Here is a 139,419-nt window from a genome sequence, read left to right as displayed (position 1 = left end):
AGCGCTTGATGAGCCCATCCGTCTGCAGGTGAAAGACGTAGGTCCGGATCTGCTTGATCTGCAAGAGAGCTCAGTACCTTGGTCTGTCAGGATCTTGTTCGGGATGCCCATAGGGGAATGGCCTTGAGATACCGGGTGGCATAATCTACTATCACCAGGATGTACCGGTGTCCTCGTGCTGTTTTTACCAGGGGTCCCACTATGTCCATGGCGATACGTTCAAAGGGCACCCCGATGATCGGTAGGGGGACCAATGGGTTTCAGAAGTGGGCTTTCGGGGCAGTGAGTTGACACTCAGGGCAGCTGCGACAATAGTCTTCCACGGCCCTCCTCATCCCGGGCCAGTGGAACCAGGCAGTGATCCGTTGCCGGGTCTTCAACATTCCCAGGTGCGCCCCAACAGGTGAGTGAGGGCCAGCTGATGAACGCAACCCACGTACTATGGGGGCAGCAACAACACCTCTCAAAGTTCCCCCTGTTGGCGCGACACCTGATACAAAAGGTTATTCTTGATTTGGAAATGGGGGTATCGCCAGTCACTCACCCCCGGAAGTAGCTGTCCATCCACCGCTATCACTTGGGCTGCGGCAGCTTTCAAGTTTTCTGGGACATCCCCGCTCTCTTCTTCGGGCTGGCTCGTATCTTTTCCCTCAACTCGTGGCCCCATAGGGCCGTGAACAGCGGACAATCCCATCCCACTAGGAGAGGTACCAGAAATTCTGGTACTGCACCCACCATCATCTGGCAGCTCCCTTTTGGGGTCACGTGGTTGTTCCATACGGTTGGATACCGCTTTGTGTCACCGTGAACACAGGAAATGGACATCTCCCTACCCCGTTCGGTCTCCTGTTTCAGCAGGCTCGTGGTTACGAGCGTACCATACTTCCGGAGTCTAATAGCACTTCTGTGTCGTGTCCGTCAACCTTCACCGGGACCATGGGTGCAGTTGATTCAAGGTGCGTCCAATAGGAGGTGACAGTTTATGGCATGACCCACACTCAAAACATCTCCTTTGGTCTCCATCTACCTGGGGTCGTTGGTGGCGGGTTGGCACTACCCCAGTCGTCTCTCCACAGTTTTGCGGTCCTTTGGCCCTGCCGACTGTCAGTTCGGGGGATACAGCGGTGGGGCTGTCCTTCCGTCCACTCGAACGGGTCGCAGACTCGTCCCGGCTCCCACTCAGCAGGGCCTGAGTGTTCTGATACGTCTCCACTGCTTCCAGGAGGCCCTCCAAGGTCTGGGGCGCACATAGACACGCTGCCCTCTACATGTCGTGGGGTAGCGCCCGTAAGGAGCAATCAAGGACCATTTTGTCAAGGATGGAGATGGTGGATACGTCGGTTAGGAGCCATGCCCTGGTGACGCGCAGTAGGTCGCTCATCTGGGCTTGCGGGAATGCGTCATGTACGAACCTCCAGTTGTGGAACCATTGAGCCCGATGGGCCGCCAGACTGTACCCATATCGGCTGAGTATCTCCCATTTGAGTCCGTCATAGTTAGCTGCCTGTTCTTCGTTCAGGTCTCAATATGCCTTTTGGGCATTCCCAGAGAGGAATGGGGCCAACAGACTAGCCCACTTCAGCCTTGGCCATCCTTCCCATAGCACTGTCTGTTCAAACGTACAGAGGTATGTTTTGATGTCATCATCTTCCGTTAGCTTGATTAAAAACGGGTTGGGATGTGATTCAGGAGACGCTCCTCCTTGCAGCTTTCTGATTTCCTCAACGAGGCGGACGTTTTGTAGTCGCTGTTCCTCCAGCATTCGTTTCTGAACTGCCTGTTGTGTTTGTTGGGCCCGGATCCACCACTTGTGGCAGACCAGGGGGTTTGGTCAAGACGTTTACACAGATCAGACACGGACAGAGTATGATTAACTCAGTTTCAAGGGTGTTTATGTAAACAATAAATTAAAAAGAAAAGGATAGGTCTCTCCCATGAGACCCTCTCCGGGATACCGTCTTCTGGGCTCCGGGTCTTGCTGTATCCTGTCGGGCACAAAAACTGACCTCCTCATACCTCAGCAACCATCCCCAACTATATGGGAGTCCTTTCTTCCCCTTGCTCTTTTCTGTGTGCTGCCCTTCTGGCAGCTTTATGGGCCTTGCACAGCTGGTGAGCAATCAGCCCTTGATTACTCACCAGGTCCCAATCAGCCCCAATTAGTCCTGGCCGGGGAGCCTGTCAATACCTGGCACGTCCAGCAATGGAGCCATCGCCTCGGGATGTATACTCCGTCTGTCACCAGGCCTCGACGAGTCTCCCCCTGGTGGCTGACCTGCTATACGCCACAATATATACTGAAAAAAAATATGCAACATGCAACAATTTCTAAGATTTGATTGAGTTACAGTTCATATATGGAAATCAGTCAATTGAATACATTCATTAGGCTCTAATCTATGGATTTCACATGACTGGGAATACAGATATGCGTCTGTTGGTCAGATACCTTTAAAAAAAAGTAGGGGCATGGATCAGAAAACCAGTCAGTATCTGGTGTGACTTCCATTTGCCTCATGCAGGGTGACATCTCCTTCGCATAGAGTGGATCATGCTGTTGGCTGTGGCCTGTGGAATGTTGTCGCACTCCTCTTCAATAGCTGTGCGAAGTTGCTGGATATTGCCAGGAACTGGAACAAACTTTCATACACGTCGATCCAGAGCATCCCAAACATGCTCAATGGGTGACATGTCTGAGTAAGCAGGCTATACTCACCAGGAATTGTGTACAGATCCTTGTGACATGGGGCTGTGCATTATTATGCTGAAACATGAGGTGATGGTGGTGGATGAATGGAACAAAAATGGGCCTCAGGATCTCTGTGCATTCAAATTTCCGTCAATAAAATGCAGTTGTGTTTGTTGTCCATAGCTTATGCCTGCCCATACCATAGCCCCACTGTCCCCATGGGGCACTCTGTTCACAGCATTGACATCAGAAAACCGTTCACCCACACAACACCATACACGTGGTTTGCGGTTGTGAGGCCCATTGGACGTGCATTACATTTTCTGGCAACAGCTCTGGTGGACATTCCCACAGTCAGCATGCCAATTGCACACTCCCTCAACTTGAGACATCTGTGGCATTGTGTTGTGTGACAAAACTGCACATTTTAGAGTGGCCTTTTATTGTCCCCAGCACAAGGAGCACCTGTGTAAAGATCATCCTGTTTAACCAGCTTCTTGATATACCACACCCATCAGGTGGGTGGATTATTTTGGCAAAGGAGAAATGCTCAGTAATAGGGATGTAATCAAATTTGTGCACACCATTTGAGAGAAATAAAGCTTTTCGTGCGTATGGAAAATTTCTGGGATCTTTTGGGATCTTTTGGTCCTTCTGTAGCTCAGTTGGTAGAGCATGGCGCTTGTAACGCCAGGGTAGTGGGTTCGATTCCCGGGACCACCCATACGTAGAATGTATGCACACATGACTGTAAGTCGCTTTGGATAAAAGCGTCTGCTAAATGGCATATATTTTATTTCAGTTCATACAACATGGGACCAACACTTTACAACACTTTACATGTTACATTTTTGTTCAGTGTAAATCAGAATTAAACAGCACTTGGACGGATCCTATAGCCTCTTAGACTCAACACTAAAAACAGAGATCACCTAAAAATAAATATTACATATTGTTCAATCATTCGTGCGGAGAAAATCACCAGGAATGGAAGGCTTTCCCATAGAATTCTGTTCAACATTTTGGGACAAAGTAGCAACCCTATTTACACAAATAACAACACACATGTCACTCAATTCAGTACTTCCTAATTCCATGTATCAAACTGTTATTTCAGTTATAAAACCAGGAAAATGTGGAGAGTCCCCTACTGATTATAGACCCATAAGTTTGATGAAATGTGACAATAAAATAATAACAAAGCTTATATGCAATAGAATGGCTAAAGTCTTACCAGACTTGATACATATAAAAAAAGGGTTTAGTAAAAATGGACAAACAAATACAAGAACATGTTTCAGTTTAATACAATATAGATATAGATTTATCAATAATGGCTGTTGATGCCGAAAAGGCTTTCAAACATCTCGAAAGGCCTTTTCTGTTCAAAACATTGGAAGATGTTAAACTTTCCAGCTGAAATAATAAATGTAATAAAACTATTATAATATAAATGTCCTAAAGCAAAAATAATACATGAACTAATGAAAATGCTTTAGAAAGGGGCACAAGACAGGGATCCCCCCTCTCCCCCCTAATGTTTGCACTGGCAATTGCACCACCTGTAGAAAGAATTAGAAACATAACAGGTATTGGAAAACATAAACTAAACTAAACTTAGAAACTAAACTTATCACCTGATATACCTGACCAATATCGGAAACTCAATGCCTCCTTTGCTAAAAACATTTTCAAAATACTTTAACATCCCAGGATATAACATTAAAGTGGATGCTTAATAAGTGACAACAAACAACTAATTATATTGTCACGTCCTGACCTTAGTTATCTTTGTGTTCTTTATTATTTTGGTTAGGTCAGGGTGAGACTAGGGTGGGTATGTTAGTTTTAGATTGTCTAGGGTTTTTTGTATATCTAGGGGTTTTGTAAGTCTAGGTATTTGTATGTCTATGGTAGCCTGAATTGGTCCCCAATCAGAGGCAGCTGTTTATCATTGTCTCTGATTGGGGAGCATATTTAGGTAGCCATTTTGACTAGGGTATTTGTGGGTTCTATTCTATGTTTAGTTGCCTGTCTGCACTAGCAATATTAGCGTCATGGGTCGTTTTTGTTGTTTTGATAGCTGTTCAGTGTTCTTTCTTTAATTATAGAAGAATGTACGCTTACACCGCTGCGCCTTGGTCTCATCCATACAATGACCGTGACATATATAGAGAGAACTTTATTCCATTACGTAACAATTTGAAAGCAGTTCTTTAAATGGAAAAATCGTCCCATACAATTTACAGGTAGAATAAACCTCTTCAGAATGGTATGGCTCCCAAAGTTTTTGTATTTATTTTTGCTAAAACCAATTACCCCACTAAAGATATTCTTTGAAAAAGTATACTTGGCTTTCCAAGGCTTTTACCAAGGCTTTCAGTGACTTAATCCACTACAGAGGAACAATGGGTACATATTGAAGATGCCCATGCTTATCCCCAGAATCTTTTTACATGTCTATTTTCAAAGGATAAAGCTAAGAACATTAACATCTTCATAGTTTAGAACAAAATAATATGGAAGAAAATGAAACATATTCTACAAGAACCAATATCAATCCCTAAAAAAAGAACCCTATAGAAAAATCCTTGGATAGATTTTCAGAATTCACCAATACATTGGTCCACATGGAAAACTAAAAGCATAGAATCCGTAAATGACTTGGTAACAGGGGATACATTTATTTCCATTAAAAAAAAAAGCAATTTTAGACTGACCAATGTAGATATATTCCAAAACTTATAATCTTAAAACTTACATATCATGAAATGTATATTTGAAATATTTTGGACATCAGAGTAACTTTGAGGGAATCTTATTTCAATACCTTGCAGAGAGCATATCCATCTGATAATCTATTAGAACAAAATCTAAACGATTGGAACCAAGACTGAAAAATAACTGATGTTGACACAAGATGGGGGAATGTTGGAGCAGAACTAATAAAATAAAAGTTAACGAAAATGTACGCTTTATCCAGTATAAACTAATGTATAGAATTTATTATACAAAAGACAAAATTCTGAAATTCTACAGCACAATGGCAGAGTCATGTCTTAAGTGTAAAACTAACAATGACTCAGTAATCCATGTTTCTAGGAATGCTATGAAGTACAAATTGGGTTTAATTATTTATTTACTAAATACCTAACTAATCACACAGAATCACACATACACATAATTAAATCATAACTTGATTACGAATTGCCGTCATAAAGGAAAACGCCCCTGGTGGAACAGATATGACAGCTTGTTACACAAAGGAAAAGGGGCTGGGTTGAGTGAAAGAGCGGGAGACTGGAACAAAGGCGAAGCTGTGCTATCGTAAATACAGTATCTTGTGCATTCTAAATTACCGCCCATTTGGAAAAGGAAAATGCAATAAATATTTACTCTGAGCGGCACTTCAGTAGGTTGGTGGTAGATGGAAGGCCATGTTGCCCAACCGTGTCCTTTGAAGAATGTCTCTGCTGGTAAATTGTATACGTTGTAGTAATGTCGTTGTAGTAACGTCGTTGGTAGACGGGATACTCCGTCTGTTCCTAAATAACCTGCTGTTGCTAACTCAACGGCTAGGAGGTATCACTTCTGTAGTGAAGAAGAGTTCAAAGTTCATATCATTCGCAACCAAAGCTCACGCTGATGTTGGCTTCGTTCTGTAGTTATTATCTGAACCATTCTGACATCGGACCTTATGAACACCCAAATCTCACATTTTAGAAGCTAAAATCACATTTCATCCCATCATGAATAATTTCATATTTCATATATATATAATTTCATATTCATAACATTTAAATTGAACAACAATTCCATGTGAATCCGATAACTCTGATGTGTAGACTTTCCGCTGTAGAGTTTATGTCATCTTATCATTGATGAGAATGTCTCAGATGACAACTGAACTGACATCATATTCATTAAGTACCACCTCGTATGTTCAATTGGTCGGATTACCAGAATATAGTTAATTTCCCCCCACTTTCTGATGTTCCCAGAATCTCTATATTAACCAAAGGGGTTTGCAAATGTAACATCAGTAGAATAGAGAGAGGAAAAAGGGGGGGAAGAGGTATTTATGACTGTCATAAACCTACCCCCAGGCCAACGTCATGACACCAGTCTTTCCTGGTTGAGGGTTGACAAGAGATTAACTGCTTCTTTTCAAGTTACAGTGCCTTCAGAAAGTATTAACGGCCTTGACTTCTTCCTCATTTTGTCGTGTTACAGCCTGCATTTAAATTGGATTCAATTGAGATTTGTTGTCACTGGCCTACTGTCACGAATCCCTCCGAAGATGGTGCCTCTTCCTGTTCGGGCGGCGCTTGGAGCTCATCGTCGCCGGGCCTACTAGCTGCCACCGATCCCCTTTTCTGTTTCATTTAGTGTTGTCTGATTAGTTGCACCTGTTTCTTGTTTGGGTTTTTGGTTTTGGGCTATTTAAACCCGGTAGGCCCGCCGGCTTTTGTACAGGCTTGTTTTTTCTGTATTTGGTGTGTGCATATTTTGTGGATTAAATAAATATATATCCACTTATCAAACTGCCCTGCTCTCTGCGCCTGACTCATCCACCCACTACTTCTAGAAGTCCTGACACCTACACACAATATCCCATAATGTAAAGTGGAATTGTGTTTTTCTAAATTTTGTCAAGTTAATAATAATGAAAAGCTGAAATGTCTTGAGTCAATAAGTATTTCAACCCCTTTGTTATTGCAGGCCTAAATATGTTCAGGAGTAAAAATGTGCTTCACAAGTCACATGATAAATTGTATGGACTTGAAGTGTTCAACATGATTTTTGAGTACCTTTATATATTTCTGTATTTAATTTAAAATACATTTGCTAACATTTCTAAAAACATGTTTTCACTTCATCATTATGGGGTATTGTGTGTTGATGGGTGAGAAGAAACATTTATTTAATCCATTTTCAATTCAGGCTGTAACACAACAAAATGGAATAAATCAAGGGGTATCAGTACTTTCTGAATGCCCTGTATTATGAGAAATATTACTGTGTGGTGGAAAAACCAATCTCGATATACAAAAGCTTTATTTGAACATGCGTGGGAAAATCTATTAAATTCGCTATTTGTTCTCACAGACAGACATCTTATACAGAGCGAGGATGGTGGGATGTTTCACATAGCCTTCAAATGAGTCCGGTACTTCTGCTTATCACCACAGATAGTAGAGAAAGAGAAATACAAATCATATCAAGGACACGTCCACTCTCCCACACATCACGGGATAACTGTAACCATGAAACAGTTATAAAACAGACTACAAAAACTTAAAGGGCAACTTGAAACCGTGTGATTTAGCAATATTACAGAAACTAACAGGAACAGGTTGGCCTGCACCTTCTTCAGGCCATATAATATAACAAAATACATTTTTTTCCACAACTGTGATGAAAATTCCAGATTGTCTTCATAATCAAATAACATGTAGCTCAGACACCCATACGTACCCCACAAGACATGCCACCAAGGGTCTCTCCACAGTCCAAAACTAATTCACTGCAATGATGGGGATCCGAATAAACCAATAAGCACCATAAAAGGGGCCATTGATTACAATGTACACAGTTTATTAGGTACACTATCCTGTTCACGAAAATGGTTCGCTCCTACAGACAGGGAGTCAGGTGGCCGTGGCTTACTTTACAAAGCAGGCAGATGGGCATAGAGGCATTCAGCTACTGTTCAATTAAACATTAGAATGGGCAAAACGAGTGACCTAAGAGACTTTGAGTATGGTATGATCGTAGATATTAGGCGCACTGGTTCCAGTATCTCAGAAACTGCCAGCCTCCTGAGCTTTTCACGCACAACACTGTCTAGGGCAGCGGTCACCCACCTCACAATCAACTGGTCGATCACCAAGGCATTCCTAGTTGATCACCAAACATTTATGTTAAAAAAACAACGATAAAGCTTTGCTTTCCTATTTTTTTAAATTAATTTTGCACTGTTTGCAGTAGGTGCAATTCAGCAGCCCTAGTGCCGAAGGCAAAGTGTTCCCATTTTGAACCATTTCATGTGTCTGAAGATAGAACTCCGCCCACCCGGCATGATCAGAGAGCAAATCAAGTGCACCTATAGGCCTACAACTGAGTATAGCAAAGTGTCCTAATAAGCTTGCGTTATTATTAGCGACTTGTGTACTTTATAATATCGAGGAATATTTAACTTTCTCTGGTCATAGAGCCACAACATGAATTGGTGCATAAGGCAGAAATAATGCAGTGTGATTTAAGTTTCACCTTCAGCTGGAAGACTGTCTGGACATTATTGTCAGTGGAGGGAGGTAGAGAGGAGGGACAGTAAGTCGGGTGAGAGACAGCGTGAGAGACAGCTGCGGGAAGTAGGGGTGCTTCTATTTATATGTTTTCACAAAAGTAGTGCATTAGTAGTAGTCATTAATAAGTGCATCAATATGGATTACAGTCAACATCTGCACTGAGCACATGCTCAATGTACACTCACTCGATGGACTCTAATCACTCACTCACACATACTACACTGACACTCAAACACACACACAAAACACATACACTCATGTATATTGATGCCACACACACACATTCACATTCCTTCACATACGCTGCTGCTACTCTCTGTTTATTATCTATGCATAGTAACTTTAACCCTACCTACATGTACATATGACCTAAATTACCTCGACTAACCCGTACCCCTGCACATTGTAACCCTCATTTATAGCCTCATTATTTCAATTTTATCGTGTTACTATTTTTCCTTTCGTTTATTTTACTCATTTTCCTATTTACTTTTTTGAAACTCTGCATTGTTGGTAAAGGGCTTGTAAGTAAGCATTTCGCGGTAAGGTCTACCTACATCTGTTGTATTCAGCGCATTTGACAAAAACATTTGATTTGACACCTTGAATCCATGCCCACAAAGAATGCCGGATGTTCTGAAGGCAAAGGGGGGTCCGAACCGGTACTAGATGGATGTACCTAATAAACTGTCCACTGAGTGTAATATCTTTTGAATGAGATGTCGACTTTGCAATGGTTTGAAATGTGGGCTTTTATTTTGAAGGTTTTAATTATTACTATACGAAAGTGATGTTATTATTTGTGCTCCTAATAGTTGGTGAGCGCGAATGATTTATGTATAATTGGTGTGCACCCAAACAGTCCAACATGGCGTCATTGTCTCCACCTCTCTGCCTTTGCCGGGGGATCCTGAGGGGGATACCAGCGATTAAAGGACCGGAATACAAACATTCTTTGGCATACAATTATGTTTTAGATCAATTCCGTAAAAAACAGGTAAGTCATGTTGATGAGTAAATGAGGTTATTAACTAGCTACAACTTTAATGAAACCACGACATCTATCCACCATGGTAACGTAAGCTAATGTAGCTAACTTAGCGAGATTGCCGTGGTTAAAAATGTGTTAACGACTCCAGCCACTACTTAGCCATCCTGCAACGGGTTATCCTCAAGAATAGGCCGCATTGATTTTTTTTCTCACTCGATCTGTCCAACATATCACCTTATTGCCTCTAAAATGTAAATAAAACACTATAAAGAGTTTATATAATGTGTCATTACATACCTATTTGAAGGTTTGTGTCGAATTTGAATCGGGTTTTTAGGGCGGTGCTAAAGTGATCTTAGAAGTGAAAAGCTGCTTTGAGAATGATGATTGCATGCAATGATGACGCAAAAAATGACTCGGTATCCCCCCTTCCCCCTGTCACTGTCAATTTCTTGTTTCTAAAGGATGAGAGAAGTGCTACACCTGGTGGAGAGAGATTGTAAGATAGAAATGGTTGCTTTATGCGTGCTGTACGTTACGACATGACACGTCAAGATGTAACGGAGGGTCCGTTCTTTTTCAACTTTTCTCCAATACTATAGAGCTATTACCATGTCAATCAACGCTTGAATAGAAACCTAGTTCACACCCCCGATTCTGAAGTCAACACAGTCGCTACAGTCCAATTTGTTTTCTTTGTAGCCTCGTTTGAATGTTGCGGTTGCGCACATTTGTACGGAATGGGGTGAGTTTACGTTAGCTGGCTAGCTATTTATTTTCATGAACTGAAGTTCAATTTCAATAGTTGAACAACAAGTGGCAACCTAGCTAATACTTACTCACAAGGATTCCTAAATACTTTTTAAGAATAATGAAAATGACTGCAGTTTCTACTGGTCATTGTTTTCAGGCTGGTTGTATTGGTGCTAGCTAGGTACCAAGCTAAAGCTAGCATTTTTAGCTAATATCATCTGATTCCGATATGTTCACTGATATATGCATCCCTAATTGAATATCTGTTTGACAGGCATTGACATATTGTGAGTGTCAATGAATACGGTCTGATGATGCTGGATTCTTTTTTGCGAATGTGGGCCTGGTAAAAAAAAGATTGATATAGCTCTATCAATCTAATCATAGCATTCCTTTCTTCTTGGCAAATGTGTTAATAATCATTCAAAGTCATAAACTTAACAAATGTAGGCTTCATTCAAACATTGGCCAAGAATACTTGACTAAATTGTAGGCCATAGCCCAACAATGAGATGGGGACACGGCTATATATTCACCCAGACCCCACCGACTACATCCTCTTTAGTTAATAGATGTGATGTAGTATGCAACGTAATAAAGTTAGCCATTCCCCCCCCCAATTGTATTTTTCTCATGCTTTGTGAACGGGTCCTTTTCCAACAATCCAGAGAGAAAGTGAAATAGTGACAGGGGGAATAGATACACAGTGAATAACAAATACAAAATAACATGGCTATATACAGGGAGTAGTACCAGTGTGCAGGAGTAAGAGGTCATTGAGGTAGCTGTACATATAGGTAGGGGTAAAGTGACTAATAGACAGTAGCATCAGCAATGTGGTGAGTATGAAAGTCAGTGTGTGTGTTGGGATGTCAGTGTTACTGTGTTGGTAGAGTCCCGTGTGTGCATAGTCAGTGCAAGTGGGTTGGTGCAAAAAAGGGTCAATGCAGGTAGCCATTTGATTAGTTATTTAGCAGTCTTATGGCTTGGCGGTAGAAGCTGTTCAGGATCCTGTTGATTCTAGACTCTGTTATCATATAGTTGTATGTTTTGAATACTTCAAAAATATACAGTGTTCAACAACATCTGCTCCCCGGGCGTCAATGACATCGATTAAGGAAGCCTCCTGCACCCCTCTGATTCAGGGGTTGGGTTAAATGCGGGAGACACATTTCGGTTGAATGCGTTCAGTTGTGCAACTGACTAGGTATCCCCTTTCCTTTAGAAAATCAAATCAAATCAAATCAAATGTTATTTGTCACATACACATGGTTAGCAGATGTTAATGCGAGTGTAGCGAAATGCTTGTGCTTCTAGTTCTGACAATGCAGTAATAACCAACAAGTAATCTAGCTAACAATTCCAAAACTACTACCTTATAGACAGACACAAGTGTAAGGGGATAAAGAATATGTACATAAAGATATATGAATGAGTGATGGTACAGAGCAGCATAGGCAAGATACAGTAGATGGTATTGAGTGCAGTATATAGATATGAGATGAGTATGTAAACAAGTGGCATAGTTAAAGTGGCTAGTGATACATGTATTACATAAGGATGCAGTAGATGATATAGAGTACAGTATATACGTATACATATGAGATGAATAATGTAGGGAACATTATATTAGGTAGCATTGTTTAAAGTGGCTAGTGATATATTTGACATCATTTCCCATCAATTCCCATTATTAAAGTGGCTGGAGTTGAGTCACTCAATGTTAGTGGTGGCTGTTTAACAGTCTGATGGCCTTGAGATAGAAGCTGTTTTTCAGTCTCTCGGTCCTAGCTTTGATGCACCTGTACTGACCTCGCCTTCTGGATGATAGCGGGGTGAACAGGCAGTGGCTCAGGTGGTTGCTGTCCTTGATGATCTTTATGGCCTTCCTGTGACATCGGGTGGTGTAGGTGTCCTGGAGGGCAGGTAGTTTGCCCCCGGTGATGCGTTGTGCAGACCTCACTACCCTCTGGAGAGCCTTACGGTTGTGGGCGGAGCAGTTGCCATACCAGGCGGTGATACAGCCCGACAGGATGCTCTCGATTGTGCATCTGTAGAAGTTTGTGAGTGCTTTTGGTGATAAGCCGAATTCTTCAGCCTCCTGAGGTTGAAGAGGCGCTGCTGCGCCTTCTTCACGATGCTGTCTGTGTGGGTGGACCAATTCAGTTTGTCTGTGATGTGTACGCCGAGGAACTTAAAACTTACTACCCTCTCCACTACTGTTTCATCGATGTGGATAGGGGGGTGTTCCCTCTGCTGTTTCCTGAAGTCCACAATCATCTCCTTAGTTTTGTTGACGTTGAGTGTGAGGTTATTTTCCTGACACCACACTCCGAGGGCCCTCACCTGCTCCCTGTAGGCCGTCTCGTCGTTGTTGGTAATCAAGCCTACCACTGTTGTGTCGTCCGCAAACTTGATGATTGAGTTGGAAGCGTGCATGGCCACGCAGTCGTGGGTGAACAGGGAGTACAGGAGAGGGCTCAGAACGCACCCTTGTGGGGCCCCAGTGTTGAGGATCAGCGGGGTGGAGATGTTGTTGCCTACACTCACCACCTGGGGGGCGGCCCGTCAGGAAGTCCAGTACCCAGTTGCACAGGGCGGGGTCGAGACCCAGAGCTTGGAGGGCACTATGGTGTTAAATGCCGAGCTGTAGTCGATGAACAGCATTCTCACATAAGTCTACACCTTTAACTTTTTTCACATTTTACTACCTTAAAATTCAAACCTAAAAGAGATTAAATTATTTTTTCTACTGATCTAACAACCTACTCCTCATTTTCAAAGTGAAAGAATGTTAGTACATTTTTCTAATCAAAATAAGTTGGACAAGTCTCTAACTGTTAGAAATATTATGAATAAATGAATAAACAATATCCTCATTTTAAATAGAACTGTAACTAAGTAAACTTATACTCTGTTTTATTATATCTGATTAACAATATGAGTTCATAAGAAGGGATTGTGTGACACAGACAAGGAGTAATTAAAGTTAATGAACACCATTCCAACCTGGAAGAAAGAAATGGGTTGTGGATTAAGTAAACAGATAAGGTAGTTAACCTATGGTTGAACCTACGAAACTTAGCTCTGGGGTGTTTTAGATAAGACAGTGAGTGCATTCCTAGGTTTTCTGTTAATTAGAACTGTCAGCTAAGTGGTGATTGATAACGTTGAGGGGTCAAAGATTAATTCAGTTATGTTGTGTGACCTGTGAGTGTGTTAGTGAGTTAGAATGAACTTTTAACCTCACTTGATTCTAGGTCGGGAGGAGGGGATTCATTCTAGAAGCAATGAAATGATGTCATGTTATTGTATATAAACTGTTGCTCATGGTAACGTGGCAGCGCATTCCGAGAATAAATTCTGTTACCTATTATTGAAAAGACTGGTCTCCGTCTATTTTATGCATACAAGAATCTTACAAATTCTCATAAAATAGATCAAGGGAATTCAATTAATGAATACATATTGGTATAATTAAATTACAGTAACACTAATTCCCTGAGTTAATCATTGGTGGAATCACCTTGGGCATCAGTGAATCATTTGGAATAAGATTCTACCAACTTTTCCCAACTCTTCGGGTTATATACTCAGTTGCTAGTTTTATTAGGTACACCACCCCGTTCACAAAAATGGTTAGCTCCTAGAGACACGTGGCCATGGGTTGCTATATAAAGCAGGCAGATGGGCATTGAGGCATTCAGTTTAATGTTTGCTTGAATGTTAGAATGGGCAAAACAAGTGACTTAAGCGACTTTGAGCATGGTATAATCGTCGGTACCAGGCGCACCGGTTCCAGTATCTTAGAAACGACCGGCCTCCTGGGCTTTTCACGCATGACCTGCTAGATGGCCGAATGGTAAGGAACATCAGATTTGCCACCAATGCTCCTTTTATATGACACATCACTGCACTTTATACTCCTCTGTAAACTGGTCATATCTGTATACCCGTCGCAAGACCCACTGGTTGATGCTTATTTATAAAACCCTCTTAGGCCTCACTCCCCTATATCTGATATATCTACTGCAGCCCTCATTCTCCACATACAACACCCATTCTGCCAGTCACATTCTGTTAAAGTCCCCAAAGCATATACATCCCTGGGTCGCTCCTCTTTTCAGTTCGCTGCAGCTAGTGACTGGAACGAGCTGCAACAAACACTCAAACTGGACAGTTTTATCTCAATCTCGTCATTCAAAGACCCAATCATGGACACTCTTACTGACAGTTGTGGCTGCTGTTTATGATATATTGTTGTCTCTACCATCTTGACCTTTGTGCTGTTGCCCAATAATGTTTGTACCATGTTTTTGTGCTGCTACCATGTGTTGTTACCATGTTGTTTTTGTGTTGCTACCATGCTGTGTTGTCATGTTTTGCTGTTAAGTTGTTGTCTTAGGTCTCTATGTAGTGTTGTCTCTCTTGTTGTGATGTGTGTTTTGTCCTATATTTATAGTGTATTTATTTTTTAAACCCCAGGCCCCCGTCCCACAGGAGGCTTTTTGCCTTTTGGTAGGCTGTCGTTGTAAATAAAAATGTGTTCTTAACTGACTTGTCTAGCTAAATAAAATAAATAAATTAACAGTGTCTAGGGTTTACCGAGAATGGAGCAACAAACAAAAAACATCCAGTCAGCGGCAGTCCTGTGGGCGAAAAATAGCGTGTTGAAGGCGAATGGAAAGAATTGTACAAGCTAACATGCAGGCCACAAACAGGGAAATAACGGCGCAGTACAACAGTGGTGTGCAGAACAGCATTTAGGAACGCACAACAGATCTACACAACTTACTCTTCATTTTCACGGATGGGCTATTGCAGCAGACGAGCACACTGGGTTCCACTCTATCGGCTTAAAACAAGAAGAAGCGGCTCTAGTGGGCACGGAATCACCAACACTGGACAACTTGAGGAGTGGTTTAAAAATTGCCTGGTCCGACTAATCCCGGCGCTGTTGCATCATGCTGATGGCAGTCAGGATTTGGCAAAAGCATCATGAGGCCATGGGCCCCATCCTGCCTGGTGTCAATGGTATAGTCTGGTGTCGGTGGTGTAATGGTGTGGGGAATGTTTTCCTGGCACACATTAGGTCCCTTGATACCAATTGAGCAACATTTGAATGCCATAGCATATCTGAACATTGTTGCTGACCAGGTGCATCCCTTCATGGCTACAGGGGGATCTGACCCAGTACTAGATGTACCTAATAAACTGACCACTGAGTGTATATTCATTTGTTTTGGTCAAAATTACTCAAGCTCATTAAATTTGTTTGGGAATCATTGATGGACTGCAATATTCAAACCTTGTCTCTGTTTTTCAAGCAGTTTTAAGACCACTCAGGAACACTCCAAGTCTTGGAAAGACATTCTGGTGTGTCTTCCACATTAGAATTTGTTTAAAACTCCTATCCCAAGGTTAGGTTTTCAGAAGACAAACCTTTCCTCGAACTTTTTACCTGAGCTGTGCTCCTTTAAAAATATTTATTTTGATCCTAACAAACTCTCTAGTCCCTGCCGATGACAAGCATACCCATAACATGATGCTGTCACCACTAATACTTGAAAATAGAGAGAGTTTCACTCGTGGCGTTTTTAATTTAGACCCCCAAAAATAATTTGCCATGTTGTCTTGCAGTATTACTTAACAGCCTTGTTGCAAACAGAATGGGTGATTAGGAGTTTTTTCCCCCCACTTCTTTTCACTTTGTCATACAGGGCAGTAATATGAAGTGAAGGGACTGGGAAGTTTGTTAAGATCAAAATAAATATGAAAGGAGCACAGCCCAGGTAAAGCTACAGAAAAACCCACCTCTGTCTTCTGAAAACCTAACCCTGGGATAGGGTTTTATTTTTCAGTGGGACAAATATTTTAATGCAAAAGACACACCAGAATGGCTTTCAAAAGTTGTTGATTGTTCCTGAATGGTCCAGTCAGTTTATTTTTCTATTTAAAAAAAAAATGTTTAAAGCCGATATTAAATATTGCTGTCCAATGATTTACAACCAAATGTACTGAGCTTGAGAAATGTTGATTTTTAAAAACAATGGATATACAGTATTTTGCCTTAACCTCAAGGATCCGCCCCTTTTTTCTCTCTCCAAATGTAGCCTAAAATTACATACCCAAATCTAACTGCCTGTATCTCAGCCCCTGAAGCAAGGATATGCATATTCTTGGTACCATTTTTAAAGAAAACACTTTGATGTTTGTGGAAATGTCGGAGAATATAACACCAATAGATCTGGTAGAAGATAATACAAAGAAAAAAACAACTGTTCTTTTTTTTTTTTTTTTTTTTTTGTACTATTTTTGAAATGCAAGAGAAAGGACATAATGTACTATTCCAGCCCAGGGGCAATTTCGATTGTTGCCACTAGATGGCAGAGTATGTGCAAAGTTTAGACTGAGCCAATGAACCATTGCATTTCTGTTCAATTTTTTTTATCCTCAAACAATAGCATGATATTATTTCACTGTAATAGCTACTGTAAAGTGGACAGTGCAGTTAGATTAACAAGACTTTAAGCTCTCTGCCAATATCAGATATGTCTATGTTCTGGGAAATGTTCTTGTTACTTACAACCTCATGCTAATCGCATTAGCCTACGTTAGCTCAACTGTCCCATGGAAGGGACACCGATCATTAATTAAGAGCTGTGCAAAGTTGGTAGAATCATAATGAAGTTATTCACAGCTGTAATGGTTGCCAAAGATGCTTCCACCAAGTATTAACTGGGGTTTGAAGACACACAATCAAGACATCTTGTATTTGTTTATTAATTTGGAAAATGTTCTATAGCTTTCTTTCACTTTAAAATTGTGCAGTACTGTAGGTTGTGTAGCTCTGCAATCCCTTTTTTTAGATTTGATTTGAAGGCAGCTAAATGTGAAGACAAGTGGGTGTTTACTTTCACTAGGCACTTTATATTTCTTTAGTAAATGTATCATATCTATTTGCAAGTGTAATTGCGGCATAAATTCACCTTCAAGATGGCAATTTTAGTCCTCTATGTTAGTGTCATTGTTATGCATGCTTTATACAGGCTTTTTATCTTAATTCTGCCCACTTTTTTTTAGATCACTGGGGAGAGATATTGTCTTGCTCAGGAGGAGGCCCTCTATGCTTCGCACAGCTACATTACATTTACATTTAAGTCATTTAGCAGACGCTCTTATCCAGAACGACTTACAAATTGGTGCATTCACCTTATGACATCCAGTGGAACAGCCACTTTACAATAGTGCATCTAAATCTTTTAAGGGGGGTTAGAAGGATTACTTTATCCTATCCTAGGTATTCCTTAAAGAGGTGGGGTTTCAGGTGTCTCCGGAAGGTGGTGATTGACTCCGCTGTCCTGGCGTCGTGAGGGAGTTTGTTCCACCATTGGGGGGCCAGAGCAGCGAACAGTTTTGACTGGGCTGAGCGGGAACTGTACTTCCTCAGTGGTAGGGAGGCGAGCAGGCCAGAGGTGGATGAACGCAGCTACCTCTGTCTGCTCATCTCCACACGGCAACACATGGCTCTCTACGACATCGACCATGGGAAAGGGCAGCATGACACAGAGGAGATGGCAGGAATTGTGGGACTCAGGCTGCCCACCCAGCCTGGGGGGAAGGGCTGGGAGAAGTGAAGGAAGGGAGAAGACTCTCATACCGCACCAGAGGGTTGTAAAATTATCACGCTGGACCTAATGCTATTTTGCTCTTTTATAAAACAGAGGAAGAGATGAAGGCTGCTATGAACAAGGACTATGATTTGTTATTATACAAGGGAGGATCAAAGCTATTAGAAATATGAGATTCCCAGCTCTCCCTACCACTCCTCACTTTGTGTCGGTCTTGAGACAATGGCTGTAATTAAAATATTTGTAAATAATGGGACAACTTTTGCCAATTAAAGTATGAATCACTTTTATCAGGTCACCATGACATCTCACTTTTCTTGCAATCCATATGCTGCTAGTGGCTGCTAATAATCTACTAATAAAACAACCAATTCAATCTAACATACATAACATAAAATGAAGTAATATCCCTTTTGATCTCAATTCAGTAAGGTTTACTTGGAGCAATGTATGATGTTCAGGTAAAGCATTCATACTCGGCAGATAAAACTGATGTGAAGTAATTCAGTCATATTTATATTTTAAAGGATATCAGGCAATTAAAATTCCTGGTTAATTAAAAGATGAAGCATTACAAAGAGGGTATGTTATGTCAGATGGATGTGAACTCATTGGGTGACCTTTGATCTTTTAAATGTATTGTTCTTCACTACCTTTTGGCCAGTGGTTTAAACATTTACATTTACATTTACATTTAAGTCATTTAGCAGACGCTCTTATCCAGAGCGACTTACAAATTGGTGCATACACCTTATGACAACCAGTGGAACAGCCACTTGCATCTAAATCTTGTTGGGGGGTGAGAAGGATTACTTACCCTTACTTACCCTATCCTAGGTATTCCTTGAAGAGGTGGGGTTTCAGGTGTCTCCGGAAGGTGGTGATTGACTCCGCTGTCCTGGCGTCGTGAGGGAGTTTGTTCCACCATTGGGGGCCAGAGCAGCGAACAGTTTTGACTGGGCTGAGCGGGAACTGTACTTCCTCAGTGGTAGGGAGGCGAGCAGGCCAGAGGTGGATGAACGCAGTGCCCTTGTTTGGGTGTAGGGCCTGATCAGAGCCTGGAGGTACTGAGGTGCCGTTCCCCTCACAGCTCCGTGGCGAGCACCATGGTCTTGTAGCGGATGCGAGCTTCAACTGGAAGCCAGTGGAGAGAGCGGAGGAGCGGGGTGACGTGAGAGAACTTGGGAAGGTTGAACACCAGACGGGCTGCGGCGTTCTGGATGAGTTGTAGGGGTTTAATGGCACAGGCAGGGAGCCCAGCCAACAGCGAGTTGCAGTAATCAAGACGGGAGATGACAAGTGCCTGGATTAGGACCTGCGCCGCTTCCTGTGTGAGGCAGGGTCGTACTCTGCGGATGTTGTAGAGCATGAACCTACAGGAACGGGACACCGCCTTGATGTTAGTTGAGAACGTCAGGGTGTTGTCCAGGATCACGCCAAGGTTCTTAGCGCTCTGGGAGGAGGACACAATGGAGTTGTCAACCGTGATGGCGAGATCATGGAACGGGCAGTCCTTCCCGGGAGGAAGAGGAGCTCCGTCTTGCTGAGGTTCAGCTTGAGGTGGTGATCCGTCATCCACACTGATATGTCTGCCAGACATGCAGAGATGCGATTCGCCACCTGGTCATCAGAAGGGGGAAAGGAGAAGATTAATTGTGTGTCGTCTGCATAGCAATGATAGGAGAGACCATGTGAGGTTATGACAGAGCCAAGTGACTTGGTGTATAGCGAGAATAAGAGAGGGCCTAGAACAGAGCCCTGGGGGACACCAGTGGTGAGAGCGCGTGGTGAAGACAGTGTGAAGACCAGCCAACAGTGAAATAAAGGAAAGGTCTTAGATAATGCTAGGGCATGCAACATGCATAAGAGAAGTATAACAATATGTTTTATTTGGTCTCTTATGTAGGCGTTTATAAGAAGATTATTACCAGCATAATGGAAAACAGCAGGAGTTGTATTGCTTTGTACTTGCATATTAATGTACTTCATTATTGTGTCTATGGCAACTGGCATTTCTACCAACTCCTCCACTACATTTTTCTCTGCAGTCTTTTGCCAGATTTGTTTCATTTGTTTATACGAGTAACATGTATTACCTTCTGGGAATTATTATACATTTTTTTCGTTCTTTGTCCTTATTTTCATCCTGGATTATAGTTCAAAAATAAAGCCTCGTCATTAACTGTGCCCCTATTGGACTATTCATTCTCTTCTATTCATCCCACTTTCTTAGTTAAATCTGTGAAGCTGTGTAACACTCCCCATTCCATTTGTTATACGGTGACTACCATTGTCTTCTGTGTGGGTTTAAATAGATTGACCCTAGAGCTACGCAGAACGCTGTGACACATAGGGACATGAAATATGCTTGCACATGCGCGGCAGCACCCACCGTTCACACGCATGCAGTGGAAATGTAATCCATAGTGGCACACCAACAGCGTCAAATTATAGTGTTATAAAGTCTCCAAATAACACGTGTCTCTACACCCCACTCCTCTATGCATCCCAAGACATTGAATTACTTTGACACACAGCTGGAGAGAGAGCAGTGACACGCTTGTGCAACATTGTGTTATGTGTATGTTTTGAAGTGGTATGTGAAAGCGATTGAAATGTTATCATTATCATTATAATCAGGATTCTGTATTACTGCATATAGTAGGCTACACCGCTGCTACATACACATAACACAATGTTGCATTAAGTATTAAGTATTCAGTGTATGTTTAATGCCAGTATAACCTTACGCAGTGGAGATCTAAATACAAATTAAATAAACTACATCATGTTACCGCCTGCAATAATGTGCATGATAATCGATGGGAATAATTATTACGTCAATTAAAAGTAGGCTAGCTATTAAGTGGAAATTGTGAAAAACCAAGCGTGGAGGCGGGGAAGGGAGGGCGGAGACAGTTGTTTATATTCGTGTGGCTCAGTGGCTGTAAGTTAACTCTTCTAGTGAGCTAGAAGCAAGATTCACTATTTCAACCTAGTTGTACTACTAGGTAACAACATCAGATAAACACGTGAATATATATGTTCTGATTTGATTTGTCCAATAAGGTCCGAGGATCAAGAAAAGGAGTGTACAAGTGAATCTCCTTATGTGATTTTAAAAGGAGGACAAAAATAAGAAGGTAGGCTAAATTATGAAATAAGAACAAGTTATTTCAAAGGAAGCAAAAGCTACAATAACACAGGCGATAACATAGCATAAAGGGACAACGCGTGCAGCAGAGTGGTGACCTGGCCAGAGCGCGATGTTTGGAATGATAAAGAATACAATTTTCGGGAACACCGAAGAAACGGACTACAAATTGCTCAGCAGCGAGACCAAGGTAGGACACACCTTGCCCTGTCAGTTTCAACTTGAGTGTGTGTGTCTGTCAGTCAAGCATTGCATTGGATCACTTGATCGCGCGCGCCACTGTACACCTCCGTCTTGTTTGGTGCATAAAACAACTGGTCACTACAGACAGATCTCTTCAGTATCTCACAAATATTGTTTTATTTTAAGACATTCTTAATTTGTTACTCACTTTGGTTTTCGTGAAACTAGCCTATTGGCCCCAGTCTACCATGATGTCAAGAAAAGTATATTTTGATTATCAGTAGGCTTATGTGTTATGCATTTTAAGGATTCTGTAATGCCAATCCCTTTAAAGTGTTTGACCTTTTGAAACCAACCATTGTTAATTACACCTTACCTCCTGGCACCTGTGAGCTCGCAGTAGAAGGTGTGTGTTCCCTATGACCTCAGTAGTGGCACCACTGTGTGTACTGCTACACTGACCATACCTCCTTAAGAGTTTGACATAATATAAGAATTTGTTATTAACTGACTTGCCTAGTTAAATAAAGGTTCAATAAAAATAAATAATACTGAGGTCATTAAAAGCAAGGTTGTGTTCTCTGAGAGAGACTGACAGATAATTTGAGGTTGGTTGGGAAAGGGTTTGGTGAAACTAGTCATGTGTGAGCTTCCATATGATTTACTTTTGCACCCTGACAGAGTTCTTCATTAAATACTACGTACATTTGAGACGAGACAAAGCCAGACAGATGGAGGCAAAGACGACTGCTAGATCAATTGACAGAGAGCGTGGAATCAAGTGACACTGACAAACACATCTACAGACATTGGCCTGGCAAAGAGACTGATCATGAATCTGGAACTACTTCAATCTATAACATGCAACCAGACGACCAAAAAGGCTGTAAGAGGAATAGGAAAAAGAGAGTCTTTGTATCAATAGGCACGAGTGGCCATTAAATAGGCACGAGTGGCCATTAAATAGGCACGAGTGGCCATTAAATAGGCAATAGACAGGCTGTTTGCAGTTTTGAAATCAGTCAGTGCTAAATCTGTGAACTTCACTAGAGCCTAAATGATCACACTGAAATCTCACACGAACACACGATCAGAGGAATTTGAGTCTGACATCATACACTCTTAATTAAAACTGACATTGAATGCAGATGAACTGTCTGCACATGCTCAGACACACACACACAGCTTGGTGGGTCCTGTCATATTTCAGGGCTTACAAATGGAAGGAAATGGCTTTAAAGTTAGAATCCTTAGTAGTTACATTAATTTTTGGACTTATCAATTCATGTAATGTACCCATTGATTCTTGAAGAATGTAACATAAATGCCTCATGAGCTTAGTTCAACTGTCGCACCCCATCACCCCAATGTTTGTAAACAACATAAATGTAAACAAACACTGTATAGCCTCAAAACATGGTAAAACTATAATTGTGTCATCATGGATGGTCAGTCCTTGCGTCCTTTCTCTGTCATTGAATTTGAGAGTGGTTTCTCCCTTTTTACTAAAAAGGTGCTATTCTTTTTATTTTCATGTTTTTTTCTTCACGGAATTGATATTATGCAATGTTTTAATTTCTCTGAAATGATCTTACTTGGCACCATGCATTGTTTAGTAATGACAAGACATTTGATTAGATGGACGAGTTGACAGCACAATATGCTGATTATATAATGACAGCACATTGTCTATTTCTTGATACACAAGACAGGCTCATACTCCAAGCCAACTGAATGGTTATAGAGGCCATAGTTGTCATGTAAGGCTGAAATGTCAACTTCTCTGTGTGAGAGGTTTACAAACGTCCCATGACATTGTGTGGTGACATTCAAACCAATTAAAACCATTTGTTTAAAAGTTAGAAAAAGAAAGAGAGCAGGTTGAATATGAAATGAATTGCTAATATTAGCACATCCACAATAATTATGGCCCATGTATACCCAGCTGAGAGACAGAGTAATTATATATGAAGGCTGCAGGATTCCAGCTAAGCACACACACTAATTGCACCTTTAGACTGAACTCAGGAACAAAGTGTTCAATTATTGCTGTTGGAACATGTCACCTACATGTATTGTTAATGTTGGTCACAGTGACATATACCACCCATACGTAGAATGTATGCACACATGACTGTAAGTCGCTTTGGATAAAAGCGTCTGCTAAATGGCATATATTATTATTATTATTATTATTACCATGGGCTCCAAAGTATTGGGACAGTGAATTTTGTTGTTATTTTGGCTCTGTACTCCAGCACTTTTGGATACTTTTATTGTAAATAAGAATAGAATGTTTCTAAACACTTCTACATTTTCTCGCTCATCATTATTCACATTTCATTCAGGAGTATCTGTAATCATGGTAGCATCCACATAATAAAAACACAATGTAACCTGTATTTTACCTAGGATAGTCCGTTAAGAACAAATTCTTATTTACAATGACGGCCTACATCGGCCAAACCCTAACCTGGACGACACTGGGCCAATTGTGCACCGCCATATAGGACTCCCAATCACGGCCAGTTGTGATACAGCCTGGAATCAAACCAGGGTCTGTAGTGACGCTTCTAGCACTGAGATGCAGTGTCTTAGACAGCTGCGCCACTCAGGAGCCCAAATTAATTAATGTAGAAACATATTCTATCCTTGTTTACAATAAAAGTGCCTACAAAATGACACAATACTGTACATTATTTACCATTAATTTCTATTGGGCACAAAATAATCTAAAACACAACCAAAACAAACAGCAAATGCATCCAACACATTTTTGTAGTCATTGCATGCTATGAATATGGTACTTAACTTTTGAATACTTTAATACACATATAAGTGAATTTGTCCCAATTATTTTGGTCCCCTAATATAGGGGGACTATGTACAAAAAGTGCTGTATCTAAATGGTTCACCCAACATGAATGAAAATACCCTCAAATGGACAATCTGCACTTCAACCTCATAGTCAGTGTATCATTTCAAATCCAAAGTTCTGGAGTACAGAGCCAAAATAACCAAAATTGTGGAATAACACAATGGGAATGGGCCAGTTGACACCAGTGACACATCATAGCATAATTGCAGTGAAGTAAGAAAACGTGTTAAAGATATGGCATTACTGTCACCCCATCCATCTACTGTAGTTATTTCCTATGAGCTTACATTTACATTTATTCCACAGTCTCAAGGATGGGTTGCAGCCACAACGCCTTCATTAATATGAACACCAAACACCAGTCAGAAGCACTATGAACGAGTTCTTGATATCCCAATTAGACCAGCTGGAGTCAATTATTAGTGTCTAGAGAATTCTGCTAAGTTAAACCTTTTAGCTATTCAGCAACACAGTTCAATCCCTGTATCAATAAATACAATTAATCCCATATCAATATGGTTGCTAGGGCCAAGACGTAACGTTCCTGTTATTTAATGGTTGATATTTCTCAGCATAAGCCTTCCTCTTAGGACAAGAACATCATAACATGTATAAGAACAGGCTGCAAGTCAGTGAGTGTGTGTACACACCGCATTAACCCCACTGTGCCATGTGTGTGTGCGCGCGCAGCGCCTATGGTTTGGTCTTATGTAAGAACAGGCATCTCTGTCCCATTATTCTCTTTAGGCTTCATTAAACACTGCGGGACCCTGAGAGCAGAGCAGGAAAGAGCTGGAATCAAATCAACGTAATATTTTTTATTTAGATCCTTTTCTGGGGGCATTTGGCTGTCCTCTGTTCGTTTCCACTCCAAGTGTTTCAACGGCATCAGTGAACACAGATTCTGCCCATTGCATATCGCCAATCACAGCACCCCCAGCCCCACCCCCCTCTAACCCCCAAGTAGTGTGTGGCTTCCTTCCCTCTGAACAGTTTGTCAACATGTGTGTCATTGGTGAATCACGTTTGGCCTCCCGCTCTCTTTCCCAGGAGGGGGTCAGCTATGAGGTGCGGCGGTACGATGGTGCAAAGTATGCCTCAGTGAGCTCAGAGGGGCGGACCTTTGACCAGGTGACGGGGGAGCTAGTGAGGAAGCTGCTCGTGTACATTGGGGGAAGCAACGACCAAGGTGAGACAATCAGAGAGCAGGGCCTGTCCTGTCAGTCAATGGACTTCATATGTGGACACATCTTTAATGAGCCCTAAGCTCAGAAAGATCTAGGGCCTCAACTCAATCCATATTGCTGATGTTCAGGCCTATAGCGCGATTGAAATTTGAAGGACATTTCCTGATTGAGCCGACATATGCAGCGCTTACCATGAATGCGGAAACATTGCCTTTAAATTTCGGAACTGACCACTGTAGCGCAGGTCTTAAGCACTACGGATTTAATTGAGCCACCGATGTAATGTGCATATCTGAAAGTATTGCATTGATGTAAGCGAGTAATATGGTGAAAACTCTTTCTATTCTACCAGAGGGTTTGATAGTGTTATTACCATGTTACTGGCACCTATTCAGTACTTTCAGATCTTCAAGGGTGACTGAAGAAGTGTCTACTCTGTTTGATGCCAGAGGTCAGTTTGAAACTGGGCATAAGAGGATGCAATGAACTCGATGCACACATAAGACTGTTGCAATAAGTAGTTTCCTATCCCCTCTATCTGTCCTCTGTATCTTTGTTTTCCAAGGGGAGGCAATGGGGACGACAGCACCGGTTATCATCACAGTATATCCCAGGGACGACGGTGTGATGTCACGCCGTTTGGTGGTTAGCCTCAGGATTCCTACCAACTACCAAGTCAGTCCCCCTGTGCCCATCGACAGTGCCATCAGAATCGAGGATCGACCCGGCATGACTGTCTACTCACTGTGGGTGTCTCCATGCAGTCTTCACCTCACTTTGTTCTTTAATTCTTTACGACACAGAATGTATTTAATAATCATAAATGATTTGATCACATATCCTCTTTCTCTCTCCTTTCCTATCCACCTACCCTTTCTTTTCACAGGCAGTTTGGAGGCTTCGCAGGGGAGACTGAGTACCGAGCAGAGGCCTCTCGCCTAACCAAAACTCTTGGTGAGACTGCCCCATTTCAACGGAAACAGTACTTCTGCTGCACCTACGACCCGCCAATGAAACCCTACGGCCGACGCAACGAGGTGTGGTTCCTACAGGAGGAGCCATAAGGGAAGCATTAAGACCGACTCTTAATAATAAACTATAGTCACTTCCTCTCCTTCATCTTCACTGATCACTCCACATCTTGATCTTCATCTCCAAAAAATAGGATATGTGAAAATAATATGACAACAACAGGGGATTTGTTTTCAGATCAGTGCAAATGAAGGAGAGGTGATGCAAAGAAGTGTATTAGACTATTGAAAGGTCATAAAGGGGAGGGATGGGCAGCGGGCTACATAGTTACTGGTCCAAAGTAGTGCAATAGTACGGTACCATTATCAGTAACTGGATATTAAGTGGCCTGGGGTAGGAGCCACTAACCACAATGTACCGCTGTGTGTTATAGGTGGTACATCATTAAGTTCTTATTTTGTACACCCAGGGTTTGACACTCCCCTTAAATCATGCTTCATAGTGCTGGGAAGAAAAGCACATTAAATCACTGTACACATCACTATTCAGCAGTCTAATTATATTATGCTTCACTACACACACCATAAAAACAAAATGACAGTTAAGTATTCAATAAGTAATTAAATTAAGTTTTAAAAAGCACAATTCCTTTTCCCAAGGGAGGGAATTGGAAATAAACTAGGAATTGAGCCATAGAGTAGTGATAGTCAAATGTTTTCCTTAGTATGAATTAGTTGGTGGGGAGGGAATGAAGGAGAAATATATTAGTCATTCCTTAAGTGTTATCATTTGAGATGTCTAATCCTTCTGTGATGATGACATGAAAACTTTAAGACAGCAGTTGTGTGTAATGAATGTTTTGGCGTGCTTGTATTTGGAGTCTTTGAATTGTAATGTTATTATGATTCTTGAAACTGTATTTTGAAATACCTCTGTATGGTGTGTGATTTTCTGTGAAAATATGGAGTGACGATATCATCAGGATTTGATAGCGTTTCATATCATATTTATTCAAGATATTACTAATACGATTTTTTTGTGCAAAACTGATGTTTTCTTTTTTAGTTCTATACAAAATAATGCTTAAAGTACTGGTACACCACTGTTTTGGATAGGTTTTACATAAACATTTATTTATTATTAGATTTTGAATCAATATGAAGAACTCAAAAGAAGGATTTAGGGTTTACAAACAAGATATTTCAGACATTTGATAAATTTAAGCAGATACTTAAAACCAACCAAACCTATAACCTAAAACTAGTACAAAATGTCCTCACTATGCACTAAAATAGCAATTATATGGTCTGTTAGTCACTACAACCCAGTTTAAACAGGAATAAATTAGTGGTTTTCACAGGTTAATTCATCACAACTGCAAGAAAGCACTGTGTAGCGGACTAGCGGCTAAATAAATACATGGCCTAGTAACCCCACACTTGTGTAATTGCACAGAGTAGGGTTTTGGTTTCAGCCGGGCTTTGCATTCATTGATATAATATATAAAGGGTTCGACTAGGGCATGGGTTATTCATGTGACCAGTTATCATCTCTAGGCTCAAGTTATTTGTGAGATCTAGGAATATTGCACATTACCAATAATCTAACATACGTAGCGGTACATGTCAGTACACCATCCAATTGCCATATTCAAACAACATGCACTTCCTTCAATAAAAAGCCAGAAATAATCTAGAAAGGTATGGTGTGCAATGAGAGCACTGGGAACTTCAGCTTTCATTCAAGGCTCTCTGGAACAAACTTAAACCACGCACCAACACAATGGAAACACTTACTGTGAACGTGAATGTAAAAATACTTTACAATACTAGTAGGAATAGAAATTGTCGTTTTGTTAATAAGCATCATTTTAATCGAAAATTGTTATAAAATGTATTTTGTTAATAAACCTCTGGATTTAAAAAATGCTGTAAATATTTAATGCCTATACATTCCCCATATTGCCCATCACATGTTCCTCAACAGGGCAGTTAGAAACCCTTCCCTAAGTACAGGACACTTCCACATTCTAACAGACTGAGGGAGAGAGAGACCACCATGATAACTGAAAAGATTGAATACTTATCCGTTACGTGAATAACCATTTACTTGGCAATTGACAAAATAAACTGAGTGGGAGGGGGTGAAATAAAGCTTTACTCGTGATTAAAAGGAAACATTCATCATTTGAAAATGTCCCAACATTGTTGTGCCTCAAAATTACTTGTGTAAATTGCCAGAAAATAATCTTGCCTTTTTGTCAATGTTGTACTTTATACTTTCCTTTCCAGTCTAATAATTATCATCCGATTAATAATTTGCTGTTGCATTTATTAGGGGATGATGGTTATTGAGCTTTAGTTGTTCTTCTTCTCTGGATAGCCTGGGTAAGGAGCAGGAGGGGCAGAAGGTGCATAGGGAGGAGGCTGTTCCTATGTTGGAATAAACAGGGATAGAATATCTTAAAAACTCTGAACTAAAAATATAAACAGCATAAAGTGTATGCACTGAATGTACATGGAGAGAATAACAGGTCCCTTACCATGGGCATGTAGACATTGTGGGGGTTGTTGGGGTTGAAATAGGCGCTGCCTGCTGCCTCTGCTGCCTTGGCATTACCTGAGGATCAGGGAGAGACAGAGAAATGAGGGGAGGATAATGCACATGTATAGTAACTGATACAGAAGCACATGCTACTACAACTGTAGAGTAGGAGAGACAATGGAGCACACTTAGCACAGTATATTGCAGCAGGATACTCGTGACAAGACATCTTCCGGACTGAATGATGCACACTTCCAACTCTATTTCAATTCTCCAAAACCCACAAATAAACACACAACTGATATGTAAATTAGGCGTACTGAGTTCAGGCCAACTGGGTTGTTTTATGGGGTAAGGGAGACTAGGGGCGAGAGGTATTTTGTTTGTTTCTCCTATTTAATATGATGTGTACCGGTTACGACATCAGCACTCCTTTCTTAGTGCCATGCGTCATGTGCTTCATATTGAGGCAGACTGATGGCATCAGACAGATGCAGCGATCCAGACATACAGAGAGAGACAGGGAGACAAACCTGCAGGGAGAGCAGCCCAGTTTTGAGGGGGCCCAGGATAGGGGGGAGGTGGGGCCATGTAGGCAGGGGCAGATGGGTACATTCCTGCAACACAAGAGAGAATAAACAAAATACTCATAACAGCCTTGGGGACACATCTTTACTTGAAGTAGTTATAAATATTGATACCAATCAATAAAATTCATACACTCATAACAATGGAGGCATTATCCAAAATATTTCCATATTTAAGTGCTAGGCAATCTCTAATGTAAACTTCAATCTGCTAGCATCATAGCATTTGATTCTCAATTATTATGACCCAAACCTGCATAACATACAAACAGTTTTATAGCAATGATAAAGTTCTTTAATAACCAACCTGCGGCTGCCATAGGGTAGGGATAGCCCATGTTGCCTGGGGGAGGCTGGTAGAAACCATTCTGCTGGGGTGGGGATTCATACGGGTAGTTCTGAGGAACAGCTGGTGGGCCGTAGCCATTCATCACTCCAGGAGAGGGATAGCCAAAGGAGGCACCTCCATTTTGAGCAGGAGGGGCACGAGATGCTAAAACAAAGTTGAGGGTTAATCTTAAAATACAGACTGGACTAAAAGAGTAACATGTAAAACAAATATGTAGCCTAACAAATATAACAAACTTTGACTGCATTACCAGGAAATTCTTTAGTGATGTACATGTTAAATGAATTATTTAAATTGTACAATATAAACTGAATAAAGCAGATACTGTATGTTGAATGACAAATAGGCTCTTTACTGACAAACATGGCAGTCATGAAATTACTTACCATTTGTTGCCAGTTTGAAGAGGTGCTGACCTAACTCGATGGCTCCCCCACTGGAAAAAGACATCTTGAAGCTAGCCTGGCCTTCCCAGCCTCCTGAAACCAAAGAAAGTAGAGTCAAAACATTGATGAGCACTGTGTACTTGTCTTTGCATTAAATTACACGTCTGATATTGAATTATAATCAGTGCTTTGGAGGAGATGTCACACTTCAATTTCTACTGCTGCTGCTAAAAACTACTACTGCTGCTAAAAACTTTGACACATAGACATTGTAAGTAAAACGAGATTGTGGTTTACAGACTGATGTCAGCCTCGGAAAATATCTGGCCTTGGCAAATCACACTTGCGTCATTGATTCACTTCTACATGTATTCCTAGGACACATCAGGCCATACCTGGGACTGGAGGCCATAAACACTTTGCATGCTCTACAGTTATTTCCTCATGATGGTATTGAATGCTACAGGAGGACAACAAACTGCTGCCTACCCCCAGCTTCAGCAGACACTGTGCCCCTGATGTAATTGGCGGCGAAGACTGGCTGCTCAATGCTGCAGCCCTTCATCAGGTAGTATGGGAACATCACAGACCCCAGGCAGTCCTTGGCATTACTGGACACAAACACCAACTGAAACGAGGACAAACAGAGCAATGGTAGTCTTCTAGTTTGTGATACGGCAGACAGGATGGCGTGAGTGGTGAAACAGAAGAGTCGTATGTCTTTGTGAGTTTTTATTTGTAGTTAATTTTTTACCCCCTTTTCTCAATATCCAATTGGTAGTCAAAGTCTTGTCCCATCGCTGCAACTACCCTACGGACTCAGGAGAGGCGAAGGTCGAGAGCCATGCGTCCTCTGAAACACGACGCTGCCAAGCCACTGCTTCTTGACACACTGCTCACTTAACCCGGAAGCCAGCCTAACCAATGTGTCGGAGGAAACAACATCCAGCTGGCGACCGGAGTCAGCTTGCAGACGCCCAGCCCACCACAAGGAGTCACTAGAGCGCAATGGGACAAGGACATTCCGGCCAGCCAAACCCTCCCCTAACCCATATGACGCTAGGCCAATTGTGCGCTGCCTCATGGGTCTCCGGGTCGTAGCCAGCTGCGACACAGCCTGGGATTGAACCCGGGTCTGTAGAGATGCCTCTAGCACTGCGATGCAGTGCCGTAGACCGCACCACTCGGGAAGCCCCCTTTTTTACTTTTGATGTTGAGTCTTTCCCCAAAAAAGTGATGTTAGGATACATAAGTTAGCCCGTAAAAACTTTTGTGCCAAATACATTACATTGTTACAGGTGTCAAGCTTATGGGCAGCAGTGTATAGGAGGGAGGTTCCTAGGTGTGAGAAGTGTGCAGAAGGGCACGAGACAAAGGAATGTGTAGCATTGGTGAAAGTAGTGGTATGTGTTAATTGTAGGGGTGCCCATGAGGCTGGAGATCAGAAATGTCCCGTAGAGGCAGGTTGAGGTTTCCAGGGTTAGAGTAGTGCAGAAGTTGTCATATGCTGAGGCACTGAAGAAAGTAGAGGAAGACGGATCAAGGGGGAGGGATCCTGAGAGGAGTGGCTTGAGTAGTAGAACTGTACCAGTACAGAGGGATATGTTTCAGTAAGATTGGATTTTTAGCATTTATAGCAATGGTTATCAACTGTACTGCAGGGATGGAACGTAAGTCATAGAAAATCGAGGTTGTGGTGGCAGCTGCAGAGATGGTTTTTAGTGAGTGCAGGGTTAGATGGTAAGGTATTTGTAGATTATTATTATTTTTTGTATAAGGGAGTTATACTCCAGTCTAGTAGGTGATGGCAATGCAACATTTATTGGATGCCAAACGCTATTAAACCTCATAGAAGAAAAATGATTATCTTCCAACAGGCACACAGGACCAGCATGGTCAGATAATAAACATACCCTGTATGGAGTGAGGTAAACAGTCCCTTTCTTGGTCCCCCTCAGCAGGTCTGTCTTGCTGGTGACATCACTGAAGGACAGCTCCACATTCTTGCATTCCCTCAACACACTAGTGGAGCATACATGTTCAGTTTAGGCATGTGTAGTGAATTTACTGATCAATAGGTATGGTATGTATGACAGGTCCTCCATAGGACAAATACTGTCGTAGAATCCTAGCAGAACCGAGTGTCAATGGACATAGTGGGATTCTGTAAGGTCTACATCATTTAACATAGGCCTACTATTGGCATTTCACATACTGGTTGGTTGGTTAAATCTGACACTTCCAGAATGTGCCAAATCTAACTATTATGAAAAGTTCTTTATTAGTATATTTCCTAAGTTCCTGTTACTTAATCAACTTCCTAAAACTCTGTCACAACGTTTACTTTAGACTCAGGTTGTAGTTGGGGCGGGCGGGCTCACTCTCTGTTGACATTGCTGTGTCTACCTCCCTGGAAAACAAACGTATTTAGCTAGCTTACTCTTACACCTAGTTTGACTAAAGTAAGAAAATGTATCTAGCTAACGTTAGCTTTAATACGTTTCAAATGCGTAATGATGACTGACTGACCTAGTACTTAGGTAGCTTTTCCTGCCAGCAAGGCCAACAACGACGTTGCTGACTGGTAGCTAGCTAAAATTATTAAACTAGCTAACGACGTTATCACTACAAAATAGGGCTTGCTGAATAATTTTTAAAAAGCAACCCAAGTAGCTAACTGACATTGGCTAGATTTAATTAACACTAAGTACGGAAGCTATCTTGCTAGCTAGCTAGCTAACATTACCATAACAGCTAACGTTAACTTGCGAGTTAGCTAACTAAGCTACCTTTAGAAAGTGAGCTTCGTGGCGATTAATGATTCACTAACCTCTCGCCGTTGTTTATCAAAACTCCTCCGTTTTGAGAATGATTTCGATTTAAAGCCATGTTCAGATAGTCTAATGTACTCTTCGTCAGGTACAGCTACACACTGGAAATGAGAGGAATGCCCCAAAAACCTCAAAGTGTACGTCACAGGATCAGCTGTTTCATGTGCTGTGACTGCAATGTTCTGTTTGCCAACATTGTTTCCCATATTGTCAACAAGCCTTTGAATTGAGATTGTCATATAAATCTAGTGTGTTGAGGTTAGGTGGGATATTTGAGATTGGTTTGGATGAAATAATACAGCATTGTGGTTGTGAAGAGAGCTGAGCAAGCCTAAGGAGAGTAAATGCTTTTCATATATGATTGATTATTGTTTAAACATCATCCATTATGTCATGTTTTTATAGAATGTGCTTCGAATTTGCCTCAGTCGTAGTCCAATACTACAACATCTAAAGGGTGGCTATATATTCCAAATTGGATTATATAATTCTGCTTGTACAACCAACACATGTAATTGAAAAGTTAGTAGGCCAATTGTGTAATCAGTTTATGGCTCATGAGTCATGACTTATGTATGGTCCAAAAAAAGGATGGAATACAGGAAAAAAAACGAAATGTGAATATATTTTCTCATCACTTAGTTTAACTATGTGTATATCATGTCCATCCCACTTTTAACTGACATGAGGCCTGTCTTGTCTCAGTGGGACAACTTTTAATTTAGCTGCAATTATGTAGATCACATGAATTTACAAGTAATCTTGCTCTATGATCTTCCTCAAATTGCTACATGCAAAAAGTAGACTTCCAAATGTTGTCCTATATAGCTATTTTCATCCTGTTCTGTGTCTGCATTACATGGGGGACAATACCATGCGTGGCCACAGTGACAGTAGGCCTACTGAACACAGTGTTTACAGCATAAAGATACAACGTTCTATTTCATTTTGTGGCTTCCAATATGTAGCAAAAAGATGGGCCTGGCTATGTAATAGGATAAGATAGTTCTTTATTAATCCCCAAAAGGGCACATTTGATTGAACCAGCCAATACATAACACCACCAATAAATACACAATAAAACAACAAAGGACACACTGACATTAAAAGCAGCACATCATCAATGAATATAAGTGCTCATGTTAAAAAGCCTCATAACATAGATTGGGTGGGTACAAGCAATCGGTACAAGCATTTCCATTGGGACTGAGAAATGAGCATGGTGACTGTGAGAGAAGAGAAGGGGATTGAGGTTGTTATGTAATAATTGCATTTACTGACCCTGAGGTGAAAATGAATTGCGTAATATTGTATGCACAGTGCAAATGTGCCATACACTACCTTCACTTTACTTTGATCTTTTAATCAAGGGTGATATGTCCTCATTTTCCTTTGGACTCAACATAGAATTAGAATGAAAGTCCACAATATAGCCAAACTTTTCCCACAGTAGGCTATTAAAGAAAACAAATGGGTAAAAGTTGGAAGGATCCCTTAATAATACATCAAATGTATTCATAAAATAAAATGTTATCATTCATTCAGTCACGGATGTATCACATACAGCAGGCCAACATACAGTCAGACTGTGATAATTGACTTAATCACCGGTCGGCTAACAAAGCCTGACGCAATGTCCTGCCTCATCACTCTAATTACTGGTCTTACAAGACACGTTTCTTCACTACACAAATACCGCGCAAAATATTACCTTTGTCACAATTAAACACAGCATAACCTGTAGCCTAACGATGCTACTTATGATTTGTGTAATATTTACATTCTTTTCGCCATATTACCGATGCCTTTCAACTCTCGTGCAGCAGAAAACCGCTCAAACTAGAGCACAAGATGCCCTGCCTCGAGTTACCTGCACCGTCCGACGAATACGCGCAGTTTTCGGTCAAGCGGTTCTTCACAACTTGCGTGTGAAAGGTAAATCGCCATTATATTTTAGCCCTCTATATCTGCAGATTTGTTTGTTTAATTAGAATTTATGGTATGCTGGTTGATCTCATTTTCCCCAGACAGGTCTGGAGTCAGTGTGCCTGTGCCAAAAGCCAAAGAACATTGTGGCGTGAGAAGGGGAGAGAAGAATGGTACTCTTTCTTTCCAGAGTCGATATGACAGTTGCTATACACAGGTTGAGGTATGGTCATGTATTTTTGATGTTCATTGCATTGAGAGGTCTTGTGTGTAAACCTGATTGCCATATCAAACCACTTTGTTTTATATTTAGGGTGACACAGTGGTTGTATCTTTGAGAGTCCAGCTGGATGCAGGGGATCAATGGTACAGGGTCAATATTAGCTGCCCCCTACTCAAGAAGATGGCCCAGAAACCCATCATCGGTCGCACCTGTGAGTTCATATAATTTCATAGGGGGTGAATTTTAGATGATTTATCCCACATAGTGATTACAGTACCATTTAGTACCACCTCTCTAAAAGTAATTCTTCCAATTTACTTTCCTTCAGCACGATCAGGAAAATGCAGCATCCATAGAGCTTTGCGTGTGGACTGTGGGCCCCAGGATGTCTCCAATGATGGCTGTCTCAAACTGGGATGCTGCTATGATGATCATGACTCAACTTGCTATTACAGAATGAACAGTAATGGAATTAGCTTTGTGTGTATTTTGTACAATGGAGAACATGCTTTTGAAAGAGAGTATCAGCAGAGGGATAGTGACTGTCTTGGTGAGATTGGCGCATAGTGATTTCAGAGATTAAATATCAAGAATAACTCCTTATTTCTGTCTCCTCTTGCTCTCAGCCTGTTCTCTGGATGGCCATTTTGTGTTTTCTGTGAAGGCGAAAGACGCTGACCCCCCACTCAACCCCAACAACCTTGCCGTCAAGGGTCAGCCACAGTGCTCTCCTGTAGCTACCTCTGCAGATACAGCTGTCTTTAAAATCGGGGTGAGGGAGTGTGGCACAAAGATGATGGTGAGTCAGTAGGTCTAGTTTGCCTTCTGCCCTATTCTACAGTAGTATATTGCTGTCCTGAATACCTCTGGTAGTAGTATAATGCTGATTTTTTTTCTTCTTGTAATGTTGAATACTCTTAGGTATGCAAAAATACCTCTTTCCCCCTCTTATATTTACAGGTGAATGGGGATGTTGTAAGCTATGAGGTAGAGGTTGAGGAACTGCATCCAAAGATTACAGGCAAACATTCTCCCTTCAGGTAGCTGCTTATTTCTCTTCCTGCCTGTGGACAGTGCACTACAATTTGGACTACTTTACCATATCATGGTGTTAGCCAGAACCTAATTGCTTGAAACTACTATGGAGTAAATGTTTTGAATGAGACTTGGTTTGTAGTCTGCAGGTCCAGTGTCAATATGAGGGGTCAGCTCTCCTCCACACTGATCTGTGGTCCTTAAACCCAACTAACCCTCCACCTGTGACTGCACTGGGGACTGTCCGAGTGCAGATGAGAATAGCCACAGGTACTGTAGTAAAACAATATGGTTTCCACAGACCAAGCAAGGGATGCCATATCCAATCACTGCAAGTATATGGCATCAAGAGTTGTCACTTCAACACACTGTTATACTGGTAGACCTCCATCATCCTGGCCCTTTTCTTTTTTCCAGATGAGTCCTTTACCTCTTTCCTCCCTGAGGACCAGCTGCCCCTGACCCTCTATCTGCGTAAGCCTGTGTATGTGGAGGTGTCAATCACTCCACCCTCCCCTGACCCCAGTCTCTCCCTGCGTGTGCGTGACTGCTTTGCCTACCCTGCCTCCAGACACTCCGTATGGACACTACTCTATGATGGGTGAGAGGGAGGGAGACAAAAGTTTTCCTATACTGGCTCAAGATTAATCACAGTGAATATGAAGACTGTCAATATTGGTTTAGTAGTCTCACCCCCTTCCCTCTTCCTGTGACAGCTGTCCTAACCCTCTGGACAGCATGAGGAGTTCCGTCCCAGTGGACAGTCGGGGGAAGACAACTTCTCACTCCCAGGTCAGGAGGTTTGATGTCAAGACATTTTCCTTCTTTGACCCTGAGACGGGCAATCCCAGTGTGGAGGAGGTAAGGTCTATCCTAGTTATCTGAACATTTTTCTAATATATACTGAACAAAAATATAAACACAACATGTAAAGTGTTGGTCCCATGTTTCATGAGCTGAAATAAAAGATCCCAGAACTCTTCCATATACACAAAAAGCATATTTCTCAATGTTGTGCATACATTTGTTTACATTTACATTTACATTTAAGTCATTTAGCAGACGCTCTTATCCAGAGCGACTTACAAATTGAACATCCCGTTAGTGAGCATTTCTCCTTTGCCAAGATAATCCAAAGGTGTGGCATATCAAGAAACTGATTAAACAGCATGATCATTACACAGGTGCACCTTGTTCTGGGGACAACAAAAGGCCACTTTAAAATGTACAGTTTTGTGTCACGTCACAGATGTCTCCGGTTTTGAGAGAGCGTGCAATTGTTATTCTGACTGCAGGAAGGTCCACCAAAGTTGTTGCCAGAATTTAAATTTCTCCACCATAAGCCGCCGCCTCCATTGTTTTAGAGAATTTGACAGTATGTCCAACCGCAGACCACGTGTAACTACGCCAGCCCAGGACCTCCACATCCGGCTTCTTCACCTGCGAGATTGTCTGAGACCAACCACCTGGACAGCTGATGAAATTGAGGATTTCTGTCTGTAATAAAGCTCTTCTGCGGGGAAAAACTATTTCTGAATGGCTGGGACTTTCTCCCAAGTGGTTGGGCCTATGTCCTCCCAGGCCCACCCATTGGCTGCGCCCCTGCCCAATCATATGAAATCCATAGATTAGGGCCTAATTTATTTATTTCAATTGACTGATTTCCTTATGAACTGTAATTCAGTAAAATCGTTGAAATTGTTGCATGTTATGTTTACATTTTTTGTTCAGTATAAATTGTCAAAACAAAGATCTCTTGGTCCTCCATCTGCTGCAGTGTTTCCCAACCCTGGTCATCGATGACCCAACAGTACACATTTTCATTGTAGCCCTGACAAGCACACCTGATTCAACTAATCATCAAGCCCTCAATGAGTTGAATGAGGTGTGTTTGTCCAGGACTACAACGGAAATGTGTTCTGTTGGGGTACTGGAGGACCAGGGTTGGAAAAACACTGATTGCTGAATCTTGTATTTCAGGTGTACTTTTACTGCTGGGTGGAGATCTGCACAGAGGAGGAAGAGTGTAAACAACACTGCTCCATCACCTGTGAGTGTTTTACATTCACCCCAACACTGAATTGGGTTATTTCATCCAATAGTCATGCTGTCTTATCCTCCTCCATCCAGCACCTGATGGTGAGAGGGAGAGGAGGGAGTCTGGGTCAGATCGAGTCTCCCAGTTAGTCTCATTTGGTCCTGTGCTGTTGGGTCAGAATGGTTCTGGACAGGAACAAAATCATAGTGATCATCTGAATATAGGTAAGCACATTCCAAATAGGGGAGAGTGGGGTAAGTTTAGCCTTTTAATTTTATAGTCAACATCACTCTCAAGGGAAATGTATTCCTTCTAACATATCTACTTATTTCAGGATGTGTATCCCAGGAAATAATCAAATTAATTTAAGCGTTTTTAAAACATGATTCAACTACTCAGGGTCAAGCTACCTACACTTTTGTACTGAATTAAATATTACCATCTTTTTAAAATCATGTCTATTTTTCCCCAAACACAATCACAATTGATTTAGTCTTAATCAATTTAAGCATATTTAAACACAGGCTTAACACCTAACAAACGTTGCACTTTTTTTATACACTTAACATATACCAGCAATAATGCTTTGCATTATGCCTGGGAAGAACTCTTAAATTTGCTCACTTGCCGTTGGCTCAACTTACTCCAAGGCAAACATTTTTACTATATTAACCCAACCCACACTTACAAGGAATGCACTTTCATGCTAGGTTTAGGACCACATGGAAGCTTATAGACTCCAACTGATGTATAGAACAATCTTTAAAATGATCCATTTTGGTTTAGATTGAAACATCTAACTCAAATTAATTTGACTTTTTTGGACCTAACTTGATTACCTCTTTCCCATGTGGTTTCTTCCTTCAGACTCCATGAAATAACATCTTCCTAAATATTTGGTCAAATGACACATTTTGGCTATGGTTTTTTAGAAACAAGGGTGTCTCAACTTACCCCACAGCTACTGTATGAATGAAACTGACACTAACATTTTCTCTTGCTGGCCTTCAGCATTTCAGGTGTCAATGTACTCTGTCATTGTCATCTGTACCTCCATCCTGTTCTTCCTCCTGTTCTCTTCATGGTCGATGAGTTGTCAAGTGGCAGAAGTGAAAGAAAATGATGTGGAAATGGAAACCAGAAACAATGAGACTGGCCTACAGGTTGAACAAGCCCAATAAAGCACCTATATGAACACTTAATTACAATTGGTATTTATTTCAACTACCTTTAAATACCTTCACTGGCCATGTGCATTCCAATGCATCCAGTTTGTATTTGACACTTTGGTAAAGGTCACGTAAACTGAGTGCATAGCGCTGCACCTGAAAAGTAAATATCAGATATTAAAGCCTCCTATCCTACAGCCCCAGAAAGAGCAGAATATAGAATATAAGAGTGTTGGAAAACCTGAAGTGATCCTAAGGTTCACAACTTTTGAATCGAATACCAATCAAACTTGTAGACTCCATAAATTACTATCAGTGACAAACTATAAAAATTGATTTATTGACATCAATGGTGGGGAGAATCTGTTGATTCAGTAAGGTCGGAACTTCCTCTGTGCTCTTAGCAAAGCAATTCGCTGTTTGTCTTCCTCAAACCTTTTCCTCAGTTCAGTGATGTCTGAAAGAGAGAATAACCCTTTTCAAAATGCAGAGTGACTGAGTAATATGGACAAAGTTAGCAGTGAAGCCAGAATGACTGAACAAAATGAAAGAATACTGATTTCACCACACATTGTGCTTCTGTGATCAAATGACTAGAACCATAACTTACATTCTTTCTGTGTGTTTCTGTGCTGCCAGGTGTAGAAGTTCATGAGCTCCTTCTGCTTCCTTTTTCTGCTCTCCTTCTGCAGAGCTTTCTGATTGGATACCTCACTGTGGGGGCGGGTCTTGGTCCTGCTTTGACCCCTGGTAACTTTTACCCAGCCCTCCTCATCCTCCAGCTGCTCTTCAGCGTCCTCCTTTTGTCGCTCTGCCTCCTGGGTAAGAAGCAAAAAAAGTGTTCACAAATACCAAAATGAAGAGTTGAGATTGAGAGGGAGAATCTGACCTGTTCTTTTCTCGTATCGTAATCCTGCATGAAGGTGTCAACTGCCTCCTGTGTAGTTTGTCTGGCTGAGCAAATGACTGCTTGTACTGATGAATCCATTCTAAAGACAAAGTGAGACAAGTGAAAGGCATGTTAAATATGGTATTAAATCTGGGTGAAATGTCTTTCCAATTTAATACATTATGCCAACATTTAGTAAAGAAAGACCAAGCATCTAGAAGAGGACTTTAAAGCTCACTCACTCTGTAGACCTGTCCACACAGGTTGCTGCTCTGTGGAAACAACCAATGGGACATCATGGGGATGGGACTTCACTGCTGTAATACTGATGGCCTTCTGAAACACGATGTAACCCACTCTGAACCTCTGTGGGGAATGGAAACAGAAAAGGCTCAATACCGAAAGGGTGTCCATAAGCACTTCAATAATCAATCTGATCTAAACACTGAGCTTCGTTGTCCGGATTCAGGGCATACCTGTTTTTGTGCTGGTGTGAAATACTTGGCCAGCTTGGGTCCTGAGTGCTCAAAGGACCCTGGCTTCTCCCTCAGCTCCACAGACTGAACAGGACCAAACTGAGAGAAGAGCTCCTTTATGACACCCTGAAAGACAGCAGAAAGAGATTAGTACTTTTATACCTTATTTGGCCACAGACAGCTGTAGCACAAACATTTCATTTTTCTGTAGACTTGCTAATAGTACAACAATCACATGCACACTGATTGTTGTAAAGACTGTCAATTACCAAACGTACCTCCGAGCAATATGGAGGAATGTTAAGGACAAACAGTGTTCTGTCGAGGGGTCTTTGTGTGGTTTTCTCTGCTCGCACTCGGTGTTCTTTTACACATATTTTGTGTTGGGCAACAATGTCAGTACTGAACTGTAGAGAAAGCACTGAGAAGAGTGGTTAAGTCAAAAGACAGTCAAAACAGTCATCTGTCTAGGCAGGTCCTAATACATTGTCTACAACTCCAGGGAGACGCAGAGGTTACGAATGGCTTTAGCCTGAGAGTAAAACATAGTAGGCAATCTTTGCTTAAGCTACATGATGTAGTCTTAGGGGATGCAGTCCAAATAATATCGACATCAAGTTGACCGATTTTAATCTTTAAACACCATAAGGCGTCAACAACCTCAAGACTCATGTGTTTACAAAGTTTGGTCTTGAAGAAAGCTTAAGTTCAGTGTTCGACATACGTTGTGGAGTTAGCTAGCATGGTTGAAACAATGAGATCATGAGCGAACTAACTAACCTCAAATTATATTTTTTAACACATTTTCCGTTTACGTGTGTTATCTTAGCAATGGTTACCCGTAAAACCTCCTGGAATAACAAGTCTGGTTGGCATGTTTCGACCTGGACGGCGCCATCTTCTTTACGACCTTTCACACAGGAAGTGGAAATGGATTGGTTGTAGTCTAAATATGCTTCATACAAATCCCCCCCACCAAAAATGTTAATACTAATTTTTAGAGGCTCTAGCTGTCTATCACAGGGGTTCTCAAAGTGAGGCCCAGGTGTACTGCAGGGGTCCGCGGCCAGATCTCAACACATGTTTTACATTTCATTTTTTTAACGACTAACAGATTATACGACGGTTGGCCAAGGGATCTGTGAAATACATTTAACGTATGTACTAGAACTTATCTACAATTTATGTCCTTAACCCTGGGCAATATGGGCCTAGGGAGGCTCAGGGATATTGGTATTCACAGTACACCATTTATGTTAACTCAATTATATTCCCAAATTAAAGCTTTAAAACAGCAGTTTGTTCTCTGCCTCATGGCAAAATGTGTAGAATTAAAGCTGCTGCAACAACAAAACTGCTACATTTTCTCTGATGCCAAGAGCAGGGTCTTTTAAATGCTTTTTCCCAGGGCCTGGGTTCACCCAGCAATGCACACACCTTGTAGGCCATTTAAAACAAAATTGCACTCGTGTTGTAATGTTTATAAGCGGGTCCCTGCTGAATTTGCTATCACAAAAGGGATCTCCAGCCCCAAAAGGTTTTGTGAACCCGTCTGTCTAGCAGACAGACCTAAAGACACGAATGCAAAATTATCAAAATTCTATTGTTAAATAAGGATATGATTTATATACACACACACACACATCAATATGAACACATCTTTATAAAGCAACATATTTATTGGCAGTAATTAACTTGTACATAGATCTGACCTCACTACCATATCTTCATGACTGACATAAAAGGCAGCTGTAAAAAGCAATTTACAGACAGTTGAACATAAGTTGAACAAATTAGCATGACTTCTCTAAGCTGCACAAAAAGCAATGAAAAGTAAAATAACAGCCACAAATAAGCATAGAACCTGAATGCCACAAAAAGAACGGCAAACCAAATACCACAACGAAATACGAGCAGGTGTACAAGTCATTCTGAAATCAAAATGTGTATTATGTCCAGTACAAGAACCACTGCTGCCTGTAGTTCACAGTACAAGTATCTTCATGAGTTCGTGCATCAGGTCATAGTGAGACCATTGGTTGGGGGGGACGGGGCGGGACTCCAACCAGCACAAAACATCATGATTCCAAGAGGGGTGTTCAATGTGAACTATTTGAACAGTTGTAAGTGAACCATGTGATACAAAAAATACCCACAACTGTCCAGTTTATCCCCCCACCAAATTTGATTAAAACAATAAATGAACAAATCAGACTGCCTCACATTGGTCCGTTATGAGACATGCATCTATGTAGTATGCCACGGCTACAAATGTTTTTCTTTCCTAAAAATCTGGACGACGGCATCAGTGTGTTAATTTGAGATGTTACAACCTGCCAATGATCTGTCAAAGTTATACAAATACAGTATCATGCTATTTGATCATGTCAGTAGACGTCTCTGTCAAACAGGAGGGTGGATGTATTATTTGTTGTGTGGATGTACTAGAAAGTTATATCTTAATGCGGAAGGCTGTGCACTGTGAACCAGGAGACTCTGTGGTAGAGGGGTTCTGGACAGTAGATTTGAACAGGGCCTTGAGGATGGTCTGGGGATCCACCTCAGGTGTGGGCTGAGAGGAGGCTGGACGACCCCCGGGGCGAGACAAAGAGAGGGGCAGGCCTTCTTTCCTTCCACTGCCTGGAGTGTCACTGAGCCTCCTGTGAGAGATAATGAGGTCCATGTAAGATTTTATGCAACCAAGGGGGCAGTGAGAAATATGAATATAACAGAGACTTACAAAAGAATGGGCTGGTCTGAAGTGATGACATTCCCCTGTATGTGAAGATTGCACTTCATGGGCTGGCCTTGGGAAGAGAATGAATAAAGATTTAAAGTAAAACCAATGCCTTTTAAGATAACTATTCATCATCACCTGCCTCATTACCAGAGGCTGGTGCCCAAAAAAATCAATCAACCTTGAAATAAATGTTGCCCTTGCTGAAGGCCCTTACCATCCAGACAGCGGTTGTTGTATTTCCTATAGGCGCTCACAGCGTCCTCCTTCCTCACAAACACCACTTCAGCAATCCCCACCTTCACCAGCCTCGCTCGCTTCAAGGCACCGCACACACAGAACAGCTCCTGTGGACCGTCACAAGAACACAGGAAAAAGGTCAGTTGAATGTGATTAATGAGTCATGGCTGCATCGTAAGCAGGTCTGGAATTTACACACACAGCTAGAGAATCTAAAACAGCAGAGAACTGAACAGCATGAGGCACTTACCACTATGTCCTCTTCAGTGACACGGGGGTGCAGATTATTCACTGTTATCTTAGTCCCCTCCAGAGGACTGAAGGTAGGCTGAAGGGGTGCACCAAAACACTTTACAATCAAATCCATATACAGCTCACACCAACACAACAAGCCAATGGTAGGCATTACGTTCATCTATCGTCAACGAGAAAGAAGTAGGTTGAATACTGATCCAGAGGATTGCTATGCTGCCAACTAGTGATGATAAAGGCCCAGTGCAGTCCAAAATGTGACTTTCCTGTGGTTTATATACATTTCCAAACTATTCCAACTAAGTTGGAATAATACTGTGAAAATTATATAGCCTTTTTAGTGTAGGAGCCATTTGAAAAGACTACTTGAAATTTCAGCCTGTTGAGGTGGGATGGAGTTTTGGCCTGCCTGGTGACCTCACTTTGTGGTATATTAGTCAATAGACATAAAGAGCTCCAAAGCTCTCTGCCAATAACAGCTAGTTTTCAGTTTTCCCCTCCTCACTCAGACCACTCCCAGACAGTCCTAGCAAAATTGTACTGTTTGGAACTAATTTTACCACTTGTAAAATTAGTGTCACACCTTTTCTCCATCCGTAACAAACAACTGATTAATCAAACTTCATTCTAAACTGAAGAACATGATTAGGTGATTATTGGAGTCAGGTGTGTTAGCTGGGGCAAAGCTGTGACACCAATCAGGACCCCGAGGAATGGAATTGCCCACCGCTGGGTTAGAGAGATACTTCTGACAAGGAGGCCATTTATCTACTTCCCCAGAGTCAGATGAACTTGTGGATACCATTTGGATGTCTCTGTCCAGTATGAAGTTAGAGGTAGTTTTGCAAGCCAATGATAACTAGCATTAGCACAATAACTGGAAGTCTATTGGTATCTGCTAGCACCCCTACCAACACATTCCTATAGAGATGACCTTATGTAATCCAGTGCTCAAGTAGCTGGGTGAATGGACATGTGGATACTGACCTGTGGGGGTGGAGGAGGCTGGGAGCTGGTCTCCGCTGTGGGCCCTGCCTGCCTGAGGGTCCTGGAGATGGGCTGTAAGGCGAGAGCAGAGGAGCGGGAGGCCCCTACACTAGGGTTGGGCCTTGTGGGTGCCACAGGCACTGGGGGACGAGGAGCGGTGTACGCATCGTTTTTGACTACTTTAGTGATGGGGGCTGACATAGTGAAAGGGCAGCCCAGGGTGCCAGGCTGTTGGAGAAAGAGAGGAAGCATTGAAACTTTTCAATTAATGAATGGAAAGTTTTGAGAGTGAGACACCAATATAGCCAGTGTGGCAGTATTAAAGGGATATTCGAGTTACATTGAATATTAAAGAATTACAGATAATTTAGGGAAAAGCAACAGAAAGAGAAAAGTTAAGAAAATCTAACAGTCTTCGCACCCGTGACTGTAGCATATGGTTGCCAGTAGTGGTCTTCATCTGTTTGCTAGGGATATCATCATCACCTGAGAAAGACTGAGCGAGAGATGGTAAGTTACTCACTCACATATGCATTGCGGTGGCGCATGACCAGGAGAAATCAACCAAATTCAGTTGATAATACTCTAAAGCAAATTTGAATCAATTCTGCCATCTAACCTTCTGATTTTTATATTTTAAAAAAATGCCCCTTACCTGGGAACTCCTGCTTGGCATGTTCATATGGATACCACTTGACATCCCTACCGGCCTTTGCTGCTAAAAAAAAAAGTTAAATAAAATCATTATTTATAAGGTAAATGAATATATTTGACTCTAAAAGCATGCTACCAATAACCAAATAGAAAATAAGCCTAGTTGAATTTTAAACTAATTACCAATTAACTTTAGCTATAAACTATGTTTGAAGTGAGGCTATGCTTTACCACTATAAACTATACAAGAATTTGCATTTTCTCTTATCCGTGCACATCTTGAGTGACAAGTGGGCCAATTCTGTCTAGTAGCTAAGCCTGGATAATATTAGAGAAGATCCTGGACCTGTGGTTACTGTCACTTTGGAGCCAACTGTCAGCCTGATCACTTACCTGGATGGTTTTGGTGATCTTCATGGGTGCCGCCATTCCTTTGCTTGGTGGAGCTCCAATGCTCCTCTTGAGGCTCAGCCTATCACGAGCATCCATCATCCTGTTAGGTGCACCCCCCAGCTGTGGCATAACCCCAGCTCTAATGTTCATTCCTTGTAGGTTGGGGGTAAACTGCCTGGCATTTGCACTGGCAATGTCATTGGTAGTGTGTATCTGTATCTGCTGCACATGTGTCTGTAGCTGTGCTGCTGGTATCTGCTGTAAACTCTGTGGGGTAACATTAAATGTATTCTGTCCTCCTTTCCGTGAGTTGATCATCTGTCGGGCATCCTGGACCCCACCTGCTCCTCCTCCGCCACGGATTCGAAAGCGGGCATCTTTCTGGCCAAGTTTCTCTCTGGCATCCTTCACTTGAAAAGCTGGAGGAAGCGAGAGCAGAACAAGAGTGAGCAGAAGGCAAGAACCAATTCCAATGTCTGATCTGATTTGCCCCAGCTAACACACCTTAAGAATGCTTAACAGAACGTAATATAGTCCAACAGCTAAATGTGTAGTTTGAAACAGATTATTTTGTAATGGGGCTTAGGTAAGAGACATCCAGATCAGGCATATACATAGATGTTTTGAGTCTCAATAAGCATTTTTCAACAGGGCAACAGGCAGGTCCTCACAAAAAATACCTGCTTCAACTCTGGCAAAATGTATTATTATTTTACCTTGAGCATCGCTCCAAAAGAAGTTCAGAATTAAATAATTGAGTTCCAACAAAGTAATTCCATTGAATATTTGATACTACTGAAAATGTATCCAGGTCTGTTTTTTGCTTACCGAGTCCCCCTCCTCCACCAAGTCTCTGTCTGACATCCGTCATCCCAATTTTCTGTCGAGCATCAAAGGTCCTCGCGATCCCTCCTGCACCCCTGCCGAACATAGGCCTGAAAGACAAGAGGTCGACATTGGTAGTCAACTAGTTGTAGCCTAATCCTACATGATCTAATATCCACATTTAGCGCGTATAAGACCAGCTATATTATTTGATTTAGCCCTACATTCAGTACGGGTCTCTAGGTATACTCAAAGCGGGGGGAAAAAATAGTATAACGTTAGCTGTTCTGATATGCGCTCCTTGTGTTTTCCAAAATGTGAATATTAGATCATGGAGGACTAGGCTACAACTAGTTGACTACATATGGCTCTAGGTAGAGGTTCTCGCGCTCTGTACAATATCTATAGGTATACTAGCTAGCTAGCTATACGTTTTCGCGTGTGTAACCATGGTTAGTTTATAGCTAACTACCTAACGTACATTCCAGCGACCTGTTAACCTTACTCGGTTATTTTGGTCGATAGCTAACTTACCGTCATCAAATGCTGATAAAACATTATTTTTTACCTTGTTAGCTAACTAGTTAAACGGAGCCCTGATAAATAGCTAGCTGTGCGTATTTGGCTCTTTGATATTAGGGAAATCAGTTACTGAAGTGAAACGATATAGTAGCTAATCCAACGGCGAGTACAGGCCTTGAACAGGACCGCTGAGGAATTGAAATAGCCTAGGCTTCCTGGAAAATTATTTTTTTCATTACGTTGAATGATACAACTCAAGGCATAGCGTTCATAAATTGCATTCAAACTCATAAATTGCTAAATTAATACATTTTAACTGTTTCTTTGTTGTTGAAACCGCGTCGACGTATCACTTCGTCCAAAGAAATGTCTTCCATCTTCTTTGACTCAAGCGCGTGAATGATCGTAACTGGACGGAGAAGAAACTATGGAAGGCAAGTTGGATCAAAAATGGCGAACTCAATAAAATATTTATTCGAGAGCTCCTTGAAAAACTACATTGTTGATATATTTCAATTGTATACACACACATATATATATATATATATATTGTTTGAAATACCAATACAGATATGTTTAACTCTTACATTTGTTTAGCAAGATCTAAAAACCAGAGTGTATTATTTTAAGAGAAATTCATATTTATTTGGTTTTAAAGGCCTATTAGGTTATGTGAAGTGTCAATGATCACATCAATGCCATTCATTGGTCATCAATGAACAAAAGATTATACTTGTAACATAAAACAAACAAATATAAATCAATTACACAGCCTTAGAGACCTCTGGTATCGATTGCTCTTCACGAAGTAAAAAAAATGCGGAGTAAATTAAACGTTTTATCTTTCCCATCAACCTTTGCGCTCAAACTCACTTGAAACCAGTGTAAATAAGTAAAATCTCGAAGAAAAGCTATATTTTACCTGATTAAATGGAGGAATGAAAATGTACAATTATGTATCACATAATGCGCTCAGAGAATAAAATGCAGCTGTATGTTTATACTTTTGAAGTGAACGCCAATGGTAAACACCACGAGTGTAATAGTCTGCATATAGAGGTAACTACTGCCCTCGACCATCGATTGGTTATGCCTTAAACTGATGAGTAAGGAAAATAACGACGCGGGGTGACGCCCGTGTCCTCGCCTAGATTTGCGAGATCAATTTTTGAACGGGTACAGGTCCGCCTGTTTAGGTGACTCGCCTACTTTGTGAGATGCCTTGCGGGACATGGATCTGCCCCGACCTCTCATGTAAAATATAAACCCCTTTCAGGATACTACTGATAGAAGGTTACACAGAACCAGAATGGAATTATATTTTCCATGATTGTAACGTACTAAAAATAGAACGTCTATAATAGTACTTACTGCACCTTCTACAAAACCTTTTTCAACTTAAAGAACATCTCTGCCGTATATTTCTCTAACCACGTTCCATCAGCAGATTTATGCGGATAATGTCATTCTGTATTTTATTTTTTTTTGACCGAGAAGGCACATTTGCTATTGAACAAAATAGTTTTTGTGACAATTATCCGTAGTTGAAAATGCGACGAAAACACATTGAACTTTAACTTTTAAAATCGAATGTTGCACGTCATCACGCAGTGATTTTGATGTTCAACAACTCAGTTTAGTGGAAACATACCGCTGGAGAGTAAATAATCATATTTTCTTTTTGCTGATTTGGGAATATATGCATCTGTTGCCACCTGGTTGGAAACCTAGCTAATAACCATGTTTCCATCCACGGTTTTTAGTTGAGTATAGTCATATCCTATGGAAAAAATCCGAAAGCTGTAATGGAAACAGGACGTTTCGGTACAATTATATAAATGCAGACAGGTAATGTGTTCCTCTCTACATGGTAGGATCCTTTTTTGTTGGTAAAGGGAATGATGGGTAACATGGTTGTGGAAATATTCGCAAATATTGATCTAGTAACCATCATATCAAACTAAACTTGGGAGTCACACGAAGATGACGTGTGGGTGCCCCTCCCACTACGATTTGAGAAACCATGCAGTTTATTAGGCTACAGATTAAATCATTTATGATGAATTTCACAGGGGGGTGAAAGTGCGCGGTGATTATTGATGCTCCTTTCCAATAAATATTAAAATACGTCATCACGCCCAGATTTTTATGAGCAACAAGTCAGTTTCTTGGAAACACCACTGGTGGGAAAATTGCGCATATTTTCTTTATACGGATACTTAAGTATTCACATTCAAATCTGTTGTCGATGGAAACCTACTAGTTATTGACCATAAATTGTTTCCGGAATTTCCACCAAAACCCGAGTGCATTTAACTTTGTGCCACGAGGTGGCAGTATTGTATATATATTTACAAAAAAAATGGTAGGCCACACAAAAAGGTAGAAACACTGTAAAACCAAAATGTCTCTATACAGAAGCATACATAGCTGTGTGTGTGTGTGTGTGTGTGTGTGTGTGTGTGTGTGTGTGTGTGTGTGTGTGTGTGTGTGTGTGTGTGTGTGTGTGTGTGTGACGGTGTCAAGGACATGATATAGTAGATGATTTTTAACTGATCATTATTTGTCATATAATTTCCTTCCTGACCATGTGTGAGCATGACTAAGTATGATGCCTTGTATTAGTGTCCCATATCTGTATTTTCTCAATCCATCCTACTGTCACTACCAGACCTACCACAGCCAAGTGGTAAAACACCTTCCCATTCAGAGCTGGACAGGCAAAATCAGATGAATCAATGTGAAAGGTCTCTCATGTGGTGAAATATAATTTCAACCACAAAATTGTATTTTGTAGCCTCCTTTCCAGTCCGTAATGAAACAAGGTTCCATTAATGCACCATAAAAGTCAATAAAACTGTTAATTATGTCTGTTTGTCAGTCATTTCATGGAGGGGTAATAACCAGAGGCGGTATAGATTCTAACCATCTCTGGTACTAATAACCACTAAAGAGCAGTAGAGATGTGTGAGTAAAATCACTGGGAAAGCCAAGCCAGAAAAAACGACAACATACACCAGTTGAAAAAAGTATGTGGACACCTGCTTGTCGAACATATCATTCTAAAATCATGGGCATTAATGTGGAGTTGGTCCCCTTTGGCACAAGGGGTTGGTCCCCTCTAAGGCACTGCATCTCGGTATTTAAGGCGTCACTATAGACACCCTGGTTTGATTCCAGGCTGTTTCACAACCGGCCGTGATTGGGAGTCCCATAGGGCAGGGGCACAATTGGCCCAGCGTTGTCCGGGTTTGGCCGGTGTAGGCGGTCATTGTAAATACAAAATTTGTTCTTAACTGACTTGCCTAATTAAATAAAGGTTAAATAAAAAAATAACAGTCCACTGTTCAGAGAAGGCTTTCCACTAGATAGTGGAACATTGCTGTGGGGACTTGCTTCCTTTCAGCCACTAGAGCATTAGGCCTGGCTCTCAGTCAACATTACAATTCATCCCAAAGGTGTTCGATGGTATTCGGGTCAGGGCTCTGTGCAGGCAAGTCAAGTTCTTCCACACCAATCTCAACAAACCATCTGTATGGACCTCACTTTGTGCAAAGGGGCATAGTCATGCTGAAACAGGTTAAGACCATCACAAAACGGTTACCACAAAGTTGGAAGCACAGAATCGTCTAGAATGTCATTGTATGCTGTAGTGTTAAGATTTCCCTCCACTGGAACTAAGGGACTAGCCCGAACCATGAAAACAGCCCCAGACCATTATTCCTCCTCCTCCAAACTTTACAGTTGGCACTATGCTTTGAGGCAGGTACCGCCAAATCCAGATTTGTCCATCAGACTGCCAGATGGTGAAGTGTGATTCATCACTCCAGAGAATGCTTTTCCACTGCTCCAGAGTCCAATGGCGGCGAGCTTTACACCACTCCAGTTGCTCGGCCACAGAAAACCCATTTCATGAAACTCCTGGATTACAGTTCTTGTGCTGATGTTGCTTCCAGTGGCAGTTTGGAACTTGGTAGTGAGTGTTGCAACCGAGGACAGACCATTTTACACACTACACACTTCAGCACTAAGCAGTTTTATGAGCTTGTGTGGCCTACCACTTTGCAGCTGAGCCGCTGTTGCTCCTAGACGTTTCCACTTCACAATAACAGCACTTACAGTTGACCGGGGCAGCTCTAGCAGGGCAAAAATATCACAAACCGACTTGTTGGAAACAGGCATCCTATGACGGCGCCACGTTGAAAGTCACTGAGCTCTTCAGTAAGGCCACCACTGCCAGTGTTTGTCTATGGAGATTGCATGTCGGTGTGCTTGATTTTATACACCTGTCAGCAATGGGTGTGGCTGAAATAGCCAATTCCAATCATTTGAAGGGGTGTCCACATACCTTTGTATATATAGTGTATGTGTTGTGATAATTGCGTTGTTTGTTCTTTAACTTGTAAGTTCATATGCATTGTGCTGGGATGTATGCCTAAGGCAGAGACAATAAGAAGACACAGTGGCAGAATAAATTCAACCACTCCTTTGTTTCATCACAAAACCGGAGAGTAATCTCTGTCCTGTAAAGTCCACAAAGAATATTGCATGTTGCAAAGTAATGAATATTGCAAAGTAATGTTTCCGACATTTTCGGACTACTAAACAACTATTGATTTAGTAACACAGAGAGTTACTGCAAGTCGCAATGAAAAAATGCGCTGCCTCCACTATTTCAGCACCATTTCAACTTCGACATTTCAACACAATCAAATCACCTATGCTTAGTCTAATACAGGGACAACTAAAATATACCAAAAACAATTTAGTCCAAATTAGTAAGTTAAATATGATGTGACTGTCCATGGTTCTGATTTGTATGTGTGTTTGTGCGTTCATGCAAGAAGAAAAAAACATGTTGACTCACCTAAACTGGCTTCCCTTGACACCTTTTTGGAGTTTATCTCAGCGCTGATTGGTTATTAATTATTAATTATTTTATTTTTTAATCAAGGGGGACAAAATTCTCGCTCGCTGGCTTCCCTTGCATTCAATTACTACCGGCGGTAGAAATGTCATACCCTTTATGACCAGACCGCATGAGATAGATGGCCTACACATACAGATAAAGAGGGGCGCTGTTTTGCTCTCTCGGATACTTTCTCCGGTGAGATACGTTCAGCCTCTTGCGCATTGAAAGAAAATTATGAAAACACAGAGAGACGGAAAATACATACATTTCTTTATTAGTACATTTTTATGGGGGAAGCCTGGCTTACCTTGGCATCTATGAACACACCCAACTGCCAAATAGCATCTACTGATTTAGCCTCTTCCCCTCTGCGACTGTGTTTGATAATTAAAAACGTTGTATCCCAGAATGCACTCGCTACAGTCCCGAAACGTCCACACACACACGCACACACAACAGTTCTTTGGCGCCTCCGTCGGATGAGAGGATAAATTCTGTAGCACAGCGCCGTTACAATTTGCAATGGCTGCAGCTTTGTCCCGTGCTCTCAAATTGCCTGGTAAGAGATGCGTTGCAATTATTTGTGAAATAGATATGATTGATTAGGTGAAAAGGATGTTGTGTAGTCTTTGTACCAGTCGTGTCTCATTGTTGTTTTGGTGTCATTCTGTTAGCTCATGTGAGCTAGCTAGGCCAGCCAGCTAGCCACAATAATGTTGATTGCAATAACACAAAATCAGGTTTTTATTTGTTTAATGACAGACCAGAATTGAGAGGTGAAAATCGACACTTATTTTCAATGTTTGATATTTCGTTTCTTTTCAAGTTTTAATTAGAAAAACATTGCATCATTTACAATCCTATGTGCCACACTAGCTAGTTACTGTACAGTACAGTAAGGTGCCACATCAAAGTCGCTTGATTGCTCAGTGCTCACTGTCATAATACTGTTATAACATATGTAACTACTTGCTTAAATCTCGTGTTCAACAAATAACTACATATAGGGCCATGTAATGGGGGTCCTTCATTTAACTTGGCAATTATTGTCATGCCAAACAATGAGCAATAGAGTCGGCAAGGGTACAAACAGATCTGGGACCAGGGTAGGACATAATTCATTTGGTGTTAAAATAAACAATATTTGAGTAACTTCCCGGGCCTTTTGGGATGCCTGTCGTTCTATCAGGCACCACCATGCTCTATCAGATCATTCTAGTTTTCACCTGGGCTTTGTTTCCAGAACAGATCTGTAGACCCCCTGTCCTGCAGTCAAATGACCAAATCGATCTCTAGTGGCCTCAAGGGTGGAATGTTATTAATATTTGTCAGAATATCGTAATTAATAAACATTATCCAGTGTTTCTATGTCATATGGTTTTGTTATTTCAGTCTTCTGTGATCTATATTAAGTGTAATATTGGGATGCAAACTCAAAATGTAATACATTTCAACTCTATATCTGACATGTACAGGTGTCTATATTTTTTTAAGCCCATAACCATGTGTGTGAAGTGTATACTTTTGTTTCAACGTAGATTTGTTTAAGACTACCAAGAAACAACTCTGTAACCCTGATTTAGCCCACTGCAGTAAAAGGTTAACCGTGTGTGTCTTTGTGTGTATGTCCCTCACAGGGAAGAAGGGCTCGGAGCTTGGAGAGTATGACCCCCTCACTCAGGCCGACAGTGAGGACGAGAGCGAGGAGGACGACCTGGTCCTCAACTATCCCCGCAATGGCCTGGGGAGGGGCAACTGCATGGGTACAGGTACCTCAGAGCTGAGAGGGAGCAGAACAGGGAGGCTCGTAGGGGATGAAGATGAGGCAGAGGAGGACGATGATGAGTGGAGAGAACGCCTCCCAGGAAAAAAGAGGCAGGAGAGAGAGGAGAAGGGCATGCAGTACTGGAGCCAGAGGGAGACAAACAGGGATGAGGGAGTAGAGGATGGAGGGGGGCTTGGGGCCTCTGGTGGCCCTGGATTGGGTGTCAGTGCTGACCCGGACGGGAAGAAGGCTAAGGTGAGGGGAGCCATCCGGGCAGCGTTTTTCCTGGTGCCTCTGGTCTGTGCCATGCTGGTGGTACTGCTGTGTGCCTTTCTGGTGCCTTGTCAGCATGGGGAACTGGACAAACGGCCACAGTGGGAGAAAGAGCTGGGTGATCATGTGGGAGGTGAGTGAGGAGTCTAATGTATAAACAATACACATGAAACAGACTACATTTTACCCGTATGTTGCTGGTTGCTGATACCAATACACCTCTCCCTCACAGCAGAGAAAGAGAAAACTACAGGTCTGGTCCAACTGGTCAGACTCTGAGTACACTAGTGCTTTAGATTAAGATAAGCACACAGTCAACATTACAATAAAGTCAACTGTATGAGAAAGCAGTTGAGAACACAAAACTCAGATTTAGCTGACTGTCTTTGTCAGGGGGTGGATATTACACAGTCTGGATTACTATGATTACACATTACCGTGATTATTATAATAGCATGTTAGCAAAGCAACCACAGGTCTAGTTTAGTAAATAGTAGTTACAAACTGTTCCTGTCTGTAACAGTGGTTTTCTTCTTCTTTAGGTGTTACCCCACCTCCTCTTGCACTGTGGGATGTTGACAATGACTCAGTTGAGGATGTGCTAATAGGAGTCACTCAAAAGAGCAACAATACCCATCTCTCCAGTTCTGCAGGGAACAACAAAGGTATCTATGGAAACAGCAAGGGACATTGTCGTAGTAACGAAAAGGATATTTTCAACCGTCATTTTTAGGCGTTATTCTCTCTCAAGCTTACCTCCTCACTGTACACCATAAAAATCTACCAGTGATTATGTAATATTAATCTCCATATCTAATCCTGCTCGCCCCAGTAAACTGCTGAGAACACACAATTTGCCACACGTAATAAACCCCACCCACCTTTACACCCTTCTCTTTCTCCCTCTCTTTCTTTCCCAGAGTACAGTGTGGTGGCCCTATCTGCATTCAGTGGTGAGGTGCTTTGGAGGAGGGCCCTCAGGGAACCTGTGGAGTCCATCCAGTGTGGGCTGCAGTACGAAGCCCACCCATCACCACTGCCAGCAGGGGGCGCTGCCCTCAGAGCCCTCCCCAACAGCGCCATTCCCCTATCTGCCCAGAGAGACAGAGCTAGCGGCCCCGTGTGTCTGCTCATCGAGTCTGCACACCTCACTGCTGTCAACGGCACCACAGGTCAGACAACAACCACAGAAATGCATGGCTTTTAATGGTTCAGTTTCACAGCTACAAGCATGAACATTTTAGCAGTTGTGGAGATGTATTAATAATGTGTTGTAGTTAATAGTTTTATGTTCATTAAGGAGTAATCGATTGTATTTTCCTCCTCAGGGAAGAAGCTGTGGTCGGTAGCACCAGGGGAGATCCAGTCCCAGGCAGTTTCCCTGCCAGATCTCCAAGGTGACTCTGTTCCTGACTTACTGATTGCCACTTTACCTGCTGACCAGGTATGACAATCTCTGGCTTGGCACCTATACATATTTATTGCTGTAATAAGACAATTGTTATTATATAAATCATATTATTATTATTACAATATAGACCATAATCCCAAATCGTCAGAGTCACTGTGTTAACAACACTCATTTTCCAGTCAATCCCATCAAACTGTCTCAAACGTATTTTCAGGTGTCTGACCTCTCACTGCTCCTGCTGTCTGGGCTGACTGGAGCTATACTTGGACATCCCGTGACCTTTAACCTCACAACCTTTAATGTCTCTGGAAAGCTGATCGGTCCCCTGTTTCATGAGACACAGCTGGGGGCATATTACATTCTATTTGGACTAGGTAAAGGATTCATTTTATATCAAGCACAGTGACTTTGAAAAAATGTTTCTTATTTGAAATGACTAAATGTCTGATAATGTATCTTGTATACTAACTCAGGCACTGTAGAGGCTGTATCCCTCGGAGATATTTACACTCGGGCTACTGGAAAAACACCAATATCCCCTGGTCTAAGACTGAAGGAACCTGGCTGGGAGAAGCTTAGGAAAACCAACTCCTCCCTCATACACATCTCCAGGTAAGGCTAAGAAAGTGCTCGGTTACACAATTACAATAGAGTGCCTGTTTGAACGACTGTTTGACTTTCTCTGTCCAGTGGAACTGAGCAAGTGGAGTTCTTGGTCCCCCTAGTGGCTGGCTTGTGTAACAACCACAACAGCCTGGACTCTATCTCCAACCTCAACTCCAGCCGCAGTGACTGGGTGCTGGTGTGTGGCAAGCTCTCCAGCAAGCTCTCTGTGCTGAGAGAGAAGGATGCACACACCGAGTGGACTCTTACCTCCTCAGCCATACACAGGTAGGAAATATGTTCACCATGATATATGGAGAAGTTTATCATTAGGGTGTATATGACTAAGCATAAAAGGGATAGCTTCAAGTTTTGTCATGTGCACAAGTGCAGTGAAGTGCATTTCTTGCAAGCTCTTTTCCCAACAATACAGATATCAATATCTCAAACTATAAAGTAATACCCTATAATAGTGGTTTTCAAACCTCTCTTCGGGGACCCCCAGAAGTTTCACAATTTAGTTGGAGCCCTGAACTAGCTCAAGTACTTGACCTTATCAAGGGCTTGGTAATTAGCTGACAAGTTGAATCGGGTGTGCTAGCTCTAGATTAGTTCAAATATATGGAACGACTGGGGATCCCCGAAGGAGAGGTTTGAAAACCCCTGCCCTATAAAGTTATAGAGCTAAAATAACCTGAATCATTTATCATTGTCTCAGTCGTCCAGCACCAGGCCAATTCAACGATGATGGAATCCCAGATCTCCTCATACAGAAGTCTGGGGCCCCTAGAATGAGAAAAGTATAATCTCTTCTACAAACACTTACACCTATAGCTATTATACTTCTCGGACAGTTGTACATATTTACAAAGATGACCATCCATCTCTCTGTGATCTCAGGTTCAGGTGGTTGATGGAGCCAGTGGGCGTAGTCTGTGGGAGACAGAGTTTATTTGTCCACGCCTTGACCTGGAAGGTACCTCAATCATGACATCTGGTCAATCAGCTTTCCTTTTCTGGGCCGGTGACCCTGTCAGACCACCAAAGAACCTCACCAAGACAACCGTGAGTCGAGGAGCAGGAATACATTTTCTACGAGAGAACGTGTTATGTTGGTTCATCCTTCAGTGGTATAGGCACAAGGGCTGGGGTCAATTCCAATTTAATTTGAAATTGCAATTAAATATTTGAATTCACTCATGAAGTGGAGAATTTATGTTGAATTCAATTCAAATTTCAACAATCGTCAAGTTATGGAATTGGAATTAGACTGTTTGAACTATTTGAATTGGAATTTAATATTTGTACATTTTCCAGTTAATGGAATTAATGCAGTTGGTATTGAAAAATGTACTGCAGGATTTGTTTAAAATCATTTAAAGTTGTATTTCAATATTTCCAGTGTAGCTAAGCTGTATGGATATTGATATGATCAGCCTGAAAGCATGAGGGAATTTAATTTTGGAATGTAATTTGTGGAATTGTTAGGGATAATATTCAATTGGGAATTCAATTCTTGGAATTTACCTAGCATTGCAATTGAATTATCTCTGAATTCTAAGACTGACCGTAGTCCTTTAGCAGACACTTTGGATAATTGACAAAAATGGAATTTTAAATGAATTAAGTTGAATTTACAGGAAAGAGATAATTGAATTAGAATTGAGTTAGTGGAATTAACCAGAAACCTGCTGCCAGAATGTTAACAATAGTCAATGTTCAGGTTGGCAGTCGGAAGATAGAAAGTCCCTTTTGGTGTCTCCTGTAATTAGTGGAATTCACCCCAACCTGATAGGTAAAGGATTACATATCTGTGCCTATCGTACTATGAGGTTCAGTAGTTGAAATCTATTTTAAGTCTTGCTCTGTTAACAGGTGGCACCAGGGGCGGTTCAAGCCATGCCAGTCATCCGAAAGCTCTTCATGTTACATCCTGCATATCCCACAATCCTCCTGGAGCTCGCCAGCACCACAGACACCATTCTTACTGCTGCAGGTGATGCGTGATATGCTGTATTTATTATTTTATAATTGTGCATATGATTATGGCTGTTGTTAGTAGCACTGCTGATCAACAACTGTTTCTCCCCTTTTCTCTGGCTTAGTGAGTTACCAGGAGCCGCAGAAGGATGCCTCCTACATTACCGTGTCCTCCCGGCCTACCTCTGGCCTGGGGCCTGGGTCTCGGGTGGTGAAGAGCATGAGCCTCAGGGCAGCAATCACTGCTGGACAGATTGTGAGGCTGGGAGAGAGCAGCACCGCAGGGGTACCAGTCAGACCTGGAGTATTTGAGATAAACAAGTTCTTCAGGCGTCTCACCTTCAAAAACCATTAGGTAAAACGGGGAGGGAACATAGCTAAGTATGTCCAGAATATGCTTTATATGACATGATGTTTGTGGTGTCTGTATAGTTTCAGATGACGAAACACATTGTTTTGTTTTCCTGTGTAGAGAGGAGTTATCATTTGCTGGTTCTACATGATCCGAGGGAAACCACTGGCGGGACCAAACCTGTGGAAACACCAAGTGAAGGAGATTTATCTCAAGCTGTTTACATTTCCACTTTTGTCCAAAGTACGATTTGAATTACTATTATTACTCATCTCACTTGGCTGAAAAATATTTATTTTGCTGTATTTGTATTATATGTGTATATATTATGAGTTGACTTATTTATTTATGACCAGTCCTTTTTATTGAATATTGAATTTAATATATCAATGACTACCTTGTTTGGGGTGAATGGAAATCAAAATATGTAAGTAAGTACATAGAAGAAACTTCTGGAGATCAAGCGCAATGATTTGAATGGTAGGTGTGTAGGTGTAAGTTGTCCATTGCACAATTGGCACCTCACTCGTTTAGTATATTTTTAATCTACAGAATGAGAGGCAATTACCCAGTTAATTCCTCCAAATACATTCATTCCCCTCTCATATCCACTTTTTCAATTAGGCAATTGAGGTCTGTGTTCAAGCAGAATTACCCAGTTATGTAAAGGGGGTCTGTACATATTCTAGGGTATGTTGAGCCATTTTTTACATTCAGCATCACTACATCAAGGAAAATACAGTATTCGTTCCAACATTGATGTCTACATATATTTCAGGATGTTGTGTATCCCTGAAAATAATCAGAATTCATGTAAACATTTAAGTTTTGAAAACAGCTAATTCAGGTTAGTGGCTTCTTGGCACAACTTACGTATGCACAGGGACCTGGTAGGTTGAGCTGCCTTGGGGTAAGTGGGTGCTGGTAGGTCAAAGTTTCATTCATGGAATGGGGGTGTGGTATATTGTATATCTGAAATGTATGTCTACATTCAGATATAGATCACTATTCAATATTATTAACCCTTCCATTTCTTGACCAGTTGTCAGGGACAGGGATGTTGTTTCGATTTGTGCCAATTCAAAGGCAAGTTCTCTGCATGTGGCTACAAAGCCCATGAATGCAAAAAATACTAATGGTGTACTAAGCCCATGAAACTGGTCTGCAAGATTATTGATAGGTTTAGCATGCTCAGACTGTCATCAGTTAAGACCAAGTGCCTCTGCTACTTGGTCACATGATTAATGTTGTATGGTTTCTTAGAAACAAGGGGTGGCTAAACTAACCTTAAGGTTCAATTTACCCCATTCTCCACAACAGTATTTACTGATATGCTACTTACTGAAAGGTTTACATTTCTTTCATCAATAACTATTGTAATGATGATACATTATTGCTGAGTGCCATGTATGGTAACTGCATTTTATTGCTATTGGTACTTGTAAATATTGCTGACATACTGGAAAACATTTACAGATTACATGAAGAAATAAATGTACTGCTGCAATTCTTAGTGTTTTGTACTACAGCTGTACTATGGATTTAGCTCCGTTTGTAATAAATTATCATAAAAACACTTAATTAATCATGAGAAATATTAGAGTAAAAGGAGGGCGCAGGCTCAGGAGCGGTGCTTGGGTGCATCCAAAATAATCTCTTTCTGCATTGCTGAGAGCGTCAAAGGCTTGGAAGATGGCCTCGGGCTTGGTTCGTCAGGCCAGACTGTTGGTGTTGAAAAACAGTCATGGACCAACATTTTCTGGGTTTTATGCTAATGCATTCGGAAAGGCACTCATTACCGAACAGTTGTGTACTCAGTACCAGGTGGTATTTTGCCAGAACCCAAGAAGGTGAGTGATGTCTGTTGAAAATATGAGCAGGTAATTTATGAAATGAAAGAGGCGGAGGGAGGAATTTAGTAAAGGTGCCTGAAAGTTATTTGTAATTAACGTTATATCTTATAACTTAATAGGAATGTTTAATCTCAGGTAGGATCTCAGTGAGCCTATACCTCTCCATTTCACTGGAAGTGTTAGAAATACATGCGTTTAAATATGTAAAGCATGCATCATGTAAATTATTTATTTTATCCTGGTTGTCATGGTCTATAAAATCACACAGCATTGCAGGCTAACAGATATGTTTTTGTGATGGAATTGTTGACAATTGTCCAGAGCTCATTTGGCCTTTTCCGGATTGCTGTGGTTGTGATCCCCTTCCTGTATGTCAGAACTCTGATCAGCAATAACTTTGCTGTGCTGCTGGAAGAGCATGACATCTTCATCCCTGAGGATGATGATGACTGAAGGGTCTGTATGCTCCAACATATGACCTGGGTATGTTGTATGTATAATGATCAATAAAATCAACTTCAGACGATTGATCTCTTAACATTTAAGCAATAAAGATAACATTTGCCCTCACGGAAGACGAGGCCTATTACTGTGTTCTCCCTCAAAGTGTAATGTGTCGCCTCTCAGACAATGGGAAGACGTGTGACAGCTGAAAAGACTTGAGGATCTCAAACTCAAAGCCTTTCTGGTGCTTCTCTCCCCATCCATTGTGATGTGTGCCTGCCTGGATACAGAGCTGTTTTAGAGAAGTGGTGGGACTAATTCCTCCCTAGTTATAATACATGCACAGATAAGTCTTACTAAATCAAATAGATCGGTGTGCAGAAGGAAACACTTGGATCAGTTGCTTTTGATTTAGCCAGTGATATCTTCTACATTGATGGAAATATTTGTTCTGCTTTCAATCATTCTGGGGATATTGATTTATTTGGGAAGACCTTAATCAGGTGACAGGCCTGCATAGGTGTCCCTATTTATCTGGTTTCTGATATAGGTTATCAAGAACACTTGGTGCTTTTTATTCCAACCTGTTGCATTTATTTTTGATGAAGTGATCTAATAAAGTCGACCTATATGTAATGGCCGTCAGTGGCATGTCATTCATGACTATTTAAACTATTCAGAGGCTTATCAACTGGCGTATTGAATTGGAGTGGGTACAGGGTAAACACAGGGTCCATGACAACCATACTGATATTCCTTGGTCTCAGCATCCATCTTCTGAACTTAGTGATGATAAGGGCTAGTTTGCACAAACACTTCTGTATCACATGAAAGTACCTCTACTGTGGCAACGCAGAGGAATAGCTATGCAGTGCACAAGGAGAGCCTTCCGACTTCAAGTGGGAAGTAACTGTCCCATGACTGTTTTCACAAAATGAAAACATTTGTACAATGAGGACTTGACAAGATTGGGTATCATGTGTATATTTACAGTTCAATAAGGGGAAGCCTCTGTTACACTGGACAAAACAGGGTGGAAAGTACAGGGAGCAGTTCAATTGTCATGTCCAACATAAAATCTGGACAGAAAGTCTGCAGGGCGTGGTACCTCCGTCTCATGGAAATAGCGCATAATGTGGGTCTTCTGCTTCCAGACATTGATGGTCTCCTGCAGCTCCATCTTACCCTATTGTAAACAAAAGTATGCAAAGAAAACATCACTCGCTACACTTGATACGTGACCATTGAGCTTAGTAAATATTCTCGTCAAAGTTGTTTTCTTTGAACGATTTAGATGCGTCACATGTAAAATGATGTAGAGCATGACAGCCCAGTTACCTAGACAGTTTGTATCTCGGTCTAGCAGTATAACACTAACCCACCGTGCCACTAAGAAACTAGGCTAACTGCATGAGAGAACATTGACTGCTTGGGGGGAGCCGAGTAGACTAACCTTAATGACAAGCATGTCAATCACACGGGGGTCATTGACGTGCTTGTTCCTGTCAAACATCTCCCTCACTTTGTCTGTTCCCTGGCGAGCTGTGATGTCCAGCTGAAAGGTAGTCACTGTGGGACAAAACATAAGACATATGAAATTCCCACAACAAACTCAAAGAAATATGTACATTAATGCATTTACTTATCACACTCCCTACTTATCAAATTGCTAATCATGTGGCCTATCTGCAAATGTAGGAACATGCTGTCTTACACCAGCGCATCCCAAACATGCTCAATGGGTGATGTGTCTGGTGAGTATGTAGGCCATGGAAAAACTGGAACATTTTCAGCTTCCAGGAATTATGTACAGATCCTTGCGACATGGGGCAGTGCATTATCATGCGGAATCATGAGGTGATGGCAGTGAATGAATGGCACGACAGTGGGCCACGGGATCTCATCAAGGTCCATTCAAATTGCCATGGATAAAATGCATGTGTTCAGTGTTCGTAACTTATGCCTGCCCACACCATAACCCCACCAAGAGGCACTCTGTTCACAACGGTGACATCAGCAAACTGCTCTCCCACACAACGCCATACACGCTGTCTGCCATCTGCCTGGTACAGTTAAAACTGGGATTGATCAGTGAAGAGCACACTTCTCCAGCGTGCCAGTGGCCATCAAAGGTGAGAATTTGCCCACTGAAGTTGGTTACAACGCCAAACTCAAGACCGTGGTGAGGACGACAAGCACACAGATGAGCTTCCCTGAGACAGTTTCTGATATAATTTCTGCACAAACTTCAGTTGTGCAAACCCGCAGTTTCCTCAGCTGTCCAGGTGGCTGGTCTCAGATCCTGCAGTTGAAGAAGCCCGGATGTGGAGGTCCTGGGCTGGTGTGGTTACACGTGGTCTGTGGTTGGGAGGCCGGTTGGACGTACAGCCAAATTCTCTAAAACAATATTTAAGGCGGCTTACGGTAGAGAAATAAACATTAAACTATGACAACAGCTCTGTAGTCAGCATGCCAATTGCACACTCCCTCAAAATGTGAGGCATCTGTGGCATTTTGTGACAAAACTGCACATTTTACAGTGGCCTTTTACTGTCCCCAACACAAGGTGAACCTGTGTAATGATCATGCTGTTTAATCACCTTCTTGACCTGGCAGGTGAATGGATTATCTTGGCAAAGGAGAAATGCTCACTAACAGGGATGTAAACAAATGTGTGGAACATTTCTGGGATCTCTTATTTCAGTTCATGAAACATGGGACCAACACTTTACACACAGTTGCAATTTATATTTTTGCTCAGTGTGGACACATCGCGTTAGCTAAGTGTGGCCCTAGATTGAAAGTATATGTTAGCTCACTTAAAATCGACAAGATATGTAGCCAATGAGCTAAATAAATGAAGCTAGAGTGCCTTACAGCTAGTTAACGTTAGCTAGCTGTCTTAGCACGACCTTGACGCTGGGATCCAGCTCGTGTGAATCTAATAAAGGGAGAGCTGGTTTTACCTGTGTTTGGAACCTCTCTGTACCAGGCACGATACAGTTCGCGAACTCGGCGCTTGGCTTCATCCAGATCCCTGCTGAAAATCGGTTTGACAACTTTAGCAGCAACAGAGGCTGTCCGGGTCGCCGCACTGGACGCCATGTTTGTTTATTTTATCTTCTCTGGTTAACATCGTTAATAATTCTGATTTGAAACACGTATTAGTGCTGCCACCTGGTGTAGAGGGGGACATGTATCTGCTTCATGTGGGCTCACTTTTTCAACCCCATCGAATACCTTTGGGATGAATTGGAACACTGACTACGAGTCAGGACTAACCACCCGACATCAGTGCCCGACCTTACTACTGCCATTAAGACGAGCCCTAACTGGGACTAGTGTACATCAGCTGAGTATGGATGATTCACACGGCTGTATTAACATGCTTTTTATTGCTTGTAAAAGGATGGTACTTTACAAAGATATCGCATGCCCTACATTAAATATTAAAAACATTGTCAAAAGACAGTCTACTTTATCTCTAAAAATACAAGATAAAAAACATTGGCTCATTGACGCAACACTACACATTTTTGTGGCACAATCAATCATGCCTACACAATGTTGGGAAAGGATCGCAAAATGCATCTTCTTAGCCTCATCAAAAAAAAAAATCAAGAATCCTTGCGAGACGACAACATTTCATCGAACTTCTACAAGCAATTATCCAGTCACAGAAGGCACTATATATAAAACAAAAAGCACATTCAGATGACTTGTATCTATCTACACACTGGAGGAATGAGTGCGATTTCCAATTTGGCTTCCCAGGATTTTACAGTTCCAAACCACTTTCTCTGTGTCAATCCCAAATGTAAATAGTTATTGTTCACAATAGAGACCCACATTATAAGATGATATTACACTGAATAAAGCGACAAATAGGTTTGCGAAGTAAAATGCGTACAATGACAACAATCACCGAGAGCAAGCATTGTTCACGTACAACATTAAGGTCGTTCCACCTCAAAAAGCACAAAAAGGATTGAAACGCCACCGTATCAAATTGTTTCTGTAGTTAGTCAGAGATACGATTAGCATTCCAGAAACATTTAGTTTAAATATAATTTAATCTAATGATCGTATTGATTGCGCCCAAATTGGAATTAACTTCTTCCTACCAATGAGTAAGACCCCAACAAATGCCCAATACTACCCCAACAAACAGTAGTTTCAGTTATGTTCAACAAGTTGCTTGAATATTCCAACAAGTGGCAGCTTTCTGAAAGGGCTATCCCTATGGTGCAATTCTCATATGAACACTTTTTCTACATGTCCAAAACTTTGATGGATAAATGGGCTAGGGACTAAGATGTGACAACCCTAATAAAATACATTGCATGGCAGTCATGTTTTTCAATAAAATTAGGGAACGGCATTGCGATTAGTGACATTTAGCATTAATTCCAACCCAATACCATTACAAAACACAATACATTGTATGTTTGGGACTTATATCACTGAAGACCATAACATTGAAACCATTAGAACTGCTATAGAGAAAATGGTTGTCTTGTTCACCGGGAACAGTCAAACAGGAACTAATTCAGACCTTTTTTGAAGGGAATACACCGCACACCGTTTCCTGGACACATTAAGCATAAAATGACAAACTGAATTGCTTTCATAGAGGACTGGCTTGAAATTTGGCAGATGACCACAAAATGTATTTTCATAATGAGCCAAATCTATTGGTTTTGTTTACAAAGTTGCAAAGGATTGTTGCGACCTGTTTAATAAACACAAGAGACCAGCAAAATATATAAGAGTGCGGCAGTATAGTAGGACCACGGCATCTAATGGGCAAAATCTAGTACTTTCAAACTACTTTATGGTAAATAACGCAAGTGACTTCAATTATTCATTTCTCTGAACGTGGAGAGAAAAGAAAAATCACCAGATTCATTCATGGAGAAGTACTCCAAGCCGCAGCTTTATACTACTTGTTAAAACAGACAGACATAGGGTGTGGTGGGTTTTGACAATGTTATGAGATTCCTCATGTCTTACTCATTAGTAGGAAGATGTTTGGTCCCAATCGGATGTTGGATACGATATTGAATATTATCTGAATCCTATAAATAAAAAAAAATGGCCAATTTGGGTGCAATCCAATACCTTTCTCAGAGATCAAACTAAGTTTCAACAAAATGTTTCAGGAATGTCAATCTTACCCATTGCCAACTACAGAAACTATTTCAGAACAATCTGAGATGGTGGGTGTCATGGCTTGTTGAAATGACATGGAATGACCCATTAGTATGTACAAATCCATGCTCTGAAATGAAAATAGTTTGGTTTTTGGCGAGAATTATATCCTGCTTCCTTATTCAGCTTTTGACAGTAGCCAACATGTAGACCAACTGTTCATATGTTGGCTACTGTCAACATGTAAATAGTAGGTCTACATGTAGGTAGGTATGCAGAGAAGGGTAATCCAGTGCTGTTTCAGGTCACAAATACATCACAGCAACAGTCTTTACACAAATAATCCAGTTTCTCAGACCAATATTTTCATTCACTCACTCTCGCACATCAACAATAGAAAAAGTTTAAAAAGTGCAGATTAAAATTTGCGCGACCCAGTGTAATATGACCGATCAGCTGATACTAGTTTATGCCACTCATTGGCTGAATGATTGAAAGCTAAGGCACTATCGTGGTCCCCCGAGCCGGCATCATCTGGTGCGAAGACTCCTGCTCCTCTCCTACTTCAGTCACCATTGTGCCCACACAACTAGAAAAACAAAAATATATATTAGGCAACCACAATTTCATCATAGAAGATAGATGTAATCAACTATTTAAAAGCTGTGTGAGCATGACTATGTAGCTCTTAATATTGAGCTACGTCTATACCTCTGTCTCTGAGCTAGAGCCCTTGTGGCGGTCTCTCAGTGTTCCAGGCTGTTGCCTAGTTTTTGGCCCTCCTGCAGGGCAACCATGGCCAATCTCAGGTGTTCCCTAAGGCTCTGGATCTCCCGCTCACTCCTGCTCTTCATACCACCCAGCTCCCCGTGCACCTCTTTATACCGCTCACAGGCCGACTGCTTCTCCTATAGGGGTAAGGGCACACAGACAGAGGTTTATCAGATGGACAAAGTATACCTCTTCCACTCTGGGCAGAAATACAATGTTGGGATGGACAGAATAAATAGCCTGAGGACTTGTTGCTTTTCTCTTGTGATTGACTTGGAACCATGAACCACACAAGACAGCTTTGCTAACTTGTAGATTAACATTCCAGTTTGTGTGAAGCATTAAAGTAGTCTCCACCTACACATTGTTTAGAAATAAAACCAACATGTGTGCAGCTATGGGACAAAACAGAAGGGGTTGGCAACACGTTTTGATTGAACTGACCTGAAGACCAGGTGTGTTGAATTTAGGCAATCACCGAGCTGATCAATTAGCTCAGTTGGTCAAGTGTGGTGCCTAGTTGGAACAAAATCCTGCAATAGCTGTGGCACTCCAGGAACAGGGTTGCCTACCCCTGGCTTAGACTGTTGATAACATGTAAACTCTAGTCTCAAAATGTCTCTCAAACACATTGTTACAGTTGTTGGCAAGCTAGCGAATTTTAGCCATTTTAGCATAGACATCAGTCAAAACATGGTATCAATAAGATATAACGAGCCACCTGTGATTCCCCACATGGCAGCTTGTTGTTGCCAATTCCACGGTAACGGAATTATTCCGGGTTCTTCTCACTTTAAACTGTATGTCAAACAAAGTTTAACCAACCATACAACTCCATGCACAATTGCCACTGAAAACTGTACATAAACTAATTTAGTGGAAGAACTGTGCAGATGAAGTTGGTAAAGGAATTATGGTAAAAACTCCCTCAGGTTTATATGCGACCACGTTTTCCAAAACCTCAAGTATCTTCTCCGAATTAAGATTCAAAGATGTCTGCAGAAAGAATGCGGTGTCAGCTATGACACAGCACCTTGAGTTTATTTTGGTTATTGAACTACAGTAAGTGAAGAGGATTTATACCTGGTAACTGAATTACAATAATGAAGTTACATCATAGGTCCCTGATCTATACTACACAAAAATGCATAATGATGGATATGGATGTTATTTCACAAGTGCTTCTGAGTGGCGCAGCAGTCTAAGGCATCTCAGTGCTAGCGGCATCACTACAGACACCTTGGTTCAATTCCAGGCTGTAACACAACTGGCCGTGATTGGGAGTCCCATAGGGTGGCACAATTGACCCAGCGTCGTCTGGGTTTGGCCGGTGTTAGCCGTCATTGTAAATAAGAATTTGACTTGTCTAGTTAAATAACCTTTTTAAATAAATGTACTGTACTACTGTATTGTATTGTATTTCACTGCACTCTGTTCTACTCACTGTCCTATCCAAACTTGTGAAACATACGTCTATAATGGGCGGACCAAATCTGAACCTATCTGCGGACGTTAACATCAAGGCTAGGGTAGACTGACCAAATTTCGACGTCCCGTGTCGGTCAGTGCTCAGTGGGTGAGGATGCTGGTTACAGTTAATGGAAAGAGAGGGGGCTCATGGGTAGGTGTAAGTAAGATCTGGGAGAGGTGACATTAACTGGAGAGGGGTTTGTAGATTTATTTTGCAAGTGTATAAAAAAAAAAAACTTTAAAAAAACTGAAATATCACATTGCCATAAGTATTCAGACCCTTTACTCAGTCCCTAGTTGAAGCATTACAGCCTTGAGTCTTCTTGGGTATGACTCTACAAGCTTGGCACACCTGTATTTTGTGAGTGCCTCCCACTCCTCTCTGCAGATCCTCTCATGCTCATTCAGGTTGGATGGGGAGCATTGCTGCACAGCTATTTTCAGATCTCTTCAGATGGCATATATATATGTTTTATCGGGTTCAAGTCCGGGCAACTCAAAGCCATTCAGAGACTAGTCCCGAAGCCACTCCTGCGTTGTCTTGGCTGTGTGCTTAGGGTCGTTGTCCTGTTGGAAGGTGAACCTTTGCCCCAGTCTGAGGTCCTGGGTGCTCTAGAGCAGCTTTTCATCAAGGATCTCTCTGTACTTCGCTCCGTTCATCTTTGCCTCGATCCTGACTAGTCTAGCAACCACCATGCTTCACCGTAGGGACGATGCCCGATTTCCTCCAAAATTGACGCTTGGAGTTCAGCCAAAGAGCTCAATCTTGGTTTCATCAGAGAATCTTGTTTCTCATGGTCAGAGTCCGTTAGATACCTTTTGGCAAACTCCAAGCTGGCTGTCATGTGCCTTTTACAGAGGAGTGGACTTCTGTCTGGCCACTCTATCATAAAGACCTAATTGGTAGAGTGCTGCAGAGATGGTTGTCCTTCTGGAAGGTTCTCCCATCTCCACAGAGGAACTCTGGAGCTCTGTCAGAGTGACCATCAGGTTCTTGGTCACCTCCCTAACCAAGGTCCTTCTCCCCCGATTGCTCAGTTTGGCCGGGCGGCCAGCTCTAGGACGAGTCCTGGTGGTTCCAAACTTCTTCCATATAAGAATGATGGAGGTCACCGTGTTCTTGGGGACCTTCAATGCTGCAGACATTTTGTTACTCTAACCCAGATCTGTGCCTCGACACAATCCTGTCTCGGAGCTCTATGGACAATTCCTTCAACCTCATGGCTTGGTTTTTGCTTTGACATGCACTGTCAACTGTGGGACCTTATATAGACAGGTGTGTGCCTTTCCAAATCATGTCCAATCAATTGAATACATCACAGGTAGACTCCAATCAAGTTGTAGAAACGTCTCAAGGATGATCAATGGAAACACGATGCACCTGAGCTCAATTTCGAGTCTCATGACAAAGGGTCTGAAAAATTAAGTAAATCCGTTTATGCATTTTTTTTAGAACACTTGCAAAAAAAATACAAAAAAATCAAATATAATAAAATTAAAAAGTTATTTAACTGGGCAAGTCAGTTAAGAACAAATTCTTATTTACAATGACAGCATACAATTATGGGGTATTGTGCGTATATTGAAGATTTAAAAAATAATTATACCATTTTAGAATAAGGCTGTCACTTAACAAGATGTGGGAAAAGTCAAGCGGTCGGAATACTTTCCAAATGCTCTGTATGAACTTTCATTATCTTCCCTGCTCATATGAGAACATATCTTAGTTTCTGGTAATGAAACTACAAAGCAATATTTCCTAGACTTACAAAAGGTAAACAATCTCTGAAATTAAATATAAAGTGTTGATATTAGTGGGCAGGGGTCTTTACTTCAACATTCTGTGTTTTGATTATGTATTCTATTACCTTAGAAAACATCTACCAGAAAAAGTATTAAAAGACCCCTTTTCCATCAGTTTATCCACAAATCAAAGCCTTCACTTATGCCACATTTTTAAGTTGAAAAAAGGTTGAAAATGTATAAATAGCTAGGATCCCATCAAATTGGCAACAGATTTTCATGTGAATATTCAAATATATGCATAAAAACAAGACAGTATGCACATTTCCCATCAGAGAAGTGTTTCCATCAAATTGACTTGTTGCGGATAAAAGGCTGCGTGATGACGTAATGCACATAAAAATATATTTTGCGGTACCGAATAAAAAATACAATTTTAATGAGTTTCCATCACATTTTCAACTCTACTGATGGTTCTCACAAAAAGTTTATGCGTTATATAGCGAATGTACCCACTCTAGTATTGGCAAATGCTCTCTAGCCAATAGCTCACAGATTACCCTAAATTGTGAGATTATTATGGACAAAGGAGTGAGAATTTCTATTTTTCAAACAGCCAAGCATTGATGATCATGTCACCAGAACAAGACCCTCAATATTGGAAACCAGCATAAAGCCCTTTGAAATTCATCATTTATTTAATCTGTAATCTACTAAACAGCATGCTTTCCTGATGAGTCGTAGTAGGAAGACCACACAACATCACATGACTCCAGGTTTACTTCCATAAGATGGTTATTAAAGCAATATTTGCGCATAAAAGCTTTTCCACTGACATTTCACACATCATTTTACAGACACAAAAAGATGCCACCTTGTCTAGTGTATTTTGTGTCGACATTTGGAAAGTTTAGCAAAAAATGATGTTTCCATCAGGCCTGTCGTGAATGTTTTTTTTATTTATTTTTTACTCACATAAAAAGGTTGGATGGAAACCTGGTTTATGCCTTCATTTACCAAAAATATAGATTCTTATCTTTCTTTTGACACCCAATTTGATATGCTCCTATGAACTTCAAGTTAGTGCTTATGGGTCCTTTTACATGGACATGCCCCTAGTCATCTGACCGTTCAGAATTCTAATACATGCCTTCTGGCCATATCAATAGACACACATCATTTGTGACGTTGTCAGCCAACCCGTCTACAGATGAAAACATTAGACCTTTATGCCTGCACACAAATACACAGTGAACCAGTACCGTGTTCAGGAACTGAAGTTCGTTCCTCAGACAGCTGATCTCCTTGTGCAAGTACTGCACCTCATTCTCCTTCACCCTGAGAAGAACCTGTGACAAAACAAAATAATATTATTACAAGCTAACAAGAGTGATCAACCCAACATCTAAGACACTGAGCAGACAAAGAGCAACTGTCCCTAAAAACGTATCATTAGAAGAAACATGTATTTTAAATGTCATAATTGACTACAAAGTGTAAATAGGATAATTTTGGTCATAATGTCAGCCTCGTCCAAAACAGAGTTGTGAGACTTTGTCGTCGTGACCGCAACACAGCGTAAATTAAGGTTGGGTTTGTTTCAATCCTGCCCACATCTGGCAACACGCAAGTATTCATCAGTTCGCAGTACAGCTGCACGCAACCCGATCGTAATGCCTGTGGTAAATTTGGGTTGACTAGTTAGGGACCATCGGTAAATTACACAATGTACATGGAAAAACATGTCCAATAGCTTCAAATTTCAATAACTTAACCTCCAAATATAAATTGTAGAAATTCATCTAGCCCCGGAGGTAGGCTATCCAAAGTCATACCAATTTTGCCACGGTCACACAACAGCCAACTGAAGCTAAATGGCAAAATAACTCTTCCCACCTGCGGACACACACACACACACGACACACACACACACATCAAACCACCTCTCGGTTGAATTCAGTCATGGCCGCTAGCATTTCTTAAACGAACCAAATTTAAAAACGAGACCAAATCAGGAAGTGCAGTGAACCTTTAACAAATTCACTTGTGTTGAAAACACCTTTGGTGTCTCCATGGGGCACAGCATCCAACAGGGGGCAGTGTGTTTCAGTGTGCAGTCAATGCAAATTCACACCACACACCTTCTTCAAGGCATTTCCCTACATAATAACCAACTGCACGCTGCCTTTCATAAACCCTTCCCTTTCTATTCAAACATGAGAAAAGTGCCCCCTATGTCATTGTTGTAGGTAGAGAGGCTTGTTATGGTTGAGGGGCTCTACAACTTACCTCCAGCTCACAGGACAGCCTGTCCTGGTTGTCGTGGGAAACGTCCTCCAACCCCTGACCCGTGACGATGGAGCGCATGCGGCTGATCTCCTCTGTCAAACGGGCCTGTAGGTCCTGAAATGTGAAAACATTGATAGTATTGAGCATACTGACAGCATGCTGAATGTGTCATATAGATAGGCATTGCTTGTCATTAACAAAAGTGTTAGGGTAGAGTAGGCTAAATGCAGAGGACCAGCTGACCTCCAGACTCCTGGCTCACCTGGTTCTCTTTCCTCAGCTGCTCCAGCTCGCTCTCCTTGTGAGTGATGTCTTTATCCCTCTCCCCGTTGCTTTGCTCAGCCCTGTTCAGCTCCAGACACTTCTGGGAGTACCTCTCAGACAGGCCGGACAGCTCCCTCTGCAGGGCCTGGGTCTCTAACCTGAGGGGACAAGAGAGGATATAAACATTTCATTTATATAAACTGTATATTACGCCCAAGATTAAAAGCAAAACTGGGGCCTCCCAGTGCTAGCTGTGCCACCAGAGATTCTGGGATTGAGCCCAGGCTCTGTCGCAGCCAGTCGCGACCGGGAAGTCCATGTGACGACGCACAATTGGCCTAGCGTCGTCCAGGTTAGGGAGGGTTTGGCCGGCAGGGATATCCTTGTCTTATCGCGCACTAGCGACTCCTGTGGTGGGCCGGGCGCAGTGCACGCTGACCAGGTCGCCAGGTGTACGGTGTTTCCTCCGACACATTGGTGCGGCTGGCTTCCGGGTTGGATGTGCATTGTGTCAAGAAGCAGTGCGGCTAGGATGGGTTGTGTTTCGGAGGATGCATGGCTCTCGACCTTCGCCTCTCCCGAGTCCGTAAGGGAGTTGCAGCGTTGAGACAAGCCTTACTACCACGAAATTGGGGGGGGGATAATATATATAAAAAAAAGCTTAACTGGAGATACTACTGGTATTCTGTAGAAATCTTGACACTGCACTGGCTGTGCACAGTCAAAACAGAAGCAGCCATGTTGTGTTTAAATGGCAGACCAACACTGTCTTTCAAAAAAATCGAACCGTGAAAATGGTGGTGAGGGTGGGTGTGCTTCGTTATGAGCAATTCTGTTTTACTCAAGAGATTTTGGTACAACAATGGTTTAGATGGAAACCTCTGCCCACACCCATTAACCACAAATGCTAAATGAAAATCATGGTTGACACACAGACACGTAAAAGTATTGTTCATTAACATTGTATGCGCAACAGTTCCCATGACCTTTTTCCACATCGTTGCAGCTGGAATTTGAAATAGTGGAGCAAAAAAGAAGTTAGTCAGCCACCAACTGTGCAAGTTCTCCCACTTAAGATGAGGCCTGTAATTTTCATCATAGGTACACTTCAACTATGACAGACAAAATGAGAAGAAAAATCCATAAAATCACATTGTAGGATTTTTTAATGAATTTATTTGCAAATTATGGTGGAAAATAAGTATTTGGTCAATAACAAAAGTTTCTCAATACTTTGTTATATACCCTTTGTTGGCAATGACAGAGGACAAACGTTTTCTGTAAGTCTTCACAAGGTTTTCACACACTGTTGCTGGTATTTTGAAGAAGTGTACCTATGATGAAAATTACAGGCCTCTCTCATCTTTAAGTGGGAGAACTTGCACAAAATACTTTTGCCCCACTGTAGATTACATTGTGTCACTGACTTTCACACAATACCCCATAATGTCAAAGTAGAATTATGTTTTTAGAATTTAACAAATTAATAAAACATTTAAAACTGAAATGACTCAGTGTTTAACATGGTTTTTGAATGACTACCTCATCACATACCATATCTGTAAAGGTCCCTCAATCGAGCAATGAATTTCCAACAGATTCAACAAAAGACCAGGGAGGTTTTTCAATGCCTCGTAAAAGGGCAGATATCGGTAGATGGGTAAAAAAAAAAAAAAAAGCAGAGGTTGAATATCCGTTTGAGCATGGTGCAGTTATGAATTACAATTTGGATGGTGTATCAATACACCCAGTCACTATAAAAAAAAAAACAGGCATCCTTCCTAACTCAGTTACCAGAGAGGAAGGAAACCTCTCAGGGAATTCCCCATGAGGCCAATGGTGACTTTAAAATAGAGTTTAATGGCTGTGATGGGAGAAAACTGAGAATCAAATCAACATTGTAGCTACTCCACAATACTTGAAAAATATATATATATTTCACCAGGTAGGCCAGTTGAGAACAACTTCTCATTTACAACTGCGACCTGGCCAAGGTAAAGCAAAGCAGTGCAACAAATAAGCAAAAGCACAGTTCAATAACATAATAGAAATATCTATATACAGTGTGCAAATGGCGCAAGGAGGTAAGGAAATAAATCCGCCATAGTAGCAAAGTATTTTTTTTTGCAATTCTTTCCAGTCATTGGCAGCAGAGAACTGTAAGGGAAAGGCGGCCAAAGGAGGTGTTAGCTTTAGGGATGACCAGTGAGAAAAACCTGCGAGAGCGCGTGCTACAGGTGGGTGCTATGGTGACCAGTGAGCTGAGATAATGTGGAGCTTTACCTAGCAAGGACTTATAGATGACCTGGAGCCAGTGGGACTGGCAATGAATATGTAGCGAGGGCCAGCCGACGAGAGCATAAAGGTCGTAGTGGTGGGTGGTATATGGGGCTTTGGTGACAAAACAGATGGCACTGTGATATCAAACTGGATGTAGTCTGAGTAGTGTTGGAGGCTATTTTGTAAATTACATCACAGAACTCGAGGATCGGAAGGATAGTCAGTTTTACGGGGGTGTTTGGCAGCGTGAGTGAAGGAGGCTTTGTTTGCAAAATAGGAAGCCAATTCTAGATTTAATTTTGGATTGGAGATGCTTAATATGAGTCCAGAAGGAGAGTTTACAGTCTAGCCAGACAGCTAGGTATTTGTAGTTGTCCACATATTCTGATGCTAGTCGGGCAGCGATCGGTTGAAAAGCATTCATTTAGTTTTACTAGCGTTTAAGAGCAGTTGGAGGACACAGGAGTGTTGTATGGCATTGAAGCTGATTTGGAGGTTTGTTAACAGAGTCCAAAGAAGGGCCAGATGTATACAGAATGGTGTCTGCGTAGAAGTGGATCAAGGAATCACCCGCAGCAAGAGCAACATCGTTGATATATACAGAGAAAAGTGTCGGCCTGAGAATTGAACCCTGTGGTACCCCCATAGACTGCCAGAGGCCCGGACAACAGGCCCTCTGATTTGACACACTGAACTCTATTTGAGAAGTAGTTGGTAAACCAGACGAGGTAGTCATTTGAGGAACCAAGGCAGTTGAGTCTGCCAATAAAAATACGGTGGTTGACAGTCGAAAGCATTGGCTTTCGACTGACGGTTATGATATCGTTTAGTACCTTGAGCGTGGCTGAGGTGCACCCGTGACCTGCTCGGAAACCGGATTGCACAGCGGAGAAGGTATGTTAGAATTCGAAATGGTCAGTGATCTGTTAACTTGGCTTTCGGAGACTTTAGAAAGGTAGGGCAGGATGGATATAGGTCTCTAACAGTTTGGGTCTAGAGTGTCACCCCTTTTGAAGAAGTTGCGTTTTGAGCACTCACTGCTGCTGTGAGCGTAGAGTCTGTGTGTTGGCACTCCCTCCACCAAGCCTCTTTGCCTTCTCCACCTCTCTCTCCAGCTCCTCCCTGTGGGCCTTCTTCAGTGTCTCCATAACTAAACCACAGAGAGAAAAGGGAGGATGTGATGTTAATGGATCTAAAATCAGAAATTGTATTACCCCATGAATTGCTGTGGTGTTGACTGTTCCATTCCGACATCACACGCCTCATAAACAACAAAAGTCCTTGAACTGGGGAACTAATGACATCTATGTCCAATTTTGACCCCTGACCCCATGATCCTGTGACCTCTGACCTTGTGCTGTGTCCTGGGTCTCCTCCCTCAGCACCCGGTCCCTGTCCCTCTCCAGCTCTCGGGTCTCGCGGGCATGCTGCTTCTGCAGCTCCTCCAGGGCCCGTTTGTGGGCCCGCTCCATGGCCTGAAGGCTGCGGCCGCACGTTGCCTCCCGACCACAGCTACCTCCCCCCACCCTCCCCCCACCCCATCCTCCTCCCCGCAAACGCTCCAGCTGCTGCCTCAGAGACGCCACCTGAGTGTCACAAAGGTAGAGAGGCGGTAAAGCTCACTGAAAGAAAGAGGCGGCGGGGTATGTAATTACTGGGTTGAACCGAACTGACATGCGAGTAGTGAAGGGGGATTTGAATGCCATATTCCATGCAGTCATATATCCCACACATCAGGTCATGCATCTCAAAGGGAATGTTAGGGACTGTATGGATCATAGACAAAGGGACAGTGCAAGGAGTACATTCATCTGGATCTGATTCCAGCAACCATATGATATGATTGTATGATCTGCACGAGTCCTAAAACTTCCCCTGTGAAGACACAGTAGTCAACAGCACACTACACAATGTTATCACAGGACACATCACTCAAAGATGGAATGAGACTTTCAGCAGTGTTTCCACTATCGACATCTGATAAACTCAGTTCTAGAACCAGGGAAATGTCTTAATTTATTTTTCCGGGCAAAACGGTATTGCTAACTAAGCCCCTATTATACCCGCCTCCTTGGTATTTTGAAGAATGACAGGGTCAGTATTACTGCAGAGGGCCTGATTACCATCCCGCATGCATAATAGAACAAGCCTAGTGTTAAAGAGTTCCACTTCATATGTAGATGAATCATCTAGATGAAGACTAAATTTGCATTTATTTATTGTGTTTGCAAATTGAAAAACATCTCCACGCACTACCTCCCTCTGCAGCGCCTCATTGGCTGGATGGCTGGACCGTGAGCCCATTGGCAGTAGTGACCTCATCTCCTTTAGTGGCAGCCGCTCAAACTCTAACCACTTTCTCTCAATTTCCTCCTCTGCTCTTATCCTGGGGTCTGAGCCTACACCCGGCCCTTTCCTCGACAGCACCTGCTCCCATGTGCTACTGGTCACATCTCTGCTCCTCTCCTCCTGCCATTGGGCGTGCTCCCTGCCCTGCCCCTCCCCTGCCTCTCTCTGAGTGGCTGGCAGAGGGCTGGAGGGGACAGGCACTGGTGACAGCTCGACACAGTCAAATCGGCGTACAGTGGAGGTGGTGAATTCTGATCCAGCATCACCGTGGCGAGAAGGTGGTCGACGAGTGGAGGCCAGGGAACGAGAGTTCTCTTTGTCACTACTGCTGTCAGGCAGTCTGGAGGAGAGGAAGGACAGGGAGAGACCAAGTCAGACAGAGAGATAGAGCGCAGATTGATGTAGTGACAGTATAATAGGGCTGTGGCCGTCATTACATTTTGTCAGCCAGTTATTGTCATGCAAAAGACTGCCTGTCTCACGGTAATTGACCGTTAATTAACAAACACATTTAGCATCTCCAGGCCTCCACACATACCAGCTACTGATGCAGGCCTTTGGAACATCTACATAAAAATAAAGTAATACATCAATTTAACTTACACCATCACAACAATCCATTATTTATTTTAGTCAGGTCTAAAGAAACATAATATGAAGAAAATGTATTTCAGAAAACAGAATATGAGTTGGCCTACTGTATGTTATCTGGCTATGCTCCATGCCATATACTTGTTTATTTAGCTGACAAGATAAGTCCAGTGCCATCATTTTATATTATATGATTTTATAGTCAGAAGAATAGAATTTAATTTAGCTGAATAAAATAGAAAGTATATTTTCCCCCCATTCGGCGCGAGTGCGCATATGAGCTTAAAAGCGATCATTTTAAACAGGTCCTATACGCTAGATTTTAAGTTGTTTGGCAACTTTAGATGTGAATGATACAAAACTTAGAATGCCTTACAAATCAAAACATATATGGACTGCATGATGAGACTATAGGCTGTTGAGGATTTGAGAAAGTAGCAAAAACAGTTTGAAGTCTGCTTCTTGCCTCAGGCTGCACAACAGTTCTCTCATCAAGTGAGTATACTGTAGGCTAGACAAATTACGTACCAAATAAATCTTAAATTATTTTTTAAAAATGTTTTTCTGCCATGTGTAATATGCAGTAGGCTATGTATTGTATAACAGCTCAATCAATTTTAATTCGGGGTTTTTGTTCCGGCTTGGACTCATATAGGCCTACGCATAAGCTCAAATATGAGTACGGGTGTTGTGAATGAATCTTAGAAAGCACTGTCCATTTCCTTGTGTTAGGCTTTGAACCAACATCCACAACGACCATGTTTCACTCTCAGTTTCAACCTGCTGTTGAACTTCTTTCTTCAAATTGATCATCACAGTGAGGTGAGTTTTAAAAGCATGAGACTGTTGGATGTGATTTTTAATTGCATTTGCATTGCTGTCAGAGTGGTTAGAGGGACAATAGAGCCCTGAGCACCAGGCCAATAGGACCTGATGGTTGTTAGCAAGTTGGGTACTACCAAAGCACGTCCCAAGTGCACAAGAGGAGATTACCAAGACTCAACGGTCACGTGGAATTTTACTGCGGTGGTAATATGGTCACCGCTACAGCCCTATCACTACATAAAATAAATCCCTGGTGATTCACTATGTAAGCAACATAACATTACACATGATTGAGACTTGAAGTAATCCACAACTGCCCATGGACTTAGTAGCCCACCTGTACACCAGTATAAGAAAACAATAGGCCTCCTTATGTGACTTTTGTATTTGCCAACTGGGACACAGAGGGAGGAGGAACTCACTGTGTAAGGTCTGGAGAGCTGCTGGGCCGAACACTCTTCCTCAGAACCTCAATCCAGTTCCTCCTGATCCCTGCAGTCATAGCTGACAGTGTGACAACTGCCTCCCTCGTCTGACCGACAGACAGGAGAGAAGAGTAGAGTAAGAAATGGAACGGGTGTGGTGAGGGAAAGAGATCATTCAAATACCTGTCACTTATCCTCACATATCATCGAAAATTGGAACAGTAAAAAACACACTCACCTGTATTTGAAATCCATAGTTCTTCTCTACATCAAACTCAGACACTTTTACACAAGACTTCAGGTCAACCTCCCCGTCCAGATCATCCTTCTGTAAGACACAGTTAGGAACAAACAAGTAAGACTACAGACACATATCAATAACTCACAATGTAATCCCCCAAGACAATTATTGCAATAGTCAATAACTTTGAAGCATTTGAAAACATACCTCCTCCGCCCCAGAGTCTCTGTAGTACCTCAGACCAGCATCTGTCAACACAAACCAGTGCTTCTTCCACTGCAGACACACACATGCCACCAGTTAAACCAGCACTATTCGACCAATCTGATGCATTAATGCACACAAGCAGCTAAGTGACAGTTCACAGCAAGACATCATTCAAATCAAGTTAACATGGACCAATGAAACCTATGGAGTACACAGTGTTTAAGACATTATGACAAGTATAAAAAGAGTGCTTAAAGTGATGTATGGGTCATCTAAGTGTTTGTACTGTGAATTCAAAATGAGTTCAAACACATAACATACAAACCTAGCACACAGATGATACAATGAGCCACAAGCTCATATGAGGACGTTTCATACTCAGTCTTATCCTGCTAGAACATACCGGTTGTGCCTGCCTTGGCACACCAAGCTATTACTGGGATAACACATGGATAGTCTGCAGCTATCGCCTTACGCACAAGCTTTCTCATTAGGAGAGAGGGAAAGAAGGCGAGAGAAAGGAGGAGAGGAATCAAACAAGAAAGCAGAAGGGAAGAGAGCTAGAAAGAAAGAAGAAAACAGACAAACAAGTGATACATGACTCCTGACTAAATAAGACAAGAAAGAAAGTCCTAAGAAAGGAAGAAAAACATGACTTCACCTCTCCATTCTCATCCAGTTTTGACATCCATCCCTTCTTGAAGTTAAGGAGGTCGGGCTACAAGAAAAGACAAAGTGTCAGGTTAAGGGAACCGTTTTGAAGAAGTGAGACGAACCCAAAAGTAGAACAATGGATGCCAGCGTAGGATGTTCATAATAAAAGACCAACATTTTTCCATGTAGAAGTTAAACAAGGGCAGGTGTTTCATGCAGTTAGTGCACCATGGCAAACACCTGCGTGTACATTCAAATGTGTGAGGACATGGAAGTTGAGAGGGTTTTTAGAAGTGTTAAAGATAACAGGAAACAACAACAAAAAAAGCACACCTTTGAGTGATGAGAGAGAAGACAGAAATAAAAATGATTGATAAGTTAACAGTAACATAATCAACATAGCAGACATGGGGGGAACTAGAGCAGAACACTATGTAGAGAGATTTGAAGGTAATTTAAACTACAGACTAATATGTTACTGACATTTAACCACTACAGTCTCAACTATTTGTAGGAATCCTTTCAGTTTGTAGCCAGGGGAAAACCTGTGAGGTACTTTACAGAGGTGGTGATCCTGGATCAAGATTAGGAAGCTTTTTCCATCTACATTCCTCAGTTTGGGTCTTTATCTCCTTCAACCCTCCCCCTCCACCTGGCATCACTGCCTATTCTCACTGGAACTCATAAGTTGTCACATTGTAAACACCACTGTGCTTTGTTCCAGCCAAACCATTACAAGGCCTGAGGAACATTAACAGGCAGATAGATGTATGGTTACAGCATGAGGTAGACTTAGAACGAACTTCCCATTAGTTGATTTATGATGATAAAATGTGTCCTCTAAGTAACTATGAGCATACTGGTGTATGTATGTGTCTCTCAAAGCATTTCGACTACATAAATACTTTAAATATAATTTTGAAATTAAGACGCAATAAACGAATAGTGGGCAACAAGAGGAAACATCGGAGGCAAGCTGTTAACGTTATTTCAGCAAATAGACGTTTTACAAAGTGCCAGGATGAGGATGACGCACCCGCACACAGAAGTATACCTTTAAACACTTGCTTATTCATTTGAAGGAATAAACCATAGGTTTATAGAATCATGCATTTATAGATTCCTCAAAGAACAATTTCAAATAGTATATAAAATATAAGGGATCTAACTAAACAAACGACTGGGGTGAGATGTTCGTTTGCACATGCAAACAGTCAATACATGGAGCTCAATGTTGCTCTAATTCAATTGACACTTAGAACTGTAAACCATTGGATAACCCTAATGCGCTTACAAATACAATACCCATACATTTTTGATTAGCCCTGGCAGCCCTTGGCAATGGCATAAATTATAGCCACAAGTACGCAAAAAAAAACATAACGTTATGTGTAGAAAACAAACTATAAAATAATTAAAGGCCACGAAACACATGAATATAGACACACCCACTCCCCGAATTTAAACGTAACCATTATAATCACCAATGTTCAATGTTGCCTAATGGTTGCGGCGAACAATTAAACATTCGTGCAACAATGTCTTGGAACACGGTTCAGTTATAGACAAAAAATGAAAATGTAATTCAAGTAGTGGCATCAAGGCAAACGTACCGTCATGTTAGTAGGACCCAGGAGGCAGTTGAGAGAAAAACAAACACTTAAAATAAAAAATATTGTTGCAATAGCCTACTCGTCCAAAAATTGAATTTTGTACTAATGTCATCGGGGTTGAATAAGTATTGCTTCAGTTTTCTACCTGCTGATCCGTTCGCTTAAAAACTTGTCTGCCTAGCAGGAAGGCTAGAAACTAAAACAAACCCCGCCATTTCTACCCCTCTTGGGTCGGTGAACTGTATCTTATCGCTCAAATATATTTTCCATTGACGATTTCAACAGAAACGGAAGATTATAGACATCATTGACACACACAACCCTTGAAAGCCACAATTTCACAACTTTTTGTTTGCCGTTTGTTAAGATGTTTTTCGTTCTGCACTCTCGCCCTGTTTGCCACTTCCTGGGCGGATCTGTAAGAATCGTTTGAGCAAAACAAGCTAACCAATCAAGTGATCAGTGGGCTGCTCAGAGCATTTGAATATTGAAATATAGACTGTACACTGCCAAAAAAACCAACCAATGACACCTACTTCCAGACCACATAGCTTCTACTAAAATACACATTAAAGCATTTATGACATTCCTTAGTTGAGTAGCTAGATTATTTATGCTAACTCGGTCAAATCTTGGGAGGCTATTTTACGCCGATTCTCATGCAAAACGTTTATTAAACGGTGTCACACGGGAGTGACCAACCCTGCATTTGTCCAATAGAAACTCTCGTTTTAGTTGAAAAACGTTCCTAACTTTTTGGACTAGTGATTACACCCCAGGCCAAGAATTTGAAACACATGCCCCAGCAGCCCACAATTGACAATGCTCACTCTATGAAACGCCAGTAGGATTCAGGTGAAAGAAACAGACCTACAACCCACGGACATACTTCAAAGTCTGAATTAAATGTAGGAATGTTAAAAGAAAGCATTGAAGTCACACTGCATTTGAATTGAACAGAGAAGCCCTATACCAGTTTATAAAAGCAGTTTACAGCAACTTCTAGAATTCATAACCTGAATAAATGGACAGATATGTGTTTGTAACATTGTAAACAAAATAGACTGCATGCAGGAGGAAAGCATTGTAAAACTAAACTTTCAGATTAGATATACTGTACACTAATAAGCATGTGAGTAAATAAATACTAGATGTTGACCATTATTCAAAGCAGCAACAGGGCAATAAATATTAAAGACACAAAAGCCATTTTATAATAGGATCGGAGAAGGAAGTTTGGATGTGGGCAGCTGAATGTTTACTCTGGCCTTTTCTCAATTGGATTTGCTCAACTTCTGCATCCTCTCTCACCTCCTTTTTGAAAAAGGTAATCGATGAGAGGCAGTGTAGAGAGGGGACGTGTAGAATGTATAGATACAATTATATATTGTTTTTGAACATGTGCATGCTTTTCTCCTCAGATAAAACTAAAGCTGGTTCAAAGGGGGTGCGGCAGATTTCAAAACTCCTCTGCGAAGGACTCTGGTAGGATACACATGACTATCCTCAATGGAAGGTGGCTATCGAGGTGGGAAGGACACTCTTCTGTTCGCCTACTAACGAATTGACATCTCCTCAACCACAACGGTTTCTGGATCACGGAGGAGAAAGGATGAAGGACAGAATTTTTACCCAAATGAGAAAAGGCATATACATGCCATGCCCCTTAGTAGAGGAAGTTTAGTTTATGTAAACTGAAGGAAACAGACTGATGACCTGTGTACATGGGACACCTTCTGCATTAAATTAGACAACCTCCATAAAGAAAATATACAATTTGATATAGGCTACAGAAAGCACACACAAGTAGACCTGTACCTGCATTTGTTCCAAATAAGAGCTATGTTGTGCCCTCCATGGACTGGCCTCCTCCTCTATAGTGGGGCTGCTGGGCCTCTGTAAAGGATGAGATTGTAATTATTAGTGTAAATGTTTCTGGTGTTTTGTGGTGTAAAACTGAGCAGGTCAAGCATAACACATCAACCCTGTAATCCATAGAGAGACAAGCTACACATTTTTAACAATGTCATTTTTTGTGAAGTTTGCATTCAATTGTCACTCCATGTTGCACACAACAAGCTTACATTCCCCCTATCACAAGTGGATTTATGGCTGATTTAAGATGGAGGATGAAATCGTCAACCCGGTTACTTTATTTGGCACTTAGCCTCTTGGGAGAACTACTTTTTTATGAAGTTGAACATGTGCTCTTTATGACAGAATGTTAAAATGAGGTGAAATAAAATGTTTATTTTGACCAAGTTACAGTACACTTCTCAAAAGGCACTAAATTGGCAGAACAACTCACCTGCATGTGCAAAGAGGTGGACGAGTGTACTCGAGACAGTCTACCACTGCTGCCAGTATGCCATTCTATGTGGTTTCTCTCTAGGTCCCCTGAGTCATCTAGCCACTCTCTGGAGGGATGCTTGGAGAGGGAGTGGCTAAAACATCAGACACGTGACATTAGATACAACATATTAATACGTAAAAAACTGTCAGTGACACAATGCTGATGTCACAGGTGAAATACAGAGGGAGAAACCACTTACAACTACCTCTTACAGCATTACCTTGCGGACAACAATGGAAAACCCTAACCTTGCTGGTTTGAAGAGCTCCTGTCTCCCTGAGGGTCGGTTTGGAGTCTGTCCAACATGACCATGCTGCTCCCTTTGGAGGACAGGTTTGACTTTTGGTAGATCGGCCATCATGGCGTACTCCTCCCTACTCCTCTCCGTTGACTCCCCCGACAACTGGCCAGACTCCGAGGACTCCATGGAACTCTGGGACGAGGTGTGCCTTTGCATCTGAGGGGAGGGACTTAGGTTGCGGTTGGTCAATCCTTTTGTGTTTGGGGAGGAGCTATGAGTCTCCAGACCCTGCCTACTACTGCTACTCCTAGTGGTTTCCCAAGTGACAGCAGAGGCCCTCTGAGAGGGGGCAGATGTTTCGTTCTCTCTGCCCTCCCTGGATAGGGAGGTGCTATGTAGGAAGTGGGTGGAGCCTCGCCAGGTGCCAGGGGAGGGGTTAGAGTCAGGCCAAGCATCACCGTAACTGTTTTTTCTCTGGTAAGAGAGGCTGGAGTCACCACCACTGGTGGTTTTCCTGAAGAATGACTGACCTGGTGGGTCATTGCCTCTTTTGGATGGTGAGGAGTTGTGACTGTCACCGCTCCGACCGCTGAGGGCCCCACTCTTCTCAGATTTGTGCAGTAGTGATTGGCCGGGGGTGTCATGGCCCCTACTTGAAGGGGAGGGGCTACGACTACCACGACTTTGACATCTGACAGAGCTGTTCATCTCTGATTTACAAAGCAATGATTGGCCAGGGGCATCATATCCCTTTCTCAAAGGGGAGGAACTTCGACTGTCTCGACTTTGACTATTCAGAAAGTTTTTGGATTCACTTTTGCACAGTGATGACTGGCTCGGGGTATCATAGCCTCTCCTAGAGGGAGAGGGGGTAGGACGATCACGACTTTGACTTCTGACAGAGCTGTTCGTCTCAGATTTATGAAGCAGTGATTGGCCAGGGGGATCATATCCCTTCCTCAAAGGGGAGGAGCTTCGACTGTCTCGACCTTGACTATTCCGGTAGCTGTTGGATTCACTTTTGCGCAGAGGTGTCTGGCTAGGGGCATCATAGCCTTTCCTAGAGGGAGAGGAGCTTCCACTGTCTCGACCATTTCCATAGCCACGTGTCTCACTTTTGCATAGCAGGAATTGACAGGGAGTGTCAAAGCCACGTCTAGAAGGTGAAGAGCTACCACTTTCAAAGGCATAAACATTTAAGTCTTTACTAGAAGCTGATTTCCGCAGAGATTGTCTTTCAGCATCATAACCCTCCCTAATGGGAGAGCCACACCGGCCGCCGTGTCGACTATGACCATTGAGAGAACTGTTCGTTTCAGATTTGCGAAGGAGGGACTGGCTGGTGGCATCGTAACTCCTCAAGGGAGAAGAATTGCGACTTTCACGACCATGACCATTTATCAAGCTGTTCCTATCAGATTTGCGAAGCAGGGTTTGGTTGGAGGTGTCATAAGCCCTTCTTGAGGGAGTTAAGGAGTTACTTGTTTCAGATTTGCGGACCAGGGATTGTCTGGGGCTTTCGTAACCCCCCCTTGAAGGGGCGGAGCTTCGTGTGTCACGTCGATGACCATTTAAGGAGCTGTCTGCCTCATTCTTGCGCAATGCACTTTTAAAATCTGAAACAGAGTTGACCTGTGATATGGAACTAACTGAACTGGCCATCGATATTACATTTTTATTCAAGCCTCTAATATCAACACCTCGTCCAAAAGAGCTCTGGGGGGGACCTTTAGAAGTCTGGTCCCACCCCTGAGACCAGCCCTCAGAGTCTAAGCCCCGTCTGTTGAGGGAGGTGGTACATTCACTTCGTTTGAATGGGGAGGTGTTTCGTAAGGGTGAAGAGGAGCGGGACAGAGAGGAGCTTTGTCTCGATGCATTTAACTTCCCAGACTCCTGATAGGAAGGGGAGTTTCTTCTACTGTATGAGCTGTTGAAACCCCTCCGGTTAGTGGAGGCCAGGGATTCTGCTATCTTAAAAGGGGTGGGGCTTGGGGAGCGAGGGCCCACCTGAGCCTCAACCTCGATGGTGAGATCAAATGCGTCAGGAGGTTCAGGGATTTCCAGAGGCAGGTCTGGGTTTAGTATCTCTGGGTTTAACCTCTCTGAGGCCAGCCCCAGGTTAGGGTTCCTGAAGGGGATGGTAGCTTTGGGCTCAGGGCTCCGGTTGCTGTAGAGGGGGTGTCCCCTCTCTGAATGGCGGTAAACGGGTGGGGGGCTCTGATCCCTGAGAGAACGGGCACCTTTCGCCCTCCCCAGAGAGAAGTAGCCACTTTCACGATTCCTTTCTTCTTTTAACCCTAAAAAAGAAAAACACTCCATCACATGGTATACTAAACGCTGTTATTAGTGATACATTCCAAGGAGTTGTAAGGATGTCCACAACACAGTTCTACAAGATACTTCCACACTACTATCAATAAGTCCCACCTCAACTCATGATATTGAACACAGGTACCTGACAACATCATCATGTAAATAACACCTATGAATGTAATAGGATACAGTTGAAGTTGGAAGTTTACATACACCTTAACCAAATACATTTAAACTCAGTTTTTCACAATTCCTGACATTTAATCCTAGTAACAATTCCCTGTTTAAGGTCAGTTAGGATCACCACTTAATTTTAAGAATGTGAAATGTCAGAATAATAGTTGAATGAATGATTAATTTAAGCTTTTATTTTCTTTCATCACATGGGTCAGAAGTTTACATACACTCAATTAGTATTTGGTAGCATTGCCTTTAAATTGTTTAGCTTGTGTCAAACATTTCGGGTAGCCTTCCACAAGCTTCCCACAATAAGTTGGGTGAATTTTGGACCATTCCTCCTGACAGAGGTGGTGTGACTGCGTCAGGTTTGTAGGCCTCCTTGCTCGGACACACTTTTTCAGTTCTGCCCACACATTTTCTATAGGTTTGAGGTCAGGGCTTTGTGATGGACACTCCAATACCTTGACATAGTTGTCCTTTTTTGTTGCCATTTTGCCACAACTTTTGAAGTATGCTTGGTGTCATTGTCCATTTGGAAGACCCATTGTAACCAAGATTTCCTGACTGATGTCTTGAGATGTTGCTTCAATATATCCACATAAATTTCCAGCCGCATGATGCCATCTATTTTGTGAAGTGCACCAGTCCCTCCTGCAGCAAAGCACCCACACATCATGATACGGCCACCCCCGTGCTTCACAGTTGGGATGGTGTTCTTCGGCTTGCAAGCCTCCCCCTTTTTCCTCCAAACATAACGATGGTCATTATGGGCAAACAATTCTATTTCTGTTCCATCAGACTAGAGGACATTTCTCCAAAAAGTAAGATCTTTGTCCCCATGTGCAGTTGCAAACCATAATCTGGCTTTTTTATGGCGGTTTTGGAGCAGTGGCCTTGCTGAGCAGCCTTTCAGGTTATGTCGATATAGGACTCGTTTTACTGTGGATATACATTGCCTTGCGAAAGTATTCGGCCCCCTTGAACTTTGCGACCTTTTGCCACATTTCAGGCTTCAAACATAAAGATATAAAACTGTATTTTTTTTGTGAAGAATCAACAACAAGTGGGACACAATCACGTGGAACGACATTTATTGTATATTTCAAACTTTTTTAACAAATCAAAAACTGAAAAATTGGGCGTGCAAAATTATTCAGCCCCTTTACTTTCAGGGGAGCAAACTCTCTCCAGAAGTTCAGTGAGGATCTCTGAATGATCCAATGTTGACCTAAATGACTAATGATGATAAATACAATCCACCTGTGTGTAATCAAGTCTCCGTATAAATGCACCTGCACTGTGATAGTCTCAGAGGTCCGTTAAAAGCGCAGAGAGCATCATGAAGAACAAGGAACACACCAGGCAGGTCCGAGATACTGTTGTGAAGAAGTTTAAAGCCGGATTTGGATACAAAAAGATTTCCCAAGCTTTAAACATCCCAAGGAGCACAGTGCAAGCGATAATATTGAAATGGGAGGAGTATCAGACCACTGCAAATCTACCAAGACCTGGCCGTCCCTCTAAACTTTCAGCTCATACAAGGAGAAGACTGATCAGAGATGCAGCCAAGAGGCCCATGATCACTCTGGATGAACTGCAGAGATCTACAGCTGAGGTGGGAGACTCTGTCCATAGGACAACAACCAGTCGTATATTGCACAAATCTGGCCTTTATGGAAGAGTGGCAAGAAGAAAGCCATTTCTTAAAGATATCCATAAAAGTGTTGTTTAAAGTTTGCCACAAGCCACCTGGGAGACACACCAAACATGTGGAAGAAGGTGCTCTGGTCAGATGAAACCAAAATTGAACTTTTTGGCAACAATGCAAAACGTTATGTTTGGCGTAAAAGCAACACAGCTCATCACCCTGAACACACCATCCCCACTGTCAAACATGGTGGTGGCAGCATCATGGTTTGGGCCTGCTTTTCTTCAGCAGGGACAGGGAAGATGGTTAAAATTGATGGGAAGATGGATGGAGCCAAATACAGGACCATTCTGGAAGAAAACCTGATGGAGTCTGCAAAAGACCTGAGACTGGGACGGAGATTTGTCTTCCAACAAGACAATGATCCAAAACATAAAGCAAAATCTACAATGAAATGGTTCAAAAATAAACATATCTAGGTGTTAGAATCGCCAAGTCAAAGTCCCGCCTTGAATCCAATCGAGATTCTGTGGAAAGAACTGAAAACTGCTGTTCACAAATGCTCTCCATCCAACCTCACTGAGCTCGAGATGTTTTGCAAAGAGGAATGGGAAAAAATTTCAGTCTCTCGATGTGCAAAACTGATAGAGACATACCCCAAGCGACTTACAGCTGTAATCGCAGCAAAAGGTGGCGCTACAAAGTATTAACTTAAGGGGGCTGAATAATTTTGCACGCCCAATTTTTCAGTTTTTGATTTGTTAAAAAAGTTTGAAATATCCAATAAATGTCGTTCCACTTCATGATTGTGTCCCACTTGTTGTTGATTCTTCACAAAAAAATACAGTTTTATATCTTTATGTTTGAAGCCTGAAATGCGGCAAAAGGTCGCAAAGTTCAAGGGGGCCGAATACTTTCGCAAGGCACTGTAGATACCTTTGTACCTGTTTCCTCCAGCATCTTCACAAGGTCCTTTGCTGTTGTTCGGTCATCTTTAGGAGACAGAAAGCGCCTCCTTCCTGAGCGGTATGACGGCTGCGTTGTCCCATGGTGTTTATACTTGCGTACTATTGTTTGTACAGATGAACGTGGTACCTTCAGGTGTTTGGAAATTGTTCTCAAGAATGAACCAGACTTGTGGAGGTCTACAATATTTTCTCTGAGGACTTGGCTGATTTCTTTTGATTTTCCCATGATGTCAAGCAAAGAGGCACTGAGTTTGAAGGTAGGCCTTGAAATACATCCACAGGTACACTTCCAATTGACTCAAATGATGTCAATTAGCCTATCAGAAGCTTCTAAAGCCATGACATAATTTTTTTGAATTTTCCAAGCTGTTTAAAGGCACAGTCAACTTAGTGTATGTAAACTTCTGACCCACTGGAATTGTGATACAGTGAATTATAAGTGAAATAATCTGTCTGTAAACAATTGTTATAAAAAATTACTTATATCATGCACAAAGTAGATGTCCTAACCAACTTACCAAAACTATAGTTTGATAACAAGAAATTTGTGGTTGAAAAACTAGTTTTAATGATTCTAACCTAAATGCATGTAAACGTCCGACTTCAACTGTACATGTGGTTAAGTGCAGTCCTCACCTGAGTGTCTGCCAATCCTGCCCCTGCTGTTGTCCTCCTCCATCCAGGCTTTGGGGTTGGTTCGGTGGGGTGGTGGGTCCAGGTGGGTCATGGTGAGGTGGGTTGAGCGGTGCCGGAGAGGCAGGTAGTCGTCCTCTGCACTGATGGAGCCACTGAGATCAGCGTAGACACTCTGGTCCCGACAGCTGGAAGAGGAGATGGTGATATAATGTTGGAGAGAGGAAGAGAATGAGGGAGTGAGAAAGTATATATATTGTCCCTCTATAATTGCAATATAAGGCTCATTGACTACTTGGTTTACAAAGCATGCTCAATGAGCTTCTTGTTTGACGTTCTTCATACCTAGTTCGTAAATGACATTTCCCCCCTGCAAAATACCTAAATATAAAGCCCAATGAAATGCCAAGTCTCCAAAGATATCTCAACACAAGTGCATAGAGTGAACAAACATTATTTTGTACTAAACACTTCTCCTTAGTGGAGCTTCTATCTCAGACACACACTAGAGCCAATAGATTCTGAAGAGAACCTGTCAGTGCTGTCGTTGTCTCCGTCACAGATGTAGAGGTCACAGTCAGGGCTCAGGATGCATAAGGAGCTTTCCTCGTAACCCAGCTGATCTCCGCTGACATCACAGTAGCTGCTCACCACTGACAGGCCATCAGAGTCCTCCTGATAGGTCAACAAGAACACACATACCACTCACAACATACGGCAAACAAAAACAGAACATCAGCCAATAGAGCTACAGGTGACTTAATGTATTGAAGTGTAATACCATGTTAACTAGCACTTTCTGCAATTGTCAGTAATTCTGGTTAAACGAAATTCAATGTCCATTTTCACAAAAAACAAATAGCAGACACTGACAAATACTGTTTGTACTATGAGAGAAAAGCAAACACTGACAAGATATGACAATGAGCAGCCATAGAAACTAAACATTTTGTTGGAACTAGCACAATTTAACTCACTAAGCCTACAATGCCTCATTCACTTACAGATACATATTAACAATGAACACAGGTTTAACACAGTCATCATTATCAAACCTGAACGCAACACTTCCAAGTCTCTCTTTATAGATTAATTTCCATATGGGGAAGTTCATGAATAGTCTCCCCTCTGTCTCACTCTTCTGTTCCTCAAGACCTCACTCTCATACTCACAAGTTCTGTCTGTCTCTCGATTAGAGTTACACTGTTGTAACTTTACCTAGATTGTAGTTCTCCTCATTATTATTTCATAGAAGTTTTTTTCTTGACATATACAACCCTTCTGGGTTGTCTTAAAATACATATTCTCATCTTCAGTTTGACTTGAATTAATGGCAATATCAACAACAACTTTATAATATTATAGTACAAGGTAGGTATACAAAAGGTATTGCAATGTAACACAGCAATGAAAAGCAATGAGATAAGATCTGACTTCCACAAAATGTATATTTGCCTAATTTGTGGCGATCAAAGGCAAAACAAGGAGAGTGCTATGCTACCAATTAACAGTCGTGGCCTCATAAATGAATGTGCCTTTGCAATGACATACTATGTGTAGATGTGGGCCGACCGGTGCTTTCTGTAACCTGCCTTCATGTATAATGTTACCAGTGATTCCCAAAAGAGCAGTAAATGATCTCCCTTCATTCATTTGTAATGGGAGCATTCTCTTCACCGCCCTCTTCGTATCTTTTCCCTCATACGTTCCTCCTTATTCACTACACTCAACACAGGGTCATGCCTCACCAACGTCTGTTACTGAGCACTTTGTAGTGAATTCAGCACTGGGTGTTACTGGTTAAATGGAGTAGCTTCCCCTTCCGGAACGAAAAAGTCTGCTAGCCAAAGTTTAAGTAGACTCAAAGTCAACATTACCACTCAGCCATTTCCCTTACTTCCTCTCGTGTATTGATCCTTGACTGTCTGACCTCAATGTATATCTGACCCTTTCCCTGACCCCATATCTTACCTTCCACCTGTCTGTATAGGCCCAGATAATCACTCACCACTCTTCTAGTCCCCTCTCCCTCTGTCTTGGCACTGGTATCCCTCTCCACTGCCTGTGGTGCTGGTGGAGGTCCAGTGGCTTGCCCTGGCTCCTTCTCCACTGCGAGGTTCTGCTGTGGTGTTTCGGCTGTACCCGTGCCTGTACTCGTGCCCAAGTGTAGGTGCTTCTGGCGCAGGCAGTCGTGGCAGCGGGAGGAGTCGAAGATGTTGGGCTGAAACTTGGGACAGATAAGGTCATCGCCGGAGAGGGACATGGCGCGGCAAGAGGTGGCAGGCACTCACTCATCGCACCCCTCGGAGAACACTGAGGAACAACACAGGCTGTAAAGGCAGATAAAACCAAACACAGTATTTAATAATGAGCCTAAAACACCACAAAGTAGAAAAGGTGGTTGTAGTAAAACAGTAGTACCAGTAGTACTTCAGGAAAAATTGTAGATTTCAAAAGAATATACAGTAGTCCATGAGGAGAAAAAAACAGCTAAAACCCTTTCAACATTTATATGAAATGTACACAGTGTAAGACATTGATGGGATATTATTGCAGCGTAGCTGTAGTCGAGCTGGAAGCAATGCTGTAGCATATTTGATCCACAAGGGCCATTATTTCATGGTTAGTGTGATAAAACGGAACAGGTAAGCGAAGTGAAAACTAATTACACAAGAGGATATAGTGAAACACAATACAGAAAGGAAGATAATAGAAGTCTTTCCAGCATATCATTAATATCATTACTAAACGTCACCGAGAGCACTTGGTAACATCCCAATTTAAAAACATTTCAGCAATGAAAATCTAAATACAAGTCAAAGTCTTGAATAATTAATTGCTAGATTTCATAATGTATATTATTTTCCATTGAATGATTCTCTTCTGAATTTGAGAGAAAGAGGTTTTCAACGATACCTGACAGAAGAGTCCTCAGCCGTCAGTTAAACTGAGAATATGCCATTTAGAGAAAGATACTATACTGTCCATCAGACCCCCGGCACATGCCTCTTCCTCTGCTCACAATCCCCCTGAGGCTCTTACTCTTACATGGATCTGATTGGCTGTTCCGACAATGGATGAAACTGATGCACTTCTGACTGCCATGTTGGCTCTGCTTAACTTTACAGAGAACCTATCAGTCTGCCAGATCTAGAACCAATATGGAGTCAGTTGCATGACAGTTACTCTATTGAAGGCTGTATTAGATATCATGAGCTTTAGAAAGCAAAATGAACTGCTTGTGACAGATGGCCCACGTTAGCTCAGGTTAGTGTAAATAAATAAACACTGCTAAGGTATGAGAATAGCATACATTAAAATCCTTGATTATACAGCATTTCTTGAAATCAATCAAACAAATGAGGGCATAGGGGTACTATGTCTAGAAATACACACGTAAAGATCTATTCTCTGATGCTCTGAAAAGGATGTTGACTGAGGAGTCAGGTTTCCTATCAAACAATAGGCTATAGAACTAGAGGGATTCACAAACTATAGGTTTATACAAGGATATAAAACGCTACAAAAATATTAAAGCAAGTGATTCGTATATATTCTTTTCTTTTAATCAAACTTTGAGCATATACACATTGTATGAAATACATTACCAAAGCAGTTAGCATATAAACAAACATGTAGAAAGGAGAGAGCCTAACAAAGGAAACAGACAGGTCGTGTCCAATTGGTTAAAACAAAACAGTGTTTGAAACGGCCGCTCTGAATCGAGCAGACATTGGCTTTCAATGAGAATGAATATGTGCAGTTTGTGTATTTGTGATTTTGTTTGCTCCGTAGACTTTCCAAAGTGGTACCATACAAACTTTAAATGTCTATCATGGCTGCTTAAGATCCTGATCAAACAAAGAGGCCAGACAGACCCTTACACTGCAAATCTATTTTTTCATAACTCTCAGTCCTTGTGATGTACCCTCTTCCCAGTCAGTCTGCGTCTTTGCTTCTTGCTGGTCCTCCCAACTCTGTTCTTCTCAATTCTGCCTTTCTTGTCTGTGGCACCTGGCTTCTTGTCTGTTGGCCGGCCTCGTCCTTTGCCTTCCTGCTTCCCTTTCCTGCTTCCCTTCCGCTGCGTCTGGTGAGCGTGGAGCGAGGCGTTCAGTGAGCAGATTCTGCAGAGAGGGAGGAGGGGGGATAATAACGTGTGAGAATAACTTGCCACCACACTGCTCATATTGTTATATAGGCATCATATTAGACTGAATTAGCTGTCAGAACTGAATACAGAATGAGAATAGAACAGGACTTGGGGGCTCATTACTATTCATTAGCAGGGCATATAGCACAGTTGTTGAGGAATAATGCAATTTGCATAAATTATTACCCGCTTTTTAAAATCCTCCAGTGATTATGACCATTATCAATAACACATAAATGTTATTGATAGACACGTCAAATGACACATTTGATTTTTTTTAGGATATGAAGCCACAAATTGTGCATTCAAATATTTTAAATATTATTGACAAGGAAAGAGTACAAGTGTTTTTCATTAAATGTGAGTGAAGATAAACACAACATACTTTTTATTGAGGATGGGATTCCCAGATTTCTTTGGCATAGCGCCCATTTTCTCCTGCTCCTCAACCACCTCCTCCTCCTCCTCCTCACCATCCTCAGTAACCTTCAAAAGAAAATGTACAGTTTGAATATCTTTCAGAGAAACTATTTCCAAACACAAGGGACGTGGAAATCTGAAACAAACGCTTTACCTGATTGGTTGCTGGTGCAAAGAGGCTGGCCCCTGTGAGGTCAAGGTCACTGATGGTTGTTACGGTAACAGTATGGTTGGGGTGATCGTACTGTACAGACTCGGTTGTGCCCGTTATCACATCCTCCAATTCGTCTTCTTCATCATCATCATCATCCTCATCTGTGGAGAATTAACCATAACAATAAGAGTAAGTAATCAGAAGAAATGGATTCACACTACATGTTTACTTCTGGTTAAACCTGAAATCGCAGATAAGGGCAAGTGAAGGCACCCAACCATATTCTGTCAAGCTTGGCTGACATGTTTGATTATTTCGCTCAAACTCACCGAGAGCCTCTTTTCTTTCCTGCAGCAACTTCAAATACTCCTTGTGTCTCTGGAATTAAAGAGTAAATATGATTCATGCCCCCTTCTGTCCACATTGTTAGTATTCCCTTCATCAAAAACGCTACTAAAGTGACAAGTTTTACACACCATGTCTACTTAACACTTAAATTAAATATTGTGCCTTCTCTTAACCGGTGTTTACCTCTTCTTTGACTCTCTTCTGCTCCTCCTTTATCTTGTTCTGGATTTCCACCACTGCTGCTTTCCTCCTCTCCACCTTTCTCTTGTGGAATCCTGTCAGATAATCCCTGCAAGAGATACGATAAGTCAAACAGATGAGTACATTCATGACAAGTCACTTGTCGTCACTTTCTTGTATTCACCAATACTTAACTACTGACAGGATTAATGGGAACTTGGCAAACCAATTAGAGGTGCACTAAACACATTTCTCAAAGACAGAGAGGCAGGATGATGTGGCTTATGATTCTCTATCAACGATGAAGGCATATCATACAAGCTGACCATGTAAATGAGACCCACCTAGCAATCTAGCTAGTTTAGCCAGAGATGCTCTATAGTTAGCTAGCTATGCGTTGGGACTCCTGTGCTGTTTATAATATGCCAAACTCACTGTCGCTCGTTATCGTTGAACATGACCACACATTTTTCTCTTTTCTTAGATCCAGGTTTACATTTATCATGCTTCCCTTTTTCCTTTTTGTTCCAGTTCTTCAAGTTTTTCATTTTGAGAACACGTGAGCTTGTTTTTCAGCTGGCTTTTTGCTTCAGAATATCCTGCTTTGTATGTGCATCATACAATGTGGTCCGACTGGGACAACCTCCCAAGCACTTTGGTTCTTTGAAATTGTGGCCATTCTCTCCAATGCCCAGTTCTAGAAGAGTAATTTAAAAAAGTGCATCGAAATTAAATGTTAGTTATTCAGAATTCTGATGCAAGTAAAATAACATTGCCGTGCATACATTAAACATTGATACGTGTACGACTTTAATATTGCAACGATATTTATGGACAATGTGTTGAAAATACAAAAAGAAATTGGCTGCTATCAAAAATGTAGCACTGTTGAAACCAAAGCCTACCAGGGTGGAATAATCTGTTTGGTGGACACTGCCTACACCAGAGCAGTGTGACCAATGTAGCTGTGCAAGTTTCAAACAGAGACCACATTCCACTCTGAACATGAAACCGGGTAGTCAAATACTGGGAGCCACAGTCTGCTGTGACATTCCTACAGATTAATACAGAGAGCGAGTCTGGAGACATAATAGTTATTTCTACTGTGGGGAGTGGCTGTAAGACACCACTATTCAGCCCAAGTCAAAGAAAATATTTCAGCAAGGGGCGATGGAGACAGAAAAGGAGGACACATACATCATGAGCTCAATAATAAGGCCAGGGACTGAGGAAGAGGGAGCCGAGGGGCAGAGAGAAAGAACCAGCAACTAGCTAAGCAGGAATAGATACCAGTAAAGTGTGGATGGTCTTCTTCCCCCACCTTCAGGTGGATAAACAAAACCAATGTAGTTTTGTTGACCAGCCCATTCGCTAGTTACAGTGAAACACCTAAATAAGGATCAAGATGTGTGTGTGAGCGTAATGCAGAACACTAACATTGCTTTAACAGTGTTCTGTCTAAAAAACCCTTGTTTTGGCAACATCCTTTTTACTGTAGCATCCCTACTGCTTGGCATTTATAGCGATTTAAAATAAGACACGAACAAACACACACATTCTGTCCATGGCAATCTTTTATTAAAAAACTAAATCATACATAGAAATCCAGAAAACAATACATAGAGGAGAAAACATTAGATGAGATATTTTGTAACATTAGAAATCGTAGTAAATCCATTGACTGTAGATGGCTGGTTGTGCAGCACGTACTAGCCCACACTAACCAGTCTGATCAATTCAATCTGAAATAACGGTGCAGATACAAGGGACATGGTTGGGTAAATTGACACCATACAGCGGTGAATACATCTGGGTTGAACTGGAAGACATACAGTCGGTCTTTCTCATATTAGGGTAAAGTGTATAAACACATTTCTGTGCATTGGAGTTAATGTCAAAAACACTACAATGTGCCAAATATTGATGACCTATAAAACTGCCATACTAATTACTTGGACAACATTACTGCATAAAATATTATTTTAGAAAAAATTTAAAAAGTCACTACAGCAGTTTATATCCATAGGTTGCCTTGACAATATAAAACAATAAGGAAACAAGATTGCTCTAAAAAAAAAAAAAAAAAAAAAAAAGAGCATGTATAATATTACAGCCATTAAATAAGAAAATCAGAACACAAACAGGAGAATGACGAAAGTGACAAAGTCTAGCCAACAGACAATACAGTTAAAAGCAATTGGACAGATTCCACAATGATAGTTCTGACACTGAAAACATAACAAAATAATTGTTAACTACATCAAGGCCATTATGCTCGAGAGCTTCCCAATCAGATTGGTCAGAATCAACCTTACTAGTGACAGTGACCGAACTGTTTGGTCAATAACAGTCAACTCACTCCGGCCCCGGGCTGGTGGCCAATACACAAACCATTTAACCTTCCAAGAGTTGATAGAACCTTCTTTCTACCCATTATTCTCCCCTCTCACATACATAAGAACATCCTGCTTCATTCTATTCAAGACTGCTGTCTCTACATGGCTACAGAATGTACAATCTATATACAATCACAAATGTGATACTGTGTATGCGACTGACTGCATATATATATGTGTATGTGTGTGTGACCTGTAAAGAATTGGGCTTTGATTTTCCATTTAGGGTGATGCTCCAATCCATGAACCTTTTTTCTTGTTGAAAAATGAATGGCACTTTTACAGTGCTGGCCCATTAATATTGCACTGCACTGCTGAGTCTAAATAAAGCTGCTCTTTGTACTGTATGACTACTGTCAACTGTCACCATGCCAACTGGTGTGGTACTACAGTATATTGCGCTTGAGTACACTGGCATTGTACAGTCAATGAGGTAGATATAAATAGATACTACTCTGCACTGTACTGTGAGAAGCAAGTTATTTTGAATTGTACAGTAGAGGCTAGAGGGTGACTATCATAGCTAGAATGCACTGAAGCCACAGTCGGTCTCCTTGCATTGAACTATTGTATTGGGCTGTCAAAAATACATACATTTTAAATGTATCATTGTGAAGCTTGGACGTACATGACATTTTAGTATTTAGCATCTAGAACTTGTGGAATGCCAGTGCATGTGCAGCCCGTCATCTACCTGTGACATTACAGCTCTGTCATAAAGCTTAAGACACAACGAGCACAACCTCTTGTGGATGAAGGTCCATTCATCGCGGGGCAAAACTCAAAATAGCTGTTGGCTAATTAGCCAACCAAAGAGAGAGACTGAATTGTATGTGGATGAGACCCAATGGCAGCCATTTCGACCCTTTTTCCCTTTGGGGCCTATAAGCAGATTCTCTCTACGCTAAGCAGTGTTAGCATTATACCAGTGAGCATGTGAGAAACCATGTGCAGTGGTCCGGTGTATGGGCTGCATTATATACATTCTCCTTCTGTGAGGATATGGGGGTGTGTTAGGCCTGTGTGACAGTAAATATGACACTGCCAGAATGTTAACCGCAGTCAATGTTCAGGTTGGCAGTGTGAAGATTGAAGGTCCCTTTTGGCATCTCTCCTGTACAGTGATATGTCCATGAGATACGACTGTACGCGTTGTTGACTATTAGATGCTGTGTGGAAATGGCTGACTAGTAATTTATCAGTGCTATGTCTATAGGGCTAGGTGACTGTTCTGGCATCTGTATGAGTGGGCTAATTTCTAATATGTGGTGGAGAATAACTCATCACTGACCACTGATTGGGACTCTGAGTGAGTAGATCACAAGTCATGGTTAATGTGTGTGGGTCTAACTGATTTGAGATCTGTCTGAGGGAGAATCATCAGGAGGCCGCGATGGTGGTGCCCCCACTGAGGCGGAGCAGGATCTGCTGGCAGTCCTGTAGGGAGCGGCGGTCACCCACACGCTCAAGGGTGCGCTTGGCCTCGGCCAGCAGGCGGGCGCGGTGCCCTGGTGGTGTCAGCAGGGGTAAGGGTAGGTGGCGGCACGCCAGCAGGATAGCATGAGCCCTTTCACGCTCACCCAGAACACAGTCACCCTCAGCTGTAGGGCAGAGAAGGAAAAAGTAAAGAGAGAAGGTCAGTACAGTTGGAAAGCACTAGATTTGTTTTAATTTGACATCAAATCACATTTGATATCAACTTCAAATGGTATCATTCATGATAATAATTGAAGTGTGGGTGTCCTTACCCGTGGTGTATCCAGGGTTGTTGGTCCTGCGTCGGAGGCTGTGCTCCAGTAGCTGGTGTGTACGGGTGGGACTGGCTCCAGCCATCAGCCTCACTGTGGTCTCATGCAGGAACACCTGGGGGAGGACAAGAGAGGGAACAAACATTATTACACCACAGATAGCCATGAATAATCCATGAATAATCCAGCAGGTCTGAAGCCCTAGTTACCTTGTGTTGTGCCTGTCTGTAGCATTGGCCCAGCCTTCGCAACGAACTCAGGTCCCGCTGGAATCCCGCCAATTGGGAGCTAGGGGCGGGGCCTGGCTCCCCATTGCTGCCACTTCCTCTTTGCCATAGGCTGGTCCTGAGGGTCAGCAAGAGGTCACAGACCAGGAGCTCCACCCCCTTGTTATAGGAAAGACAACAGTAAGGCAGACATAAAAAATATAAATAAACTGTTGAACTACGTAATAAATGACTACACAATGAGTTATGGAAACTAATAGAGGCATATGGGACAGTACATACACCGTAAGCAGTGTCTCGACCTGGATATGGTATGTTGCAGGTGCCTGCAGATTTGGGAGGCCTCTGTACTGCACTGCAGACACATTGCACTGGGCTGCAGGATCATGCAATGCAACTACAATGCACCACAGCCACCCCCTACCACCCACGCACTACTACTATACCTAGCTAGAGTCAGCTTGTACCTGTGCTTTTGTGAGTCAAACGAGCACCCATGCAATGGTCACCGTGTGCAGTATATGTTTGTTCATGGTGTGTATGTGCAATATGACCAATGAACACTGTGAATCAACCAAACTCCATTACAACCTTGACTGCATGTATATACACAAAGGTTAGAGTTGGTTCAAATAGAAATCACAGAGAGTGCATATTTTCACTTGCATCCCAAACACCCGCATTTTGGGAGAGTACCTTGTTGAGCCAGTTGCCAGACTGGGCGGACAGGGGAACAGAGATGCTGGTGCGCAGGTAGCTGCTGGCCCTGTCGCAGTGAGACAGACAGGCCACCGCCCCCTCTCCCTTCAGAGGAGACAGGCTCATCTGCACCGCCTTACACAGCAGCAGCACAGCCTTGGGCAATGGATGACTGCAGGACGACAGGGAAAACATAGGATTATGGCAATGCTTCTAATGTCCTTTACATACACATCACTGGGACCCTGCTCCCACACTTCCAAGACATCTACTGAAAACGGTGCATAAAGAAGACCCGCAACATCATCAAGGACCCCACATACTCCAGCCACGAGCTGTTCACTACGTTACTGTCAGGCAGACGTATCAGAGCATGAGGTCTGATACCAACAGGCTCAGAGACCACCTGCTCTTATACTCCACACCTTAGCACAACTGATGTTACCAGACTCTTATTAAGATTACTAAATACTGCATAATTTAAACACTTGCCCCCTAATCCCCCCTTCCCCAAACATGTATAAATAATGGACACTAAATTGTACCTTCCTGTATTATACTTGTGCTAAAATGTTTATTCTATTCTACTGAGCCATCTTTTATTATTTCTTATTGTTGTTGTATTGTCCAGAAGGAACCTGCCAGTAACAATTTCTTTGGACGGTGTACAGTCGTGGCCAAAAGTTGAGAATGACAAATATTAATTTCCAAAGTTTGCTGCTTCAGTGTCTTTAGATATCTTTTGTTTTGATCATACTATGGAATACTGAAGTATAATTACAAGCATTTCATAAGTGTCAAAGGCTTTTATTGACAGTCACGTGAAGTTGATGCAAAGAGTCAATATTTGCAGTGTTGACCCTTCTTTTTCCAGACCTCTGCAATCCGCCCTGGCATGCTGTCAATTAACTTCTGGGCCACATCCTGACTGATGGCAGCCCATTCTTGCATAATGAATGCTTGGAGTTTGCCAGAATTTGTGGGTGTTTGTTTGTCCACCCACCTCTTGAGGATTGACCACAAGTTCTCAATGGGATTAAGGTCTGGGGAGTTTCCTGGCCATGGACCCAAAATATTTATGTTTTGTTCCCCGAGCCACTCAGTTCTCACTTTTGCCTTATGGCAAGGTGCTCCATCATGCTGGAAAAGGCATTGTTCGTCACCAAACTGTTCCTGGATGGTTGGGAGAAGTTGCTCTCGGAGGATGTGTTGGTGCCATTCTTTATTCATGGCTGTGTTTTTAGGCAACTCCCTTGGCTGAGAAGCAACCCCATACATGAATGGTCTCAGGATGCTTTACTGTTGGCATGACACAGGACTGATGGTAGTGCTCACCTTGTCTTCTCCGGACAAGCTTTTTTCCAGACGCCCCAAACAATCGGAAACGGGATTCATCAGATAAAATGACTTTAGCCCAGTCCTCAGCAGTCCAATCCCTGTACCTTTTGCAGAATATCAGTCTGTCCCTGATGTTTTTCCTGGAGAGAAGTGGCTTCTTTGCTGCCCTTCTTGACACCAGGCCATCCTCCAAGTCTTCACCTCACCGTGGGTACAGATGCACTCACACCTGCCTGCTGCCATTCCTGAGCAAGCTCTGAATTGCAATACATCTGATCACTCTTTATAACATTCTGGAGTATATGCAAATTGGCATCATACAAACTGAGGCAGCAGACTTTGTAAAAATTAAGATTTGTGTCATTCTCAAACCTTTTGGCCACGACTGTATACCAGGTGTATCTCGTACATACGATTAATAAAACACACAAAGTATACTGACTCGAGGGTATGGAGAGCTCTGGGCATGCGCTCTGCCTCTGCCAGCAGCGACCTCACAGCGACATCATCTCCTTGCAGCCAATGGGCAGCAGCCTTTAGGACCAATGCCCACCAGCGACTCACTGGGTCTGCCACTAAGCAGAGATTACATGACAACATTAGACTTCAACTGTGGCATAGAGAGGTCAAGCAAAAAATGTTCACGTTATATTGAATAAGTCAATTATGTTAATCATAAAGAGTTTCTTTAGTGTTCGAGATACATATGAGAAGAATAAAATCTATACACATTCACAGCCTCAGATCATCTCGTAGGAAACAAAGATGAGATAAATCTGTAAAGAAATCTGTCCCACACAGAACATGGTGTGGTTCACACTAACGTGTGCATTCCAGTACCTGGCATGGTGGTGTGATTAGGTGGGGCTGGGAAGGGAGGTGAGGAGGACTCCTCTGTGCAGCTGTTCAATAGCTGGAGAAACTCCAAGGCACTGGAGAACTCCCTGAGAGAGAGAGAGAAAAGAAAGTAAAGTAACCCATTTGCATAGGTAAACAGGAGAGTGACTGGGCACTGTGAGGACCCTGGCCTTACCCAGAGTCGTTCTTGGGCTTGTCTGCCTCCGTGTCAGTGTGGGGCTGGATGAGGGAGTGGACAGCTCTCTCCAGCAGCTTCTCACAGAAACAACGATGCAGCTGGGCGATGGGGTCAGCTAAAGGAAGAGAGAGAAATATAATTAAAAGGCCCAATTGTTGCATGAGGGCATTTCTGTATACACAATTAGCTTTTCCGTCAACTTTATTGTTCATACCTGGGTCTCTCTGGGAAGTGTACACGCCCTCTCTGCTCTCAGACTTCACAGACCAATCACAGCTGAGGAAGAACTGCCTGCCCAATGGGGTGAAGAGCCAGTGCAGACAGTCAGGGATGGGCTTGGAGTCTGATTGGCTGGCCACACCCTCAGCACAGCTCAAAAGGTAACCCTGGGCCACAGACATGCAGGGAAAGATGACAGTGTGTGGATAGTATCAGAGATATCATTACCATAGCAGTAATGGAGGGATGTGGAGGATTAGTAATGGAGGATGGAGGGATGCCCTGAGACACTCACAGGCAGGCAGGAGAGGTGGTGGCCCAGTACAGTGCGCAAAGCTGTTGCCGCGGTGACATAGATATGGGCCTGCTGGGTGGGGGCCATCTTGCTTTGGGCGCTCTCACTGAGGTTGACGGCACTCATAGACAGAGACAGAGCCCACAGGCCACTGCTCTGGGGAAGCTTCCCTACACACAGAGAGAGAGACAGACAGAGACAGAGAGAGAAGTTCCAGACAGAGGATGGGGTACCACTGTGTTATGTTATCGTGTTTACAATGACAAATGATACTGACCTAGACTCAATGTTCTAGACTATTCAGTGTTGTCACCTGTGAGTTGCAGCTGGCTCAGCCTATGGTAGACCAGAGCTGCGTCCCGGGAGCTGGTCTTGGACTCCTCTCCCTTGTGCTTCTCACCAACCTGGCGAACCAGCCAGCCCAGAGGGGTGGGGTGATGCAGACAGTAGCGAATTAGGTTCCAGGAGAGGGAGAAGAGGAGGTCCCAACTGGTGGTGGGCAGGGCTCTGGTCAAGACTGACAGGCAGGTTTTCAAACTGGCCACGGCTGCTGTATAGTCACCCTGTAGGAGTGGAGAGGTGGGAAAATCTATACGAATAGTTATGGAACTTGGCATTGATGTACCTATAGATAAGAGATGGTTTTACCCAATCAGGGCACCAGTTTAAGAGATACTCAAACACAGGTACAGAGAAAAACAATAGGGTAGGGGAAAATCCTACAGATATAAAGGGATGTGAACTCACTCTGTTGAGATGTAGGTCTGCTTGTTTACGCTGCCTCCAGAAGGAGACTGATTTGGGCGAGTGGAGGGGGGTGACAGGCTCCCAGAGGTAGAGGACCCTAACACAGCCCCACACTGCCCCAACACCGCTCAAAATCCACACCGTCAACCATGGCAACAGGCACCAAAGCCAGGTCGCTGTGGGAAAGAGAGGGGGGAGCCAGTATAAGATACATATACTCCAATACATCCTCAAAACAACTCCCAAACGGGAACTCTTACTGGGAACTACTACTGTTAAGAAAAATATTGACTGACTATAATAGCCTATCGTGAATATATGCATGCAATAGGACTTGTATGGTCAGTGTAAGAGTAAACTAAAGGTCTGACCAAAGTTCTGGGTCTGGCTGGGTAATGAGAACAGTGTCCTGGAGGCTCCGTGTACAGAGGTCAAGGCAGAGCTGCTCTGGGCCTCAGATCCCAGGAGAGAGGGCAGGGGGTTGAGGGAGAGGCAGAAGAAGGTGAGGGCGCAGAGGAGGAGACGAGAGCGATCCATCACTCCCACGGAAGAGGGTGAGCCAGGCTCACTCTTCACCTGAGTGAAGGGGAGAGAGAGAGAATAGTTCAACTACTATGTAAGTGTTCAACCTTTGCAACATTCAATTCAAACCATTTCCACACAACAACAAAAACATGACAGTTTCTTGACTATCATCATCACAGTACCTGCTCATGGTCCAGTAAGGGACTGCCAGGCTCTGAGTCGATGCAGTATGGAGAGAACTCACGAGGAGATCCTGATCCAGACTCTGAGGCTGGAGGTGACATCATCAGCATCTCTGGTTTCATCTCCACATCGTCAGACAGCACCACCGACTCTGACAGAGAGGAAGTGGGAGAGAGCCCAATATGTTACGGCCCGGCCCGTACATGAACTGAAGTTGTGATGGATTAACTAGTAATAAATGGGGGACTTACTGTTCTTGCTGTTCATCTTGTGGGCCAGGTTCTCCTGCCGTAGTTTGTGGTTGACCTGCTGCAGGTATTTGATGTAGTCGATGGCTTTCCTCAGCACTCCTGACTTGTGCATCTGCGTACAAACACATTAGCAATGTGTCAGTGTACATTTGGTGAGTGCCCTATATGAACAAGTCCATTCCTCTGACTTCTATGTACTCTAGGAAGTACTCTAGGAAATACCAAGTGTCTGTGGTTTAGCATATAGCCTAATTAAGTTTGACATTCAAATTGTTCTAGCATGCTCCTCTGAGTTTCTATCGGACTTGGACCACAAAATAAAGCAAAACCCACTGTTCCTGTAAGGTCAAAGATAGTCAATATTGGATTATTGTATCACTTGGTTTTCCTGACCTTGGCGTCGCCGCCCATGACCAGGTCTCTCAGCTCCAGGATCTTGTCATTGATGGAGGAGCGGTACCTCTTCTCGATGATGTTGTGGGTGGTTCTCCTCTCCCCCTCCTTCATCACCCCCCCTGGACCCATCACCATTCCCATCCCGTGGTCCATCACCTGCCTGTTCCCACCTACACAGTGGGAGGTGCCTGACGACAGCTGTTTAATGGGCAGCTTGTCTCCGCCCCCCATCATGACAGGCACAGTGGTCAGGATGTTACTGCCCATCAGAGTCTGAGGGAAGAGTTAAGGTAAAAGTCAGTGGTGACATATGAAACAGCTAAGATACTGAGGGGGACAGAGCAGAGAAGCATGTTCAATGGAATTCTTTTCTCATTTCTATTTAAAGTACTTTTCAGTACAAGTTCAGGATTAATCTGGGTCTTTGTGACCGTCCCCATTAGACCCTGAATAGAGAGAATAGAAAGGGAGAGAGCCAAGCAGACAGATAGTATAGAGACCTACCGGTACCTGTAGAGTCTGTGTCTGGATAGGATGGGTCAAGGTGGTGATCCCAGGGTTCTGCATGGTGGACAGAACCTGTGTCCCATCAGGTTTCAGGGTGGTCAGAACCAGATTCTCGGTCTTCAGAATCTGAGGCTGGTGGACCAGAAGCTGAGAGAGACCAGGGACACTCGATCAGTTACAACCAGTGATGCCATACACAACACAAGGTCTATCGTTACACCATGCTAGGATCTGCACGTATTCAGAGAGACTTTATAAGGATTGGATGCAGCTAGTTTTGATTAGGGACTCAAACATGGTAAAGTATGAAGCTTGATACTCACGGGTACCTGTTGAACCTGCTGTTGCATGGTGTGGACTGTAGGCGCGGTGGAGAGAGTCTGGATGGTCTGGCCCGTCTGCAGTAGTCTCTGGTGCTGGATGGTCATGGGTTGAACCTGTGGTGATGTCATTATGCTCTGCATCTGCGGTTGGAGGACTGTGGGGAAAAAAGAGAGGTATGTAGTATGGATACATTGTCAAAGAGCACCATTCATATAGAAAAGCATGTAGGACTCTGAATAGCTTCACATGATAAACATCTTTAAGTGCATTTCTAATGAATAACCACCGTTTCCCAGTGACCTAATCTTTTCAGTAAAAGAAAAAAAAGTTGCTCTAACCTTGGAAGCTTGTAGTGGGACTCTGGTGGCAGATGACAGGGTTCTGGATAAAGCGGGACTGGCCGCCACTGGATGTGATCATCACCGTCTGGGCCTGGGTCTGGATGGGCAGGGCCTGGTTGTGGGTCTGGACCAGGGTGTGCACAGGGAAGCTATGCGTCTGCATGGGGATGCTCTGGCTGTGGACCTGGATGGTGGGTTGCTGCTGGGGCTGGGGCTGGATGGCCTGCATCTGGGGCCGGGGCTGGAGCAGGGGAGGGGCGCGGATATGATGCTGCCCTGAAGAGAACGTCTGGACTGGGGTCTGTGGTGGGGTGAGGGGCAGGGACTGGGGGGCCAGTGTTTGGGTGGGGGTGAGGGTCACGTTGCTGTTCTGGTAAACTGTGGTAGTGGTCTGGGGTGTCTGTGGGGCTTGAGGGGGTGGGCGTGGGGTGGCCCCAGCACCGTTCTGTAGGGAGCCCGCAGAGGCCATCTGGTCTTCAAAGAGGTCGGGGAAGTCCCCCACCTGGTTGCTGACGAACTGGAGCATCTCTGAGGAGAGAGAATAATTCAAGGGGTTCATGAGTCTCTGGTTGTGGGTGAGCTAAAATGCACTTTATTCTTAGACATAAAATCATGTGCAATGGCAATTAATTGACTAGACAACAAATTTGACTTTGGCTTAGACATATTCCATTGGTTAGTATGGCCCTCTAGTGAGGTAGGGCTTCATTGTTGCAGCCAAATCTAATTTTATTTGTCACAAGTGCCAAATACAACTTAACCAACAATGCAGGTCAAGAAATACAGAGTTAATAAAATATTTACTAAATAAACTAAAGTAAATCAAAAAGTAACACAATAAATGCACAAAACAATAAAGAGGTGATATACAGGGGATACCAAGTTAAATGTGCAGGGGTACAGATTAGTAGAGGTAATTTGTAAAGTGACTATGCATAGATAAACAGTGAGTAGCAGTGTAAATAGGGAGAGGGGTCAATGTAAATAATCTGGTGGCCATTTGATTAGTTGTTCAGCAGTCTTATGACTTGGCGGTAGAAGCTGTTAAGGAGCCTTTTGGTCCTAGACTTGACGCTCCTGTACCGCTTGCTGTGGGGTAGCAGAGAGAACAGTCTATGACTTGGGTGACTGGAGTTGCTGACAATTTTTTGGTACTTCCTCTGACAGCGCCTAGTATATAGGCCCTGGATTTCAGGAAGCTTGGACCCAGTGATGTACTGGGCCATACAACCTGTCACAACTAGGGACTTTTCTAACACCTTCAAAAGCCTGCCTTAAGGAGCTGGACCTGGAGCTCCTAGCACTGCCCAAAATGATTATTTTTAATGTCGTATAGAGTTTTTTTAAACGATCTTTATTAAGTACTGTCATTTTATTGTGAGGAACTGGAGTTTCATCTGACATTTTTTCAGTTTTGTCTTCGATTTTAAATTCAGGCTATAATAAAACAAACAGTGGAAATAGTCAAGGTGTGTGAATACTTTGAAGGCACTGCAGATTATTAACCTGCATTAGAAATTGGCCTTGAGTGAAGAGATCACAGGAAAGAGGAGAATCCACAGTGACCTTCAGTAGAGATTTACAACAGTGACAATGCTGTTTACTGCCAGGGCAAGGTCACGGAAGGAATTAAGAGGTTTATGGAGTGGTGGCCTTGGTTTGATACACTGCTACTGTTCCGGCATTGAGTCAAGGAAGAGAGCACCAGCTCATGCTTTGAGGAAAGCCTTCCAACGACTAGACCTGACAAGTGGCATGGTCTTATAGATTCCACTGTGACATGAGGAAAAAGTGTCCTGTAGGGACCTATGTATAGACAACGTTGCTAGAAGATTCAGGGTTAAAGAATATTCACACTTTTATCAATGAGGGGCTGCAACCTTGAACTCACACTTGAGATAAAGAAAGGCTAGACACCTAGGCCAATAAATGCATCGTCCTCCCATTTATGATTATGGGGACACCATTTATCAAAACGCAGCAGCCACAACTCTAAAAACCCTTGGATGCAGTGTACCATAGCCTGCTTCGCTTTATCACCGGTGACAGGTTTAATATCACTGCATCCTTTATCAGAAAGTCAGCTGGACCTCAATTCCCATAATTCACTTCATTTCTCCTTTTCGTTTACAAAGCTATTCTGTACAAGCTTCCAACATCTCACTTCTGTTAAAGGAATACTTTGGGATTTTGGCAATGATGACCTTTACCTACTTCCCCAGAGTCAGATGAACTCAAGGATACCATTTGCATGTCTCTGTGTCCAGTATGAAGGAAGTTAGAGGTAGTAATGACTTGAAGTCTATGGGTATCTACTAGCATGCTAGCAATGAATTTTCATGTGAGTAGTTTGTTTTCAGGGCACCATTGGGAATGAGACCCTGGCCTCAAATTGGCCTCCCCTGAATAAATAAAAGTTTATTAAATAAATAATAACATTACTGTAGAGTAACATTACTGTAATAACATTATGGGTCGATTGATGAAGAAATGGCTTATATGGTCCATCTCACAATCGAAAAGGCTTGGAAAAAAATAATAAGTGGCTAGTCTAATATTAATCATTTATTAGAATTGTCTGCTTCATCGACCACACCAAAGACAGACTCACATGCACACAGGCTCCACAGGGGTTTTGCTTTCAGAGATACAAAACAAAACAGAGCCCCAAGCCAATTGTGACACAAAGAACTAAAACTGTCAAAACTGGGACAGTTTCCTAGGGCTGCTCAGAGCAGAGAAAATAGGTTATGTAACCAGAGCAGCTATTGCATTGGGAATAGTGGGGAGAAAAGTCTAGTTAGTAGGGCCAGGATGATACCAGTATCACTCCTTAGTATTGTGGCAAGGAAACAAAACACATAGCGGATTTAACTTATTTAGGAAAACAGCCCTAATGTTGGAAACAAACATCATATTGAATTATTTTCCAAGCCTTGACACACTATATTTCACAAACAGCAGGATAGATACGGCTATGCAGAGACCTTCTGAGGGGATCCTTAGTTCCAAGACTTAAATAGCCTAGATCTCATATAAAGGTATAATTAAAACACAAATTAGTTTCTAACCTATAGAGGCAAACAAAAGATAATACAGAGTCACCCACCATCAAACTATTTAAGAGCTTTAGACTACATCTGGGTACCCTTTTTAAAAAGTTTCAATTGCTACCTAATCATTTCCAATTTACCGATGTGTTTTCCTTTACATAGGTATAACATCTGACCAATTCAACTTACCAGACCTTTATTGTGGGGAGGAGTACATTTTTCATAAATACACAACATTCTCCTTTTCACATTATTTCTGTTATACCCAAGTCAACTCTTTGCATACTTCTCTTTTTAACACTAAAGAGGGATTACATAGCATAGTCCCCGGGTTCTCTTAGTTCCTGCACTGCAATGGGTCCCATTTATCCCATATTGTATGACAGCGTCACATCATTTTGGTGACTTAGCATTCAGTAATTGGAATCTGGTGACCTACGCTGGTCAATTCTGTGTCCAAAGCTCCATCCTTTCACAGTGTGCCAAGGGTAAAACTGCTGTTTTGATAAGATGGGAACGGTGATGTTATCTCCATACTGAGTCAATGTGCTGAGCCTATGAATGAGCAGGGTGAAGCAGACATGTTTTCCAGTCAAAAAACAGAAGGGGTATTAATGATGAGCCAGTAGACATTGTGAATCACTTTTTCTCCATTATTGATGAACAAACCCTCAATGGTATGACAGCCAGGAGAGGGGTAGACAAGCATGACAAAAAAACATCTCAGAACAAAATGTAATGAAGAATATAGATAAATAGGAAACAAGTAAAACTAGGCTAATAAGCCATTGGGAAAGTATAATGAACTTTTTGCCTACAGGTAATTGAATGACAGCTCACAGTTGAGTCACACTCAGTTACATTTGAGGAGTTGTTTATTCACACGCACACACTAAACTGTTGCATGACCACTGTTCAGTAGGCCAACCACCCATTTAAAATATGCTTGAATCTTCACTGATGTAAAATGCGATTGCAATATTAAATCAGTGACGCAGAATCATTTAAGCAAACTATTGTTTAGAAATGTGAAATTGTGGAGTGCTATGTGTATCTAAGTATCCTATGCAACGCCCCAAAATAAAGGGTGAACAAGTTCCAATCCTATGTCATCCACAATAGTTTCCTGGTTGACGAGACTGTCCTACTGCCAATATGACACAGACAGAAAGTATATAATTATTTATATACTCCTTTAATGTGATGTGCACCATAATTAGCTAGTCTAAATACAGTACCTATATGTATTTGTAACCAATTGACTATCAACAAGCGGGCTTGCTTGACACATGATACAAATCACCACTCCCGGCCTTACCGCGACGACGACACAAAATACTGTCAGAAAGCAGAAATAGGACACAAACTTTCGTGGACAAACACACAAAATAATTCCATATTCTCTCATCAATTATGACATAAATAGTAACTCACCATCGATGTCGCCCAGTGTAAATTCGTCCCCTAGTTCTGACAAAGTCGGATCCATATTTTCCATGGTCGAGATGTACTCCCCATTAACGTTACTGTCCATAATAAAATTCAGAACTTCGCCTCCCCGGCTTTAACCGGAGGTTGCTGAAGGAAAGAACCAAGACGTCCAGAGATCTTTGAAGCGTTAACAACGCATAACGTCACTTTATCTTAGCTCTAAGTTTATTAAACTATCAGAGAACAGGAAACACCTCAACAATGCCCCAGAGGCCGATTTCTATTTAGATAAACTCATTTAGAATACAGACGTCGCCATCTTGTTTCCACTACTTACGTCATTTACAAACAGCGTTTGTGAACCAGGACGACTCCTGATTGGCTTAAACCTTGCTGTTGTTGTCGTGAGACCAGGCACCATTGTCCAATAGAAATTTCACATTTACCGTGGCCTGATAGTACGTCAACGATCAGAAGCTTTCTTGAAATTTGCATTGACTCCGCCCAAATATTTTCTTTAAAAAAAGAGCCTATCCAAAGATATTCACCCTAATAAATATTTAATGATATCTGACTTTATATATGAACCCGCCCCATCTGAACAACATTATTAATGTTCTGGCTATCCCCAGATGTTACCGCCATACTTACCATCAGGATGTGAATTACACAATAATAATTTAAAAGATCACTAATTACAAAATAATATTCTCATGTTTGTGTGAAAAAAATCCAGTTGTTAGATTGTATGAAACTGACCTCAAGTATAAATACTTTAGTTACATTTTGTAAACACAAGTAACATTTTATACAGATTTTCAAAAAAGTCAAGAAATACTGCCTTGTTTCATAAAAAAAAAGTTGCTTGTTGCATGACTGTTAGTATGTCAGGGACTGGAGTGTCATATCAAGATAAATGAAATATTAACCAGTGCCCACCGCACATTTACTCTGTACCGGTACCCTCTGTAAAAAGCCTCGCTATAGTTATTTTACTGCTGCTCTTTAATTATTTTTTACTTTAATTTCTTTTTGAGGTATTTTTCTTTAAACTGCTTTGTTGGTTAAGGGCTTGTAAGTAAGCATTTCACTGTAAGTACTACACCTGTTGTATTCTGCTACTAAACACAGTCACTTATGTGTGTGTGCCTAAAGTCTAATTCCCTGGTGTGTCAACTGAGCTGAGGGTGACATACTTTTTCTTAAAAACCACATCCTTGTATTAATGAATATTTATTCTGTGCACTCAATATTAATGTTGAGCTGTATAAAATAAAAAATGACAAGGAAAGACATTATCAGATTTCATTTTATTATGCATTTCAATCCTTTCCCCTTCAAAAAGCCACAACACCGCGACTGAATACATCATGTGAATGTGTGTCATACAGTACATCATTTCAGTTGTGAATAAGAGCTAAAAAACATGTTTTATAATACTGGACCCTTAGTCGTAGATTATATTGGTGGATTTATGAAAATCTGCATACAGAAATAGATTACTGTTTTAATGAAAGACAGTTAACTACTAATTTGATTGAATACAGTGGAAACCCATATTCTATAATGAATTAAAAATAACTATAGGATCACAAGTAATCATACAAATGGTGTAAGTGCATACCAAAAAGCTCAAATAACCACAATAAGTGCTTGAACAAAGCTAAAACGATAGTTCAGTAATATTGTGGGAAGACACTTCACTGCAGAAGAGTTATAGTTTATTAACAGGGAATAGAGGAAATCACACCATCCACTGCCAGTGAAAGGAACAAAGACTTGCAACGTGCTTTTATTGATAATTGTGATAAGTTGCTTAATGATTGAACCTGAATCCACATTTTGAAAGGTCCTGAGAGTGTCTTTTTCTTCTGTGGTCTGGTGGTATGGCAGGCCTAACTGTCCTTTATTTGTTCCAGTAGATCTCATAGGACTTCTTCTCTGTGTAGTTGGTGTCTGCTCAGCTGTTGCTGTTCCTGTTCCTGAGCCTCTCCTTCACAACCTTCACCACCAGCCCTCCTGCCAGGGCAATTCCCGCTGCAGCCTTGCCTATCTCTGCCACCGCTGTCATAATGCATGCTGCATGCATGTTGTTCCAGGCACCAGGAACAACCCGCCCTGCAGATCCACACACCCCACCGGTCTGAATCAGAGGCCCACTCGCAGCCACCCCATATCTGCCACAGCGGTGGCTGCACACTGAACAGCTTGAGCTGCAACACTGCCCCCAGTGGCCACAGCTTGCTGCCCAACTGCTACTGAGCCAATAGTAGTAGCATTAGCCACACCTACTGCCCCTGCTGCGGTGCCCTCCCCTGTCAGGGCAGTTGTGCTGACAGCTGCACCTTCCAGAGCAGCCCCCAGGGCCGCTCCTGCCCCCATGGCACCCCCCACCCCTGCTGCAACTCCTACTGCTGCAGTCCCAATCAGGCTCACCTGCCCTTGAGCATCCAATGCAGCTGCCCCAGGACTGGCAGCTTCTGCCCCAGCTAGGGCACCCACAGATCCACCCCAGCACTCCTCCGGTCGCTGCCCCGAGAGCCATGGCTGTTTTCCCTGTGGCTGCTGCCAATATGGCGCCCACAGCTTTTCCCATCCCTGTGCCGCCTGCCACCGACATCCCAGCCAGTTGCCCAGCAGCAAAGCCCACAGTGTTCCCCATGGCTGCAGCTCCCGCCGCTGCAGCTAGAGGGGCAGCCGCCCCGAACACTGCCCCCACGACCATGCCAGTGGCTCCAGCAGCCACCAGGATCTTCACTTTCTCTAGGACCTTCTCAGAAAGGGCAGCCTCTCTCCTGAACTGCCCCAGGGCAGAGAGGAAAGACTGCCTCCTACTCAAGGCCCTGTCGCTGCCCCGCTGCCTGGTCCTGAACAGCTCCCTTCACCTGTCCCCTCTGTCCCTCGGGAGGCTAGCAGCACTTCCTTTCCTCTCCTCTGTCCATCTCTCCACGTTCCATCCCTCCTCATTTACTCCTCCTCTCTCCAGGTCTCTCTTCCTTAATCCTGAACCTCCCACAGCTGCCCCCCTCCTCTCATCCCACCCACTCTCACGCCGTTCTAGATCACACTTCCGTCTTTTGGCCATCTTGTTCTCCCTGCCTTCTCCCTCCCCTCTCTCTCTCGCCATCCTCTCCTGCTCCTTCCTAATGGCAGCCTCAGCCTCTCTGAACATAGAGTTGGTGTAGAAGCCTCCATTGTTCTCTTCCACAATCCTCTCCACCTTCTCCAGCAGCCCTACAACCTGGTGCAGGTCACTTGGGTCTCTGTTGTTGAAGACGTGGTACCTGCCCCCACATCTCTCTATCAGAGTCTTCAGCTCCACCGGGGCGCTGGCTCCGAGGTACCCCTCCATCCCCCTACCTTCTAGGTCATCAGCACGAGTGAACAGGACTAGTGTGTGGTCATGGACTGCCCCCTCCCCAAATATATGGACCATCTCCCACATGGCTCGGTCCTCATCCTCAGTGTAGCGTCCCAGTGGGATCACCAGGAGGAATGCATGGGGGCCCGGGGCAGACAGTGCCACACACTTGGCTATTTCAGAATGAGTCTGCTCAGCATCGAAGCGTGTGTCTCCAAAACCACCACTCTTGTCCTCTTCCTCCTGACCTTTTGTCCTTCCTCCTCCTCAGTCAGGTCTGCGCTGCCTTGTTCACAGACTTGGGTGACTGAGCTGGCACGGAGCTCTGACAGGAAGTGCCTGCGGCCCAGGATGGTGTTCCCAGAGGCACTCTTCCCTGATCCTGTCTTTCCGATCAGGACAAGACAGAGCTCTGTGGCTAAGGACACATTCTCCTCCTTGCTCTCCGAAAAGTCATCTAGGTCTTTTCCCTCCCCTCTTCTCCTTCCTGGATGGACATGGAAATACAGCTTAATTTCTAATGACACTAAACAGCTATACAGTATTATTAGCTGCAGATTTAGCAAACAAATAGAAAATACATGTATCATATAAAAACAATATGTTGACATCAATGATAGATACATATCATTATCAATCCAGGGATATAGATATATATTGGCCAATGAGAGGCTTTGAAGCCACCGGTCAGCCATATTGGCACTCCCCAGAAGAAGCAATCCTTCATAGGAATTAATGGACTTCTATAGTATTTACATTAAATGTTTCTAGGACAGAATTACATGTATTTAATTATTTTTTGTTGTTCTAGCGGGGAAAGTAAGATTATATATATTTTTTAAGTAAACTTCAAAGTCATGTAGCAGCTATTTCTCAATGATAGAAACGCATATAATAGTCACTTAGAGGCCCCCCAAGAAAACCTTACCAAATTAAACTCTTATATCAATTTTTAAAATACTGTAATATTGTTCTAAAAGTTGGGTTAAAGAGGTTCTCTCAAAATCAGCTCTAACGTCAGAAACAATCTCACAACTCCCGTTGGTCATTGTCACAGTGAGGAAATCAAAATGCATGCTCAGCCTTCATATTTTTGTGGGTAAAAATAATAACTGTCTCTTCACAGTCCCCATGAGGTCGAAGGAATTGTCCGTAGAGCTGCGAGACAGGACTGTGTCGAGGCACAAATCTGGAGAAGGGTACTAAAACACAGTGGCCCCCATCATTCTTAAATGGAAGAAGTTTGGAACCACCAAGATTCTTCCTAGAGATGGCCGCCCGGCCAAACTGAGCTATCGGGGGAGAAGGGCCTCGGTCAGCGAGGTGGCCATAGAACCCGATGGTCACTCTGACAGAGCTCCAGAGTTCATCTGTGGAGATGGGAGAAAGTTCCAGAAGGACAAACATCTCCGCAGCACTCCACCAATCAGGCCTTTATGGTAGAGTGGCCAGATGGATGCCACTCCTCAGTAAAAGGCACATGACAGCTCGCTTGGAGTTTGCCAAAATAAATCTCAGACCATGAGACCACAAGATTCTCTGGTCTTATGAAACCAAGATTTAACTATTTGGTCTGAATGCCAACGACCCGATGCCCACAGCCAAGACAACGCAGGAGTGTCTTCTGGAAAAGTTTCAATGTCATTGAGTGACCCAGCCAGAGCCTTGACTTGAACCTGATCAAACATCTCAGGAGACCCCAAAATAGCTGTGCAGCAACGCTCCCCATCCAATCTGACAGAGCTCGAGAGTATATACAGATAACGGGACAAATACAGGTGTGCCAAGCTAGTAGCTTCATACCCAAGAAGACTCGAGGCTGTAATCGCTGATAAACGTGCTACAACAAAATACTGAGTAAAGGGTCTGAATACTTAAATGAGATGTTTTTAAAATGTATTATAAATTAGCGAAAGTCTAAACAACAGTTTTTGCTTTGTCATTATGGGGTATTGTGTGTAGATTTTTTTTTTCCCTCATCAAATTAATGTTTTTTTTAACTCATCAAATTAATATTTTTTTTAACAAGGCTGTAACGTGACAAAATGTGGAAAAATCAAGGGGTACTTTCCGAAGGCCCTGTATATCAAATGACTGTCTCTTCACAGTCCCCTGTGTGCAGTAAGGTGTTATTTTATCTGGTTGTATTGCTAGCCATGTGGTCATGACTCTATTTAATACTGTGCGTTTCCCAGCCTCTGTTCTGGACCTAGGGAATGTAAAGAGACTTCTGGTTGCATGTTTGTGTTGTACCGATGAGTGTCTGAACTTTGTGCCAACTGCATGAACAGACAGTTCGGTACCTTCAACACATCAATACCTCGCACAAAGACGAATAGTGATGCAGTCAATCTCTCCTCAACTTTGAGCCAGGAGAGACTGACATACATGTTACTGACACTTGCCTTCTGTGTACATCTAAGTGTGATATGTGCTGCATTGTTCTGGACCAACTACAATTTACCTATGTCCCTCTTTGCTGTACATGACCACACAGCTTGGCAGTTGTCCAGGTGCGACAAAACTAGGGCCTGTAGGACTTGTCTGGTGGACTCAAATGTCAAGAAGGCAGAGCAACGCCCTATCATGGACATACCTCTTCCCCTTTTAGCAACCATTGAGTCTATATCAGTGAAGGCTGCTGAGGGGAGGACGGCTCATAATAATGGGTGGAATGGCGGCGAATGGAATGGCATCAAACCATGTGTTTGATAACATTAAACTGATTGCGTCCAGCCATTACCACGAGCCCATCCTCCCCAATTAAGGTGCCACCAACCTTCTGTGGCCTATGTTTTGACCATGATAGCTTTCTATCTAGGGTTACACCCAGCAATTTAGTCTCCTCAACTTGCTCAATCGACACATTATTCAATAATAGATCTAAATAGGTTTAGTGGTGTTGAGCGAGTGATTTGTCCCAAAAATGCTCTGTTAAGCATGTCAGTTATTTATTTTACTGTTGCAGCCGACGTGTATACTATTGAGTCGTCAGCGTACAGACACATGCTTTGTTCAAGGTCAGTGGAAGGTCATTTGTAAAAACAGAAAACAATAATGTCCCTAGCCGGCAGCCCTGCGGTATACCACACTTCAATGTTGTCACAGTTACTTCTTGTTAAAGAGGCATCAGCTAATATCAGCTTGCTATAGCTAGCTATCCTCTTCCTCCGTTCCTGAATTTAGTTGCGGCTGTTTCTTTGTAGCTGGCAAAATATGATTTTGTGTACTGCCATATGTCGATAAGATAGCCCGTACCAGTGACAAACTTGGCTAAGGGCTGTACTTAAGCATGATGCAACGCAGAGTGCCTGGTATATTGTCCATATCCATAGGTTGCACCTTCACTCGGTCGTGTCATGCCATTGTTATGAACATTCTCAAGCCTCCTACATCAGCGGCACCATAGTGTTGCCCTAAAGTGGTGATAAGACCAGTCATTCTGGACAGAGACTAGACTAAACAGTTGTTAAACTACACTCTACTGCCTCGAAATACAATGAAATTGCTAAAGTAGTAAAATATTTAGTAGGAAACAATTTTGCCAGCATTATCATGTCGTCAAATTTACTTTAGACAAATGGCATAGTAAATAGCTAGAAAAGTTTGTCAAAAAGCTAATGTTAGCTATATAGCTAAAATCCGGTGTGCGTCCCCAATTTTAGCTAGCTAAAGTTATACTGCATCTGAAGTCAATCTGGTGAAGAAAGGTTTTCCTACTAATTATTTGCCTCCTTTTGAATGTCATTGTATTTCAAAGCCACTGTAATGCACTGTTGATGAAAGCTTCATCAGCGCTCATTGACAATGCATTGAGTAGAATGCTCAGTCAGGCATCAGTCCAATTATTATTATTTTTTTACAAAACATGCAACTAGTTTAATACCACAAACCCGAGGTGCCTTATTGTTATTATAAACTGGTTACCAACATAATTAGAAGAGTAAAAATAAATGTTTTGTCATACCGGTGGTATACGATCTAATATATCACAGCTTTTAGCCAATCAGCATTCAGGGCTTGAAACCCCCAGTTTATAATAGTCAGGGTCGTTTGAGCCCTGAATGTTGATTGGCTGAAAGCTGTGGTATATCAGTCGGTACACCAAGGTATGACACAACATTACTTGTTCACTGTTCTAATTATGTTGTAACCAGTAAGGAACCTCTGGGGTTTGTGGTACATGACCAAAGGGCTGAATCCAGGCACTTTCGTTGCATCGTCCTTAACAGCCCACAGGCGTGGTATATTGGTCATACACCACATCCCCTCGGGCCTTATTGCTTAAATATACAGCACCAACTACATACATATATGACAGGGTCCATTATCTGCTACCTGGACTTTAAGGAATATGTTTAAATATATTTAATTAGTTTTATATTTAGCTTACATAATATAATTTCAAATTATGCATTAAAGTGTCTAATATAATAAACGTGGGAAAAACATGTATTTCTGTAGCTTCCTAAATATTTTTTACACTGCTGAAGTGCCAAGATGGCTTCAAAACAGCGCTCGTCAGTAATCTATTGTATATATAAATAATTGGTTGACAAGCAGCTGATTCTGACATTACTTAGGCTAGGTTCATATGTGCAGTTGTCAGCTGAACAGTTTGCAAACTACACTGGTTCTGAGAGACTAGGCCGACTATTTATACAGTTAAGCAATTAGCCTAATCTATCCACTGTGCATTACATAACTTGGTGTAGGCCTGACCTCACACCATTATTTGACAGGCTGGTGAAAAACAGTCAGGAATGTTCAACTAATTTACGCCGCAGATTGTTCAGCTTTGTTTTCCCTTGTGTAAAACAGCACTGTTTATTAACGTTGACTAGAGACATCACAATCATTAACTAAACATTGCCAAAAGATCACCTTTCAAATAGCACGTTGGTTAACTATTTCCTATTCTTTAAATAAAAATATGTAAATAATAAAGACTATAGCTAGCTAACGTCAGCTAGATAGCTATCTCTGTTGTTGACAGCATGCTGCTAGCTAATGTTAGCTAGCTAGATTTGCATGAATTTTAATTGAGCTAAATGCTATGTTCCAAACGGTCAATAAATATGTAGGAAAAAAAACCTTGGCCTACCCGATTCCACGAAATTAGACATGATTGATCTCTGTCTGATTAAGCTTCAAGTCTACATTCGGGTTTGTTGTGTTGCGTTGGTGAAGTGTTTATGGTAGAGATAGATGACTCTGTTCCGCAACAGTCCAATGAGTATAACCAACTAGTGGGGGGGGGGGACACTTCATGACTGTCGATTGCACACCTTTGGCGCCGTCTAGTGGCAGATGTTCCGCATTCTGATTTCATTACATTGACTTTTATCGTAATCCTCAACGATTGAGTGATTCATTTGTAATTATTTCAAATGAACAAGTATGATTAATAGTAATTTAATTTGATTAAACTTAACCAATGTATGGTAAATCTAGATAGTAAATTCTCAGCAATGAGACGCTTAATCTGAACCAGAGGAGACTGGTGGGATGAGCTATAGGAGGGCATGCTCATTAAAATGGCTGGAATTCAACACAAACCTACCTATGTTAACTCCGTTCCATGAACTCCCACCCATTAAAATGAGCCCATCCTTTAGCTCCTCCCACCAGCCTGCACTGCTCTGAACATACATAAATAGTCACATTAACAAAACATAAATCAGTCATCTCTGTATATTGAATATAACTTATTTGCATTAAAATGAGACAATTTACCTCAAAATGTCAGAGGCAACAAAACATCCTCGCATCCTCTGGCTTTCCCAAAACCCATAGGTGGTCAGAGAGGAGGGATTTCTGCTTGAATGGATTTTGAGGAGACAGGACAGGAGAAGAATGGAATTGAGATCTTCCCTAGATATGCCAAAATATATATTTTTTAAAAGGCATTGTTCTAGGGGACCGCTGTTCTGACATTTCATTATGGCCATCAGATGGACAGAAACAAATGTGACATAGAAGTTTATGCTGATGAGTGGTTGCCAAAAGACACAGTGCTAAGACATTATCCCTCCCTGATTGTAGACAAAATAATATGTAAAATAGTTTTATTTAAAATCATAAGTGACCAAACCCCATTTAACACTCATGCGGACAGTCACACACAGACAGAGCTAAGAAAGCATTCGGCTCTAGGAAAGCAAGTGGCAGACATCATGAAAAATGGTTCTGCGATCAACACTTATACCGCAAATCAAGAGGATACACCTAGAGTAGGACCATTCAACAAACTCATGAAAATCTCATTATATAAATGTGCTAACTCTGGAGAAGGTGACAGGAAAACTTAAACACAAAACACAATTCAACATATTCGAGCTTTATATTTTGAGGCTTGTTGAATGGGAATGTAAACTCATACGTACAAATGCCATCATCAAAACAATTGTATGGTAGTAAATTGTATTCAATCTATTCACAAAAAAATATAACATATTGGGTATTTGCTGTTTCTTCCAAAGTACAGTTATGTAATCTATTTATGAAAATGATCTTTCCTTATTAAATCTTCAACATAGTGCTAGCTGTATGTTCTTTGTTTCATAATAACTGCAGATTGGGCACAGTTCTGTATACAGTAAGTCAGATTCCTTCTCTCCAGTTTGTTCCTGTGCCACATAAACACTTCTAGTTCCCTCTCAAATGTTCTGCTGCCACTCTATCCCTTCGACAGAACTCACCGGTTCCAAGACCCAACCTCTCCATCACTGAATCTAGGACTCAGGACATCCCCCTACATTTTCCTTCTCCTCATCATTTCTCTCCAAGAGTTGAGGTAAAGTACTATAGCTCAGTACGGGAGCGGGAGATGCGGGGCCCCTTCCTAATCTCTTTCCTCTTGTCCTCTTTCCTCCTCCTCTTCTCCTCCTCCCTCAGGATCTTCTGAAAAGCCTCCGCAGTGTGAAGCACCTGTGCCAGAGAAAAGCAGAGCGTGTGAACGTGTGTTTGAGAGAGGCATTTTTTAATAATAGGTGTATGGAGTGTGGAGAAGCAAACAGCAGAGGATGGGAAAGCAAAAAGGTGCAGTCAGAGTTTTACTGATGTTACGCTCGTCTCAAACATAGTCGAGCTCGTTTGTTAAACAAGCCTTAAAATAACACGCTTTCCAAGTCTGTCTGGTAGGCTTCACTGTGATACCATGTGGTTACAGAGACTGAGAGCCACTGTGCTACTCACGTCGTCTCTCTCAGTGCGGTATGGGTTGGTGAAGGCTGGGGATTTCTCTATTATTCCTAACTCCTGCGACATCTGAGAGACAAGGAGCGAGAGTTATCAGCCATTTTGAATCCACAGAAAAAAATTGGCACATAGAAAAGTTATAGTATGCTTACAACATCCTTATAAAATGTAGTAATAAGGAGGTTATAATACATTACACCTGTTGGCTTTAAATAAAGCATAAACATTTCCTCTATGCCCCAGAGTATACCCCCAGTTCTATCCCCGTCTCACCAGTGAGAGAACATGCTGGTGTGCCCCCCCGGTGAACACCCCAGTCAGGTTGCAGAAGCGGAGCCCCCATCGCAGAAGGCCGCCCCAGTCTGGGTTACGGTCGTAGTAGTGGTGGACGATACGTGGGAAACGCAACGCCACGTCCCCAAAGAACGCCGTGTTCTCCACCACATGGGAGTAGGCTATGGAGCGAGATAGAGGAAGAGAGTAGTCTACATTTCATACTTAGGAAATAAACTACAACGTAAATCACTGCAGACTGACATCCTAAAAGAGAGCATCAGAAAACGTAAGAGGCGGAGAGGGAGAGGGGAGGCAGGCAGGCAGAAGAGGAGAAAAAAGCAAGATGGTGACAGACAAATCAGATTAGCATTGAGGGAGAAAGAGGGAGGAGAGAGAGCAAAGTGTAGTAACGGTATAATGTCCATAATCTGACCTTCTTTGATTTTGTCATCCATGGGGAAGGGATCATCAGCCTGCATGTTGGCTGCGATAAGGACGGCCTTCGAGTCCTCCAACACCTTCACAGAACACACACACACACACACACACACACACACACACACAATGTAGATTGCCCATTGTGGGTTCACTACCATAGTTGTCCTTGGGCAGAGAGCAGATATGTCCTCTGGGAATCAAACAGTATATATCTGGGAAGAATAAAGTATATACAGTGAGGCCTCAAGCACAATAGGAAGACTTGGAAGCTAAATCCGGCTTACTCTAGTCTTATTAGTGACCGGCGACTTAGATACTGCTTATCAAGTGGCCTTATTTGCCTACTCATGAGATCATAATAATCTAAACATGCTAAGAAACTAACACCGCAATTACTTCCCGCTAAGGCCACAATGCCCTGTTTCTAGCTAATGGTCAGCATGAAGGGGAGTTCAACAGGAGTGGAGCCATTGTACCTTAAACAAGCCCTTCAGCATGATGTCTATGATCTTATACTGCTGGTTGATGTCATTGAGCTCCACCAGGTTCTTCAGAGCATTTAGCTGGTCTTTCCTCTTGGTCTCGAACAGACGCTTGTCTGAAAGGGGGGTTCAGGAAGAAATGCTGCCACACATTTCAATATAAACACTAATCAAGGGCCATCCAAGAGGACACCTCTTAATATTCTGAAGGAAACAGACACCAACAGTAGGATACAGATCTCCAGGTTGGAGTCGTGTCTGTCGGAGTCTGCAGAGGCGAGGGCTGCAGCAGCAACCACCAGGACGACTGTACACACACTCAGCATGGTCAAGAGGTGGCGGTGGTGAGGCACTCTAACATACACGGTACAAGAGAAAATGCAGTTAAACAGTATTCTGAAATATTTATTACAACATTTTTACTGAACTTGTAAAGCAAAATTTACTACAGTAGGTCTGTCTGGTTGACATTAGAGCATATTTTGTTGTGTTTTGAAGGTTATATTTTTTTTTATTAAAAAGTATATTTATGATCATATTTTTACTTTTTAAATCCAGTTTGGTCCTGTACTATAAAGTACACAGGTTCTAATGAGGTTAAATCTATCCCATTTAAACAACTTCTAAAAGCCACTTGACATGTCACTTATCTAAACCCCAAAATAACTTTCACAGACTTCTTGCCAGCCCGTCTTGCATCCTCTTTCTTCCTCTCAGACACTCTCCATCCTCTAAGCTGTGGGCTGCCTCAACATTCCCTCAGGTCCAGCCTCCTCTCCCTCAGAGCATGTTAATACATTAAAACAGGAGAAAAATGAGTCTTGGAATGATGCATATTTGATGAAAACTGGCTTTTAAAACAACATCAGCACAAAACAAAACGTGTCCAGGGACGAGACAGCGTCGATAAAACACCAAATGTAGAATTCAGCAATGTCTCCATCGAGAATATTATCAGAGAGAGCGAGAAGGGGGATTGTGAGAGGCAGAAGAAAGTATACTGTGGGATGAGAGACCCTGTGGGAGCCAACTGCTTTTCTGCTGAATATTTCATTTCTCTTTTTCAATACGCAACAAGGTTACGCCTAAAGACAAATCTGATAGTGAGAGAAAGTGTCAGGGATGTGAGTGAAAGAGAATGAGGAGACACCTGATAACATCTTTTCAGCTTTTTCTCAAAATGTAGTCTCTATTCTGAACTCTTCAGTTGCATCCCCCTACTCAGACACTTACCCTCCTATGGTTAGACTATTTAATTAAAATACTGCCTGAAGATTCAGAGACTGGGTTATGCAAGCTGTGTGATTTGACATAGGCTATGACAGGGCATTTGCCCGAATCACCACGATATACTTTGAGAAAACTTTGCAACATCTAATCCGTCAGCAAAAATGGGTGCTGATGATACAGTTGGAACAGTTGGAGCAGCAGAATACAGACAGTGTTTGATTAGGAACAATTTGTGCATTCTGAAAACATCTTTGGGCTGCCTTCCAGCTTTTTGTACTAAGCATGCAAGTCAATAAGTCAAATATTCCTAAGACGGACAACCAGGGAAGTAGTAGTAGGAAGCCCCATATCCATATTTCATTACAAGCATAGCCAAGAAGGCCATAGATTTGATTAGTGTCAACACCATGGCCAAAATGGACATCCAGCATTGATGTTTCCATCGGACTAGACAAAGTGCTGGGATATTAAGGTGGAGCAACTAGGACAGATCAATCATATCCCACAGGCATCATGCAAAGCACAGAATTTGAGAAATGACACTCCAAAATGCACCCATTTACTGTAACCCCCCATCAGCTGTGTCCAGAGGTGTCATGCCCATAGGGGGAGACGAGGGCAAGTGCCCCCTCAGATTTGTCCTGTTTCAAACATTTTCAGATGTTAAATGAATGACAACTACATTTTTAAGCCCACGTTTTATAGTAATTTGTCAGTGGTACTTTGCGGAGGGGGCACACTGACTGGACCAGACAAAGAGTAACCCCCCTATTCTCCCTAGTAACTGGTTCCTTACAAGGTGTACCAAGGAGCAAAGATATTCTAGGCAGGACATTAGATTTGTATTTAACTAGGCAAGTCAGTTAAGAACAAAATCTTATTTACAATTACGGCCTACCCCGGCCAAACCCTCCCCTAACCCGGACGATGCTGGGCCAATTGTGCACAGCCCTACGGGACTCCCAAACATGGCCAGTTGTGATGCAGCCCGGGATCGAACCCAGGTCTGTAGTGACCGCTGTGCCACTCAGGATCCTTAGTGCATACAGACAGTATCGTCAGTGGAGGAGAGAGAGACACACAGCTTTTGATTTGATTTTAGATGCCAGTGATGGGCCGGACATGCAGGAGGTATGTTTGTAAACTAATTTGATGAAGCTTTGTAGCCTATTGATTCCTTCTTGATTAATAAATCAAACAAAAAATTGTTGTGTCTCTGTAATAATAGCCATCTAGCAATTTTATGAAGTTGGCTTTAGCTAGCCCAGACAGTTATGAGGTTGGGCGACTGGGAAACTAGCTACCAAGCCATTGCAGGCGATCAAGTTAGAGTAGCTTGTCTAACTATCTTATCAGGCATGCCTGCTGGCAAGGTCGCTAGACATTAGAAAAGCAAGCAATTACTAAGACTCGCGTTCCTTTAAATATTTTAGCAGAGATGTAGGTCAACCGGCCGTATAATTCCTAGTTTGTTATCTGCATCCAACTGGGCTCTATTGCAGCTGACATCACGAAAACGATGCGCTTCAATGACGCAGAAGTCCGTGAGTTGTGATTCTGGATGGCCAGATAGCTACCAACAATGACAAAAAACTCCCATGTGGGGAATGGTAAGTGACCCGTTTAAGCTAGATTCATGTTATTCTTGATATCATGTCTTGCTTTGGAGGTGTTAAGGATTTCATGTCAATGCTAAAAATGGCTCAAATTCACTATATCGCTAACCAACAACTATAAAATGTATTTACAAGACAAGAGCTCATTGTGCAAATGTATTTACACTGGACGAAAATATAAAACGCAACACGTTAAGAGTTGGTCCTGTTTCATGAACTGAAATAAATCCCGGAAATGTTACACACACAAAAAAATGTATCTCTCAAATGTTGTGCACAAATTTGTTTTCGTCCCTGTTAGTGAGCATTTCTCCTTTGCCAAGATAATACATCCACCTGACAGGTGTAGCATATCAAGAAGCTGATTAAAGGCCATCGCAGTGAAAGCTGTGCGACTAGAGATTCTGGGTTAAAGTCCAGGCTCTGTCCCAGTCGGCCGCGTCCGGGAGACCCATGGGGCGGAGCACAATTGGCCCAGCGTCGTCCGGGATAAGGGAGGGTTTGGCTGGCAGGGATGTCCTTGTCCCATCGCGCACTAGCAACTCCTGTGGTGGGCCGGGCACAGTGCACGCTGACACGGTTTCCTGGTGTTTCCTCCGACACACTGGTAACGGCTGGCTTCCAGGTTAAGTGGACATTGTGTCAAGAAGCAGTGCGGCTAGTCATTCAACTGAGACTGCTCTTCTCTGCATCACGGAGGCGCTCCGCACTGCTAAAGCTAACTCTCGCTCCTCTGCTCTCATCCTTCTAGACCTATCGGCTGCCTTCGATACTGTGAACCATCAGATCCTCCTCTCCACCCTCTCCGAGTTGGGCATCTCCGGCGCGGCCCACGCTTGATTGCGTCCTACCTGACAGGTCGCTCCTACCAGGTGGCGTGGCGAGAATCTGTCTCCTCACCACGCGCTCTCACCACTGGTGTCCCCCAGGGCTCTGTTCTAGGCCCTCTCCTATTCTCGCTATACACCAAGTCACTTGGCTCTGTCATAACCTCACATGGTCTCTCCTATCATTGCTATGCAGACGACACACAATTAATCTTCTCCTTTCCCCCTTCTGATGACCAGGTGGCGAATCGCATCTCTGCATGTCTGGCAGACATATCAGTGTGGATGACGGATCACCACCTCAAGCTGAACCTCGGCAAGACGGAGCTGCTCTTCCTCCCGGGGAAGGACTGCCCGTTCCATGATCTCGCCATCACGGTTGACAACTCCATTGTGTCCTCCTCCCAGAGCACTAAGAACCTTGGCGTGATCCTGGACAACACCCTGTCGTTCTCAACTAACATCAAGGCGGTGGCCCGTTCCTGTAGGTTCATGCTCTACAACATCCGCAGAGTACGACCCTGCCTCACACAGGAAGCGGCGCAGGTCCTAATCCAGGCACTTGTCATCTCCCGTCTGGATTACTGCAACTCGCTGTTGGCTGGGCTCCCTGCCTGTGCCATTAAACCCCTACAACTCATCCAGAACGCCGCAGCCCGTCTGGTGTTCAACCTTCCCAAGTTCTCTCACGTCACCCCGCTCCTCCGCTCTCTCCACTGGCTTCCAGTTGAAGCTCGCATCCGCTACAAGACCATGGTGCTTGCCTACGGAGCTGTGAGGGGAACGGCACCTCAGTACCTCCAGGCTCTGATCAGGCCCTACACCCAAACAAGGGCACTGCGTTCATCCACCTCTGGCCTGCTCGCCTCCCTACCACTGAGGAAGTACAGTTCCCGCTCAGCCCAGTCAAAACTGTTCGCTGCTCTGGCCCCCAATGGTGGAACAAACTCCTCACGACGCCAGGACAGCGGAGTCAATCGCCACCTTCCGGAGACACCTGAAACCCCACCTCTTTAAGGAATACCTAGGATAGGATAAGTATTCCTTCTCACCCCCCTAAAAGATTTAGATGCACTATTGTAAAGTGGCTGTTCCACTGGAGGTCATAAGGTGAATGCACCAATTTGTAAGTCGCTCTGGATAAGAGCGTCTGCTAAATGACTTAAATGTAAATGTAATGTTAAATGTGTTTGGGAGGACACACAGCTCTTGACCTATGCCTCTCCCGAGTTCGTATGGGAGTTGCAGCGATGAGACACGACTAACTATCAATTGGATACCACGCAAATGGGGAGAAAAGGGGGTTAAAAAACAAGCTGATTAAACAGCATGATCATTACACAGGTGCACTCTTACTAAGGCCACTAAAAAGTGTTACTGTGTCACAACAATGCCAAGATTAGGTCCCAATAAATTATTTCAATTGACCAATTTCTTTATATGAACTGTAACTCAGTAAATTCTTAGAAATGGTTGGATGTTGCATTTATAAATGTTTGTTCAGTGTAGGTTTTCAATAAACACTTGGAGACAAAATGTAGTTTACATGTTGTCAACAATCTAAGCCAATTCTGTTTGTTTTCTCCATAGTTGTGCACGTGTCGGTTTTGTTGCTAAACAACCAACCCCTCTATACACTCGTCCTCTGGCGACCGTCTCATACATAAAGCATCCTCGATTCAGGCTGTAAGGGCTTCAATTTCCTCAACTAGTTTTAACGAAGAGCCGCTGGGAAAAAATATGGGTACTGTCTAAAATGCTCAGCCACCATGCTAGAGTGGCTAATGCTACCGCTGATGTTCAGCCAATCAGGCTGCAGCAGTCTGTTTTTCCCTGGCTGAACGCCATGTGCAACACCAGGAAGTAACACTAGCCACTCACACATGGTGGTCAAAAATGGTGCTTTATTAAGACAGTGTGCATATTTTTAAAGCTAGTTAAGGAGGAAATAGGCACCATCGCCCCTGAATGGAGGATATTTTATGTAGAGCCAGTCGCCGGGGGCCATGAGTGTATAGCCGGTTGCATAGAGTCCAGTTGGATGCAGATGACAAAAGATGGAAAGGAATAAGTGCACAATATGCAGCCAGCTGGGCTAGCAAAGATGCAGAGAAGCATATTTAAGGTTATGATACTATATACCCATGTGGCATTTAAATGAAAATTACAATTGAACAGGACAAGAGGTATGTTTACATAACCTATGCAGAAAAATACATATCTTTTACATGGAATTAGGTATAATCATATGGCTATAGAGGGACAATTTAGGATTTTTCAAACACTTGAAACAGCTTTTTCTTACAATCTGGAGGGGGCTCCAGACCGTGATAAAGAATTCATCCACACATAATTCGTGCCCCCTATAAAACAATGTGTGCATGACACCCCTGGCTTTTCATTACAGAATGGGCAATCAAACTCTATGTAGGCTGTTGTAAGATATTTTCTTAATACATGAAATGTAATCTAGTACATACAGTATGTGGTACCATATAATCAGTCGGATGTTTGAGGTTCAGGGTGGGATACATTACAATATCTCTGCGTGAATCAGACAGCTGTTATTAGTAACGTTATGCTTTCAGAGAGGCATTTTGTTGGCAATAATTGATACTTTGAGGGAAATGTCATACAAAACGTAAACTTGTTGAGATAAAGGTTAATATACTGCCCATCAAAATGACCCCTTTCTGACCCCGCTGGGAAGTTGTTTTGCATACAGTGGACTTGAACCATCCTTTAATTTCATGTTTCCCATCATTAGTATGTCAGGCACCATTTCAAGGAAGAGGCTCGAACCACAATGATCTGTGTTGCATGGTTTTAGAAAACGTTCGCGTTTTCGTGGTGTGCAGTTCGCTATCTTTGAAAACACCAGAGGCACATGAAATAGCAGCATTTCATTACCTGACGGGACTACTTGTGAATAAACCGGTCATCGAGAATTTTAATGACAATGTAAACCCATCTGTATCCCAATGCATGCATTTCACTCGCTACTGGTCAGCTGTGGACACTAGACTTCAACATCATCCTAAACTCGCCGTTTACTCACCTCGTAGTAAGAAACAGCACTATATAAAACGATAGCAAAAACAACGATTATTTCTCGCTAGCATCAGTTTCCTCGTAAAAATGGAGACATCGGTTGCGGAGTGTTTGCTACAATACTCAAGTGACAATATCGCGTTTGAAATGTTAATTTACATACAGAAGTCGCTTGCTCCACTCCGTCCGTCTGTGCCACGATCGCACCGGCTGGCTCTGCTTGGACGAATGACAGCCAGCGATTACATGGAAGGAGGTGGTTTCCAGACGGAAATTTTAGAGCGGCACACAGGCCTTTGTACGCGGTAAATCCCTCCCCCTCCTGTTTATCACGAAAGCAAGTAAACCCCATAGACAGAGGACTCTAATGCCAAAAGCCCGTTTCAGCATGGGCAGCACCATTGGGGACTTTCACCATTAGAAGAAGTCAACTGGGTGGGACTTCCTATGGGTTGTGAAGGATCACATACAGTACCTCCATCCAGGTCACCAGGAGGGATCAGCCAATGAACTATACTCATGAGCAAACATCCCATAACTGCAGTTGGCAGTAAATAGGCTAGAAGGGATACAGAAAGGGTAGGCAACATTGGTCCTGGAGTGCAGCAGCCACTTCATGTTTTTGATTTAACCAAACGGGAAGACCAGTTGTGTTTGAATTTAGGCAATCACTTCACTGATCAATTAGCTGTTGGTCAGGTGTAGTGCCTAGTTGGGAACAAAATCCTGCAGTACTCAAGCAACAGGGTTGCCTACCCCTGGGATACAGCTTATGTCAGAATTTACCAGAATGTACTTTAAGTAGCAGGTCAGGAGAATTTACGCAGCAGGTTAGGAGAATTAACATAGCAAGCTAGGAGAATTAGGTTCATCTTAGGAAAAGAGTTATGGTTAGCGAAAATGCAAAAAACAAAAACGTTTGACGTCAATTTGACATCTGTATCCCATCTAGCCATGACCATCCAAATCGGTGGCCTCAGATTGGCCTATATTTCTGAATGACTCCGCTCCCTCTCAGTGCCATCGAAGGTCCATCCGCTTACGCTACTGCCCAGCTTTTCTTAACTGCCTGGCTGAACACACCGGATCATCTGTGGAAGACCATCACCAAGACCTGCCACATTTCTACATTTGTTTAGTTTGTATTTACAGCATATTTGAGATGATCTTTGTAATGAAAAGCGCTATATAAAATAAATCTATTATTATTATTATTATTATAAGAAGCAGCATGCACCAGATATCGTGACAGGACAGTCTCCTATAAGAACCGCTCTGATCTGACAAGCTACTGAAGCGCACACTGCTGGAGTACATTCAGCCCCGCTAACCCCTGAATAAGAGTCACACACACACACACACACACACACACACACACACACACACACACACATCAAAGCTCTGTCACTAAAGGAGGCAGCAGGGCCAGCATGATGCTGTATCACATGACAAATGGGGACATTGATGACTTTTCAGTGCAGTGACATTCCATTTCTGAGCCAGACGAACCCTATGAGGGCCTGTGTCCTGCCACTGTCATGTGTGACACAATGGCGTAGAGGTGGTGACAGGGAGCTGCTTGGACATGGGACAATTAAAAGAGTGTGTCTCAGTGACGTTCAACATAGTCTCATAGAGCTCTGCCTGTGTGCTCTCTGTTTGCATTTTACTCTGCTGCTGTATGTGTTCCAGTCAGTGTGTTGTGTACTGTACCTGTGTGAGCAGCTGTCTCAGGGCCTGCGTTGTGTACTGTACCTGTGTGAGCAGCTGTCTCAGGGCCTGTGTTGTGTACTGTACCTGTGTGAGCAGCTGTCTCGGGGCCTGTGTTGTGTACTGTACCTGTGTGAGCAGCTGTCTCAGGGCCTGTGTTGTGTACTGTACCTGTGTGAGCAGCTGTCTCGGGGCCTGTGTTGTGTACTGTACCTGTGTGAGCAGCTGTCTCAGGGCCTGTGTTGTGTACTGTACCTGTGTGACCAGCTGTCTCAGGGCCTGTGTTGTGTACTGTACCTGTGTGAGCAGCTGTCTCGGGGCCTGTGTTGTGTACTGTACCTGTGTGAGCAGCTGTCTCAGGGCCTGTGTTGTGTACTGTACCTGTGTGAGCAGCTGTCTCAGGGCCTGTGTTGTGTACTGTACCTGTGTGAGCAGCTGTCTCGGGGCCTGTGTTGTGTACTGTACCTGTGTGAGCAGCTGTCTCAGGGCCTGTGTTGTGTACTGTACCTGTGTGAGCAGCTGTCTCAGGGCCTGTGTTGTGTACTGTACCTGTGTGAGCAGCTGTCTCAGGGCCTGTGTTGTGTACTGTACCTGTGTGAGCAGCTGTCTCAGGGCCTGTGTTGTGTACTGTACCTGTGTGAGCAGCTGTCTCAGGGCCTGTGTTGTGTACTGTACCTGTGTGAGCAGCTGTCTCAGGGCCTGTGTTGTGTACTGTACCTGTGTGAGCAGCTGTCTCAGGGCCTGTGTTGTGTACTGTACCTGTGTGAGCAGCTGTCTCAGGGCCTGTGTTGTGTACTGTACCTGTGTGAGCAGCTGTCTCAGGGCCTGTGTTGTGTACTGTACCTGTGTGAGCAGCTGTCTCAGGGCCTGTGTTGTGTACTGTACCTGTGTGAGCAGCTGTCTCAGGGCCTGTGTTGTGTACTGTACCTGTGTGAGCAGCTGTCTCAGGGCCTGTGTTGTGTACTGTACCTGTGTGAGCAGCTGTCTCAGGGCCTGTGTTGTGTTCTCTCCCAGCTCGTTCAGGCCTCTCTTCTCCACCGCCTCCAACACCTGACACAGGTCTGGCTCCCACACCACCACCCTACTGCCATACCGCAACAGCTGCATGGGAGGAACATGTGTTGGTATTCAAGGCTTCATCGGGGTGCTTACAAACAGAAGGTAAAGACACATTTGAATACACTTCAAAATGGCCCTGCACTGCTTCAAAGACCAACAGTAGTGTGAGTGTGTCTGGGTGCAGTTTTGAAGCATCTGCATGCTTCCCATCCGAAACATTTCGGAGTAGTTCATATATGTGTATTTATTATGACGCCATTTTGCGACGTTTTGGTCTTCGCAAGTGTTTTTTCAACTATTTGTCCACACAAACATTTTTCTTGTGACAAGCCGAAGTTCGGTAGGAAAAGTCTACGCTCCTTCGCCTGTGATTGGTCAACAGTAGGGATTCTTCAATTAAGTGTTTGTTGTCATTCAACAACAGACAATTCATTTTCATGCAGATTTTTTCACTTGAGAAAAACTGCACCAAACATCTTATTTAGATGTAAAATTGTGTGACTAAGATCTCCTTGGCAAAAACATCCAAATGAATTGCAGTTTTCTTGAGTTATCTTAGATGAATTCTAACTATTTTGAGGAAGTGTATACTGGCTATGGCGTCTCAAGACAAACAGTACTATTGCCTCTTTCTTCTCGTTTTTCAAGCAAAGGTCTTTTAAGGGAGTATGTGAGCACACTTGTTCAGTTCACCTAGCAGTGTGGCTGGGTGCAGTTTTACCAGTGTGAGCAGTGTGAGTGTGTCTGGGTGCAGTCTTACCAGTGTGAGCAGTGTGAGTGTGTCTGGGTGCAGTCTTACCAGTGTGAGTAGTGTGAGTGTGGCTGGGTGCAGTCTTACCAGTGTGAGTGTGGCTGGGTGTAGTCTTACCAGTGTGAGTAGTGTGAGTGTGGCTGGGTGTAGTCTTACCAGTGTGAGTGTGGCTGGGTGCAGTCTTACCAGTGTGAGTGTGGCTGGGTGCAGTCTTACCAGTGTGAGTAGTGTGAGTGTGGCTGGGTGCAGTCTTACCAGTGTGAGTAGTGTGAGTGTGGCTGGGTGCAGTCTTACCAGTGTGAGTAGTGTGAGTGTGGCTGGGTGCAGTCTTACCAGTGTGAGTAGTGTGAGTGTGGCTGGGTGTAGTCTTACCAGTGTGAGTAGTGTGAGTGTGGCTGGGTGTAGTCTTACCAGTGTGAGTGTGGCTGGGTGCAGTCTTACCAGTGTGAGTGTGGCTGGGTGCAGTCTTACCAGTGTGAGTAGTGTGAGTGTGGCTGGGTGCAGTCTTACCAGTGTGAGTAGTGTGAGTGTGGCTGGGTGCAGTCTTACCAGTGTGAGTAGTGTGAGTGTGGCTGGGTGCAGACTTACCAGTGCGAGTAGTGTGAGTGTGGCTGGGTGTAGTCTTACCAGTGTGAGTAGTGTGAGTGTGGCTGGGTGCAGTCTTACCAGTGTGAGTAGTGTGAGTGTGGCTGGGTGCAGTCTTACCAGTGTGAGTAGTGTGAGTGTGGCTGGGTGCAGTCTTACCAGTGCGAGTAGTGTGAGTGTGGCTGGGTGCAGCAGGCAGCTCCTTCCAGAGTTGAGCAGAGAGTAGAGCAGGAAGCGACTCCAGGGTTGAGCAGAGAGTAGAGCAGGAAGCGACTCCAAGGCTGACACACCACATGCTGGGCTGGTGACAGAGGGGAAAAGGAGTGGTCAGGATGATGGTGAGGCGTGAATACACTGACATACACAGTAGTCAGATGGCGCAGATGCTACGCTACAGGACTGTTCTACTACCGAAGACTGGAATATGTTCTGGAATTCATCCAATGGCATTGAGGAGTATACCACCTCAGTCATCAACTTCATCCAAGTGCATTGACCACGTGGTCCCCACAGTGACCGTACGTACATATCCCAACCAGAAGCCATGGATAACAGGCAACATCTGCATTGAGCTAAAGACTAGAGCTGCCGCTTTCAAGGAGCGGGACACTAATCCGGACACTTATAAGAAATCCCACTATGCCCTCAGATGAACCATCAAACACGCAAAGCGTCAATACAGGATTAAGATTGAATCCAACTACACCGGCTCTGACGCTCGTCGGATGTGGCAGAGCTTGAAACCTACTACGGACTACAAAGGGAAACCCAGACGCGAGCTGCCCAGTGACGCGAGCATACCAGACAAGCTAAATGCCTTCTATACCCGCTTTGAGGGCAAGCAACACTGAACCAGTGTCTTCCCTGACATTTTCAACATCTCTGACCCGGTCTGTAATACCAACTTGTTTCAAGCAGACCACCATAGTCCCGGTTCCCAAGAACGCCAAGGTAACCTGCCTAAATAACTATCGCCCCATAACACTAAAATATATAGCCATGAAATGCTTTGAAAGGTGGGTCATGTATCACATCAACACCATCATCCCAGACACCCCGAACCAGATGATGCAATCTCTATTGCACCCTACACTACCCGCACCCACCAGGACAAAATTAATACCTATATAAGAATGATGTTCAATGACTACAGCTCAGCAATCAAAACCATCGTCCAAATAAACAAATAATCACCAAGCTCAGGACACTGGGACTGAACACCTCCCTCTGCAACTGGATCCCGGACTTCCTGACAGGCCGCCCCCAGGAGGTGAGGGTAGGCAACAACACATCCACCCAAGCTGATAGGACTGATCACCCGACAACTATGAGGAAGCCTCTAGGGAGGAGGTCAGAAACCTGGAAGTGTGGTGCCAGGGCTACAACCTTTCACTCAAAGTCAGCGACACAAAGGAGCTGATCGTGCACTGCAGGAAATGCAAGGGCGAGCACGGCCCCATCCACATCAATGGGGCTGTAGTGTAGCGGGTCAAGAGCTTCAAGTTCCTCAGTGTCCACATCACTAATGAATTAACATGGTAAACACACACCCAAACAGTTGTGAAGAGGACACAACATCGCTTCTTCCCCTCAGGAGGCTCTGAAATCCTCAAAAAGCTGCACCTTTGAAAGCATCTTGACTGGCTGCATCACCGCTTGGCAACTGCAAAGCGCCCGACCGCAAGGCACTACAGAGGGTGGTGAGTACGGCCCAGTACATCACTGGGGCCAAGCTCCCTGCCATCCAGGACCTCTATACAAGGTGGAATCAGAGGAAGACTCCAGCAACCCAAGCCATAGACTGTTCTCTCTGTTCTACCTGCTACAGCTTCTAACCCCAAGCCAAAAGACTGCTAAACAAGGCTGCTAAATAGCTAATCAAATGGATACCCGGGTATACAGTGGGGCAAAAAAGTATTTAGTCAGCCACCAATTGTGCAAGTTCTCCCACTTAAAAAGATGAGAGAGGCCTGTAATTTTCATCATAGGTACACTTCAACTATGACAGACAAAATGAGGAAAAGAAATCCAGAAAATCACATTGTAGGATTTTTAATGAATTTATTTGCAAATTATGGTGGAAAATAAGTATTTGGTCAATAACAAAAGTTTATCTCAATACTTTGTTATATACCCTTTGTTGGCAATGACAGAGGTCAAACGTTTTGCTGGTATTTTGGCCCATTCCTCCATGCAGATCTCCTCTAGAGCAGTGATGTTTTGGGGCTGTTGCTGGGCAACACAGACTTTCAACTCCCTCCAAAGATTTTCTATGGAGTTGAGATCTGGAGACTGGCTAGGCCACTCCAGGACCTTGAAATGCTTCTTTACACTCCTTTGTTGCCCGGGCGGTGTATTTGGGATCATTGTCATGCTGAAAGACCCAGCCACGTTTCATTTTCAATGCCCTTGCTGATGGTAGGCTTTGAAACTTTGGTCCCAACTCTCTGCAGGTCATTCACTAGGTCCCCCCGTGTGGTTCTGGGATTTTTGCTCACTTTTCTCGTGATCATTTTGACCCCACGGGGTGAGATCTTGCGTGGAGCCCCAGATCGAGGGAGATTATCAGTGGTCTTGTATGTCTTCCATTTCCTAATAATTGCTCCCACAGTTGATTTCTTCAAATCAAGCTGCTTACCTATTGCAGATTCAGTCTTCCCAGCCTGGTGCAGGTCTACAATTTTGTTTCTGGTGTCCTTTGACAGCTCTTTGGTCTTGGTCATAGTGGAGTTTTGAGTGTGACTGTTTGAGGTTGTGGACAGGTGTTTTTTATACTGATAACAAGTTCAAACAGGTGCCATTAATACAGGTAACGAGTGGAGGGCAGACGAGCCTCTCAAAGAAGAAGTTACAGGTCTGTGAGAGCCAGAAATCTTGCTTGTTTTTAGGTGAGCAAATACTTATTTTCCACCATAATTTGCAAATAAATTCATTAAAAATCCTACAATGTGATTTTCTGGATTTTTTTCTTCTCATTTTGTCTGTCATAGTTGAAGTGTACCTATGATGAAAATTACAGGCCTCTCTCATGTTTAAAAGTGGGAGAACATGCACAATTGGTGGCTGACTAAATACTTTTTTGCCCCACTGTACCTGCATTGACCCTTTTAATAACTAAATCTCACAAACACTGGACTCTACCCACACACAAACACACACTTACACTGACACCCCAACACACACAGTACATATGCCCACACACACATAACATGCGCATACAGGCATTCTGACGCCACACACACACACTTTCACACTCACCACATACGCTGCTGCTACTGTCGATTATCTATCCTGTTGCCTCGTCACTTTACCTGTTACCCATGTGTACAAAGCTACCTCAATTACCTCGTACCCCTGCACAACGACTCGGTACTGGTACTCCCTGTATATACAGTTGAAGTCGGAAGTTTACAAGCACTTCGGTTGGAGAAAGCAAAACTCGTTTTTCAACCACTCCACAAATTTGTTGTTAACAAACTATAGTTTTGGCAAGTCGGTTAGGACATCTACTTTGTACATGACACAAGTAATTTTTCCAACCATTGTTTACAGACAGAATATTTCACTGTATCACAATTCCAGTGGATCAGAAGTTTACATACACTATGTTGACTGTGCCTTTAAACAGCTTTAAAAAATCCAGAAAATGATGTCATGTCTTTAGAAGCTTCTGATGGGCTAATTGACATCATTTGAATCAATTGGAGGTGTACCTCGGGATGTATTTCAAGGCCAACCTTCAAACTCAGTGCCTCTTTGCTTGACATCATGGGAAAATCAAAAGAAATCAGCCAAGACCTCAGAAAAAATATTGTAGACCTCCACAAGTCTGGTTCATCCTTGGGAGCAATTTCCAAACGCCTGAAGGTACCACGTTCATCTGTACAAACAATAGTACGCAAGTATAAACACCATGGGACCACGCAGCCGTCATACCTCTCAGGAAGGAGACGCGTTCTGTCTCCTAGAGATGAACGTACTTTGGTGCGAAAAGTGCAAATCAATCCCAGAACAACAGCAAAGGACCTTGTGAAGATGCTGGAGGAAACAGGTACAAAAGTATCTATATCCACAGTAAAACGAGTCCCATAGCAACATAACCCGAAAGCCCACTCAGCAAGGAAGCCACTGTGCCAAAACCGCCATAAAAAGCCAGACTAGAGTTTGCAACTGCACATGGGGACAAAGATCGTACTTTTGGGAGAAATGTCCTCTGGTCTGATGAAACAAAAATAGAACTGTTTGGCCATAATGACCATCGTTATGTTAGGAGGACAAAGGGGGAGGCTTGCAAGCCGAAGAACACTATCCCAATCGTGAAGCACAGGGGTGGCAGCATCATGTTGTGGGGGTGCTTTGCTGCAGGAGGGTCTGGTGCACTTCACAAAATAGGTGGCATCATGAGAAAGGAAAATTATGTGGATATATAGAAGCAACATCTCAAGATATCAGTCAGGAAGTTAAAGCTTGGTCGCAAATGGGTCTTCCAAATGGACAATGACCCCAAGCATACTTCATAAGTTGTGGCAAAATGGCTTCAGGACAACAAAGTCAAGGTATTGGAGTGGCCATCACAAAGCCCTGACCTCAGTCCTATAGAACATTTGTGGGCAGACCTGAAAAAGCATATAGGGAGGCCTACAAACCTGACTCAGTTACACCTATATATCCAGCTCTGTCAGGAGGAATGGGCCAAAATTCACCCAATTTTACTTATATATATATATATATATAGAAAGCCAGTATGAGGGTTTGCCGTCATGCTAGAATGAAAGAATGCGTGGAAGAGAAAACATCTGTAGAGTTCAAAAAGTACTTGCACTCAAATCATAAAAAGGAATAACCCAAGGAGACTGAGATGCAAAAATAATAGAATTAATTGAATCCATGCTCGGAAGAATATAAAAAATGAAAGGTGCTATACCTTGCACTTTCACACAGATTGTAATGATGTACAGTAGCTATGCAGTCATTCAGCGATACCGGACACAGAAACCAGGCTAACCTTCCAAAGAATGCTGACTAAATCAGTTTATAGCTCTACAACTAACCACAATATGAATGATCTTTTTCTGTACTAAACTTCTAAATACTGTACCACATGGCAGTTATGTACATATTGTGGCTTAATTCCTTTTCCTCATTTAACTGGAAGATGTGAATATTGTGTATTTTGTTGTTCCTGGAGGCTGTTGCTATAGCGACAACCAAAAGATACCTGTGTTGTTATTTTTACTAGTTACTGTTATTC

The 139,419-nt window shown here is 42.7% G+C and overlaps 11 protein-coding genes, 1 non-coding gene and 1 pseudogene across 26 annotated transcripts; 5 read left to right on the top strand and 8 right to left on the bottom strand.

Annotated features, from left to right (window-relative positions):
* Positions 1 to 9,868: 9,868 nt before the first annotated feature.
* LOC127930387 (protein FMC1 homolog) lies at positions 9,869 to 18,381 on the top strand. Its single transcript, XM_052520063.1, has 3 exons — positions 9,869 to 9,997; positions 17,828 to 17,887; positions 18,238 to 18,381. Exons 1-3 carry the CDS (start codon positions 9,869 to 9,871, stop codon positions 18,379 to 18,381), a joined length of 333 nt encoding a protein of 110 aa, XP_052376023.1.
* A 2,862-nt stretch (positions 18,382 to 21,243) lies between these two features.
* On the top strand, positions 21,244 to 28,440 carry LOC118377004 (heme-binding protein 1-like). Its single transcript, XM_035763816.2, has 4 exons — positions 21,244 to 21,719; positions 25,641 to 25,779; positions 26,343 to 26,523; positions 26,664 to 28,440. The coding sequence occupies exons 1-4, from the start codon at positions 21,642 to 21,644 to the stop codon at positions 26,839 to 26,841; spliced, it is 576 nt and encodes a 191-aa protein (XP_035619709.1). The 5' UTR covers positions 21,244 to 21,641; the 3' UTR covers positions 26,842 to 28,440.
* LOC118377003 (WW domain-binding protein 2-like) lies at positions 27,862 to 33,623 on the bottom strand. Of its 2 annotated transcripts, none has more exons than XM_035763815.2 (8): positions 33,446 to 33,623; positions 32,529 to 32,637; positions 31,105 to 31,243; positions 30,616 to 30,708; positions 30,188 to 30,373; positions 29,827 to 29,910; positions 29,292 to 29,368; positions 27,862 to 29,181 (listed from the first exon to the last, which is right to left on the bottom strand). In XM_035763815.2, the coding sequence occupies exons 1-8, from the start codon at positions 33,502 to 33,504 to the stop codon at positions 29,107 to 29,109; spliced, it is 822 nt and encodes a 273-aa protein (XP_035619708.1). In that variant the 5' UTR covers positions 33,505 to 33,623; the 3' UTR covers positions 27,862 to 29,106. The 2 variants fall into 2 exon arrangements, with proteins under 2 accessions (XP_035619708.1, XP_052374856.1); XM_052518896.1 differs by lacking the exon at positions 33,446 to 33,623 and adding an exon at positions 32,960 to 33,056.
* A 1,357-nt stretch (positions 33,624 to 34,980) lies between these two features.
* LOC118376991 (zona pellucida sperm-binding protein 1-like) lies at positions 34,981 to 40,034 on the top strand. Of its 3 annotated transcripts, none has more exons than XM_035763796.2 (12): positions 34,981 to 35,381; positions 35,474 to 35,595; positions 35,686 to 35,806; positions 35,924 to 36,058; positions 36,222 to 36,394; positions 36,556 to 36,635; positions 36,773 to 36,900; positions 37,048 to 37,231; positions 37,347 to 37,491; positions 38,611 to 38,680; positions 38,761 to 38,892; positions 39,680 to 40,034. In XM_035763796.2, the coding sequence occupies exons 1-12, from the start codon at positions 35,198 to 35,200 to the stop codon at positions 39,847 to 39,849; spliced, it is 1,644 nt and encodes a 547-aa protein (XP_035619689.2). In that variant the 5' UTR covers positions 34,981 to 35,197; the 3' UTR covers positions 39,850 to 40,034. The 3 variants fall into 3 exon arrangements, with proteins under 3 accessions (XP_035619689.2, XP_052374854.1, XP_035619690.2); XM_035763797.2 differs by having other exon boundaries at positions 35,247 to 35,381; positions 35,478 to 35,595; XM_052518894.1 differs by lacking the exons at positions 38,611 to 38,680; positions 38,761 to 38,892; positions 39,680 to 40,034 and adding an exon at positions 37,995 to 38,359 and having other exon boundaries at positions 34,984 to 35,381.
* A 119-nt stretch (positions 40,035 to 40,153) lies between these two features.
* LOC118376992 (ribosomal RNA-processing protein 7 homolog A-like) lies at positions 40,154 to 42,115 on the bottom strand (annotated as a pseudogene).
* Positions 42,116 to 42,862: 747 nt separating this feature from the next.
* LOC118376989 (polymerase delta-interacting protein 3-like) lies at positions 42,863 to 53,054 on the bottom strand. Of its 3 annotated transcripts, none has more exons than XM_035763793.2 (10): positions 53,032 to 53,054; positions 47,294 to 47,400; positions 46,466 to 46,884; positions 46,074 to 46,136; positions 45,840 to 45,914; positions 45,419 to 45,646; positions 44,430 to 44,507; positions 44,157 to 44,286; positions 43,943 to 44,009; positions 42,863 to 43,862 (listed from the first exon to the last, which is right to left on the bottom strand). In XM_035763793.2, exons 1-10 carry the CDS (start codon positions 53,037 to 53,039, stop codon positions 43,655 to 43,657), a joined length of 1,383 nt encoding a protein of 460 aa, XP_035619686.1. In that variant the 5' UTR covers positions 53,040 to 53,054; the 3' UTR covers positions 42,863 to 43,654. The 3 variants fall into 3 exon arrangements, with proteins under 3 accessions (XP_035619686.1, XP_035619683.1, XP_035619684.1); XM_035763790.2 differs by lacking the exon at positions 53,032 to 53,054 and adding an exon at positions 48,122 to 48,269; XM_035763791.2 differs by lacking the exon at positions 53,032 to 53,054 and adding an exon at positions 48,122 to 48,269 and having other exon boundaries at positions 46,074 to 46,133.
* On the top strand, positions 48,902 to 49,056 carry LOC118377007 (U12 minor spliceosomal RNA). The gene has a single exon (XR_004824144.1). It is a non-coding gene; the product is annotated as a U12 minor spliceosomal RNA (small nuclear RNA).
* A 76-nt stretch (positions 53,055 to 53,130) lies between the features above and the next one.
* Positions 53,131 to 60,662, top strand: LOC118376994 (protein FAM234B). Its single transcript, XM_052518891.1, has 13 exons — positions 53,131 to 53,283; positions 54,362 to 54,895; positions 55,305 to 55,427; positions 55,683 to 55,934; positions 56,091 to 56,206; positions 56,388 to 56,547; positions 56,647 to 56,785; positions 56,864 to 57,064; positions 57,495 to 57,576; positions 57,677 to 57,841; positions 58,652 to 58,772; positions 58,882 to 59,111; positions 59,229 to 60,662. The coding sequence occupies exons 1-12, from the start codon at positions 53,247 to 53,249 to the stop codon at positions 59,109 to 59,111; spliced, it is 2,160 nt and encodes a 719-aa protein (XP_052374851.1). The 5' UTR covers positions 53,131 to 53,246; the 3' UTR covers positions 59,229 to 60,662.
* A 1,711-nt stretch (positions 60,663 to 62,373) lies between these two features.
* Positions 62,374 to 64,540, bottom strand: LOC118377000 (NADH dehydrogenase [ubiquinone] 1 alpha subcomplex subunit 6-like). The gene is made up of 3 exons (XM_052518893.1): positions 64,372 to 64,540; positions 62,859 to 62,974; positions 62,374 to 62,591 (listed from the first exon to the last, which is right to left on the bottom strand). The coding sequence occupies exons 1-3, from the start codon at positions 64,508 to 64,510 to the stop codon at positions 62,460 to 62,462; spliced, it is 387 nt and encodes a 128-aa protein (XP_052374853.1). The 5' UTR covers positions 64,511 to 64,540; the 3' UTR covers positions 62,374 to 62,459.
* Positions 64,541 to 64,781: 241 nt separating this feature from the next.
* LOC118376999 (TRIO and F-actin-binding protein) lies at positions 64,782 to 90,793 on the bottom strand. Of its 3 annotated transcripts, none has more exons than XM_052518888.1 (16): positions 90,618 to 90,793; positions 84,880 to 87,169; positions 84,587 to 84,722; positions 84,097 to 84,174; positions 80,673 to 80,729; positions 80,012 to 80,080; positions 79,802 to 79,891; positions 79,561 to 79,670; positions 77,627 to 78,062; positions 76,725 to 76,959; positions 76,412 to 76,523; positions 73,092 to 73,251; positions 72,830 to 72,943; positions 71,803 to 71,889; positions 67,268 to 67,464; positions 64,782 to 67,145 (listed from the first exon to the last, which is right to left on the bottom strand). In XM_052518888.1, exons 1-15 carry the CDS (start codon positions 90,706 to 90,708, stop codon positions 67,303 to 67,305), a joined length of 4,227 nt encoding a protein of 1,408 aa, XP_052374848.1. In that variant the 5' UTR covers positions 90,709 to 90,793; the 3' UTR covers positions 64,782 to 67,145; positions 67,268 to 67,302. The 3 variants fall into 3 exon arrangements, with proteins under 3 accessions (XP_052374848.1, XP_052374849.1, XP_052374850.1); XM_052518889.1 differs by having other exon boundaries at positions 77,630 to 78,062; XM_052518890.1 differs by lacking the exons at positions 84,097 to 84,174; positions 84,587 to 84,722; positions 84,880 to 87,169; positions 90,618 to 90,793 and adding an exon at positions 82,279 to 82,851.
* A 3,365-nt stretch (positions 90,794 to 94,158) lies between these two features.
* LOC118377001 (nucleolar protein 12-like) lies at positions 94,159 to 96,511 on the bottom strand. The gene is made up of 6 exons (XM_035763813.2): positions 96,302 to 96,511; positions 95,870 to 95,975; positions 95,668 to 95,716; positions 95,339 to 95,499; positions 95,150 to 95,250; positions 94,159 to 94,738 (listed from the first exon to the last, which is right to left on the bottom strand). Exons 1-6 carry the CDS (start codon positions 96,412 to 96,414, stop codon positions 94,525 to 94,527), a joined length of 744 nt encoding a protein of 247 aa, XP_035619706.1. The 5' UTR covers positions 96,415 to 96,511; the 3' UTR covers positions 94,159 to 94,524.
* A 911-nt stretch (positions 96,512 to 97,422) lies between these two features.
* Positions 97,423 to 111,935, bottom strand: LOC118376993 (sterol regulatory element-binding protein 2-like). Of its 3 annotated transcripts, none has more exons than XM_035763799.2 (19): positions 111,586 to 111,935; positions 107,096 to 107,626; positions 106,757 to 106,911; positions 106,431 to 106,580; positions 105,924 to 106,199; positions 105,531 to 105,642; positions 105,279 to 105,430; positions 104,943 to 105,147; positions 104,572 to 104,747; positions 104,138 to 104,387; positions 103,825 to 103,994; positions 103,525 to 103,696; positions 103,308 to 103,425; positions 103,115 to 103,218; positions 102,717 to 102,849; positions 100,934 to 101,108; positions 100,220 to 100,396; positions 100,011 to 100,125; positions 97,423 to 99,863 (listed from the first exon to the last, which is right to left on the bottom strand). In XM_035763799.2, exons 1-19 carry the CDS (start codon positions 111,683 to 111,685, stop codon positions 99,643 to 99,645), a joined length of 3,492 nt encoding a protein of 1,163 aa, XP_035619692.1. In that variant the 5' UTR covers positions 111,686 to 111,935; the 3' UTR covers positions 97,423 to 99,642. The 3 variants fall into 3 exon arrangements, with proteins under 3 accessions (XP_035619692.1, XP_035619695.1, XP_035619693.1); XM_035763802.2 differs by having other exon boundaries at positions 106,437 to 106,580; XM_035763800.2 differs by having other exon boundaries at positions 106,763 to 106,911.
* Positions 111,936 to 112,873: 938 nt separating this feature from the next.
* LOC118376998 (coiled-coil domain-containing protein 134-like) lies at positions 112,874 to 132,867 on the bottom strand. 6 transcript variants are annotated; one of them, XM_035763807.2, is made up of 9 exons: positions 130,071 to 131,746; positions 124,017 to 124,118; positions 123,575 to 123,693; positions 123,334 to 123,455; positions 122,853 to 122,937; positions 122,417 to 122,598; positions 122,141 to 122,212; positions 120,048 to 121,873; positions 112,874 to 115,430 (listed from the first exon to the last, which is right to left on the bottom strand). In XM_035763807.2, the coding sequence occupies exons 3-8, from the start codon at positions 123,663 to 123,665 to the stop codon at positions 121,748 to 121,750; spliced, it is 678 nt and encodes a 225-aa protein (XP_035619700.1). In that variant the 5' UTR covers positions 123,666 to 123,693; positions 124,017 to 124,118; positions 130,071 to 131,746; the 3' UTR covers positions 112,874 to 115,430; positions 120,048 to 121,747. The 6 variants fall into 6 exon arrangements, with proteins under 6 accessions (XP_035619700.1, XP_035619701.1, XP_052374846.1 ...); XM_035763808.2 differs by having other exon boundaries at positions 130,227 to 131,746; XM_052518886.1 differs by lacking the exons at positions 124,017 to 124,118; positions 130,071 to 131,746 and adding an exon at positions 132,743 to 132,867.
* Between the last annotated feature and the right edge of the window lie 6,552 nt (positions 132,868 to 139,419).

This window comes from Oncorhynchus keta, chromosome 5, assembly GCF_023373465.1.
Source record: "Oncorhynchus keta strain PuntledgeMale-10-30-2019 chromosome 5, Oket_V2, whole genome shotgun sequence".
Lineage (NCBI taxonomy): Eukaryota > Metazoa > Chordata > Actinopteri > Salmoniformes > Salmonidae > Oncorhynchus > Oncorhynchus keta.
Note: the sequence above shows the minus strand (reverse complement) of the source record. Positions and strands in the feature narration are given on the sequence as shown.

What these genes read in the sequence shown, in the direction of transcription:
- LOC127930387 (XM_052520063.1), top strand. Translation starts at nt 9,869, where the DNA reads ATGGCGTCATTGTCTCCACCTCTCTGCCTTTGCCGGGGGATCCTGAGG. An exon ending in ATCAATTCCGTAAAAAACAG is followed by an intron (nt 9,998 to 17,827) that starts GTAAGTCATGTT and finishes ACTTTTTTTTAG; the next exon opens with ATCACTGGGGAGAGATATTG. An exon ending in TCTATGCTTCGCACAGCTAC is followed by an intron (nt 17,888 to 18,237) that starts ATTACATTTACA and finishes GAACGCAGCTAC; the next exon opens with CTCTGTCTGCTCATCTCCAC.
- LOC118377004 (XM_035763816.2), top strand. Translation starts at nt 21,642, where the DNA reads ATGTTTGGAATGATAAAGAATACAATTTTCGGGAACACCGAAGAAACG. An exon ending in TGGGGGAAGCAACGACCAAG is followed by an intron (nt 25,780 to 26,342) that starts GTGAGACAATCA and finishes TTGTTTTCCAAG; the next exon opens with GGGAGGCAATGGGGACGACA. An exon ending in GGCATGACTGTCTACTCACT is followed by an intron (nt 26,524 to 26,663) that starts GTGGGTGTCTCC and finishes TTCTTTTCACAG; the next exon opens with GCAGTTTGGAGGCTTCGCAG.
- LOC118377003 (XM_035763815.2), bottom strand. Translation starts at nt 33,504, where the DNA reads ATGGCTTTAAATCGAAATCATTCTCAAAACGGAGGAGTTTTGATAAAC. An exon ending in TTGATAAACAACGGCGAGAG is followed by an intron (nt 32,638 to 33,445) that starts GTTAGTGAATCA and finishes ATGCTCCACTAG; the next exon opens with TGTGTTGAGGGAATGCAAGA. An exon ending in AGTGTCTGCTGAAGCTGGGG is followed by an intron (nt 30,709 to 31,104) that starts GTAGGCAGCAGT and finishes CTTTGGTTTCAG; the next exon opens with GAGGCTGGGAAGGCCAGGCT.
- LOC118376991 (XM_035763796.2), top strand. Translation starts at nt 35,198, where the DNA reads ATGCTACTTATGATTTGTGTAATATTTACATTCTTTTCGCCATATTAC. An exon ending in TCACAACTTGCGTGTGAAAG is followed by an intron (nt 35,382 to 35,473) that starts GTAAATCGCCAT and finishes CATTTTCCCCAG; the next exon opens with ACAGGTCTGGAGTCAGTGTG. An exon ending in TGGACACTACTCTATGATGG is followed by an intron (nt 37,232 to 37,346) that starts GTGAGAGGGAGG and finishes TTCCTGTGACAG; the next exon opens with CTGTCCTAACCCTCTGGACA.
- LOC118376989 (XM_035763790.2), bottom strand. Translation starts at nt 48,189, where the DNA reads ATGGAAGACATTTCTTTGGACGAAGTGATACGTCGACGCGGTTTCAAC. An exon ending in AACAAAGAAACAGTTAAAAT is followed by an intron (nt 47,401 to 48,121) that starts GTATTAATTTAG and finishes CTTGTCTTTCAG; the next exon opens with GCCTATGTTCGGCAGGGGTG. An exon ending in TGGTGGAGGAGGGGGACTCG is followed by an intron (nt 46,885 to 47,293) that starts GTAAGCAAAAAA and finishes CGCTTCCTCCAG; the next exon opens with CTTTTCAAGTGAAGGATGCC.
- LOC118376994 (XM_052518891.1), top strand. Translation starts at nt 53,247, where the DNA reads ATGGCTGCAGCTTTGTCCCGTGCTCTCAAATTGCCTG. An exon ending in GCTGGGTGATCATGTGGGAG is followed by an intron (nt 54,896 to 55,304) that starts GTGAGTGAGGAG and finishes CTTCTTCTTTAG; the next exon opens with GTGTTACCCCACCTCCTCTT. An exon ending in TTCTGCAGGGAACAACAAAG is followed by an intron (nt 55,428 to 55,682) that starts GTATCTATGGAA and finishes TTTCTTTCCCAG; the next exon opens with AGTACAGTGTGGTGGCCCTA.
- LOC118377000 (XM_052518893.1), bottom strand. Translation starts at nt 64,510, where the DNA reads ATGGCGTCCAGTGCGGCGACCCGGACAGCCTCTGTTGCTGCTAAAGTT. An exon ending in CAGAGAGGTTCCAAACACAG is followed by an intron (nt 62,975 to 64,371) that starts GTAAAACCAGCT and finishes TTTGTCCCACAG; the next exon opens with TGACTACCTTTCAGCTGGAC. An exon ending in TTGACATGCTTGTCATTAAG is followed by an intron (nt 62,592 to 62,858) that starts GTTAGTCTACTC and finishes TGTTTACAATAG; the next exon opens with GGTAAGATGGAGCTGCAGGA.
- LOC118376999 (XM_052518888.1), bottom strand. Translation starts at nt 90,708, where the DNA reads ATGACCCACCTGGACCCACCACCCCACCGAACCAACCCCAAAGCCTGG. An exon ending in CAGGATTGGCAGACACTCAG is followed by an intron (nt 87,170 to 90,617) that starts GTGAGGACTGCA and finishes TTTCTTTTTTAG; the next exon opens with GGTTAAAAGAAGAAAGGAAT. An exon ending in ACTCTACGCTCACAGCAGCA is followed by an intron (nt 73,252 to 76,411) that starts GTGAGTGCTCAA and finishes TTGTCCCCTCAG; the next exon opens with GTTAGAGACCCAGGCCCTGC.
- LOC118377001 (XM_035763813.2), bottom strand. Translation starts at nt 96,414, where the DNA reads ATGAAAAACTTGAAGAACTGGAACAAAAAGGAAAAAGGGAAGCATGAT. An exon ending in TTCAACGATAACGAGCGACA is followed by an intron (nt 95,976 to 96,301) that starts GTGAGTTTGGCA and finishes TATCTCTTGCAG; the next exon opens with GGATTATCTGACAGGATTCC. An exon ending in AATCCCATCCTCAATAAAAA is followed by an intron (nt 94,739 to 95,149) that starts GTATGTTGTGTT and finishes CCCTCTCTGCAG; the next exon opens with AATCTGCTCACTGAACGCCT.
- LOC118376993 (XM_035763799.2), bottom strand. Translation starts at nt 111,685, where the DNA reads ATGGACAGTAACGTTAATGGGGAGTACATCTCGACCATGGAAAATATG. An exon ending in CACAGACTCTACAGGTACCG is followed by an intron (nt 106,200 to 106,430) that starts GTAGGTCTCTAT and finishes CTCTTCCCTCAG; the next exon opens with ACTCTGATGGGCAGTAACAT. An exon ending in CAAGATGAACAGCAAGAACA is followed by an intron (nt 105,431 to 105,530) that starts GTAAGTCCCCCA and finishes CCTCTCTGTCAG; the next exon opens with AGTCGGTGGTGCTGTCTGAC.
- LOC118376998 (XM_052518886.1), bottom strand. Translation starts at nt 123,665, where the DNA reads ATGCTGAGTGTGTGTACAGTCGTCCTGGTGGTTGCTGCTGCAGCCCTC. An exon ending in CGACTCCAACCTGGAGATCT is followed by an intron (nt 123,456 to 123,574) that starts GTATCCTACTGT and finishes CCCCCCTTTCAG; the next exon opens with ACAAGCGTCTGTTCGAGACC. An exon ending in TGCTGAAGGGCTTGTTTAAG is followed by an intron (nt 122,938 to 123,333) that starts GTACAATGGCTC and finishes TGTTCTGTGAAG; the next exon opens with GTGTTGGAGGACTCGAAGGC.